Here is a 144,179-nt window from a genome sequence, read left to right on the forward strand (position 1 = left end):
AGACGACATGGGCTTTACAGCCTGAGCTGTACCCTGCGGGGAGGAGGGCGCGCGGAAGCCCCACCTCATCAGAACCAGGGTTGCCGAGACAGCAGAGCGGGCCTCGTGGCAGCTCCTCACAAGACTGCCTGACTTGCCACGTTCCGGCAGATCTCGCGGGTTCCACCAAGGCTTAGGTCAGCTGTGGTTAAGCCTTTCCTCTGTGGTCCAGGTGGATACGTGCAATGTTGTCGGGGCACCAGCACAGAGCATTTCCCTACCAATATGAGCCCTTCACAGGGAACAAGGAACCCTATGAAAGTTTCCAGGGTGAAGTGGGAGGAGCTGTGGGCAGGGGGGTGGGAGTTCTGGGTTCTAGATCCAGCACTGCCAGTGACTTGTTGTGTGACTTGGGTAAGTCCATCCCCCTCTGTGGGCTTCTGTAAAGAGAAGGGGTTTGTCTAGATGACCGCCAAGGGCCAGGAAGGCTGTAATGATCTGTGACTCTAGAACAGTGCCTGGCACATAGTAGCGGCTCAAATGTGAGTTGCTGAATGAAGTATAAGGGCGTGATCAGTGACGGGGTGGGGGAAATGGTATGCATTGAGGCCTCCCCTTTGTTGGTGGTGAGATGGGGGCAACAGAGGAAGAGGCTGAATGTGTTCACCCCTCTAAAAAGCCCAGTGGTGCCCAGACACTCTTGGGAAGGGCTTAGGGACATTCCTCAGCCAGCGTGGGCTGCTGTCGATTACAGGAGAGCCGAAGTCTATTCCACAGTTAATTTCCAAACTCTCTGTGAAAGACACAAGTTGCAGAGAGTCGACATCACTCTTGACAGTTCCTCGGAGACTGCCCTGTTGGAGGTGTCTGGCTCTCACTGAGTCCTCCATGACCACTTTATCCTTCAGCCACCTTTTCCTTGGATGAGCTCCAGACGAGTCTACTGTGTTTGTGTGAAAGGCAGACCCGGTAACCCCCAGTGCAAAAATTCCCTCCCTCTAAGAGGTGAGGGATGGAACCTGCCTCTCTCCTGATGCCCATTTGGGGAATTCTCCACTGTCTTTATGAATTCGTATAGTAAAATGCACTGATCTTAAGTGTACAGATAGAGTTTTGAAAAATGTATACACAGTTGTAGCCAACACCCCAAACAAGATATGGACCATTACCATCTCCTTGGAAAGTTCCCTTATGGCCACTTTCCTGTCAGCCACCCCACAAGAGGCAATCACTGCTCTGATTTTTATGCCTGCAGATTAGTTCTAGAACAGCACTGTTCCATAGAGCTTTCTGCAATGATGGAAATGTTCTATATGTGATACACACACACACACATACACACACACATTTACAGTATACACTGGCCACATACGGTTATTAGGCGCTTAAAATGTGGCAAGTGCAACTGAAGACTGAATTTTTTATTCTATTTAATTTTAATTAGTTTAAATATATAGCGGATAACACTGTATTCTTTGTTTCGGTAACATCTTTGAGATTTGTTCATGTTGTCATGTGCCTCAGGAGTAAGTTTAAAATTTTTTGGAAATTTATTTTTAATTGTGGTAAAATCTACATAACATAAAATTTACCATTTTAACCAGTTTTAAGTGTACACTTCAGTGGCATTACGTACGTTCACATGGTTGTACAACCATTATCCGCATCCACCTCCAAGAACTTGTTTGTAAAACCGAAACTCTGCACCCATTAAACGAAACTCCCTGTTCTCCCCTCTCCCCAGTCCCTGGCAACCACCATTCTATTTTCCGTTGTTGAACAAGTTTTTTTTTTACTGCTGAGTTAGCCTTTTACTGCTGAGTATTATCTCTCCCTCCCTCTCCTTCTCCCTCTTCCTCTCTCTCTCTCTGCTTTGTGTATGAGTTCAATCCCTGACAGTTAAATGTGCACGTGATACAATTCAACCACAGCCCTTGGCTTTTGCACGTTCTCCGTGATTAGAGGAGGCTTGTGGCGGCAGAGCCATGGCTCCTGTTCCTCTGACTCCCACACTCTGGGTGCCCTGCTGGGTAGCTGGTACCGATACGATGTCTGCTCTTTGTGAGCTCCTGATGGGGAACTCTGGTAAGGGCACCCACACTGGCTGAATTCCCATGGGGTGTCCAAGTCGCACGCATGTCCTCTCTGTCATGTCAGCAAGTTCTCCGATAGCCCAGGGTCTTCTTAACCCAGCTCGTCAGTACAGAACCGGGCCTAGGACTCCGACTGGGGTGTGCTCTCCTGGCCAGGCTGTGAGCTTCCCGGAGCACTGGGGAGGGTGCTGAGCACGTCGAGGTGTCAGGGGAAGAACGCAGGGTTTGGGCAGGACTCCGCATTGCCTCTGTGTTCCTGTGTGACGTTGGCCAGGTGACCTTACTCTGAGTGCCAGTTTCCTTCTCTGTGACAGGAGAACAATAGGCACTCCCATGCATCGTTTGTGGGGACATATATATTAGAATGGCCCAGTAGCCTTAAATATGTGCTCACCAGACTTCTGGTCGGACAAGTTGACACAGACCCATTTCTCCCTGCTCCTCCCTGTTGAGCAAGACCATAAAGCAAGGGGCAACCAAAGGAGCGCTCTGACAGGTGGTAGAGGAAGGTGAACCGGTTTGGAACCCCAGCACTGGAGGAACAACACAGAGGCAGGGCACCTTGTGTCCCCCTACCCAACAGAGGAAGGCGACCTGGACCTATCATTTCCCGACCCCCAACCTAGCAACAGAAGGCAGCCCAGGTAAGCAGCCCTGGATGAAAGGGGAGCCCCTCTGCCAACATCAGGTGATCCCAACACCACTGGCAAGGGGGGTTGATGGGGAGTCCCACTAACAATAAGCACGCAGGGGAAGCACCCCCCTTCCCCACAGGGAGACATGGGGTGAGCAGGTGGAGAAGGCAGGAGGGATCCTGCCACAGCAAGCAGCCACAGCAAGCAGCCACAGCAAGCAGCCACAGCAGGTCGGACACTTCCCTCCCCAGCAAGAGACACACAGCGGCCAGGCCCAAGGAAACCCCTTCCACCCTCTTGGCAGCATAAGCAGAGGCCACTGGGAAACCCAGGAGCACCAGATAAACCAAGCAGGATAAAATAATACCACCAGAGGCTCTGAAAATGAAACTGTCAGTGGAACCACAGCCTGCAAAAGTAGTGCAGGACCTGCACGTTCAGCCTAAACAGGGTGACTGGCTGCTAAAATAAAGACTTTAACTAGGACCCAGAGTTTCCGAACACACTAGACAATCAACTGACTCCAACACTGAGTTGAATCCGATGTTAGAATTATCTGACAAGGATTTTAAAGCAGCCATCATAAAAATGCTTCAATAATCAATTACAGAAACAAGGGGGGGAAATAGAAAAAATCTCAGCAAGGTAATAGACCTTATAAAAAAGAGCCTTCAGTAGAAACTCATGTTTAATTTAATATAGATGCAGATGGTTACCGATAGAAATATTTATAGGTATGTGTATATTACGGGTTAGTATGCATGCATCTATTTCTTTGCTCTGTTAGCTGAGATGGCCTAAAAGAAAGACACCCAAAGAGCAAAGGGCATACCTAACACCCGGATCTTGGTTTCTAATACCATTCTCCAATAAAAGAAATCGGGGCTCCTCGGATAAATAGCTGATTCTCGAATGGGAGTAGAAATATACAAGATGAGCCTGGAGCATCTTGTAGCGATAGAAAGTTGAAAAGTGCTCAACCACCCCCCACCCCCCGGAGAATCTGGCAAAGGAGGCTGGGAGGGGCCAGGTGCGTGAGAGTGGGGTATCCTAGAAGCCCCAAGGGGCCAGTGGGCCCTATGTGGAGGCTCCCAGGAGGACAAAAACTCAGAGCAGTGGCCATTGGACTTGGCAGTAGAGGTGTTGATGAATTTGACGGAGCAGAAAGGTGGGACAAAACGATCATCACACCTGGGCTGCTCCATCTTCACCAGGGCGAAGTGGCTCTGGCCAGGCTGGGCTCCACTCTGCCACCCTACTGGGGCTCAACCAGGTTCAGGGGTGGATGAAGCCTCATTTAACACTTTGGCGACAATTCTCCTCTGTGTGGATGTCACCACAGCCTCATGCGCACAGTCCCCAGGGCAGGAGAGGCATTTGGGGGTGCCATCAGGAACGCACGGCCTCCTCTGAGCAACAAGAGGAAGGAACGAGAAGCACACTTGGGCCCGGGTGCTCAGTCCCACCTCCGCACCTCTGTTTGTACATGACTCTCTCCTGGAGGGTCTTTTCTCCCCATCTCCCGCTTCTTCAAATCCCACCGCCTCTTTGAGTCCTGGCTCAAGGCCTGCTTTCTCTCGAATGCCTTCTCTGCCCCCATTGATCTCTCCGTCTGCCCTGAAAAACTTCTGTGACACAGGGTCATCTCCTATGTGTCCTTCCTGACTTCCTAACTCAGCTGCCACCTCCTTGAGGGAGGAAATAGTGATTACTTCTTCTGCCTCCCTACAGAGCCTAGTAATGGTAAGTAAAGCCACAATAATAATAGCTAACAATTATTGAACAGTTCCTATTATATTAACTCATTTCATCCCTGCAACATCTTTCAAAGGCGAGCTCTATGATTTGTCCCACTTTACAGGTGAGAGGACTGAGGCTCAGAAAAATTTAAGAAGCTGCCCAAGCCACACAGCTCATACATGGAGCCAAGAAATAGGCCAGCTGTTAGGAATCAATGGAAAAATGTGTATGATGCACTTAGAACTGTGCCTGGGGTATAGAAAGTGCTCAGCCATCCAGAGAGCATTTACTGAGTGCCTACCATGTGTCAGGCGCTGTGCTGGGTGCTGTGGATTCAGCTGTGAGCAAAGCAAAGTCCCTGCTCTCCTGGTGCTCATAAGCTGTTCCTACCTAAGCCCTCCCACTGCTGTTCCCTGGGCCTGGAACATTCTTCCTCCAGGTACCTGCATGACTCGCCCCCTTGCCTCCTTCAGCTCTCTGCTCAAATGTCACCTTATCAGTGAGGCTTCCCCCTGAACTCACCACTTAAAATTGCAACTCGCTCTCCCCTTCCCTGCTTCCCCACCGCACACACTTCGGGTCCCTCCTGCGCTCTGCTTACCACTCACCTATGTGTAATGTCTGTTTCCCCCACAGACATCAGTTCTGCGTGGGTGGATCTTGTGTCTGTCTTTTCCCTGCTGCAGCCCCAGTGCACAGAACTGTGCCTGGCACACAGTAGGGCCTCAATAAATATATGCTGAATGGATGATTAATATGGCAGGTGGAGGAAATTGTTATGAAGCAAAACGAAGCTGGTTGAAGCTGGGGGTCGGGGAGGCCACTTCCAAGAGGTGACGTTTGAAGAGACCTGAATACAGTGTGTGTGTGTGTGTGTGTGTGTGTGTGTGTGTGTGTGTGTGTGTGTATGTGTGTGTGTGTGTGTGTGTGTGTGTGTGTATGTATGTGGGGAACAGGCCATGTAAAGATCTGGGCAGAGTGTGTTCCAGGCAAAGAGAAAAGCATGTGCAAAGGTGGGAGGGTGCTGGGTGCATCTGAGGAACAGCAGGGAGGCCCAGCGTGGGGGGCAGGGCTGGGGGGGCCCTCAGTCCCCCTCTCTGTGCCCCAGTTTCGTCATCTGTAAAACAGAGGAGACAATGGTACACCCTTCATAAGGTTGTTGTGAGGATTTAATTTCTAATTCTGCTGTGGAAAATTTTCATTTAAGCACTCAGAGGAGTGTTTGGCAGGAAGTAAGCACTCAGTGAATATTAGCTGTCATCATAGAAAAAAGTCAGGGAGGATCTACATTAAATGACAAATTGTCCCTATCTTGGGTGGTGATAGTGGATTATGGAGGCCAGTAACTTTATCTGTGTGTTTTTTTTTTTATGTTTCAAATGATTAGGTATACCCAGAAAAAATAGCTATTAATATATTTCCTTAAAAAAATGTCCTGTGCAGTGGGGGCATTCTCAGATAGCTTGGGTTTGGAAGAAATAGGGATGATGGTTGTGGAAATGGAGGGTGGAGGAGGGGGAGATGGAGGAAGGAGGGGGAGGGGGAGATGGTGGAGGAGCCAGTGCTGGTGATGGTGGAGGAGGGGGAGGTACAGGTAATTGGGGGGATGGTGGTAAAGGTGATGGCTGCCAGGGGAGGAGTGGTGGAAGATGGTGGAGAGGGTGGAAGAGGTGGTGCAGGCAGTGGTGCATGTGGCTTGGAGCGTTTCATCTTGTGACCACTTGGAAATAGATACCTTGTAGTGGGATCCTCCGACCTCTCTAAGGAGGGAGCATATTTCAGTTTCCATAGAGAGACACCATTGAGTTTCTTTGTGAAACATCAGTTTCCTGTGTCCATCCCCTTGATTGTGGTACAGATGGGCCCCAGTGGCCCACACCGGAACCACCTGGCAATGGCCCGCTGAGTTACTATAACTCAGCCCTTCACCTAACTTCTCCTAAAGCCAAGGGCTATGGCCCTGGAGGACATCTACTCCACCCCTTCTCATTCACTGACCTTCCTGAGGCCCAGCCCCAGAGCCCTGACCACTGAGAAAGGCAGGATCTGTCCCCACTCTGCCCCCAACCAGCTAGACCTGCCAGGTTCCATAAAGCCACCAGGGCTCCAGTGACAAATCTCAGAGGCACAAGGCTGTGTTTCTCTTGACCAGATAGGTTCCCAGTGAGTAGAATTCCTCCTGGATTGAGCTCCAGGTTGGGCTTTGTGAAATGAAAGATTCCAGATCTTTCTTCTGAATCCAGACCCATCCAACCACTTCTCTGCATGACGTTTTTCCTGCACATCTCACAGGCACTGCAAAAGCTGAGCTCCTCATACTCCCACAGGCCTGTGTCTCCCACCAGCTTCTCCATGTCTCTGGATGGCACCACCATAAGTAGCGGCCAGAAGCTGGGCACCCTCCTGGCTTCTCATGCCGCCTTTGAGAAAATCCTACTCCCTCCCCACCCCTCAAATCACCTACTTCTCCCCACCCCACTGCCATCTCTGCAGGCCAGGTTCCATCACTCTCTCATCTCCCACCCTGCCAATTGCAAATCCCTCCATGCTTCTCTCTTTTTCATTTTAAAGTCGTTTATTCATGTGTAACATACATATAGATAATTGCAAAATCAAAAGTGTGCATCTTGATGAATTTTCACAAACTGAATACAGTTGAGAAACCATCACCCAAACAAGAAATAGCATATGACCAGCCTCTAAGTAAGAAGTTCCCTTGGGCCCTTTCCTTGGCTCCTTTTCTTTTTCCCAAGGGTACCCTCTATCCTGACTTCCAACACCACAGATTAGTTTTATATAAATGGAATCATGGGGTATTTGCTCTTTTGTGTCTGGATTATTTTGATTAACTTTATGTTTGTGAAATTCATCAGTTATTTGCAGGTAGCAGTCATCGGTTCATTTGCACTGCTCAGAGTATTCCACTGTGTAAACATACCACGTTTATTTATATAGTCTACCATTAATGGGAACTTCGGCTGTTTCTGTAAAAAAATTAATAAACAGAAACCACGGTTAAACAGAGTGGGGAGACCAGTAGGTGGAGCTCTCACACCCTGCAATGATAGCAGAACCCAACAGGAAGAAGAAGGACTCCTCTTCTCTCCTGGCAAGGACTCAGCCAACGAAAAGCCATTGACTCTTTGTTTACTACAGCCCTCCAACTTCCTTTTCCCCTCTATAAAAGCGATCTCCTTTCCTTGCAGTGCAGGGACTTGCACGTGGCTCACCATGGTTGCAGACCCTGAGTTGCAATTCTCTGCTGATCCTGAATAAATCTATCTTTGCTGGAGAAATATCTGGCAGTCTATTTGTTTCATGTCAACATTTCCAGTTTGGGGCTATTGAAATGCCTTTTTTAGATAAATGTGCTCATTTCTCTTGGCTACACACCTAGGAGAATTTGTTTTCCAAGGTGATCCTAACAATTTACACTCTCATCCACAGTGTATGTGTTACCAATCCAATCCCTTCCCCCAGCCAGCATGATCTTTAATAGGCAATAAAAGTGCACAGTTCAAAATTCTAAAGTTTAAAAAAAAAAAACCAAAAACAGTGTAACATAAGTCCTCTTACTCTATCCCTGAGCCACACAGGTGCCTCCTCTCCCCACAATCACCATTTGGTATGTCTTTCCAGCGTGTGTGTGGTGTCTATACAGATACAAGCAAATACATATTTGTATTGATTTTATTTTATATGGATGAAAGTGAAGGAAAGCAGAATATGTCATCCCAAAATGTGCCTCTTTGACATAAAAATTATTCTAAACTGAACACAATTAAGAAGGAGCAAACCCAGAAGAAGCTTCCTCCATTTTCCCCCCTAAAGGCAGGATATTCTCCTTTTATTAGAGACAGACTTTTCAGCCCAGAGATGACACCAGAGGAATCTGCAAACAAACCTTCTTCCATTTGTCCACTCCCATTTATTTGCTTTCCCACAATCTGCTATCTTTGGAAGACTAAAACTGCTTTCCTCTGTCTTGTCATTTCTCTACAAACTTACTGTTCTTTGTTGAAGATGCTGGAATTCTAAGCTGCCATTCTGAATTACAGTAAGTTCCCTACATACGAACCTTCAAGTTTTGAACTTTCAAAGATGCAAATGTGCGTTGACATGTCCAATCATGCAAGTTAGTTCACATGTCTGGCATACATTGTTATGTGTGTGCATCCTCTACAAGTGGTTGTACTTTTGTGTACTTTACTGTACAGTACTGTGTAAAGTATAGTAGTACAGTATCTTTTTTCTTTTTTTGGCTGTGCTGGGTCTTCGTTTCGGTACACAGGTTCTTCATTGCAGTGTGCGGGCTTCTCTAGTTGTGGTGCCCAGGCTCCAGAGTGCGCAGGCTCAGTAGTTGCGGCACACAGGCTTAGTTGCCCCGCGGCATGTGGGATCCTAGTTCCCCTACCAGGGCTCGAACCTGTCTCCCCTGCATTGGAAGGCGGATTCTTAACCACTGGACCACCAGCGAAGTCCCCGTACAGTATCTTTATTTCAAGCCCAGGATGTCCGGAAGCAAGCATAAAACCAGCGGTGATGTATCTGGTACTGCTAAGAAGAACCAAGCTATAACGATGGAAACAAAAGTGAAAATAATTGAGAGAGTGGAGCGAGGCGAAAAGATGGTAGTCGTTGTTGTTCTTGTAACATGAATCGTTCAACCATTGGCAGGATTCTAAAGAACAAGGACAAGATCATGGAACATGTGAAGTCTGCTGTGCCAGTGATGTCAACAAAAATATTGAAGAAGCGTGGAAAAGTGATGGAGGAGGTGGAGAAACTTCTCAGTGTGTGGATGCAGGACCAGCATCAGCGTCGCGTCCCGCTCAGCTTAATGCTGATTCAAGAGAAAGCTAAAAGCCTTTATGAAGACTTGAAGAAGAAACACAGCGAAGAATCAGAGGGTGCATCTTTTACTGGCAGCCATGGCTGGTTTCATCAGTTCAAGGCTAGAGCCAACTTTCAAAACAGAAAAGTAAGTGGTGAGGCAGTGAGTGCAGATACGGTAGCTGCCAGGGAATTTCCTGAAATGCTTTGAGAAATTATTGATGAAGGCGTGGATTTACCCGAGTAGGTTTTTAATATGCATGACACAGGACTGTACTGGAAGAGGATGCCAGACTGAAGTTACATCAGTAAGGAGGAAAAGTTGATGCCAGGCTAGAAAGCAGCAAAGGATAGGCTAACTCTGTTGTTTGCTGGCAATGCTTCTGGTGATATGAAGCTGAAGCCTCTCTTAGTTTATCATTCAGAGAACCCAAGAGCCCTTAAAAACATAGCCAAGGGCTCTCTTCCTGTTGTGTGGAAGAGTAACTCCAATGCATGGGTTACACAGGCCATTTTCCAGGACTGGTTTTTCCATCACTTTATCCCAGAGGTAGCGAAATATTGCTTGGAGAAGGACGTCCCATTCAACGTTCTTTTGCTGCTCCACAGTGCTCCAGGCCACCCCCCATTCATGGAGGACTTTCATCCCAATGTCAAAGTAGTGCATCTGCCACCGAATACTATGTCTCTCATCCAACCTATGGACCAGGGAGTTATAGCAACTTTCAAGACATTATTTACATCACACTTTTCGTCAGGCTGTAAAGGCGAGTGACAATTCAGGAACAACATTTTGACAATTTTGGAAAGCCTGTAACATCTACAAGGCCATAAAAACATTGACTTTGGGGGCTTCCCTGGCGGCACAGTGGTTCAGAATCTGCCTGCCAATGCAGGGCACACGGGTTCGAGCCCTGGTCCGGGAAGATCCGACGTGCCGCGGAGCAACTAGGCCCGTGAGCCACAATTACTGAGCCTGCGCGTCTGGAGCCTGTGCTCCGCAACAAGAGAGGCCGCGATAATGAGAGGCCCGCGCACCGCGATGAAGAGTGGCCCCCACTTGCCGCAACTAGAGAAAGCCCTCGCACAGAAACGAAGACCCAACGCAGCCATAAATAAATAAATAAATAAACCCAAAGTTAAAAAAAAAACCAAAAAACACATTGACTTTGCTTGGCATGCGTTTACCGCCGTCACCATGAATGGGGTTTGGAAGAACCTTTGCCCACAGTTTGTTCACGATTTTTGTGGATTTGAGAAGGTGGATGAGGAGTCCAAAGAGGTCTTCATCGACTTAGTGACCCTCAGCGAGAAGCTGGAGCTAGTTCTGCAAGAGGACGACTCCATTGAACTCCTTGCTGTGCAACACGAGGGGCTTACTAATAAAGACTTGATGGAATTGGAGGCCCAGAGAAAGGACGAAGAGAGACAAGAGGAAGAAGTAGTAACCGAAGAACCGAAGAGATTCATGACGTGGGAAATGGCAAGGGGATTTTCTTTATCTGAGGCGACACTGTTAGTTTTTGAGGCATGGGACCCAAATGTAGAATGGTACACAAAGCAGTTCAGAATGCAATCCTGTGCTACCATGTCATCTATGATGAGAAAAATAGAGCTAGTACTCAGACATCACTGGATCGTCTTTTTCAAGAGGGTAGATAGAATTGAATCCAGCAAGGAACCAGAACCTGTGCCATCAACGTCAGGCATGAGTGAAATTGCAGCTTGCCCTCCATCTCCTGTTGCTGACGATCCTTCAGCTCTACCATCTCCCACCTCCTCTCCCTCCTCCAGTCAGTAACTCTTCTTGCCTGTTCACTTGATGCCAGCCCCTGTGTGCCAGCTGTTGTACTATACTACTGTACTTTTCAAGGTACTGTACTGTAAGATTAAAAATGTTTTCTTTATTTTTTGTGCTTGTTTTTATGTATTATTTGTGTGACAAGTATTATAAACCTATTAAAGTACTATATAGCCAATTGTGTTAGTTGGGTACCTAAGCTAACCTGTTGGAGTTAACGAACAAATTGGACTTATGAATGTGCTCTCGGAACAGAACTCGTTCATATGTAGGACGAGTTACTGTACTATTTGTTAGGTTTCTCCTGTGTGATGTGCACTGCACGCATTAATAAACTGTTTTTCTCCTGTTTATCTACTTGTTAGAGTCCTAGCTAAAAACCTAAGACGGGTAGAGGTAAAGTTTTGCCTCCCCTACAGAAGCAAACTACACGTTCCAAGGGAGGGTGGGAAATGGTCCAGCACACATTCTGGAACCAGGTCCTCATGTTCACATCCTGCCTCCTCCACCTGCTGGCTGCATGACCTTGGGCAAGTAATCTACACCCTATGTTTCTCTTTCTTCTCTCCCTAATGGGGTTGGTGTGAAGATCATGGGTTAAAACTTGTGAAGTGCTTAGAACAGTGTCTGGAACATGGTAAGCCTTATTCTTGGAAATGACTTATCAGGTGTCTTGGAGAACATTCATTTTCATGCATGAGCGCTCATTCTTTATAAATGGCTGCATTGTATTCACTGTGTGAATGTGCCATGATTTACTTAACCATCTGGTTAAATTCATTTAGAATCTTATATTACAAAGACTGATTCAAAGCTATTCATTCACTCATGTGTGCGTACCTCACTTGGCTCCCAGAATGCACTGCACACTCTGGGGCTTCCTGGCCTTTGCACCTTCTGCTCCCTCCTCCTGAAACATTCTTCACCAGCTCTCTGACCACTTGGCTGAATCCTGTACAATGTCCCGCTGTCAGCACCAAAGTCCTCTCCTTGGGGAAGGCTCTCTGGCTCCCTGACAGGCCATGTCTGCCTGTGACAAGCTCCCGGGGTCTGTCTTGCCCCTCACCTTCCTAAGTGTCCTTTAATTACTGTCCCTCTCCCCTGCAGACTGTACATGGGGTGCGACCCTCAAGGAACTCCACCATGGCCCCTTGGGCCTGGCACCGAGGAGGTGCTTACCAACCCTTGTTGACTGATGGCTACTTGTGGGCTATATTTCTCACTTGTTTTAATCTCCTAAATCTGCAAGAAACCTGGATTTTAGAAAATGTATTTCCTTGTGCTCAAGATCTCAGCTGCCCTTAGCAAGCTGAGGTCTGAGGTCACGGCTTATCTGCTTTCTGCCCTGATGCAGGTAACAACGTAACACTTAACGAGTGTGTGCCTATACACGTTATTTGATTTAATTCTCACAGTAACCCTCTGAGGCAGATATAATTATTATCTTCCTTTAGAAATGAGGACATTAAGGCTCAGATAGGGGATACAGCCAGTAAGGGGTGTGGCAAGATTCAGATCCAAGTCCAGCTCAGGGCACTGGGCACTTTGTCTCTTGGTCACTTGTACCTGTGCCCTTGGGGCATCAGGAAATTGGTTTAGATAATTGTCTGGGCTTTGCAATAACTCTCACCCCCCAACCTTCCCCACCGCCCCCCCACCCCCAACTTTAGATCTCTGTCATCTGGCTGGTGAGCTGAGAGTGTTCAGATGGCCAAAGTCTCTCTTGAATTCTGGCCACAGCTGGAGATTTGGGGACCCGTCTGGCCTGCCTGGAAGAAAAGCCGTCCTATCTCCATGGGGTCACGTGGTCCCACCTGCGAAGAGCCTTTGGCGTCTCTGCTGATTGGGGCCTTGCCCTCCAAGTTCCTGTTTGAAAATCATCCAGAAAAGGACAAACCCCTGGCCCGGGGAGAGAGGTTGCAAGCTGACCTGCCATCTTATCACTCTGAAATCTTTGGATACACCCCATCACTTTCAGGGAGATGAGGTATCCCAAGTCTGCCCTGGAGGCTGAGTGTTGTTGTCAAAACTAACAGTACTGGCTGATCCGGGGACACAGGCGCTCACAGGTTTGGGAAACAGTGTTACTAGCATACAGTAATTGTTACTAACAATACAATAATTCTGCTGAGAGCCCATTTTACAGATGGGAAAACTGCAGAGCAGAGAGAAGGAGTTGAGTTGAGGAGGAAGGGCTTGACCCCAGGGCTCTGGAGTCCATTCTTGGTTTCCTTAGTCTTCTCTCATCCCACAAGTCCAGAGGGGAACTTAGTGTCGTCCCTCAGTAGGGACAAGATGCGGTCCCTGGCACTGGCTCCAGGGACTTGTCCAACGTCATACCTGGTAAAAGATGGAACCTAAGTTCAGAGCCAGATCTGCCTGCCCCATGCCTTCACAAATCCTTTGGGTTTGTCTCTTGAAGAAGGAAAACTCTTTTCCTCCTTGTTAATGAACATCCTTCACAGCCCAGCTCAAGGGTGCCCTCCTCCCAGAAGTCCTCCTTGATTTCCTGCTGCCCTTCTCCCCACATGTCCCAGTCATTCCTCCCACCGCTGTCCTTGGGCCTCCCTTTTTCACAGCCGTAGAGCTTGGTGGTCAAGGGCCGTGGCTTTGGAGTCAGGCAGCTGGGGATTCAAAGTCTTGGTTCTGACTTTTACTTGGTGTGTGACTTCAGGCAAATCCCTTCACCGCACTAGGCCTCAGTATTTTCCTCCACAAAATGGGCTACCACGGTACATTTGGGTGTTGTCAACCTACATGAAGTAAGGTATGTACAAGGTCTAGCACAAAGTTAGCGCTCAAATTATGGTGGCTGCTATTATCATCAGTAGAAGCTAAAGAACTGGGCTCGGCATTGAGGATCTCAGGTGCTCACTGTGGAGGTAATTGGCCCTTAATAACCTTCCTAGTCCAGCCCAGGCAGGGTGGGGAAAGTGCTGGAGGGCATTCCCTTACACACTGGGCCCCCTCTCCCCCCACACACCTGTTTTTTGTTCTGCCTAAGTGTCTTTTCGGAAGAACCTGAAGCTATAGCACCCTTTAGAATGATGCCCCCCTGTGGCTGAATGGGAACCTGCTTTGGGAGGAAGGGAGTAGATGGGGAGGTCTTATCTCCATTTCACAGGTTCATCCAACCAGTTATTTGTTGAGGACTTACTATGTGTCAGGCACTGTGCCAGGTGCTCAGGGTACATGGGTGAAGCATACAAAACCCTCTGCTTCATGGAGCTTATAATCTAGTGGAGGGACAAAGGAATCAGAGTGTATAATGCATCAGCTGGAGATTAGGATAAGATGGAGAATAAAACAGGACAGAGAGATTAAGTGATGGGCAGGGGACAGGTCCTGCAGGGTTCTTCAGGCTTTACAAGTTTCTAGGGCTACTGAGGAGCTCCTGAGGGCTTTAAAAGGAAGAGAGTAATGGATGTGGTGACTGTGTGTGAACAGACTGTCAGGAGCAAGGGCAAGAGCAGGGGGACCAACAAGGAAGTCACTGCAGTTGTTGATGTGAGAGATGGACGACGGGCCAGGGAGATAGTAGGGAGGGATGATAAGTGGCTGGGTTTGGGATGCATTTGCAGCAGAACCTGGAGGACTTGCTGAGGGACTGGAGGGACTGGGGTGAGGCATGAGACTGCGGAGAAAGAGAGAGAGAGAGAGAGAGAGAGAGAGAGAGAGAGAGAGAGAGAGAGAGAGAGAGAGAGATGCAGGCACATGGCACAGGAGCTTGCTCAGACCGGGAACCAGGCTGGACACTAGAAGTCAACAATGTTTGCTGCTCTGCTTCCCTGGCCTGGCCTGAGAAGACAGAGGAAGTTGAAGGGGGGAGGGGAGGACACAGTCATAGCCCTTGACAAGGGAGCAAAGCCCATGTTAAAGAAGGAAGACCTCCTTACTTGGCCCTGGGAGGGAGAAGTCCTGACACCAGTTTCCCCCTAAAAGGCAGTTAGGATAGAGGGAGCAGCAGGGAACCCACGTTTCTGCACCAACTTCTTCCCCCAGTGAACTCAAAGTCAGCTTTAAGGAGTTCCTGGCAGGGATGGGCACACTTTATACTGTTGGTGGGCATGGGAAGGAGCCCTGTGGCTCAGGAGGGCACTTTCTCAATGCCATCCAAAGCCATCTCTTGAGGAAGCAACCAGACGTGTCCCAAACTGTACCTACAGGGTTGTTTAGCATGGTGTGGTTTACGAGACCAAACAGGAACACACATGTTGCACAGTAGAGACTAGTTTAAAATGTACTCATTGGGGCATCATCATGACAACTAACTTGCATTTTTCACTCAGTGACGAATTTTAGGTATCTTTCCATTAGGACATGTCCTATATGTTGCAATATATCCTTGGCCCAGACTAATGCCAGGAGGATCCCACTCACTAGCCAATTTTTGGGATGATCCAAAATGCCTCAACTGAGAACTGCCCTGAATTCAGAAACCCCAGAACCAGTGGCTGTTGAGTATCTCCCCCCCTTTTTTAAAAAAAAAAAACCTATGAAAGCCTATCTGGGTGGATGAACCTTTCCATCTGGGCCACCACAAAAAACTAGGGCTGAAAACATCCTTTCTTAGCCTTGAACCAGACTAGTGTGGTCCCTGTTTCTGTGGTTGGCAGTCCTTCTGACCTAGGGTCAGTTACCTGGCTGGTCTGCACTGTGGTGGCTGCAACAATTAGATCAGCTGCCTCACTCACTTCCCAGGGCTGGGTGGGAAGCCAAAGAGGCCTTTGTAAATTCTACACGATGCAGGTTTTAAGCGTGTTTTTATGCTTTGTCCTGCTTCTACTAATCAACATAGCAGAAACCCTCAAGAGGGGTGGGGAGTGTCGAGCGTATTTATGCATACAGGGCTGGGGTTGGGGACGGAGTGCACGTATATGTGGCATGGGGGTTAAGAGCAGGAGCCTTGGGGGGCAGATAGGCCTTACCACTTACCAGCTGTGTGACCTGGGCTTCAGGGTTTGGCACTGTACAATGGGACCGTTGTGAGGCACTGAAGTACTTACAATGGTTGCTGTCATTACACAACTTCTTCAAAGCAACCCATTAGAAAGTACAAAACTCCATTGTCCTCATTCTGGTTTTTAATGGTCAAGGTGACAATAATCGTTTCTCCAGACCAGCATTTAGTTTCATATTTACCTCCAACTGTGGCAGATGCTGCAGTCCCAGCAGCCCCCTGCCACTTTGGGATCAGAAGCACCAAGCCAAGTCCCTTTCTCAGGTTAGATCCCCAAGGCCTTCCCCACTCTGGGTAGAAGTAGTGTTGGCTCTTGGCTCATTGCAGGGGGTGAAACAGAAAAGAGAAAGTGATTGGTGATGACTGCTTGGAAAGAGTACTGAGGCACGTTATGATTCAAACCCAGAAAATTCTGAGTCAGCGTTGATTCTAAGTCTGTGGCTCATTTAATAGGGGGTGGAAAGGCTTCCATCCAAGACCCCAGTGATCCTCCTCTCTCAAACTTGCACACTTATGCGGGAAGGGTCTTGTCCTGGCTGGGACTACTGCCCAAGTTGGTGCAAGTCAGAACTCAGCGGGTTGAACAGCGGAGTGAAGCCTGCACAGCAAAGCCATCTTTGTTACTCACCCCGACTTCAGTCAGCAGAAGCCTCCTGCAAACGCTAACACGGTACAAGGAGCTCGTAGCACAGGGAACCCACCCCTTCTTCAACATGTGATTTGCCATGCGTCATCAGTGCTCAGTGGTATTTTGATTGTTTCTCTTTCAGACCAAGATACCCTGACTCTGAATTCATCTGGGTTGGCACAAGCTGTTTCCCAGTAAAAAGATACCCTATCTACCTCCTAGGTACAGATTTCTGCATGTGGAGTACATAAAGCAATGACAGAGCAGCCTGGATGATGAGGGAGGAAAGCACTGAAGCAGGTGTAGTTAGAATCTCAGCTGGCCAAGGCCTGGAAAGTGTAAACTTCCCAGGGTTTGAGTGAAAGGAGCACAAGGATTGTGTGCCTCTGGATCTGACCTCATGCTTCAGAGGACTCTTGTTGCTGCCCAGTTTTATCCAGGCAAGAGATCTGTTCTTGTGGAACTGAGTGGCTGCAAAAGCCTTTTTCTGTAAGTCCCCCCACTCCCTTCCCTACACAGGGGAAATCCTCCACTAGTCATCCTGGGGGCAGCGGGGGACACACTAGTGGGTGGGTGTTGTGTGCCACATGCAATTTTTACGCAGAGGGGATAGAAAACTCCTCCCTGCACACCTTAGACATAAATATGATTTTAAGATAATCAAAGCCTGCCTCAGTGGGAGAGGTTCTGTATAACATGCTGGTGATATTCCTTCCATTTTTTTGGTTGTTTTTATTTTTTTCTTTAAAGTCCATTGATCGTCACAAAACCCCAGGAAATGCAACTAAGGAGAAAACAAATGTCCAACTGAGATCTAAGAACGCAGAGCTATGGAGGAGACATGGCACTGGACTGCTGGGTGTGCGGGAGGGGGTGGAGGGGTGGTCTCCACGGGGCAGCTGGCCGTGGGGGACACAGGAAGGAGATGAGGCTGCTGGCTGGGCCAGGCAGTTATGTTAACCGCTGAACGATGACGGCATTGAGCAGGTTGGCTTCCTTCAGGGTCTGGCTCTCGTCAGCCAGCTCTTTGTTTGGGAAGGTGGTCATGAGGACAAAGCTGGTGGCAGCCATGGCTGGCCGGGCGTCCACGATGAAGAGTCGGATGTCGCTGATCCTGGTGGAGTGGGGGGAGTGGAGAGGTGGGTGAGCAGTGTTCTTCCCTGCTGTCCCCACCCCCCGCTTCGGGAGGCTCTATCACATCCCCAGGTCCCCTCCCCTGCCCAATCCTTCTCCACAGAGTGCCCAAAGCTCTCATTTGGAACCACATGAGCTCATGTCACTCCTTTGTCTAAAACCCTTCAGAGTTGCTCCCACTTTCCTTGGTATAAACACCAATCTCCTGACTGTGGTCCTGAGGCCTGCCTAATTTTATACCACCCTCCTTCCCCCTGTTCTCCTACCTCCCCATTTCAGTTCTTCATCATGCTGTGCTCCCTGCCCACATTTGGGCCCCTCTTCCTAGAGGCTTCTCTGCCTGATCCCTTTTCTGTAATCCTAATCAAACTTGTTTCACAACTAACCTCATGTGAAGCCTGTCAACACTCAAGGATTGGCAAGCCATTCCCTGGGCCCCACATGTGGGTTCTGGTTTATATGGCCTATGATTGATGAAATTTAGACACTGCTATTCTAGAAAAAGAAGTTGCCAAATATCTTTACTGGCAACAGTCCTCCCCTGCTAATCACTTCATCACTTTGTTCCTCAGTTTCCCCATCTTTAAATTGGGGAGGAACAGTTGCTTTGATCCCAGATGATCTGAGATGGAACAGGTATTCTAGAATTCTCAAAGTCCAGATCTAGAAGAGACCTTAGTAGCCTAGTGGTTTTCAGAGGCTGCTTGCGGGCAGGGAGGTAGAGGAAGCCAGGTGGGTGGGAGGGTGCACTGCATCCCCTCTCCCCTCCATCAACCACAGCAGTTCAAATTTTATCTGTTCTACACTTGGGCTTTAGCATGAAACTTCCTTTGAACAAATTGTTTGGTGGCTAAGAAAACCCCTCTGAGGAATCCGATCCCCTAATTTTAGAGATGAGGAATGAGACCCACGCAGGGGAGGGAGCAAGTCACTGGCCACACTTAATGGAAGAGTGGGGACCAAACCAAAGGCTTCAGACTTGCATACTTTCCTATCCCACTGCCTCCTCTGGGGAAAGCACGGAGTGCCTGCTGGTGTTTGGGAGGAAGAACTGCTCCCTGCTTCTCACCTGTTTGTGGGAGTTTCTGGGACCCTCTTAGAATAAGCCAGGCCACATAATGCAAGGTACCTGTGGCTGTGGTTAAATTTCTGCACCAGCCTCCCGCCATCAGCAAGCCGTATTTGGATGTTTGTGGTAGGCTGTGACTCATCAATTGAGATGGAAGAGCTGGCTTTGGCTTCATTTTCTGCCTGTTGGGCTGGAGAGCTGGTATTCAACACCTGGGGGGCAGTGCTGAGGAGAGAGGATCGCATCAGGACACAAATAGTAACAAGGCCCCACACAAGAGGGGAATCCTGTCTCAGATTTTTACTGAGCATTTGCTACGTCTGGTGCTGTTTGTTGCTACTGATATAAGGAGTGTCCAAGACAGAATCCCTGTCCTGATGGAACTTAGAGGTCCAGTGGAATTCACCTCAACCCCCAAATTACTGCTAGCTCCCTCACTCCTGGAGTTGGGCAAGTTACCAACCCCCTTCTTCCTTGGTGTCCACAACTGAACAAGGGCTTGAAGGGAGGAAAGCAGTATGCACGACAGCCTGGGCCAGGAGAAACTGGGACCCGATGCTGGAGGACCCAACAGACCAGGATGAGTTTTAGCCTCAGTGAGAGGCTGAGGGCAGAATGGGGAGGGGGCACGCCAAGTCTGCAGCTGAGGCAGGCATGACACAGCTTGGCAGGTGACTGCTGGAATGTAAGGGACAAGTCCAGACTCTTCCTCTGATGGAGTTTTCAGGCCTGCCTGCCCCAGTGCAACCTCACTCATGTGAGTATCTCATATTCATGTGTCAACTATCAGGAGGTGGTTGAGATTTCTGGAAAGCCAACTAAGTGCCTGGCACTGCAGGGATTAATTATACAATATGAACAGGACACAGTTCCTACTGCAGTGTTGACAGCTCAGATCTTGGAATGAGATGGACCAGGGTACGAATTCACCCACTAGCTATGGTAGTGTTGGGCTAGTTATCTAAGCTCCCTGAGTTTCAACAAGGGTAGTAACAAGGTTCTTTAACAAGGACCCTTGTGAGGATTAAAGGGGTGCTACACTCCAGGTGGTTGACAAACACAAAATGCACACGAATTCCCCATTCTCCATAACCGTTGGAGGCTTCATCTCTCTCTTGTAAACCATCTATGCATCTCATTCTCAGCCTTTCTCTTAGCAGATGTCTTGGCCTAGACCTATGCAGAGAATAGAGGCCATTGGATGAGAACTCCCTTGCTTCCCCCCAAAGCCTCTAATTAGATTAATTCATACACCTCACCCTTCCCTCTGATCCTTACAACCTAAAAAGGGTATTCTCAGCAAATCCAACTGAAAGTGCTTTCCTAAGTGTGTTCCCTGGGACCCTAGTTCCTTGAGTTATCTCCAGGAAGGTTTTTGAAATGCCACATATTATACCAACAGCATCACAGGCCACTAACATATTAAAGAAGGTCTTGAGAGATCGTGAGGTTAAGGCAAACTTATTTGACCACCATGTCCTTTCTTTCATGTTACGCTTGTTAACCTCCTGCAGATTGTTTCATGGAACACAGTGAAATGTTGCCCCAGGGCACATAATTAGCAAGGAAGAACTGAAAACTGAACTTACTCTTTTCTGTAGACATGAAAAACAGTGGCTTAGAGAATTACAAAGTGGAGCTCAGAAGAGAAACCTGGCCACACTTACTGGACATGAGAGGAGCTCCTATGGATCAGCCTCACAGCACGTGGGACTCAAATGTGGGCTGAGACACAGACAAATTACACCATCACGGGCCTGAAGAGATGCTTGGAAATAGTGGAAAGTTAAATTTTGAACCTGTAAATGCCTAAGATCTACTCTGTTCTGTTCATTAGTTTTAAGGGCATTAGGTCAACTCTCTAATTAGACTCTAGGCAGCCTGTCCCTCAACTGTTTATAACAATTCCAAGTACATGATGGGTACTCACTGATGCTGCCTGCCAGAAAGGCCTGAAAGAGAGAGAAGCTGAATCACCTCACTGCTCATTTCCTTTGTAGTGGGAATAAATTGGACACTAAGGTGCTTTGTTGCCACAATGCTACCTCCTGAGACCCTGCCACCTGCTTTACAAAGATGACTGCTACAGAATGCATGGTGAGGGGGCAAAGCTCATCCTGGCAGCAGTGTTACCCTTCACCCCCATCCCAAGTGCACTCTTGGTGTTTGGTACTCAAAATCAAGTAAATGCAGGCGTCCCAAATCTTCAGATTAGTTCCCGTCCAAATAAACAAATGCAAAGCCTAAAATAAAAAAAGTTTCATGCAACTGAACGAACTTTTTCAAATTTCTGAACTGAGAAAAATCTATTCACTTTATTTTTCTAGGTAATTGGAGAAAAAACAAGCATTGACTGATTTTTGAGGCAAACCTGAGAAAAATTTCTTAAACTTTTGGCTTCTTGACCATTTTAGTTAACAAGAAGACAATGGAAAGCATAGTAAAATTTATTGGAAAAACTAAAAGAGCTGTCCATCTAGTTTAGACTGAAAAGCTAACGTTCCATCTCCCTTAGCTGTATAAAACATTTTTTTAGCTCATTTTTCATTAAAAGCTAGAACTGAAATAAAATCAAAGTGGAACTGGCAATGAACATTTATTTAGCTGACAAGCATCACATCTGATTATCAAGCTCTGTCTCGACTTGTTGATTCATCACCTGCACTAAGTATTCCCATCTTGCTAAAACAGACTCCTTAAAAACATCTTAATTTTTTGAGATGTGGAGTCTTCACACATAATAGAGTTAGACTTTCCAATAGTAGAAGCATTTTCTGTTAGTATCATGAAACCTGACAAACCCAAACTGTGCAGTGCCCTGGACCCTTCCTTAAAACTACTGGTGGGTGAAAGACGGATACAACCTTTTTGGAGGGCAATTTGACAACATCTTAAACATATGAAGATCTTTTGAGCTAGCAATTTTACTTCTAGTACAACATTAAAGGGTATATAAAGATTTAATTAGAGATATTCATTGTAATGTTGTTCATAATACTGGCAGCCACCTAAATGTTTAACATCAGGGACTGGTTAAATTATGGCACATACATAAGATAGAAAATTATGTTAGCATTAAAAATAATATTGTAGAAATACACTTACTGATCTAGAATGACAGCCATACTACATTGATTAGGCAAAATAACAGGTGATAGAACATTTATTTTTACACACACACACACACACACACACACACACACACACACACACCCATATACGTATACAGGCTGGAAGGATACTTCCCAGATACTAACTGGATATATCTGGGTGTTAGGTTTAGGGACAGTTTTTATTCTTTATCTGTATTTTCTATATATATATATATTTTTTAAAGATAAACACATTTTATTTTAATAATATAAGGAAAAAAATTATCTGGTGCTCCACAAAGCTTACCATAGCTGACAGGTAAGTCACAGATGGATCAGAGAACAGCTGTCCCGGACTAACCCACAGGCCCCAATGTGGTAGATGAAGTGATGAGCAGGGTGGACTTAACTATCTTGGTCCTGGTAAACCACAATCTATTGGTCTCTAATGTCCTGAGCTATGACCCTTGCTCCTGATGAGGCAAGAATGGCCAGCAGGGAGGCAGGGGATTCTAGGAGAGGGCCAGCCAGAAGCTCACAGCTGTTGGCAGACCACACTGATTCCTGCAGATGGTGGTGAGGTGAGCAAGGGCAGTGCCTAGTTCAAGAGCTGCCAGAGCTAGGTCAGAAACGGTGTCTTGCTGTGTAGGAGTGTGGGGAGAAATGCCAATCAGAAGGCCTGATTCCAGTCCCGGCTCTACCATAGGGAGCACCTAAGGGTATCCCTTAAAGTCCAAGAGCCTCAGCTTTCCCTTTGTAAAATAAGGATGGTACTGGCGGGGAGGGTCACCATGCTGAGTGCCTCTCATGTGCAAAGATCCCTCTGAAGGATACTGACGAAGTGACCCCATGTATGGCCAAAGCTGAGTGGGTCCCTGAGAGAAGGCTGCCTGTCTATGGGATGGTCAAGGATCTGGTGTGAGAACCCTGCCTATCAGAGGTAATAGGGACTATCAACCAGTCAGATCCTATTAGGGGTCTGAATGCAAGATAGAGATAATGGCAGAGGACAGGTGGCAAAAATTTCACAGGAGATGACAAACTGAGTCTCAGGCAGGACCAAAGAAGTAGAGATAAGAGCTGCCATAACAGTGGAGCAGCAGGCTGCAAAGGGGCAACAATGTCTCTGAGCTTCCCTGGATCCTAAACGATGCCGCTGTAGGCTGGCCGGCAAGAGTCCAGGATTCCTTTCTCCTCTGAATCCCCATTTCAAGTGACCTGAATACGTGTGTCTGTTTCAGCCTTAAAGCCATGCAGAAGGTTATCCCTGCCCTGGACACCCTATATTACCGAGTCAAAGCAGCAATATGTTACCTTGACCGATTACACTGACTGCTCACTGTGGGGCAGTGCTCTACGTGCTCCTCCCAACGGTAATCGAGGAGGTAAGGATTCGTATTAGTCCCACTTTATAGTTGAGCAAACTGAGCCTGTATAGTCCAGGCTCATATGGCTAGAAAGTGAAGAACAGATTTAAACGCAGGTGTGTTAATGCCAAAGCCTATGTTCTCCATACTCTTCCTCCCATAAAAATAAAATCTGAAGTACCCTGTACTAAACAGTAAAGAGCTATACAAAGTGAGCCTTACACAGGGCCTGCTGGGCCCGACAGGAGGGGCCCACACAGTCCCACTCCCCCGTGCTGCTCCTTACCTGCCCAGTTTCTGACCCTCGCCAGTGAAGGCTTTGAAGGCTCCCTTGGGCTTCACGAAGTCCTCGTCCCGATGGTCCTCCATGTCCAAGTTCACCTGCCCACCGTGAGCTAACCTCCGCAGCTCTGCTGGCACCTCTCTGTGGGAGAAAAGGCAGTGCTGGGGCCCACACAGAGCAGGATGGGAATGACAGTGATGGGTACAAAGGGAGGAGAAACTTCTCAGTTCCAACTGTGAAGCTGGGCTTCACAGGGAGTCGACTGCTCTAGCGGCTACCTGTCCGCCTCCCCCTCCTCTCATGCCTGCTCAGAGTCAAGAGTGGAGACCTGTACCTTACTTGGTGACTTGGCTCTGTCCTAGGCCCAAAGGGGAAATGTAGATACACAGGGTTTTGGGAGCAGATCTGTGAATCTGTATCTCAACTGTGCTAAATCCGCTTAAAAATGTAAACTTCTTAAATAATAAATGTTTGAATCAGCTTCTTCTTTCCCATCTGCCATCTCACTCACTGATATGGAATCCGAAGGAGGGCTTTTCTGCTCACCCTCTGCGGATAGACTCCAGAAACTGGGCATTGGATGGGTCTTGGTAGCTTCTGAGTTCACCATTGTCCAGGCTGAATCCACTCTTCCAGAGCTTCAACACTATATGAACCTGTGACAACAGGAGGTAAGCAGTCCATACATTGTCAGGAACCTGGCAAGCACACCAGCATGAACTTGCAAATTAACGAGTTTTTACTATTTTACTGTGTCATTATTAAAACACACAGACAGACAAACATATACTCATGCACAAGGAGATCAATCAACAACCAATGAAATAAGTATTAACCTAAAATAAGAAGGTGATATGGCACAAGTTAAGAGAATGGGCTTTGATTTAAGCAGACCTGGGTCTGCATCTTGATTTTGCCACTCACTAGCTAAGTGGCACTGAGCAGATGACTCAATTGAAGCTGTGGCTTCCTTATCTATAGGGTTGCCAGTGTGCTTGGCACAAAGCTTGTTGTCAACTAAAGTAGCATGGCAAATCTTACGTGGACTATTTTGCAGCCATTAAAAATGATATCTACAATTCCTGTTAACGACTCCCTATATATATACACAGAAAAGGGTCTAGAGGACTAAAGACCAACCTATTAGCAGCTGCTACCTCAGGTGGATAGGATTTTTATTTCCTCCTTGCTTGACTACTTTACTTTGGAAAAACAACCCAAAATAATTAAAAACAAATACATTATGGAGACTAATGGCCACAAGGTTATATGAAAATGTTTATGGCACTGAAAAAGTATATATATATATATATAGCTGAGTCACTTTGCTGTACAAAAGAAATTAATACAACATTGTAAATCAACTATACTTCAACAAAATTAAAAAAAAAAAAAGTTTACGACATAAACCTCAAAACTGATTCTACAGTATGATTACACTTATTGGAGAGGGGGGATCTCTATGCGCAGGGAAAAAAGGACCGGAATACAATACGGAAAAAGTTCAAAAAGTACGTTTCAGGCCTCCTTGTGGCGGGCGGGCGTCTAAAGACCAAGTTCTTTAGGCACGTTCACACCACCAGAGAACCCTGGAATCACTATCCCTCTGCCTGAGATCCATGGAATGCTCAGAAAACTCCTTTATTTGTCCATCCGCTCTGCTTGTCCTCACTCATGAGCCACCCCCCACCCCCCACCCCCCACACCCAGCCAGATGAGAGCTGTCTTTTTGATTCTCAGGTAAGCCTTTCCATTCACGGATGACAGCAAACCTGCTGCCTCTTCCCTTTCAGAGGCTGCTGATTCACGTGTAACATGGGACTAATTTCTCCCCTAAAATGATAAAACAGTCCACGAGCTTCCCTAAAGAAGGTAGGTGCACACTCACATCTTGGCCGGAATGCCGCCTCCTTTCTCCTGCCACGTAGGCGGACTCTTCCTCTGGTGCTGCTCCAAGGCGGTAGCCACCTCCTGCAAAAGGCTATAAAAGCCAAGTTCATAAACACCGGAGGAGTGGGTCAACAGTTTACAGGTTATTCAGATACAATGATGTTATCTCAAGCTTGTTAACTACTAGGTATACTTTCTCTGAGTAGGAAACTCAGAGACGGGGGTAAAAACTGGAATGGTGGGGGGATACTGTTTGGTTAAAGGGAACGGCTGCTACTAAGCTCTAGTTAATCATGACCATTTCAGAATCTAGGTGTGGGATAACACTAAAGACTTTTTGATTTTCACAAAGAAAACAGAAATCCTTGACTGTACGTAAAACAGGTGGCCACCGATTCAATTAAAACAAAAATAAAGCAAGACACTGAGTAAGTCAGGTTGGTTAGGCCAAACAAAACATGTTTGCAGAACCTGATCCAGACCGCAGGCCATAGGTTTGAAAACTTTGCCCCAAATCTTGATTTCATGTTAAAAGGTAAGAGAAACTGCACTGCTCTTCTGCATATGAGAGGAAGTGAGCAAATGAAAAACAAAACAAAAACAAATTCAGTCACTGCTGGGGTGAGGAAGGCCTCCTTTCCCCTGCCCTGGAACCTCAGTCCTGTGGACACAGACAACGACCCCGACCCCTTATGCTCACTCTTGGTTTACTGGTCTCTCCAGGGCTCTTGGACACTCGCTCCACAGCTACGGCTCCATGTTCCTTGGCACCTTTAAAGAGATCGTCCACCAGCTCGTTGGGACTTTTCTTCCTGGGAGGGCCAACAATCTGCTGTCCACTTCTCTCTGAGCCCCCGGCATAAAACCTGTGCAGAAAATACACATCTAACACCAAATATACTTAGAAAACATGAATAGAGCATGTGCCAGGCTCTGGGCTAGGAGCTGGGTACAGTGAGGCAAAGGGTACAAATGCCCATCTTTAAGGAACTTACTGTCTAGGTGGGGACAGATTTAAGAGGCAGGCAGCCATATTGCAGTGTGAGCCACAGTAGAAGTCAGTAAGGGGAGCTCTGGGAACACAGAGCTGGGGAGTACAGTCAAGGGTTCCTAGAAGGGTGTCTTCTAGGCTAAATCTTGAGGATGAGTTTATCAGGCAAAGAACAAGGGAAGGGTATTCCAGGCATGCACGACAGCACGTTAGCTCTGGGAATTCACCATCCGTCGGCCAGCACCTTTCCAGCAGATGATCACTATGGTCAGTTAGAAGCAGCTACCACTAGCAGCCCTGGATTAATGGTGGCAGTGGCGTGGTTAGTACAAGCAGCTAGGTTCCACTGTTGGCTCTGCCACTGAGTGACCTGGGCAAGCCAATGCACTGAGCTAACCTCACTTTCCTTCTTTGAAATGGAAGGGAAGGACCACATGCCCTTACCTACCTGTTCCTTAAGTCAGGGCCATCAGGTTCAAATCAGCGGAAGTATGCAAAAGAACAAGCACAGAGTAATGCACACATGTAAGGTGTGATACAGCACCGAGAGCTCCCAAGCCTCACCTAACCTTGCAATTCTTGTGACATACACCGGACGGATGCGGAAGAGTGGGTACTGGAGGAGGTTAGGGAAGCTCAAATACAAGCCCCAAGATAACCATACCTGCTTTGCAATGGGCCAAGCATGGCTTGAGATGAAGTTAGCATCTTTTTTTTTTACCTGCATCTGAAAACCTTCAGTCATGTAGCCTTGGCTAGCTGCCTCCTTATCACTCCTATTCACAGCTAAGTCAACAGCACGTCTCAGTGGGGAGAACTGAGAACCTATAAAACTGAGCCTCAGCCTTCCATTTTCTGACATTCCCCAGAGAATGCAAGGCAAAACCCTAGGCCTTGGCATGGACAACAGCACCAGTGTCATTAGGTCTGAAATGCTGAGGGACCAGAGATGTAACCGGGATGTGAAGTAAAAGAAGGTCACCGCCTGGAGGATGTGACAGGACAGGAGAAGTAGGAGGAGGTCATTTAGGAGTTGGGCATTCACTTACTTGATGACACTGCCTTTCATTCAAGGAGTATTAAAACACTGAAATTAACATTTATTCCTGAACTTTGAGTGTATCTAAATAGAAGGCTCTGAGGTAGTGTAAAGGTCACTACGTGGACGAAGACAGAGAACAGAACACACATAATTTCTCAGCCCACTTCCCAAAGAGTGACCACGATGAGATAACTGCATTTCCATAATGGTTATTATAAAATGGTCCTTAGGAATGTTTGACAGACCAAGACAGATTCCATGGAAAACCAAACCCCATGAAGTGAGGCTGCAGCCAGTTCATCCTTGTTCATTCCAGGTAGACAAAGTTCTGTTCAGTGGACTGTAAGATCCTTATTAAGGGATCTCAAAGCCCTGGCTTCCAAACTAGGAATCTGTGATCAAATGCCTTAAAAATACTCATGCCCCTAACCCGGTATTTTCATTTCTATAAACTATCCAAAATAATCTGAAGTGTAGTCAAAGATTAATACACAGAGATGTTCACAGCATTGATATTTAAGGTGGCAAAAAACTGGAAATGATTTAAATGTCGAGCATTCCATATGATGACCGTTATAGTCACTGAAAGCACTTATGAAGAATCTTAATGACCTGGAGAAGTATTCAAGATGTAGCATTAATCCTACAAAAGCAAGAAACAAACATCTGCCTTTCACCATGTAAAATACAATATAAACAAACTACATTTACACACAGAACCAACACTTAGTGGAAATATGTCAAAATATTAACCGTAGTTACCAAAGGGTGGATGAGTGTTACACTTTTTTTCATTATGCTATTCTACATTTTCCACAATGGACACTAATTTTATTATAACATTCCTAAAGGTTAAAAACAAACCAACAAAAAACAGTACTGTGTCTGTATATTGGAGGAATATACATTTGTAAGCCCTTTTTTTCTCTTTATTATGTAATATATTGCTTTTTCAATTAAGGAAAAGCTGGAAGGAAATACACCAAAAATATTATTGATACGTGGTTACCTCTGGGTTGTGGTACTACAAATGGCTTTTTTCCTTATAGATTTATTTCCCTTCCCCTAATATTCTTCAATAGATACATATTATCTTAATAATTAAAAATGAAACAGAACAAAAACAAATCCAGAATACCCCAAAAGAAAAAAAAATAGTAAGAGGACAGGGATCACTTCTAAGCACAGGGAGTGGAAAACTGTTTCTAGTATGCGTATGACTAGCCCACAGTAGTAATGGCTAATGGTAACTGAGCATGTTTATCCTTCTAGGCTGTTCTAGGTGATTTATACATTACAATGGACTTTCCTGTGGACTGTGCCCCCAATAAAGACTCACCTCTGACCCTCCTCATCCTCCTCATCCTCGTCTTGGTCATGAATGAGGTCTCTGAAGGATGTCACCCTATTATCGCTGGAGACACAGAAAGGAGCAAAATGATCTCAAGGGGAGTAAAAGAAAGGTGATCCGCATCATCAGCTGCTAACAGTTGAGGACACTGAGGTTAGGTTTTTTGGTGGGGCAGTAAGAGGATCTATGGGAAGAGGGTTAACCTCTCAAGTTTATATGCAAAACAATGATATTTATTCAAGGTCACACAGTACTAAGAATAAATTAGGAAGTGTATCAAGAAGTAAAATGAAATCCAATTTAAGCTCTCCTAGAGGGGGAGGAGGGAACCAGATAGGATCTGTACTACTTTAAAAACACACTACTGGATAGTGATTTTCATCATATAATTTCTAAATATTGGGGGAATGCCTGTGTGCCAGGCACTGAACTGGATGCTAGGTCTATAAAATGATCAGGCACAGTTCTTACCCTTTAGTTGCTTACAGGCTAGTGGCTCTTTGGCCAGGAAACCATCCGTTAAATACTGTGCAACAGGGGCTGTGACAGAGGGAAGCACATGGGACGTGAGAGCAGTCTCCTGTTCTAGGTGGGGGCGGGGGAACGTCAAGAAAAGCGTCCCAGAAAAATGCAACATTTGGACCGAGTGCTAACAAACTAGGGGACCATCAGTCAATTGGATAAAGGATGGTGGGGCTGGTGGGGAAAGGGGACCAACAGGGCATTACAGGAAAGCAGCACAGGCACATACACAGAGACTAGTGAAAGTAACACATTAGAGGAAGGATAAATCATCAAGAAGTAAAAATGAAATGAATATATGCATGAAAAGGCCTCTGCTTCTGCTGTAGGTTAGTCAAGTATTTATTAGTGTTTAGGAAAAAAGCAGGGTTGTGTGGGGTGCGGTAGAGAGGGCACACTAAACATGGTATGAGAAGGGTTAACTCCCTCCTCTGACAGTCTTACACTGCCACTTTTTTCCTAGTTTAGATTTGTCCTTAAGGAAAAATCTTAGTTTTTCAAGGATCATGAGACACACAATTTATAAAAACATTTTCTGTATTCCTTAGGGGGAAAAAGTTGTTTCCGTTTAATATGGTGGGAGAGGGTAATGGAGATTTAGTGAGGCTAGAGAAGGAGTCGTTTACTCCAGTTCAGCCTTGAAGAAAGATTTATTTCAGGGAGACAATCAGAGGACAGAATAGGCTCTGAGGCTCCACTAACTAGAAAAAAGAGGACAAAGATCAACCGATGTAGCAAATACATTCCTGCCTGAGTGAGCTGAGAGCAACCTCCTGGGCATTCCTTCATGCTCTACACACCATGGTTTAAAAGGATGCAAGTGATAAGATCCATACTAGTGCCCTAAAAGGCTAATTCTACTCATTACTCTTCCCAGGGGAGTTTTCCACAGATGCTTAGCTTAGCGTCTACGGAAAAAAAAAATCCTCTATCTCTCCGTCGTTAAACACCTTCAAATACACATGTGTATACCTGCTTGAGCAAACCACTTGCTCTGGCTATAGGTCTGACTCTTTCCCCAAAAGTTCTTACACCTAGACTCTGACAGTATCTAACACAGACTCTGGTGTCCATTTACTTGGTTCCAATCCCAACTTAGCCTCCAACCCTGGGATCTTGGGCATGCTAATGAAATTCTCTAAGCCTTCATTTTCTCATGTGAAAATGGAGACAATCAGCACCAACCTCGTGGGCGTGCTGTGAACAGTCGGGGTGCTGATGCACGGTGTAGCACATTTCAAGTACTACTCTTGAGCAGCAGTTCTCAAAGTGCCGGTCCTTGGACCAGGAGCATCAGTATTACCCTCAAAATTGTGAAAGATGCAAATCCTCAGCCCCTACCCTAGACCTCCTCAATCAGAAACCCTGAAAGGAGTGTCTACCAATCTGGTTTTAAGGAGTCCTCCAAGTAATTCTGATGCATGCTCAAGACTGAGAACAACTGCTCTGGAGTAATGCTCTGAGAGTTACCTTAACAGTATGGATGTCCTGGGGGCATTACCAATTTCAGAATACTCTGTCTTGTATCTTCCACAAATAGGCAAAATGTTTCAGAAATTTCAATTTTTCAGCATCAGAACTTTATCTCCCAGGCACCCTGAAGTGGCACAAAAGTGCTTTGTCAGATCACATTTTCTGCAGTGACAGAAATGCTGTACCTGCACCGTCCAATAATGAAGCCACTACTCACACGTGGCTATTGAGCATTTAAAATTTGGTAAGTGCAAATGAATAACTGAATGTTTTATTTTAATTAATTTAAATAGCCACATGAGGCTAGTGGCTACCATACTGGACAGTATAGTTTTAGAGAATTAGACAACGGTGCTCCCTAGAATTCTAAGAAAGTACAGTTTGGTTGAATGAAAGAATAAAAAAAAGGAAGAAGTAACAGCCTACCTCTTGCTCGACCCTGTGCTCGGTACAGGGGTGGGAGGTATTGCACAGAGAGGTAGCTAGCACATGGCAGAAGCAGCAGCTTTGGATTTAGACAAATTTGGGTTTGACTCCACTATAACAGCAAACGTGTTACTCAACCTTTCCTAAGACTCAGCACCCTGACCTGTGAAATGGTGAGCACCTGACCTACATCCATGGTTATAGAGGTATAAGAAGAGAACGTATGTGAGAATATCTGGCAGAGCCAGACAGATGGTGGGTGCTCCTGGAATACTAGCCCTCCCACCTCCAGGAACTTACAACTTACTTAGGGAGAAAAATATTAAGGTAATTATCAGGAGAAGAATTCAAGACAACACAGGAAAGATGTCATACAGTAGTACGTGGATATGGGTTGTGACTGGAGTTCGTGCTGCCTATGGGTTGGGGGATAACATGCTCAGTAGAGAAGGTGGGGAGGGAGCTAAACCTGGAAGGACACAGAGGATTTGCACAGGTGGAAAGGAAGCAAGAGAGTGGGCATGTCCAGTCAGATGAGAGGCTCAAACAAAAGCAGAAGAACCAAAAACAAGGCAGAATTGAGACACCAAACAAATCAGTTTGGTTGAAATAAAGATTTAAGAAAGGAGGAAAAGGGGGATAAGATGAGGATGGCAGGTTCACAGCAAATTCTGGGGGACCGTGAATGTCCACAGGGAGAGGCAGTACATCATTCTGGCTGAGAGCTGAATGCTGGAAGCAGAAACCGATCTGCATTTAAATCCTTGTTTTACTAGCCGTGTGATCTTGGGAAGATGCCCAGCTTCAGTGTCTTCATCTGTAAAATGGGAAGAATAACGGTATCCACCTCACAGGGTTGTAGTAAGGGTTAAAAAGATGTATATATATCAATAAAAGCTTAACCCAGTGCCTGGCAGCTGGTTAAGTGCTCAATAAATGACAGCTGTTATAACTGAGGAGTTTAGACTTTCTCCTACAGCTATGGTTAACCTTTTTATGTCCCACAGCCCTTTGAGAATCTGATAAAAGTTATGAATTTTCTTGCCAGAAAAGGTACTACATATACACAAGTTTTTACCTACAATTTCAGATAATTTATGGACCTTCTGACATCCGTTCCACAGATTCCTCCTAGGGGGTTCAGGGCCTCCACGTGAAGAACCCCTGTTCTAGAGTCAGAGGAGGAACTCACTAACTGAGTGCTGTGCCACAGAGGCAGTGATGACATGAAAAGGTATGCGAGAAGATGACAGTGGGGTCGGGGAGAGCTCAGCAGCAGGCTGTGTCCTGCAACAGTCAGGTCAAACAGGGGAAAGGCAGGCCCCACACAGGATTCCTCTGAGGTGCTAGCACAAGCCTGCCTTTTCCTGAGAATGCAGTCAGCCTTGACCACCTGGACAAGGACAACGATGTAACAAACAGTGCCTTCCCTCTCCCTTTTCCTTGGCTTCACCTAAGCCCAGTACCGAGTCTGAGGCTTAACCAAAGCAAAAAAGTAAGACCTTTAGGCCTGCATGTGTGCTCAGTCTTTTACTCCCCGCAGTCTTAATGTTAAACTCTATTCCCTTGATTCTTTTACTTTTAAGTCTACTTTTTAACATATAAACTTGCTGTGGAATGAGACAGGGAACAAATAAGAAAAGAATGGGGAAGATGAGAATGGATGCTAATAATGGTAATAATAAAATGACAATAATAGCAGTTAACACGTTCTGTGTTCTAAGTGCTATGTAAGTATTAACTCATTTAATCTCCCATGTGGTAGTAGGCACTATCATCATTCCCATTTGACAGGTGACGAAAACTGAGGGACTGGAGATGTTAAGTAACCTGCCCAAGGTCACAAAGCTCTAAACTGGCAGTGCTGGGATTTGAATGTGAGCAGTCAGGCTCCTAGCCCAGGTTCTAATAAACCATTGCCTTTTTTTTTTTTTTAAAGATTTTTTTTTGATGTGGACCATTTTTTAAGTCTCTATTGAATTTGTTACAGTATTGCTTCTGTTTTATGTTTTGGTTTTTTGGCTGTGAGGCATGCGGAGTTTTAGCTCCCCAACCAGGGATTGCATCTGTACCCCCTGCATTGGACAGTGAAGTCTTAACCACTGGACCGCCAGGGAAGTCCCATAAACCACTGGTCTTGACAGGACTTTGGGTCTATCAGAGAAGACAGGTGTGAACATGTGACTGACATCAGAGGCTAAGTTTCAATTTCTCCTCCTCTGTATTTTTGTGCCAACACCCCAACAGTAATCTGGGGTGCCTGTGAAAGACACACCCCAGGAAGTCAGCTGTCTCTATCAGCAGCTACAAGAAAAGCCCTTACCTTATCAACCAGGTCCCAGGCAGTAACATCTTGATGTGCCATCACTGACACCTCACACGTGGGCATCTATGAATAACTAAAAGATGTCCTGCCTATTACCTCTTTCCTCTGGAAATGTACGTAGGGGAAGAAGTTAAGGAAGCAGTGAGAACTGGGGTTAGTGTTCCTTCTAGAAAGGGAGGAAATGTAATTTAAATCTCAGATGCCCTTAGAGAGAAACACAATTTATCACTTCACCAGCAAAGAAACACTATATCTGTATTCTGGGGTTGAATTCAAACTCAAATAAATTGAGAACATACACCAGAGAGTAGAAACAAATCAGGCTACAGCAGAGAGGGGAGCTGTAGTTCAGACACCTTTAAAGGAAGAGGCCCTGCCTGTCTCCCAGAAGACCTGCATCATCCCACTCTGTAGATCACAGCAGTGATCGGCTGTGAGAACCTTGGAGCCAGGGTGGCCAGGACAGGGGATGCAAATGGGACAGCAAAGGTTAACACTGCTTCACAAAATAAGACAGGGTCTCCCTAATCAATTTGGGAAAGGGTGGGTTAAACACGTTTATTTTCTCCAAGTCTTCTTAATAGGGTAATGGGCATCCTAAAATATTGAAAGAGCCTTTTTAAAGTCACCTGGCCTAATCTTTTACATCTACAGCATCCCTGAAAGGAAGTACTTCGGTTTCTACTTAAAAACTTCCAGAAATGGAGAGGCCACTCCTCATATTTCATAAATAAGAGACCCCCCTCCCAAACATCTTAAAAGTTGGTTCTGTGGTTTCCTCCAGGATTGGATCATATACCACACTCAGTTAACAATCCCAAATCTCTACAGGAAAGGAATAAGTCTTGCAAGAAACTACTACCCACCAGTCAGTCTATCTTCCTCCCTCAAACCCACTGGTCCACATCCCCAGGCCTGAACCCTCTGTCGAGTCAGGAAATAGCTCACCATTGCTGGAAGCACACCAATGTAGCAATAACTGAAGTTGGCCCTTACCTGGGGGCTGTGCCTCTGGATACCGAACTGGGGGTTGCCTGCGAAATGGTCACAATGTCTTCGTCCCCTCCATCCTCATAAAAGCTTGCTAGGGCGATCTGAAACAGAGAGGTAGTAACTTGGGATCCTTAAACAGGCCTTCATCTAACACATCTCCTTTCATCTCCTTTGAACACAAAGGAGCAAAGACACAAAAATATGGCCCACACTTACAAGGCGGTCTGCATTTGGGGGGGGAGGGGGGCATAGAAAATAAGACCAAAAGGTAATGGCCCAACTATTTGTTTTCATATTACCTAAAAAAAATTCCACCTACTAAGGGAAAAAGAAGGCAAGAAGGAAAGTTGGGATGGAGACACTCCTCATTCTCATTTTTATTAGGAAATGTGATCTAGTAAAAGCAGTGCACATTTATTGAGCACTTATTTATGAGCCATGTTGTTCTGAGTACAACTCTACCTGTGTTAACTCATTTAATCCTTAAAGAACCCTATGTAGTTAGTGCTATTATCATCTCATTTTATAGCTGATAGAGAAGCACCGAGAAGCTAAGAAAGCTGACTGAGGTCACACAGTTGGTAAGGAGTAGAGCCAGGCTCGATCCCAGGCAGTCTGCTCAGGCCCTTGCTCTCAGCATTTAGGTGATAGCCAGGAGTTGGGAACTGTGAGGTCAGTCCAGATTGCTACTTTTACTTTCTCTCTGAGGCTGTTTCCTAATCTGTGCAATGGGGACACCCATCCCACCAACCCTGCAAAACGGACGAGAGGATCCATTAACATTTATGCAGTCATGTCTTAGCTCTACACATACAGAAGGAATATGGGCCTCTTTTGGCCATTTGTAATTGGACGTTTCTCGCATGGACTCAATGCACAGGTGTTTACTTATCACTTACTTTGCACAAAGAAGTAAGAGAGCAATGAGGCCTACAGAGGTGAAAAAGACATGGCTCTTGTCCTCAAGGTCACCACCTTTTAGGAGGCAGTGAGCTGCTGTGGGACATAACCAGCCTGTTGGAAGCAGCGTGTCTTTACAGAACACGCTTTAGCAGGCCTGCCAGGAGGCAGTATGCTGCCGTGGGACATGCACTGAACTGGCATTGAGGGGTGTCTACATTCAAGTCCTGGGCAAGTCATGTCACATGCATGAGCCCGTTTCCCCACTAATAGCATGAGGAGACTGGGACTGATGACCTGCCACCTGTAACACTGTGAGCTTTTAGGTCTTTCAGGCAGAAGCTGCATTTTGTATTTCTGCCCAGCACAGGGGCTTTACACTGTGTGTCTGCACAGGTGTGATGCTTTATCTAACTCTTACACTTTCGGGAAGCATATAAATGGTGAAGTCAGCAGACACAGTTCAAATCCTAATCCCTGGGTGTGTGACCTTGGGCCTATCACTTGACCTCTGAGCTCCCAATTCATCTATACAACTGAGGAAGTTTTCTTTACCTCACAGTGTGGCTAGGATTAACTGAATCATCATATGTAAAGTGCCAGGGCACATGGTGGTTAAGAGCTTGGGCTCTGGTATCAGACAGAACTGAGTTCAAATGCCATCTCTTCCACTTGGTAGCTAGTGAGGCACTGAGCAAGTTACTTAACCTCCCTAAACCTCAGCTTCAAAATGCACAGGTTAAATGACTTAAGACACCTAAAGCAGTTAGAACAGCACTTGGCTCATGGCAGGCACTCAATAAGTTTTAATCATCATCATCTACCTAAGACGTAGGCTGGCCAACAACATGTATGCAATTCTTCCTACAATTAATTACTGAGTGCCTACTACGTGTCAGGCGTTTTTCCAGGCACAGGGGATTCAACAGTTTACAAAAATCCCTGCCTAGTGTAGCCTATCTTAATGTCTTCTTAACTAATAAATATTTAACGTATACTTAATACATGCTGGTGAACTAGACGATAAGCTCCACGAAAACTCCCATTTTACAGAAGAGTTACTTATTAAAGATGAATAGGCTCCACTACCCAGCTTCTCCCAGCAATTAGGTAGGAGGGGGCGTGGGCCAAGTCCTGGGCTGGGTTTCTCCCCTGTCCCGAGGCCGGGGCTGCGAAAATGGAAATGAACGAGCACCTAGTCCCCAGCGCCGCTCCACCGGGGAGCTGGTCAGTCGGGCCGGGCCTGCAGCCGAGACTCGGCGCGGCAGCCACGCCCCCAGGCTCCCCTTCTTCACGCGGGCTGCGGCACTGCCCCAAATCTCGCCGACCCGAGAGCCAGGCAGAAGGGGAAACTGAGGCCGGGTAGAGCAGGTCCGGGCCGGAGCTAGCCCGCGTTTCCCCACGCCCAGGCCAAGCTGGCGACGCGTGGCAAGCGGCCCCAGGACCCTGAGGCCTGGGTCGGGCCGCGGCCCGGCGGGATGACTGTGCGCTTCGACCACTGCGGGCTTGTCGCGCCAGGCGTCCGCGCTCCGCAGTCCCCAGCCCGCCCGACGCGGCCCGCCTCGCGGCGCTACCTGCAGGTCCCAGCCGGCCGACTCCAGGAAGAAGCGGGCCCGGTCCTCCTCCGCGCCCGTCACCGCCACGAACTCCCTCAGCGAGTCCTGTCGCTCCGCCGCCATCTTAGCTCCGTGCGCCGCCCAAACCGCTCCGGGCGCCGCCGCACAGCCTCAGCCCCGCCGGCGCGTTCCACACACCGGTCAGCCCTGTCCAGCTGAGCGGCGCCCGCCCGCAGGCCCCGCCCCATGCGGTGCCTCACGCAAAGCCTTCCGTGCGAGAACTCCGCCGCTCCGCGCCCTCTGGCGGCCGTAGCGTGGACCCGCAACCTAACGGCGGGGGTGGGAGCGCGGGGAGGAGGAGAGGAGGGGCGGGTCTTCCGCTGTGTACCTGTGGGATGAAAGATCCCGAAAGGAGTCAGTTTCACAATTACTCATTGAGTCGTTTCCCATTTCATTAATTTATTCAGTCGTTCATTCACTTACTTGTTCAAATATTTACTGAGTGGAATCAAGGGCCCGTTGCTCTTCCCACGGCTGGGGATCAGCAGCGAGCAAAACAAAGTCCCTGCCTTCTTGTTGTTCACATTAGAGAGCCTTGAACAAGTCACTCTTGTCTCCCAACCCTTCCGTGGCTCCCCATCTCAATCTGCTTAAAAAACATCTCAGGGCCTGCAAGACTCCTGTGAGATGTGCCAGCTCTCCATCTCATCTCCTGGGCTTCTCAGTATTTCCTCTGCTCCAGGCACACTTCCTTTCTTGCTGTTCCTTGAAGGTGCCAGATGCGTATTTGCATCAGAGCCTTTGTGCTCCCTTTGCCTGGAACGCCTTTCACTCTCTGGTGGGCAAGGTGCTCCCTCACTTTCTTCAGGTCTCTCAGACACAATCCCGTCTTAGAGGTCCTCAGCTTCTTTGCCCTCTTGCCTCTCACCACCCTGCCTGAAATGCTCTTCTCTTCCTCTTCCCCTGGTCTGCTCTTGCTCAGCCTTCTGGTCTCAGTTTAGGTGTCCCCTCCTCAAGGAGGCCCTTCTACATCCCCAGGCTCTGTCAGACAGTCCCCAGTGTATGCCCTCTGGTGCCATGTTAAATGTCTGCCCTCCCCAAGGGCCACGATCCCTGTGAACAGCAGGGTCTCCAGCACAATGGTTTCCAGCACAATGTGGCTTAAGAGCACAAGCTCTGGACTCAGCCTGGGGTTGAAGCTCAGCTGTTACTGCTTGTGTGATCCTGGGCAGATTCTCTCTCTAAGCTTCAATTTCCTGCTGTGTAAAGTGGAGCGCCTCACATTTCCTACTTCAGAGGGATGTGTGAGGATTCAATGTGCACGGCTGAGAGCAATGTTTGATACTTAGTGAGGCCCCAGCAAACGTTAGCTGTCATTTCATCTCCCGTGACCTGCAGTCACTGACATTAAACAATCACTTACTGACTCTTTGCTGAATTAATAAAGGAGCGAATAAATGAAACTTTGTGCGTTTGCATATCCAGGTGAGAAATACAGGGATCAAAATCTGAGGACAAGGATGCTGGGCAGGTTCCTGGACCCCCAAGGAGTATTGAGCTGACTGTGGGATATGACCTAATTTCAATAAATAAAAATTTTCATTTTCCATAAAACAGATGCCTTTGTGGCTAGGAAAAATGAGAGACCGACAAACATACAGTCTCGAAGTGAGGTGGCTACAGAGCCACTGCCTTTAGTGTTCACTATTGTTGTGGGCTGGGCTCTTGCTGGACAAGCTGGGTGATGAGAGCAGGCCTCTTGCCCTCTCTGGGCCTCTGGGCCTCAGGGCCTACATGATACAAGGTGGGAGGTTGGAGGTGGGCCAGCCCAGTGTTCACAGCCTTCTCAGACCCATTTTCATAACAAACATTTTGTATCATCCCTTTACTGCCTTAAATGGAATCCAGAGATAATAAAACTGACCTACATGCACTGAGAAAACCAATATCATGCCCTAACTGGAGAAAAGAAAGGATAGTAATTGGAATAAAATGATCTGTATTTCAATCCTCAGGTATAAGAACAGTACAAAGCAAAATGAAGCAGTTAGATGCTGGCCTCTATGTACAGGGCTGTATTATCGTTGATTAAAATGTTGTTAGTGTGCTGCTGTGGGTGATGTAAGTTTTCAAAATGGTTAAAAAAAGCGCCTCAGTAGGATTATGAACAATACAAAGTTCGGTCTTCCCTTGACGGACACAGCAGTTGCATTCCTGGGAAATTTGGTATATATCAAAACTGTGCAAAAAAATACTTTTAAGTTTATATGTTAAATGAATTAGGGTCTAGGTTCACTTTATTAAAAGCAGGTTTTCAGCTGCACTAGGTCCTGGCGGGATGTGTGGGAGGAAGGACCGTTTTTTTGTGGTGCGACTATCTCCTTTCCATTGCAGGGCATCCAGCACCAGCCCTGGTTCCCAGTTCCTTCCCCCTTCATCGCTGTGTCCACCCCAGATGCCCTCCAACTTCCCAGAAAGTCCAAGAGCCTGGGGGCTCACTCTACACTACGCTCATGCTCAGTCAGCTACAAGCAAGGTCTTTCCGCCCTGGAAACTGATTGATGACTTGCCCCAGCTTAAAGGTCTGGAGGTGATCGGCTCCCCATGATCCAGCTCCTCAACTGGTATTTGAGTCCCTGATTCCAGCTGTCGCCCCTCTTCACTTTTGTGCCCCTGGGAAAACCCTTTCTTATGCCAGGGCATCCCCGGCCCCTCCTCCAGAGGCCTCTGGGTATCCTTCCCGTGTAACACTACCTGATAGCTAATGTTTATTAAACACTTACTATGTCCCAGACACTCTTAAAAGAACCTTAAATACACTAACTTACTCATCCTCATGACAACTCTATGAAGTGAGTTCTATTATCATTTCCATTTTATAAATGGGGAACCCTAGATTCCTAAATGAGTTTGAATCCAGGCATCTCAGATATGAGCCTTGTGTTCCCAACCACTACACCACCCCTGTCTCTCTCTGGCCTCTAGGACTGTGCTTCCATGGTTGGTTTCTGGATGCAGCTCCAGATGATCTGACTGGAGGTATTTAGGGCCACAATTTGATTAGAAGGGAATGTGAGGGTGTGAAGTTGAAACTACATTTTCATAACATTTATCTAAATGTCCTTAACAAAACTGGGTGGGGGGTGGTGCTGAAGGCCCCGCCACCTTCCTACCTCCAGCCCCTCCCCCCGCCCACCTCACCCCCCCCACCCCGCCTCCACCCCCAAGTCCCACAACCACTACCAGCTCCAGGCTCCCCCCAACCTTGAAGATCCACCACCACCCGCTCCTGACCCACACAGCCCCACCCCTTTCTCCCATAACACCACTCCCAGTACTACATGCTCCCCCACCCTTCAAAGCCCACTTCCTCCCCAAGTTTCATCCCAGCCCCCTCCAATTTCATCCACACCTTTGTTCCCATCCTGGCCTTACCCCGGTCCCACTCTCTAGTTCCACCCTCCATCACCTGCGTGGCATGTTGTCAGCCTTCAGCTACTTTTTACGAGGGAATGTAAGGGGCTACAATAGTGAAAAGTTAGGTTCCTGCCCTCAGTGAGCTCAAGTTCTAGTGGGGACAACTAATAATCATCAAGGAAATAAATACACACGCACTCACATTTACACGTAGCGGTAAGTGCTGAGAAGAAAACTTAAGCTGCAAATGGGAAATGAGAAGGAGGAAGATGTCGTGGTGGAGGGGGTGATCTCGGGAGGCTTCTTGAAAGAAACAGTTGTGTAGAGACTTGGCTGAATTAGGGAATGTGTGTGGCCAAGGCCCACGTGGGTGCCAGAGTGGAGTCAGTTTAAAGGGTGGTGGTGGGAGATAAGATGGGGGGTGTGTTGCAGGGGCCAGACTATGCAGGACGCTGTCAGGTGAGGAGATTTTCAGGGGCAGAGAAGGCAACCACCTCCAGTTATTTCAGAGGCCCCGTTCCATGCTATTAGTTTCCCATGGCTGCTGTAACACATTACCACAAATCTGACGGCATAAAACAACAGAAATGTATTCTCTCCTATTTCTGGAGGCCAGAGTATGAAATCAGTATCACTGGGCTGCAATCAAGGTGTTAGGGAGCCATGCTCCCTCCGGAGACACTGGGGAGAATCTGCTCCTTGCTTCTTCCAGCTTCTTGTGGCTGCCAGCATTGTTTAGCTTGTGGCCGCATCACTCCCATCTCTGCCTTTGTGGTCACATTGTTTCCTTCGCCTCTTCTGGGTGGAATCTCCCTCTGTCTCTCTCTCATCAGGACACTTGTGATTGCATTTAGGGCCCACCTGAATAATTCAGGACCACTGCTCCTTTTATAGATCTTTAGTCACATCTGCAAAGTCCTTTTTGCCGTATGAGGTAACATTAACAGGTTCCAAGGATTAAGACTTGGATATCTTTTGTGGGAGACATTATTCAATTTATTATATCTACCCTTTCTTCTCGATATCTGGTAATTCAATGATTTATTCAATTCTCAGTGCAGTGTAAACCTTGACACGTGTTTCTTTTTCCTTTTTTGTAACGCGATTATCTGATTTAAGTTTTGATTGCTGAGGCATCCATTTCAAAGAGGCATCCCCTTCAATGTGTTTATCTTGAATAAAAACATTGCCAGCCACAGGGGTAGATAAAGAGTCAGGCCATCTTCCCCTACTGAGGTTCCTTTGTTTTAGAGATCTTGTTTGTTTTCAGTAACTGATCATTTGAACTACCAGTTTTGTTTTTCTTTGTCCTCTTCCTGGGCTTTAAATTCCCACTCTTAAGTTTTAACTTTACCAATAAAGAGTGAGCCCACAAAATCATCACCCCCAATAAAACAGAGCCCCAGGTGCTGTCTCTCTCTCTCTTTCTCTCTCCTTCTCTTTCCCTGTGACCTCGCTGTGTGGCCCCAGGAATGCTATGTAATTTCCAGGTCTTGTAAAGTGATAAGCCTCTGTTTCTTCAAAGTTCCCTGATGGGTATCACTGAAGGGCATCTTGCACTCGTAATACCAACCACAAGGGCCAGTCCAACCACAACACTGGTTATCGATATGCTGAAACTGGCACAAAACACTCAGACTAAATTAATGGCCCCTTAGACTTAGTGTTATTCCAGCTGCTTTTCTGTTTGTTATGATGAAAAACATCCAGACTAATCCACTTCCCCACCTAATAGGTGCTAATAAATGTTTGTGTGGAAAGAGGAAAGGGAGTTTGCATGCACTGAGTGTACACAGAGCACATAGCACATAGTAAGCCCTCAGTCGACGTTGAATTGAATTGCTTCTTATACAGTGCAGAGAGCCCACGTGATTGTCCTCGATGTTCCAAGAGGTGCAATTTGTTACTAATGGTGGACAGGGAGGGAGTGGGGGCTTCAGGATTAGAAATCGGGCATGTCTGACTCCAGGGAATGCATGCTTTCCCCTACACCAGGGCTTCTCAACTTCGGTACTACTGATACTCTGGGCCACATAACTCTCAGCTGTGGGGTCTGCCCTGTGCATTATAGGATAGTTAGCAGCATCCCTGACCTCTACCCACTAGATGACAATAGTACCCCCCAAGTTGTGACAATCAAAAATGTCTCTAGACGTTGCCACATACCCCCTGGGGGGCAAAGTATTCTCTTCTTGAGAACTACTGCCCTCCATTATGCTGCCCTAGTGGAGGTGGAGGTATAAAGAGATGCCATTTCATCTGGGAATTGAATTCAGGTGTCCCACGGAACAAGTAAGAAACCGTCTCTATGCTACAGAGGTGGAGATCACTGGTTATCTACTGATGTTTACTCTCTGATTCTCTAGTGACAGATTTTAGCTGGGCACACCTTGCTAGAATAAAGACTACATTTCCTAGCCTTCCTTGCAGCTAGGTGTGACCATGTGACCACATTCCAGACAATTAGAGGTGAAGTGGACAAATTCCCAGCTGTGACCTTGAAGGGAAGTGTCATTCTCCCCTTCACTACTTCTTTCCCTGGTCTTTCTGCCTGGGATATGGACCTGATAACAACAAGATCAAGGAATCCTGGGTCTCAATACCAGGGAGTCCCGAATTGCCTGGCCGGTTTATACTGGAATATTACTAGAGAAACCAACTTTCTTCTGATCTGAGCCACTGTTATTTAAGAGTTTTGTTAAAGTTGCCAAACCTGCATTCTAACTGTTACAGCCACCCAAGCCGGCCACAGTGGAGAAGGAAAGAAGGCAGGAAAGGAGGAAGGAAGGACGTAGATGGAGGGGCACAGGTGGTCTGGTTGGGCTCAGAGACACTCAGGGAAACCTTCTGGGAAGGACTCTGAGTTGCATCTTGAAGGAAGAGAAAATGTGGAGTGGGGAGTAAGGGGGCAAGCCTTCCAGAAGGGGCTGCAGCAGGAACAAGGGCCTCGAGGAGAGACCTGGGCAAGGCCTTGAAGGACAAGGAGGGCTTGAACAGGCTGAGAAGAGAGAGGAAGGCAAATCAGAGGGGAGCCCAGTGCCAAATGGGGAATTTCGCCAGGTGAAAGGAAATCGGGTGTAGGGAATCTGGAGTTCGTCATGAGGCCTGAGGGCAACTGGAGGCTGGAATTGGAGGCAGAGGAATGATTGGGGAGTCCCTGGCCCTCTCTTAGAGGACCCACTCTAGGGCTGACCAGTCATCCATACCCCATGCCCCATGCCAAGATGAGCACAGCTCTGCTGGGCCTGAATTTTTGACATCTTCTTGTCAAGGGTTCCTCCGGTGGGCAGCCAGGGCCAGCAGGAGTGCAGCCAAGGTCACTGCTTTCAGCCCCAGGACCGCAAGAGTGAGCACAGACAGGAGGCCTGGGGGACACAGAGGAAAGCTCAGGAAGGACCCCAGCTGAGACCCCAACAGCCCACACCTCAGTGCCTCTATGGTGAAGTTGGGTCAAGCTTCTGTATAACCTCTGGGGCCTCATCCTTTTTACCCTGGAAGAGATCAAAGACCTCCCATCCCCCTGTCCCAGGCTCAAAGAGCCTTTGCCCAATATCCTACCTGTACCTTTAATCATCTTGACAGCATCTCTGACCTCTGATAACAATAGAAAATTGCTTTCATTATAGACTGCTCAGCTCCTCTGTCCCAGGCCCTGAGCTAAGCACTTCCTAATTGCCTTATATAATCCTCAAACTAATCTTGCAAGGTAGGATAGCAATCCAGCTTGCATAGATGAGGAGACAGATCCAGAGTGGGGAAGTGATTTGCTCAGGTCTACATGTGTCAAAGTAGTGATGGGACCAAGTGGTTTGGCTCCCAAGAATGGCAGGAACAGGGCTGAGCATCAGGGACGCTAACCTGGTCACCTCTATTCCAAGTTCACCTCAGTTATCAAGTGCCCTTGAGTGTACCTTGAGGTGATGTGAAAGGCACAGTTCTGGACACTTGACACATGTGGCCCCATTGGATCTGTACATAACCCCACGAGGTAGGTTCTCTGTTTCTTATCTCCCTTCTTCCCCCTAGATCACAGAGCAGGGCACCAGAGATTCAAGGAGTAAGGCAACCTGTCCATAATCCCACAGCTAGAAAGGGGCTCAATCCAGGAAGCCTGGCTACAAAGCCATGTTCTTCAGCACTGTTATGCACAGCTTCATAGTGCAGCCTTGCTCTGAATCACGGGGAGCTCACCACCTCGTAAGCAAGACTGCCCACTGCACAGTTAGCACTAACTGTTAGAAAGTCCTTCCTTTGATTGAGCGTTAATGTGGTTCTCTGGGTTCTGGTTCTGCAGCTGAGATGGAGTCCTGGGAATTGTCTTAGTGACAGAAGGGCCCTAGAAGTCTGGGACTGCACCCTTCCCATGGCCAAGCCATCTCTGGCCCCACTTACCTGTGGGAGCCTGGTTAACGCCACTGGAGATAGGTACACTCACCTGATGGAAATACCTTGGCTGCACGTTCATTGGTGAATTCTGACACTTGGAGAGAAGTGTGCTTTGCTGCAAGGGAGAGAAATGGTCTCACACTCCTCTTTCTTTCTGTCACTCCACTTCTTGAGTCCCTGTGTTAGGAGCTGGGGTCCCTGAGATGAGTCTGCCAGTTTCTGCCTGGGATGGGGGCTAGAATTCAAGCCCTGTAACTATGAAGGACTAGTTAGACCTGCATGAGCCTCTCTGGGGTAGGGACAATGCTCTCTTCATTGCAGTGTCTGCAGCGCCTAGTACAGTGTAGAGTAGTCAACGGGCATGCAGTAGATGTTTGTTGAATCATTAACAGTCTATAAAAAGTTCTGTGGAGCCCAGAATGGGGATAAATTAACTCTGCCTGGGAGAAGGAGAAGATTTCACAGAGGAGGGGCTATTTGTGCTGGGCCTTGAAGGATGAGTAGAAGTTCTCTGTAGAAAAGGAGAAAGCATTCCAGGCAGAGGGAATAGCTTATGTAAAGGCCTTGAGGCTAAGAAGAGCTAGCTTGTTTGGGACATGATGAAATTTTCCTTGTGGACCACTTCCCCCTCTCCCCCAACATCTCCTAAACCACCTGTCTCACCTTTGACTCTCAGCCTGGTGCCCTGTCCAGATAGGTATTGCCTGTTGGGTTTCCTCTGAAACTTTACACAGTAGTAAGTGCCTGCATACTCAGTGGAGATGCCATGCAGAAGAATGCTGAAATCATTGTTGGAGGCCTGGACTGCTGTCACATTGGGGTAGGAGATGCCTCTAAAGTTGTAAATGGCCTCCCGGCTCAGACCAGCTCCCCGAAACCACCTGATGGGTCCAGGGGGACCATCTCCAAGCACCGTGCAGTTTAGGAAGACAGTGTCTCCAGTGGTTGCCAACACCAACTCCTGGGGTTGGATGATCCAGAGGTCTGGCTCTGGGTCCCCAGCTCCTGCAGCCAAAGAGAGGACTTTGTTGTTCCCTCTCTCCCTCCACAGTCCAATCATTTCCTCCCTCATATCTACCCTCCCTTTCCTTCCCCTGTTTTCTTCACTCAGTCACTCCCTCCCCCATTCCCTTGTTATTCACTAATTGATTCACTCAGTAAAGGAATTCTCAGTACCTACTATGTGCTGATGTTAGGATTGGGGAAAAGGAAGCTTGCTAAGTCTCACAAATGTCCAGCCTTGGAGAAGTTCTCAGTCTGGAGGTGGAGATGGTCCAGAAAATCCCCCTGAGGTTGGAAACCCAGAGGACTGCAGGACTAAGAGAAGCTTGGAAGGAGTCAGAGAAGACTTCCTGAAATGCTTGCATTAAGTTAAAATGAACCCCCCCCCCACCCCAACACACGTACATGGATACCCTCCATGTCAACGGTTTACGGGGGTTTCACAAACATCAATTCTTCTATTTCATCACCTGAATATCCCTTGAAGTAGGAATTATGTTGCCTATTTTGCAAGTTAAGCAATTGAAAGAGATAGAGCCGAAGTGACTAATTTAAGAACACATTTCTACTGAATGACAGACCCAGGATTTGGGTGTCCAGGTTACCAGTGGTGGACCTATAGATAGTATGACTGGTTACTTGGGGATTAAATGATCAGCCCCAGTTCTTGACTCTCCTCTGATAATGTGGCACATCCATACTCTTGCTGTGAATTCATGGTGGTCAGGTACACTTCCTTGTCTCTTAACTTTGACCTTAGCCATGTGACTTGCTTTAGCCAATGGGCTGTTAGCAGACATATATGAGTAGAAGCTTGAAATGTGCTTAGGGTGTTGGGACTTGCCCTCTTGTGCTTCTGCCATCTCCATGAGAAATATGTACTCTGGCCAGTCTGGGCCCTGGAATGAGACATGTAGAACAGAACCACCCCAGCTGCCTGTAAATGTGTGAGTGAGACATACTAATTGTTATATGCCACTGAGATTTTGTGTGTGCAGCATGATTGTGGATAAAGGTGACTGATGCAGGGAGATAGATCAGAGCAGAATGCTATGACCTGCAGGACTTGATACTCACTCTTCACAAGCACGGAGGTGCCCTCATCCAGCTTCTTTCCTGAGTGCTCACTCAAGCCATCAAGCCTCACACAGCGGTAGGTTCCAGCATGTTTCGTGGTGACATTGTGGATATAGATGGAATAATCACAATTAAGTGGTTCCAGTGTCTTCTGGATCATGGGCATCACCCCGGGGAAGAAGCCATGTTTGAAGTTATAAATTTCCTGCTGGTCCTGGTTGCTCACCTTGACCCATTTTATCATGTCATCAGTGCAGGAGCCGACTACTGTACACCTCAGCAGGAGTGTCTCACCTTCTGCCACCAGCATGGGGCCCTCAGGCTGCAGCACCTGCCACTTACCCCCCTTGCTCTGCTCAGAAGCTCCTGCAACAGAGGAAGAAAGGCCTTGTGCTGGGCTGGAGGGACTTGGAGCCCTAAGAGGCAAACTTAACATAAACCAGCCATCAGCTGGTCAAGAACAGTTGCTTAGGACACTTGAGGCATGTTGTTGGAGAGGGAAGTAAAAGAGGAGATGAGGCAGCTGGCTGGAGAGAGAGAGAGAGCAGGGCTATTAAATGGATTACTTATGAGTAATAGATGGCACTTGAGTGCTCACCATGTGCCAGGCAATGCATGTATTATCTCATTTATTCCTCCAACACTCCTTAGAGGTTGGCAGCATCATCCCCATCTTACAATAGAAGACATTGAGAACCCAGAAAGAGTTAGGTAGCTTTCCCAGGATTACTGCTAACTGGGCTGAATTTTGCCTCCCCCACAAATTCCTATACTGAAGTCCTAACTCCCAGTACCTCAGAATGAGATTCCATTTGGAGATAGGGTCTTTAAATAGGTGATTAAGTTAAAATTAGGTCACATAGGTGGGTCCTAACCCGATATAAATGGTGACCTTATAAGAAGAAGATAGGTTGAACTATTGAGTTTGGCTTGAGACTGGGCACAGAGAAGGAAGGCCAAGCCCTCCCATGGAAGTTCTTCTACACCTGGGTTATGAACAGCAACTCAGGTACTCCCTCCAAGAGCTCTGTGAGGTTCTCCATTTCTGAGAGAAAACTAATGCTCAGAGAGGTGCAGAAACCTGAGGGGAACCATGCATTCAGTAGGTGTCATGGCCAGGATTTGGACTCAGATCAACTGCCTCAGATTCTGCTCACTACAAGGTCATCAGCTTTGTGCCCCGAGTTTCCCTTCATTTGTGCTTCCATCAGGCCTTGGGAATAACTTGGTTTCATTCCAAGACTTAAGTTTGTATTGCGGTGTTTCTCAGTTAGGAGTGAGGTCGGGGAGTAGAGTGAAGCAAACATTCCCTTCTAACAGGATCTGGGGAAGGGTTGTGGAATTCTAAATTCATTTCCCCCCATCTTCAGCTAGGCATGTGCCATTAGCCACTAAGAACTGCCTCACAGCTGTGACCAAGTGACACCCCACATTCAATCCTAGGAATTTTGTTTGTCCTTAGTTCCAGGAAGTTCAGCAAACACCCACCCCAAATACCACTATTTGAGTCAGTCAGACCTTGTTCTCTCTAATTCTTTCTAGTGGTTCTTCCCCTGGCCTCAGGTAGTTTCCTCACATGAATGTGCTAAACTGTGCCCATCACTCAGCACAGGGCTGAGAATAATGCCTGCTCCCACCTGTAAAACTGGAAAACCTCATGATCGACAGGGCAATGGGTAGACTACACAGAAGGGAGTACTCTACCTAGAGAGAAGTGCTCTGGTCCCACCTAGCAAATCTAGAAAGCAAGGTCCCAAAATAATAAAATATAGTAACGTTCTATTGTGAGGCTTATAATGCATGTGTAAGTAAGGTTAAGGCAATAATAGAATAAAGGCTGGTGTGGGGAGAATGTTAGTATACCATCATAAGGTTCTTATACTATATGTGAAATGGTATGCTATCACTTAAGGTAGATGTTGATAAATTAAAGAGGTATATTATAAACCCTAAAACAACCACTAAACTTCAAAATAAAGTTATAGCTAATAAGCAAATAAAGGAGAGAAAATAGCATTATAAAAATATTAAATTACCAAATGAAAACAGAAAAAGAGGAAAAAGAGAACAAAGAACAAGTAGAACAAATAGGAAAGTAATAGATTTAGACCTAATCATATCAAAAATTACTTTAAATGTAAATGGTCTAAATGTTCCCAGTAAAAGTTAGAGATTGTCAGATTGGACAAAAAAGTAATATCCAACTACATGTTGCCTACAAGAACTCCACTTTAAATATAAAGGTGCAAATATGTTAAAAGAAGAATGATGGAAAAAGATATATCATACTAACACTAATCAAAAGCTGGAGTGGCTATATTAATATCAGATAAAGTAGATTTTGGAGCAAAAAATATCTCCAGGAATAAAGAATGCCATTTGATAATGATAAAGGGGTAAAATAATCAAGAAGACATAAAACCCCCAAACATTTATGCACCTAATAACAGAACTTGAGAGTATATGAAGCAAAAACCAACAGAACTGCAGGGAGAAACAGACAAATCCACAGTTACAGTCTGAGATTTCAATATCCTTATTTCAATAGTTGATAGAACAAGCAGGCAGAAAATCTGAAAGAATACAGAAGATTTAAAAATACTATCAACAACTTAGTCTAATTGATATTTACAGAAAATTATATCCCCAAATAGCAGGATATACAGTTACTTTCAATTGTACAAGGAACATTTACAAAGATAGAGCATATCAGATATGCTCTTTTTTATGACTCAGAGTTCTGAGTCATAAAAAAGTCTCAATAAATTTAAAAGAATTCAAGTCATGAAAAGCATGAACTTTGACCACAGTGGAATTAAATTAGTAGAATCAGTAACAGACAGATGCCTGGAAAACTGCAGATGTTTGAAAACTAAATAACACACGAGTCAAAGACAAAATAAAAGGGAAATTAGGAAGTATTTTGAGCTGAATGAAAACGAAAACACAACATTAAAATTTGTGGCATGCTGCTTAAGCTGGTGGATATTTTAGCATTAAATGCTTATTTAGGAAAGAAGAAAAAACTTAAATGAATGACCATAGTTTCATCTTAAAATAGAAAAAAAGAGGGCTTCCCTGGTGGCGCAGTGGTTGAGAATCCGCCTGCCAATGCAGGGGACACGGGTTCGAGCCCTGGTCTGGGAAGATCCCACATGCCGCGGAGCAACTAGGCCCGTGAGCCACAATTACTGAGCCTGCGCATCTGGAGCCTGTGCTCCACAACAAGAGAGGCCGCGATAATGAGAGGCCCGCGCACAGCGATGAAGAGTGGCCCCCACTTGCCGCAACTAGAGAAAGCCCTCGCACAGAAACGAAGACCCAATACAGCCATAAATAAATAAATAAATAAATAAATAAATAAATAAACCCAAAAGGGGGGGAAAAAAAAAAGCCTCTTCCCATTATTAAAAAAAAAAAAAAAAAATAGAAAAAAAGAGCAAATTAAATCAAAAGTAAATAAAAGAAAGGAAACCACAAAGATCTGAGTGAAAATCAATGAAGTAGAAAACCAAAAACAATAGAGAAAATCAACAAGAATAAAATCTTTGAGAAGATCATTAAAACTAATACATCTCTAGCCCTTCTGAACAAGGAGAGAAGGAGAGTGAGAGAAAGAGAAAGAGAGAGAGAATGTGAGAGCCATAGATAGGTATCAGGAATGAGAGAAGTGACACCAGTACAGATTTTACAGATATTACAAGGATAATTAGGCATTGTTATTAACAAGTTTCATGGCTATATATACTTGACAACACAAACAAATTTCTTGAAAATCACAAACTACCAAAGCTACCTCAAGAAGAGATAAATAGATGTTTCTATCTATTTAAAACATTTAATTTGTTTTAAAAATCTTCCCACAAAGAAAACTCCAAGTCCAGATAGCTTCACTGGTGAATTCTACCATATATTTAGATACAACACCAAAATCTTGATCGATTAAAAACAAATTGATAAATAAAAATTAAGAACTCTTAAAAGGAGTTCAAAAGACACTTGTGAAAGAAGAAAAGACAAGCCACAGAGTAGGAGCAAATCTTTGCAAAGCATACATCTGATAAAAGGTTTGCAACCAGAATATACAAAGAATTCTCAAAACTCAATAATAAGAAACACAATTTAAAAATGGGAGTTGAACAGACCCTCATCAAAAAAAATGCACGTGAAAGATATTCAACTTCATTACACATTAGGGAAACGCAAATTAAAACTACAATCAGATATCACTACACAGCTTTTAGAACGACTAAAATTGAAAAGGCTGACCATACCAAGTGTTGGCAAGGATGTGGGGGAAATGTTATCCTCCTACATTGATGATGAAAATGTAAAGTGGTACAACCACTTTGGAAAACACTTTGGCAGTGTCTTAAAAAGTTAAACAATCACCTACCATATGATCCAGTCATTTTATTCTTAGGTATTTTCCCAAGAGAAATGAAATCATATGTCCACACAAAGACTTTTATATGAATGTTCATAGATGCTTTATTTGTAGTAGCCCCAAACTGTGAACAACCCAAATGTCTGTCAATAGGTTAGTGAAAAAAAAAAACTGTGGTTTATCCATACAGTAGCTAGAAATGAAAAGAAATGACTATTGATATGTGCAACAATATGAATGAATCTCAGAATAATTACGATGAGTAAAAGAAGCCAGGCAAACAGGAGTATATACTGTATGTTGTATAAAGTTCTAGAAAATGCAAACTACTGTATAGTGATGGGAAGAAGATAAGCTGATGCCTGGGGAGGAGGAGGAGTGGAAAAGATGAGTCACAAGGAAACTTTTATGGGTGTTTGATGTATTCCTCATCTTGATTATCTTGGTGATAAGTTCACAAGTGTGAAATGTCCAATGCCCACAAAACTTGTCAAATTGTGCACCTTAAATATGTACAGTTTATTTTTGTCAATTATACCTCAATAAAGCTGTTAAAACATTTATGAAGATGAAGCTTCTGTGTGTGATGAGAAAGGGAGAACTAATGGAGAAGAGGCAGTGGGAGGAGATGAGGGCTCAGAAAGTCTCATGATTCTTATCCCAGTTGGGGTGAGTCTGGGAAAGTGAAATAGCAGGGAGGAAACTGGAGCCTGGAATAAGGCCCTGTGCCCCACACCCCTCTCTCTCTCCCTTTCTTGATTCTCCTTCTGTATTGTCACATGGACTTTGGGAAATGTCCTCGGTGCTTTGTCTCTACCTTGGCTATGAAGCTGGACCAGTCCCTTTCCCACAGCTCTGGGATTCCTTTCCACCCATTTCCCATCTGCATGCTCTGGTTTTTCATGATTCCTGTTGAGGGGTTCCCTTTTGGAAGCATGATAGAAATCAATATTTTTCAAAAATACTTTGAATATATTTTATCCCGGTTAGTTTAGATATGTGATTTCCTAACCTAGTGCCTAACATGTAATGGACACTGAAAAGTCTTTGTGAAACGAGTTAATAAGAATTATGATTCACATTTTCCTCGAGAAAACCAGCTGGAAGAAGAGAAGTGGTGCCCCAAGTCACAGCCAGTGAACGAGGGAGCATCCAGGTCTGACTCCACACCAGGATCCCACTGGGGCCTCTCTTGGGGGTGACAATTCTGGAGGACCCTAAGTGTGATGAACAGAATCTAGATCTCAGTAGGGCTTGGGGCAGAGACCCACATGGGCAGGTGGTGGAATGAACCCACTGATAGCCATGCATCTTGTCTGGTGGATCAGAGGGTTCTGGGCTCAGAGGGTGAGTTGTACCCAGAAGGCCCAAAACTCAGGAGCTAAATCAGCCTGATCCTGACTTAGAGGAGACATGGGTATGATAATAATAGCCAACAGTTATTAAATCTTTACATCGTGCCAGGTATTTATAGGCATTATCTCATTGAATCCTCCAAACAAAGAGGTGGGTCCTAGGATTAGTCTCATTTTGGCTCATGGACGTTTGATTTGTATCGTTGCACAGGGCCCAAAGCTTAGACGGGCCTCATGCTTGCCTTAATGCTCTACTGTTGCTGTCTTAAAATTCTTAATACTTTTTGAACAAAGGACCTGCACTTTCATTTTTCACAGGGCTGGGCAAATTATGTAGCTGGTCCTGGGCTGAGCCTCACCATTTTTATATTTAATACAGTACCCCTAGAGAAAGGCCCCAAAGAGCAGTTCTTTGTAGATAGGCATACAAGTGTCTGAGCCAGAACCCGGCAGTATGAGCCTAGAGCCTGGGAGCTTAACATTCCTGTGCTGCCCAAGAAGTTCTGCTTCTCTCAACACTTGGTCTGCACTCTGCTGGGATCAGGAAAGTTCTCAGCTCCTCCCTCCCCCTCCATCTTGGTGGGGTCAAGCCCCTCCTGGCACCTCTCTGTGGGATCAGCCAGGGGTGGATCCTGTTCTGTCCCAGATCCTACTCACCCCAGAGGACAAGGAGCAGTGCCAGCAGCCAGGAGCAGGGAGGTGAAGGAGCCAGGCGGGTAGGGGTGGGCATCACTGGGGGCAAAGTGTGCCTCCCGTGGTCTCCTAGACTGGCCACCATTCCATTCTCTGATGGGTGTTGGAGTCTGAAGTGAGATCCGTGGGCAAGGCTTTTTCTGCTTCTCATGGCCAAGGCTACTTGGGGAAGTATTTTCACTACAACAAGACAAGGCTGCTGGTGTAAGAGGAAGAAGCTGGGTGGAGAGGTTTCCGGCTTTCGTGTCTGAGCAGTAGTTCCTGTAATCACTCTGTCAATGACTTAATGACCTTTTCCAGGCCCTGTCCTTGGCATCCTGGAAGGGAGATGAGCATGGCTGTCATAGTGTGCCCTCAAGTCAGCCTGACTTTGGATCAAGAATTGGGTCTGCCTCTTCTTGGCTGTGTGACCTTTCAAAGTCACTTGTCATCTTTGAGCCTTTGTTGCCTCATTGGCAAAATGGGGACAGTAACAATCCCTTCCTAAGAAAGGTGTTGCAGGAATGATATATGTGTGTGAACGCTTAGCATAATGTAAAGGCTAAACATATTAGCCATCATTATTCATAATATGTAGGAAATAGAGGAGGTGATATTTGCTTAAGAAGGATTTATTATAAAGCAAGCTTCCCAGAGGCCTCCTTTTAGCATTGCAGGGCGGCACACACTCTCTTCCTAATTGTGTAATCGTGGGCAACTTTCTAAACCTCCATTTCCTGGGGTCCAAATGTAGCACACTCGGGTTGTGCAAAAATCTGTGTTTGTGACACCTTAATTTTCTGTAATTGATCTAAACTTCCTTGAGACGCCCCCCCCCCCCCGCCCCCATCATGCTGCCTATCAGGAAGGAAAAGATTAAGTGTGCTAATTAATCCCAGGCTCTTCCAGGTCTGACAGCCTCTTTAGCTGTACTGTCTGGATTCAAATCTTGGCTTTACCCAGATCTGGCTGTGTGACCCTAGGACAATCATTGATCCATAAAATTAAAATAAAAATATGCTTGCAAGTATGGGGTGGAGTAAGCACTGTATATGCTGCCATCATTCTCTCTTAGGTTAACTCAGTCTTTTCTAGGAAAAAAGAGAAGCTCAAGCTTTCAGTGCTTCCCTTCTTCTTTCCTAATGCAGATGGTCCTGGGTCCAGAGGAAGCTGAAGTTTCTTTCTGGGGTGGAATAGTAGGCCTTGGGTCTGAACACTGTCTTGGGGTCTGGGTCTGTCTTGGAGATTGGTCTAGTTTCGTCCCTGAGCACTTTTCACTGGGTCTGTTGAGGTGTGGCTGGTCCTGTATGGCCTTTGGGACCTTGCATTGGCACCACTGCTAAATTGCATTGCTTCCTCTACTTGTTCTCCTGTTGAGGAGGCCTATCTATTGGAACCTCTTTGAACAGACCACAGGCCTAGAAAATTCCACCAGACCCTCAGGACCTCCATGTCATCCTCACAGGGGAACTTTTGAATCAGCCACTTATCTGTGTGAATTCCATTCTCAGCTATTTCTTTCATTCTCAAGATTTTTTAAAATTAGTTTAATTTATTTTAATAGGTAAGGCATTGTATTGGTTAGCTACTGCTGAGTAACAAATCACATCAAAAATGTCGTGACTTAAAACAATAACCATTTATTTAACTTGTGATTCTGTGGGTTGATAATTTCATCTGGGCTCAGCTCCATGGTTCTTCATACCTCTGCTGATTTTTGACTGGTATTGCCATGCATTCGAGATCTGCAGCAGGTTGGCTAAGTTGCTTTGCTACTGAGGTTGGCTGACTGTTGCCTGGGCCACCTCAGTTTTCCTCCATATGGTCGCTCATTCTCCAGGAGGCTAGTCTGGGCTTGCACAGTTGAGAGGGGCAGTTTCGAGAAAGAGCAGAAGTTCTAAGGTACAATGTCACTTCTGCCCCATTCTTTTGGCCAAAGGAAGTCACAAGACCAGACTAGATTCAAGGGATGGAAAATAGACTTCACCTCTTAATAAGAGGAGCTGCAAAATCAGATCTCAAATGGCATGGATACAGGGAGGGGGTAAAGAAATATGCATATTTTTGTAATTTACCACAGGCATCCATGGGGTGCAAAATTCACATGATTTAAAGTCTCCTTCATAGGGCTCCCTAATATTACATTCCCTAGGGTTAACCATGGTTGCAAGTTTCTGGAGACATTCAGTTCCCTCACTATTTCTGATCTATTGCTCAGATGTCAGGTTGAACATGGCCCCTTGTGTGGTCTGTGGCACCCTAGGAAGGTTCCTGGACACCCTAAGAAGCCAGGTCAAATCCCTTCTGCTCTAGGATTTCTAAATATACTTGGGGTTTGTATACGCCATTCTCACCACACCCCAGAGTTTTGACCCCAGGATATGGTTGCCAGGACCCTAGCATCTCAACTCCTGCTCTTCCTCCCCCTTACTTGCCACCCTCATCATATCATAGGGAAGACATCCCCTTCTTTCTTTCTGTAGGGACTTTCCTAACCTCAACCGTCTTCTGAGCAGATGGTCTTCTTTGTTTTGGCTGGAATCCCTCTGGCCCCCTCACTGAGGCAACAAGTCTTAGGCTCCATCTTTGATAAGGGACAGAGCTGCACAGGAAGGGACTCGACTACTGTGAGGAGGAAAAATACACAAGGAAGTACATAAAAAATATTAAACTTGTCCCTTCACCATAAAAAAGATGCCATATGATTAGCATGTGCGGCACTGGCTCCCAGTAATTTCTCAGTATCTAGGAGCAGTGATTCTCCTCCTGGTTAGTGGACTTGGTACTCGGTTGTTGCAGGAATGGTGGTGTCTATTACTAGCTTGAGGAGTTAGTCTAAATTGTTTTCAACAGGGACAACTGAGGTATATATAAAACACAAGTCCACACTTAACATTAACTTTTTTCTATCTGCAAAAATGGAACTCTGTAAAACAACAGCTTCTTCATTGTTTACCACAAAATGGAAAACCCAGTAGGCAAGTCTAGGGAAAATATTCAAACTCATCAGCAAAAAAAAAAAAAAAAACACAAAAAACAAAAAACCCAACAATTTAAAAAACAGCACTGGCGTTTTTGTAATCAAATTTATCTCCATTCGTTTCTCTGTTCTCCTCTTTATCAGAGGGGCTAAACCCTGGGGACCACATTTTTCAGAACTCCTTGTCAGGTTTACGTGGGATTCAATTCTACTGAGGAGAGATGCTTGCATTAGATTTGGAAGGTGAAAGAGAAGGAGAGGCATGATCGCCCCTCTAGAAATGGAGAGGGGAACATGTGTGGGCATCAGAAGGTGACAAATGTGAGGTTTTGCAGTGACCCCCACCATAAATCTTCCATAAATCACTTGTAAATCACAGGCAGCTGTGACCACTGGTGGTGGGTTCCTATGAATATTGCAGATTCTTGGTTCTTCAGAAGCTAGGAATGAACTAGGGAGCTAAAGCAGTGAGGATGTCCAGTGTTCTGTATGCAACAAACCTCCCAGTTTCCATGAGAATAAAGCAGGATTGCATGGCTTTTTTTTTTTTTTTTTTTTGACCTGACCTTGAATTCATCTAGCATGATTTCAGCCATTTTCTTTCTTTCTTTCTTCTTTCTTTCTCCCTCTCTGTCTCTCTCTCTCTTTCATTTTTTGGCCGGGCCACGTTGCATGTGGGATCTTAGTTCCCTGATCAGGGATCGAAACCACGCCCCCTGCATTGGAACAGCAGAGTCTTAACCACTGGACCACCAGGGAAGTCCAACTCTATTTAGAAGAGCATTTGGTGTCTCATTAATACTGAAGCCTCGGAGACAGGAGAAGATGGCGGAAGAGTAAGACGCGGAGATCACCTTCTTCCCCACAGATACATCAGAAATACATCTACACGTGGAACTGATCCTATAGAACATCCAGTGAATGCTGGCAGAAGACGTCAGACCTCACAAAGGGTAAGAAACTCCCCACGTACCTGGGTAGGGCAAAAGAAAAAAGAAACAACAGAGACAAAAGAATAGGGACGGGACCTGCACCAGTGGGAGGGAGCTGTGAAGGAGGAAAGGTTTCCACACACTAGGAAGCCCCTTCGTGGGCGGAGACTGCGGGTGGCGGAGGGGGGAAGTTTCGGAGCCACGGAGGAGAGCGCAGCCACAGGGGTGCAGAGGGCAAAGCAGAGAGATTCCCACACAGAGGAGCAGTGCCGACCAGCACTCACCAGCCCGAGAGGCTTGTCTGCTCACCCGCCGGGGCGGGCGGGGCTGGGAGCTGAGGCTTGGGCTTCGGTCGGATCCCTGGGAGAGGACTGGGGCTGGCAGTGTGAACACAGCCTGAAGGGGTTAGTGCACCACAGCTAGAAGGGAGTGTGTCCAGGAAAAGGTCTGGAGCTGCCAAAGAGGCAAGATACTTTCTTGCCTCTTTGTTTCACAGTGCACGAGGAGAGGGGATTAAGAGCGCCGCGTAAATGAGCTCCAGAGACGGGCGCGAGCCATGACTATCAGCGCGGACCCCACAGACGGGCATGAAACACTAAGGCTGCTGCTGCCGCCACCAAGAAGCCTGTGTGCAAGCACAGGTCACTATCCACACCGCCCCTTCCAGGAGCCTGTGCAGCCTGCCACTGCCAGGGTCCCGTGATCCAGGGACAACTTCCCCGGGAGAACACATGGAGTGCCTCAGGCTGCTGCAACATCATGCCGGCCTCTGCCGCCGCAGGCTCGCCCCGCATCCGTACCCCTCCCTCCCCCCGGCCTGAGTGAGCCAGAGCCCCCGAAGCAGCTGCTCCTTTAACCCCGTCCTGTCTGAGGGAAGAACAGATGCCCTCAGGCAACCTACACGCAGAGGCGGGTCCAAATCCAAAGCTGAAACCCGGGAGCTGTGCGAACAAAGAAGAGAAAGGGAAATTTCTCCCAGCAGCCTCAGGAGCAGCGGATTAAAGCTCCACAAACAACTTGATGTACCTGCATCTGTGGAATACCTGAATAGACAACGAATCATCCCAAATTGAGGAGGTGGACTTTGGGAGCAAGATATATTATTTTTTCCCCTTTTCCTCTTTTTGTGAGTGTGTATGTGTATGCTTCTGTGTGAGATTTTGTCTGTATAGCTTTGCTTTCACCATTTGTCCTAGGGTTCTGTCCGTCCGTTTTTTTTTTCGTTTTGTTTTTTTTTACTTAAAAAATTTTTTTTCTTTTTTTCTTAATAATTATTTTTTATTTATTTATTTTAATAACTTTATTTTATTTTATTTTATCCTCTTTCTTTTTTTTTCTTCCTATTTTTTCTCCCTTTTATTCTGAGCCATGTGGATGAACGGCTCTTGGTGCTCCAGCCAGGCATCAGGGCTGTGCCTCTGAGGTGGGAGAGCCAACTTCAGGACACTGGTCCACAAGAGACCTCCCAGCTCCACGTAATACCAAACGGCAAAAATCTCTCAGAGATCTCCAGCTCAACACCAAGACCCAGCTTCACTCAATGACCAGCAAGCTATAGTGCTGGACACCCTTTGCCAAACAACTAGCAAGACAGGAACACAGCCCCATGCATTACCACAGAGGCTGCCTAAAATCATAATAAGGCCACAGACACCCCAAAACGCACCACCAGACGTGGACCAGCCCACCAGAAAGACAAGATCCGGCCTCATCCACCAGAACACAAGCACTAGTCCCCTCCACCAGGAAGCCTACACAACCCACGGAACCAACCTTAGCCACTGGGGACAGATACCAAAAACAACAGGAACTACGAACCTGCAGCCTGCAAAAAGGAGACCCCAAACACAGTAAGATAAGCAAAATGAGAAGACAGAAAAACACACAAAAGATGAAGGAGCAAGGTGAAAACACACCAGACCGAATAAATGAAGAGGAAATAAGCAGTCTACCTGAAAAAGAATTCAGAATAATGATAGTAAAGATGATCCAAAATCTTGGAAATAGAATAGATAAAATGCAAGAAACATTTAACAAGGACCTAGAAGAACTAAAGAGGAAACAAGCAACTATGAAAAACACAATAAATGAAATTAAAAATACTCTAGAAGGGATCAATAGCAGAATAACTGAGGCAGAAGAACGGATAAGTGACCTGGAAGATAAAATAGTGGAAATAACTACTGCAGAGCAGAATAAAGAAAAAAGAATGAAAAGAACTGAGGACAGTCTCAGAGACCTCTGGGACAACATTAAATGCACCAACATTCGAATTATAGGGGTCCCAGAAGAAGAAGAGAAAAAGAAAGGGACTGAGAAAATATTTGAAGAGATTATAGTTGAAAACTTCCCTAATATGGGAAAGGAAATAATTAATCAAGTCCTGGAAGCACAGAGAGTCCCATACAGGATAAATCCAAGGAGAAACACGCCAAGACACATATTAATCAAACTATCAAAAATTAAATATAAAGAAAACATATTACAAGCAGCAAGGGAAAAACAACAAATAACACACAAGGGAATCCCCATAAGGTTAACAGCTGATCTTTCAGCAGAAACTCTGCAAGCCAGAAGGGAGTAGCAGAACATATTTAAAGTGATGAAGGAGAAAAACCTACAACCAAGATTACTCTACTCAGCAAGGATCTCATTCAGATTAGATGGAGAAATTAAAACCTTTACAGACAAGCAAAAGCTGAGAGAGTGCAGCACCACCAAACCAGCTTTACAACAAATGCTAAAGGAACTTCTCTAGGCAAGAAACACAAGAGAAGGAAAACACCTACAATAACAAACCCAAAACATTTAAGAAAATGGGAATAGGAACATACATATCGATAATTACCTTAAATGTAAATGGATTAAATGCTCCCACCAAAAGACACAGGCTGGCTGAATGGATACAAAAACAAAACCCGTATATATGCTGTCTACAAGAGACCCACTTCAGACCTAGGGACACATACAGACTGAAAGTGAGGGGATGGAAAAAGATATTCCATGCAAATGGAAATCAAAAGAAAGCTGGAGTAGCAATTCTCATATCAGACAAAATAGACTTTAAAATAAAGACTATTACAAGAGACAAAGAAGGACACTATATAATGATCAAGGGATCGATCCAAGAAGAAGGTATAACAATTGTAAATATTTATGCACCCAACATAGGAGCACCTCAACACATAAGGCAAATACTAACAGCCATAAAAGGGGAAATCGACAGTAACACAATCATAGTAGGGGACTTTAACACCCCACTTTCACCAATGGACAGATCATCCAAAATGAAAATAAATAAGGAAACACAAGCTTTAAATGATACATTAAACAAGATGAACTTACCTGATATTTATAGGACATTCCATCCAAAACCAACAGAATACACATTTTTCTCAAGTGCTCATGGAACATTCTCCAGGATAGATCATACCTTGGGTCACAAATCAAGCCTTGGTAAATTTAAGAAAATTGAAATTGTATCAAGTATCTTTTCCGACCACAACGCTATGAGACTAGATATCAATTCCAGGAAAAGATCTGTAAAAAATACAAACACATGGAGGCTACACAATACACTACTTAATAACGAAGTGATCACTGAAGAAATCAAAGGGGAAATCAAAAAATACCTAGAAACAAATGACAATGGAGACACGACGACCCAAAACCTATGGGATGCAGCAAAAGCAGTGCTAAGAGGGAAGTTTATAGCAATACCAGCCTACCTCAAGAAACAGGAAACATCTCGAATAAACAACCTAACCTTGCCCCTAAAGCAATTAGAGAAAGAAGAACAAAAAAACCCCCAAAATTAGCAGAAGGAAAGAAATTATAAAGATCAGATCAGAAATAAATGAAAAAGAAAAGAAGGAAACAATAGCAAAGATCAATGAAACTAAGAGCTGGTTCTTTGAGAAGATAAACAAAATTGATAAACCATTAGCCAGACTCATCAAGAAAAAAAGAGAGAAGACTCATATCAATAGAATTAGAAATGAAAAAGGAGAAGTAACAACTGACACTGCAGAAATACAAACGATCATGAGAGATTACCTCAAGCAACTCTATGCCAATAAAATGGACAACCTGGAAGAAATGGACAAATTCTTAGAAATGCACAACCTGCCGAGACTGAACCAGGAAGAAATAGAAAATATGAACAGACCAATCACAAGCACTGAAATTGAAACTGTGATTAAAAATCTTCCAACAAATAAAAGCCCAGGACCAGATGGCTTCACAGGCGAATTCTATCAAACATTTAGGGAAGAGCTAACACCTATCCTTCTCAAACTCTTTCAAAATATTGCAGAGGGAGGAACACTCCCCAACTCATTCTACGAGGCCACCATCACCCTGATACCAAAACCAGACAAAGATGTCACAAAGAAAGAAAACTACAGGCCAATATCACTGATGAACATAGATGCAAAAATCCTCAACAAAATACTAGCAAACAGAATCCAACAGCACATTAAAAGGATCATACACCACGATCAAGTGGGGTGTATTCCAGGAATGCAAGGATTCTTCAATATACGCAAATCAATCAACGTGATACACCATATTAACAAATTGAAGGAGAAAAACAATATGATCATCTCAATAGATGCAGCGAAAGCTTTTGACAAAATTCAACACCCATTAATGATAAAAGCCCTGCAGAAAGTAGGCATCGAGGGAACTGTCCTCAATGTAATAAAGGCCATATATGACAAACCCACAGCCAACATCGTCCTCAATGGTGAAAAACTGAAACCATTTCCACTAAGATCAGGAACAAGACAAGGTTGCCCACTCTCACCACTATTATTCAACATAGTTTTGGAAGTGTTAGCCACAGCAATCAGAGAAGACAAAGAAATAAAAGGAATCCAAATCGGAAAAGAAGAAGTTAAAGCTGTCACTGTTTGCAGATGACATGATACTATACATAGAGAATCCTAAAGAGGCTACCAGAAAACTACTAGAGCTAATCAACGAATTTGGTAAAGTAGCAGGATACAAAATTAATGCACAGAAATCTCTTGCATTCCTATACACTAATGATGAAAAATCTGAAAGGGAAATTAAGAAAACACTCCCATTTACCATTGCAACAAAAGGAATAAAATATCTAGGAATAAACCTACTTAAGGAGACAAAAGACCTGTGTGCAGAAAATTATAAGACACTGATGAAAGAATTTAAAGATGATACAAATAGATGGAGAGATATACCATGTTCTTGGATTGGAAGAATCAACATTGTGAAAATGACTCTACTACCCAAAGCAATCTACAAATTCAATGCAATCCCTATCAAACTACCACTGGCATTTTTCACAGAACTAGAACAAAAAATTTCACAATTCGTATGGAAACACAAAAGACCCTGAATAGCCAAAGCAATCTTGAGAACGAATAATGGAGCTGGAGGAATCAGACACCCTGACTTCAGACTATATGACAAAGCTACAGTAATGAAGACAGTATGGTATTGGCACAAAAACAGAAACATAGATCAATGGAACAGGATAGAAAGCCCAGAGATAAACCCACGCACATATGGTCACCTTATCTTTGATAAAGGAGGCAAGCATATACAGTGGAGAAAAGACAGCCTCTTCAATAAGTGGTGCTGGGAAAACTGGACAGGTACATGTAAAAGTATGAAATTAGAACACTCCCTAACACCATACACAAAAATAAACTCAAAATGGATTAAAGACCTAAATGTAAGGCCAGACACCATCAAACTCTTAGAGGAAAACATAGGCAGAACACTCTATGACATAAATCACAGCAAGATCCTTTTTGACCCAGCTCCTAGAGAAATGGAAATAAAAACAAAAATAAATAAATGGGACCTATTGAAACTTAAAAGCTTTTGCACAGCAAAGGAAACCATAAACAAGACCAAAAGACAACCCTCAGAATGGGAGAAAATATTTTCAAATGAAGCAACTGACAAAGGATTAATCTCCACGATTTACAAGCAGCTCATGCAGCTCAATAAGAAAAAAACAAACAACCCAATCCAAAAATGGGCAGAAGACCTAAATAGACATTTCTCCAAAGAAGATATACAGATTGCCAACAAACACATGAAAGAATGCTCAACATCATTAATCATTAGAGAAATGCAAATCAAAACTACAATGAGATATCATCTCACACCGGTCAGAATGGCCATCATCAAAATATCTAGAAACAATAAATGCTGGAGACGGTGTGGAGAAAAGGGAACACTCTTGCACTGTTGGTGGGAATGTAAATTGATACAGCCACTATGGAGAACAGTATGGAGGTTCCTTAAAAAACTACAAATAGAACTACCATACGACCCAGCAATCCCACTACTGGGCATATAACCTGAGAAACCATAATTCAAAAATAGTCATGTACCACAATGTTCATTGCAGCTCTATTTACAATAGCCAGGACATGGAAGCAACCTAAATGTCCATCATTGGATGAATGGATAAAGAAGATGTGGCACATATATACAATGGAATATTAGTCAGCCATAAAAAGAAATGAAATGGAGTTATTTGTAGTGAGGTGGATGGAGTTAGAGTCTGTCATACAGAGTGAAGTAAGTCAGAAAGAGAAAAACAAATACAGTATGCTAACACATATATATGGAATCTAAGGAAAAAGAAAAAAAAAAATGGTCATGAAGAACCTAGTTACAAGACGGCAATAAAGACAGACCTACTAGAGAATGGACTTGAGGATATGGGGAGGGGGAAGGGTAAGATGTGACAAAGCGAGAGAGTGGCATGGACATATATACACTACCAAAGGTAAAATAGATAGGTAGTGGGAAGCAACCACATAGCACAGGGAGATCAGCTCTGTGCTTTGTGACCACCTGGAGGGATGGGATAGGGAGGGTGGAAGGGAGGGATATGCAAGAGGGAAGAGATATGGGAACATATGTATATGCATAACTGATTCACTTTTTTATAAAGTAGAAACTAACAAACCATTGTAAAGCAATTATACTCTAATAAAGATGTTAAAAAAAGTATTCATTATAAGAAGATTTTATTTTATTTTAGAATTTTCACACAGAATTTTTTTCCCCCATTTTTATTGGGGTATATTTGATTTACAATGTTGTGTTAGTTTCAGGTGTACAGCAAAGTGAGTCTGTTATACATATACATATATCTACTCTTTTCTATATTGTTTTCCCATATAGGCTAACACAGAGCATTGAGTAGAGTTCCCTTTGCTATACAGTAGGTACTTATTAGTTATCTATTTTATATTTAGTATTGTGTATGTGTCAATACCAATCTTCTAATTTATCACTCCATTCCCCTTACACCCTGATAACCATAAGTTTATTTCCTACACTTGTAACTCTTTCTCTTTTGTAGATAACTTCATTTGTAGACTTTTTGAAGACTCCACATATAAGTGATATCATATATTTGTGTTTCTCAGTCTGACTTACTTCACTCAATATGACAATCTCTAGGTCCATCCATGTTGCTGCAAATGGCATTATTTTGTTATTTGTGTATGGCTGAGTAATATTCCATTGTATATATGTATCACATCTTCTTTATCCATTCCTCTGTTGATGGACATTTACATTGCTTCCACGTCCTGTCTATTGTAAATAGTGCTGCAATGAACATTGGGGTGCATGTATTTTTTGAATTATGGTTTTCTCTGGATATATGCCCAGGAGTGGTATTGCTGCATCATATGGTAACTCTATTTTTAGTTTTTTAAGGAACGTCAATACTGCTCTCTATAGTGGACGTACCAGTTTACATTCCCACCAACAGTGTAGGAGAGTTTCCTTTTCTCCACACCCTCTCCAGCATATATTGTTTTTAGATTTTTTGATGATGGCCACTCTGACTGGTGTAAAGTAATACCTCATTGTAGTTTTGATTTGCATTTCTCTAATGATTAGTGATGTTGATCATCGTTTCATGTGCCTCTTGGTCACATGTAGGCCTTCTTTGGATAAATGTTTATTTAGGTCTTCTGCCCATTTTTGGATTGGGTCGTTTGTTTTTTTGATATTGAGCTGCATGAGATGTTTGTATATTTTGGAGGTTAATCCCTGGTTGGTAGCTTTGTTTGTAAATATTTTCTCCCATTCTGAGGGTTGTCTTTTCGCTGTTTGTGGTTTCCTTTGCTGTGCAAAAACTTTTAAGTTTAATAGGCTTCATTTGATTATTTGTCTTTTTATTTTCACTACTCTAGGAGGTGGATTGAAAAAGATCTTGCCATGATTTATGTCAAAGAGTGTTCTGCCTATGTTTTCCTCTAAGAGTTTTATAGTGTCTGGCCTTACATTTGGGTCTTTAATTCATTTTGAGTTTATTTTTGTGTATGGTGTTAGGGAGTGATCTAATTTCATTCTTTTACATGTAGCTGTCCAGTTTTCCCAGCACACTTTCTTTTTTCCATTGTATATTCTTACCTCCTTTGTCATAGATTAGTTGACCACAGGTGCGTGGGTTTACCTCTGGGCTTTCTATCTTGTTCCATTGAGCTATGTTTCTGTTTTTGTGCCAGTACCATACTGTCTTGATTACTGTAGCTTTGTAGTATAGTCTGAAGTCAGGGCGTCTGATTCCATCTGAGTTTTTTTCCCTCAAGACTGCTTTGGCTATTCGGGGTCTTTCGTGTCTCCATACAAATTTTAAGATTGTTTGTTCTAGTTCTGTAAAAAATGCCCTTGGTAATTTGATAGAGATTGCATTGAATCTGTAGATTGCTTTGGGTAGTAGAGTCATTTTCACAATATTGATTCTTCCAGTCCAAGTGGGTAAAGTATTCTTCACTGTAGTTATTTCCCTTTCATCACTTTAAGTATATCATGCCTCTCCCTTCTGGCCTGCAGAGTTTCTGCTGAAAGATCAGCTGATAACCTCATGGGGATTCCCTTGCGTGTTATTTGTTGTTTTTCCCTTGCTGCTTTTACTATTTTTTCTTTGTATTCAATTTTTTTAGTTTGATTAATATGTGTCTTGGCATTTTTCTCCTTGGGTTTATCCTGGATGGGACTCTCTGCACTTCCTGGACTTGAGTGACTATTTCCTTTTTCCATGTTAGGACAATTTTCAACTATAATCTCTTCAAATATTTTCTGACACTTTCTTTCTCTTCTTCTTCTGGGACCCCTACAATTCAAATGTTGCTGCGTTTTATGTTGTCCCACATGTCTCTGAGGCTGTCCTCATTTTTTTCATTCTTTTTTCTTTATTCAGTTCTGTGGTAATGATTTCCACCATTCTATACTGCTGCTCACTTATACGTTCTTCTGCCTCAGTTATTTTGCTATTAATTCCTTCTAGTGTATTTTTCATTTCAGTTATTGTATTGTTCATCACTCTTTGCTTGTTCTTTAGTTCTTCTAGGTCCTACTTAAACCTTTCATTTATCTTCTCCATCTGTGCCTCCATTCTTTTTCCGAGATCTTGCATCATCTTTACTATGAATTATTTTTCAGGTACATTGCCTATCTCCTCCTCATTTGGTCTTGTCGGTTTTTACCTTGCTACTTTGTCTTCAACATATTTCTCTGTCATCTCATTTTGTCTAACATACTGTGTTTGTTGTCTCCTTTCTGCAGGCTGCAGGGTTGTAGTTCCTCTTGCTTCTGACGTCTGCCCCCTGCTTGGTGAGGTTTGTCCAGGTGCTTGTGCACGTTTCCTGTTGGGTGGGACTGGTGCCTGCCCTCTGGTGGGTAGAGCTGGGTCTTGTCCCTCTGGTGGGCAGGGCCATGTCAAAGAGTGTGTTTTTGGGTGTCTGTGAGCTTAGTGTGAGTTTAGGCAGCCTGTCTGCTGATGGCTAGGGCTGTGTTCCTATCTATTTTGATGGTTGTTTGGCCTGAGGTGTTCCAGCACTGGATCGTGCAGGCTGTTGGGTGGAGCTGGGTCTTAGTGCCAAGATGCAGACCTCTGGGAGAGCTCATGAGGATTAATATTCCCAGGGGATGGGAATTCCTTCGTGGTCCAGTGGCCAGGATTCAGCGCTTCCACTGCAGGGGTTCAGGTTTGATCCCCAGCTGGGGAACCAAGACCCTGCAAGCCATGTGGTGTGGACAAAGAAACAAAAACAAAAACAAAACAAAGAAAACAAAAAGCCAAGAAGACAACCAAAAAACCCCCAAACCAAAACAAACAATAAAAACAAAACTAAGAAGAAACCACAAAACCAAAAAATAAAACAAAACACAAGCAAAAAGGGAAAAGGTAACAAAAAACAAACAACAGAAAAACAGAAAAAAAGAGAAAAGGAAACAAAAAATTAAAAAAACCCCAAAACAAAAGTGCAACAAAAACAGACAAAAAAACACACAAAAGTAAAATAAAATAGAAAAATTAAAAAAATGTTCTTTAAACTTTTAATTAAAAAATAAAATGACAGCAACAACAATGAAAAAAAAACGAACAAAATTCCCTGGGGCCACCTCTATCAGTGTCCTTGCCCTCATGGTGAGCCACAAACAACCCCTTCCTCCACAGGAGGCCTTCCAAGACCTCTGGGTAAGTCTCTGGACCAACTGCGGGCACTGTGGGGGCAGCTCGGACTCTGAGGTGGCCTGACTCCCACGTGTATGTACCACAAATTCCACAGCTGCTAAAGCTAGACCGGTCTCTGTTGTGGGAGCACTTGTTGTCCATTCAGATATTCCTCAGACACTACGTTTCCTAAGCTAATCGTGGGGGTTTAATCCATGGGTTGTTCAGCTGCACAGAGAGATTTCAGTTCCTCTTCCTTAGTCATACAGCCCCTGTGGCTCAGCTTTGGTTTCAGCCCCATCTCTGCATGTGAGCCACACTCAGACTCTGCTCCCTGCCCAGGTTAAAAGGGGGGAAGGCAACTACTGACTGGGGCATGTTTCCTTGCTCAGGTTAGGAGGGGCAATAGGTGGCAACAGAGGGGGGCATGTGTGCTTGCTTGGGCCAGAAAGGGATAAGTTTGCAATGACTGGGGCACATGTGCTCTTTCTGGTGAGATCCCCCTCTAGCGCCTGCAGTGGCAGGGGTTGGCAGGAGGTGATGACCAACCATGGCATACATGCTTGCACAGGCATGAAGGGGACAAGGTGGTAAAGACTGGGGCATGCGTGCTTGCTCTGGTGGGAGCCCCACCCAGTGCCTGCGGAGGCAGGGACTGGTGTGTGGGGAGAGAAGTTGTGATGGTGGCCCTGCCCCTCATGCACCACTCAACAATGGCACCTTGCTTCCATGGCAGTCTGCGATTCCTCCAGGGGCATTCCCTGCTGCAGACCTCCTAACTCTTGTCCCCTCAGTCTGTCTCTGAGCAGTGGAGTTCCTCTCTCCCATCCCCTCAGGCCATCTCTGTGCAGCCAACAGCAGTCCTCTCCCCAGGTTCACTCTCCAAACCCCACGCTTCAGCACCCAGCCCCTGTCAGCACTGGTGGACACCATTCTCAGGCTGGGGCACGCAGGGCTGTGGAACAGACCATCTGTGCAAGACTCACTCCATCCTGCCTGCCAGAGGCCAACTGCTGTACTTTCCTCTGATAGCCCCTGAAGCCCCCCCTCTATTAGAGCTGATCTTGCCACCAGTGAAGGGGCTTCCCTGGGTGTGACAATCTCTCCTCTCCTTCAGCTTCTCCCCCAAGGGGTTTGGGTCCCATCCCATGTCCTCTTTTCTTTTCCTTCTTTTTCTCTCTTTCATCATACCCAGTTACGAGGGGATATTTTATCTTCCTTTTAGGTGTCCAAGGTCCTCTGCTAGTGTTCAGCAGGTGCTCTGCATGAACTGTTCCACTTGTAGATGTATTCTTGATGTACTTGTGGGGAGAGGTGAATCCCAGGTCCTCCTTTTCTGCCTTCTAGACCTCATGCTCCCAGGAAGATTTTTTTTAAAATTACTGATTCAGTTTCTTTAATCGTTTAGTACTCCACATATTTCTTATTTCTTCTTATTCAGTTTTGATCAGTTATATTTTCCACGTAGTTTCCCTTTCCACTAAACTTTACATTTTATATTGGCAAAGTTGTTCATGATATCCTCTTTTCGTTTTAATATCTGCAGGATCTATATTAATGTCCCTTTTCCATTCCTGATATAGATTGTTCACTCCCTGCGCCCCCCCACCACCTTACTCTTTCTTCTCTCTCTCTCCCTTTCCCTTTCTTATCATCACACCAGAGGGTTATACAATTTTAAAGAATTAACTTTTGTTTATGTTGAAACTTTCTTTTACACTTGTTCTCTGTTATATTAACTTTTACTCTTATATTTATTATTTCCTTTTTCTTCCCTATCGCACACTTTTAAATTTCCTTTATGTTGTTTCTATCATACATAATTTTTTTTACTTTTTAATGAACACTGTTATTGACATATAATCCACATACCATAAAGTTCACCCATTTAAAATGTACAATTCAATGTATTTAGTATTATTCACAGAGTTGTGCAATCATCTTTATGATCTAATTTTAGAGTGTTATAATCATCCTCAAAAGAGACCCTATACCCATTAGCAGTCAATTCTCATCCTTCAATCCTTCTCTTGGCAGACACAAATCAAATTTATGACTCCATAGATTTGCCTATTCTGAACATTACATACAAATGGAATCATATAATACATCATATGTAATTTTAATCAAAGTTTTAAAATCAACTTTATGAATCTCAATGAGTTGTATATTTAGGATCTTAAAGTTATTTCTCATTACAAAGACATAAAGATTTTTTTTTACTCTAATAGTTGATCTAGGTTTAGATTTAAGTATTTAATGTGTTTGGAATTTATTTCTTGTTCAGTGAGATTTATAAAAAAAGTTGTGCCCAACACCATTGTTGCCTGGCTCACTTTTTTTACAGATTCCCAAATTCCCATATATATGTGGGCTTTCTAATTCATTAGTATTTTAGTCAACAGATTTATTTGCATTTTCTGTGTAAATTCACGTATTTCTTCCTCCTTCCCAATTATTTTTTATTCATTAAATTTTCTTGCCACATTGCATTGGCCAGGATCTCCAGTACATTGTTGAATAGATGCAGTGAGATTAGATCTCTTGTTGTTGTTGATTCCAAAGGACATTCTTATAAAATTGCGCATTAAAGATGATATGTTGTTTGAGGACTTTTGTAGATAAATATCAGGTTAAGAATGTTCCCTTCTATTCCTAGTTGTCTAAACATTATTAAATGAGAATGAGTAGTAGGAGGAATCAATACCAAAGGGGTAAAATATAGGAATACAGCTCCTAAACTGACAAGCAATATGGCCTGAGGAAAAAGCACAGTCTATATGTTCAGAGAAACTTGTATTCCAGTCTGGCTCTGCCAACTGCTAGTATGTCCCTTGCCTCTATAAGCCTCCAGTTCCTTATCTATAAAATGGACATTATCATACCTAATCACAGAGTTGTCAGAATTAAATTATATAAAGCACACACAATTCTGCCTGGCTCACCAACATTAATAGTTTATTATTCTACTTCCTTGTAGATCCAATTGCTCTGCCTATGATAATAGGCCCCTTGGGAGGGTGCTGATTGGGCAGGCTGTGAATTTCAGATTCACATCCTGGCCTCTCTCCCAAAAACATCACCCTGAAGTGGTTCGAAACAGAAAGGAAACCACATCCCTCCAGACCCAGATGGTGCAATTGAAGAACACAATGTCTACAAAACCTTTAGTACCACTGATGTGGTTCGAGACAGAAAGGAAACCACATCCCTCCAGACCCAGATGGTGCAATTGAAGAACACAATGTGTACAAAACCTTTAGTACCACTGATGTGGTTCCTGACTCTACAGGACTTCTACACTTATGTCACCTGCAATGTAAAACACTTGAACTTACATTATGCTCTTCAAGGGAAGGCTGATTTGTCTGGGACCATGCTAGGTAGGTGGCACCACATGTGGCAATGTGGGTTTGGTGAACAATTCTCCCCAGATTGACTTCACGGGTATAGACCTAAATAATAATAGGATTTCCCAGTTCTTGAATATCTACTGTGTGCTAGGGATTGCACATGCTATGCAGGTGCTAAGTAAATGGCTACCAAGTAATAAGTATGATGGAGCTGATTGTTTCAAGGAGTCTAAGCTTTTGTCCTAAGCTATTTCAGTTTCATTTGCCCTGTCTCAAAAACAAGATAAATGTCCCCTGCAAGGCAAAGACATTCTACCCCCATGGTGTATGGCTGACCGGGCATTACTATGGAAATGCCTCCCAGATAGATAAGACCCTGATTCCCACCATGAGGAGAGATGGAGTGTACACTGTGCAGAGCTCGATTCTGGAGAAGAGAATTGACCACATAGAGGACATTGTGCTACCTGCCAGGTAGAGCAAGATGGGCAGCAGGAGGTCATGGGAAAATGGCAGTTTTGGTTTCTGATTTTCTGCATTTAATCTAAGACAAACCCAATGGCAAGTCCTCTATGACTTATTTAAAGAGGCATCATTGTTTTTTCTTAAAATTTTCTTTACACACACACACACACACACACAAAATGCAAACAATCCAAAATTGTATAAATATATATTAGAAAATAGAAATATCTATTAGAAATCAAGTCACCGAATTCAACTCCCCAGAGAGATCTCTAGCTTATGATTTGCTGCACATCCTTTTAGGTCTCATCTGTCCACAAAGTGGATATCAGGTAGTGGGAGGTGGGAGAAGTAGCAGATAAGGTCTGACGTCCCTGCCAAGCCAAGGTGTCAATATTCTCTTGAATGACCTTAATGGTTTTTTGCCATGATTTTTTTTCCCCTCAGTTCCTGTTCAGCCCAATCTTGTGCTAAGCATGGTAGGCTTGTAATTCTCTCAACAGGAACAACTCTATACTCCACTTACTACCAGTGTAGACAAACACTCGTGTGCTCTGAGGTGTTATTGTTCTCCTTGTCCCCCTCTGGATGTCTGGAGATCCTGTCTTTTCTTGATCTAGAGGGGAAGCAATGATGAGCATAGTATTTCACAGATGTGGGTTTGACTCTCATTACCTTGTGACCCTAGAGCTTTTCTTAAAATCTCTGAGTCTCCATTTTCTCGTGAACATGGGGATAATAATGGCCATCTCATAGGACTATGCTGGGAAGGAAGAAATGTAGTGTAAAATAATTAAATGATTGGCTGCCTGTCCTTTTTTCTAGGTAAAGCCCAACCAGCACTGTGAGATGTATGTGTGTTTGCCTGGGCTCCTGCCTCAGGTTTCTGTGCTGGGCAGGGCACACGGCAGCAGGACCAGCTGTCACTGATGATGGAAATGTGGAGTATGACTCCCATGCCTGATGGCTCTTGTTCCCACCCTTCATTTTGTAGCTCTTTTCACAGATCCCAGGGTGCCTCTGCGGAAAGCAGAGGGCCTGCCTGCGACTTGACAGGAGGCTCAGAAAGGCAGGACAAGGTGGTGGCCACATGCTGCCCTGGGAGCAGGCTAACGGCAGGAGGAGTAAGTCCAAGGAGGGTCAGCAGGTCACATGGTGCCAAGGTGTTTCTGGAGGTGGAGCGGAACCCACAACTCTTACCTCATTGGGAATTTCTTGGACTCTCTAGGAAGCTTTATCTTGACTGTGATAATGGGGGTTGGGACTTGATCAAGGGATTGCCAATAAGGGACAGGACATGGATTAGGACTCAGGGAGAGGGCAGTGTCTGATCTCACAGGGCTGAATATCAACTCCCCACACCTCCCCAGGCTGAGCACAGATGCTGCACATGTAGACACTATGGAAACCTGCACTGACGGTCTGAATGGACTCACGGGTGCAATTCCCCCACAGTGGCTCCCTTCTCTGAACTGTGGGAACTTCCATATCTGCTGTCTCCTTCCTTCCTGAGAAACTCAGCCTGAGAGAAGGGGCCATCCAGGTATGGGGAGATCCACACGCCTCCACTTGCTCGCCACCTGCTTCCCACATTCCATTCCACACCACAAGGCCCCAGGAATTGGTCTTAGGACAAGACCTGAGGAACTGAACAGGAGAACTTGGGGGGCTCATTGCATGACCCTAGGATGGACAAGTGGTCCTGGATCCCATTCTCATGTCTAAGTTCTCACGAGCTCTACTTATCTCTCCCTTAGCCCAAACTCCGATTTCTCCAGCTTAGAAGGTTTGGGTTTTGAAATTGAATAACGGGAAGAGGTTTTAGAGCATTCCACATTCTTCCCAATGCAGAATTTAGAGTATAAATGCTCTAGCATGCAGCATTAGTTTCCTATTTCTGCACTTAAAATTTACCCCACAACTTACTGGCTTAAAACAACAAATATTTTCTCACAGGTTATCTGAGTCAGGAATCTGAGTGCAGCTTAACTGGGTTCTCTGGCTCACAGTCTCATAAAGACTGTAGTTAGTGTGTCAACCAAAGCTACCATCAACTCAAGGCTTCACTGGGGGCTTGATATCTGCCTCCACGCTCACCTCCATGCCTGGTGACAAGACTCAGAGCTTTGGTTGCCATGACATATCACATTAGTTCCCTGCCCCATGGATCTCTCCCTGGGGCAACTCACACGATGGCAGCTGACTTCCCTCATTGTAAGTGAGAGAGAGGAAAAGCAAGACAGCAGTCACATTCTTTTTGTGACTTAACTTTGGAAGTGATATCTCATCATTTTTGCTGTATTCTATTCATTTAGAGTTGAGTCACTGGAGAAGTCCACCCTCAAGGGAAAGTGGTTGCACAAGGATGTGAATTCCAGCATTGCTGGGAGCCATCTTAAAGACTGTCCACTACATGTGCCTAAAACATGGAATGATTCTTGGTCCTCTTTTCCTTCATACCCCACATCTAAGTCATACCCCACATCTTGTCAACTCTACATTCAAATAGACACAGAATCCAACCACTTCCCACAACATCCATGGCTATCTCCTTGTTCTAAGTGACTGTTATCACTCCCCTGGATTATTGCCATAGTTTCCTAACTCTGGTCTCCCTGCTTCCACCTTACACACATCGGGCTATTTTTATCACAGCAGCCAGAAGGATCCTATCACACTTCAGATGCCCCCAGTGCCTTCCTATCTCAAAGTAAAGTCGAGAGGAGTCTGTAATAAGCTATGGACACCTATTCGAGCTGCCCCCACCTCTCTGACTATATGTCCTGCCACTTTCCCACTTACACACTGGGCTCTGGCCACAATGGGCCCTTGACATTCACCGTCTTCCCTCAGGAATTTTGCCTTTGTTGTCCTCTCTTCCTCGAATAATCTTCTCCCATTAGGTGCATAGCTTATTCTTTCACTTCTTTTAAGTCTCTACCCAAACATTATGTTATTTCTAAAACACTCTCTGACTTCCCGACATAAAGCAGTACCCAGAAACCTAGCATTCCCGTCCCTGTTATACTGCCATATGCTGCTCATAGCAATCTCACCGTCTGACATGCTATGTACTTACTTGGTTATTATCACATGACCCCTTCACATGCATGTTAGCTCCTTGGGGAACAAGGAGTTGCCTTTTTATTTTCACTGTTGTACACCCTTGTCTAGAACAGTGGCTGGACCAACCATGTACTTAGTAAAGACTTGCTGAGTGAATGATTCTACGCTTCATTCAGCACTTTAGTTACCATTTTCACTGGAAAGCAGTTGGAATTTAAAAACTTTTCTCTACAAGTCACCTGACTTTTGCATTAAAAAGCCTTAGCTCTACAGTCTACTACCTTGGCTTTGAGCTTAAAAGACCCACTGCGCAACTCCACCACCTCTTGGATCTAAGCTGTGTCCACCCGCACACTTAGTAATGTTGCCTGAGTCTTAGGGTCTAACGCTAAAGGAAACTTGGGGTAAGAGTCTGTATATACAATTCACAAAATGTTTGGTAGGGGTCTTCTTTGTTAATATCCCCAGACCTTATCCCACTCCACAGGCATGATGCTTCCTCCCCTTTCTTTCCTATGATACCTACCAGATCTCAGCCAAGAGTCAGACATCAGCAATAGGGACATCCAAGGAGTCTGCCTCTTTATCTCCTGATAACATTCACCCAGGAAGCTTCCAATACTAAAAGTAGAGCTCAACCTGGGCCAAATTGGTCAAGATTGAGGTGGCTGCAAGTCACCACTGTGGTTAATTATAAGTGCCAGGCTCCCTGGGCTTCCAGGGATGGAGAAGTCTCAAGAAGAAAGAAAAGGAGGAGAGGGCAGCTGTGCGATGCCAGAAAAAGTTGGGATCCTGTGGCTCTACTGCTTCCAGGGAGAGTCAGACCAGAGGCGATCACCTGGGGTCACAGCACACACACTTACATGAAATTACTAGCCATTCCCTCCTTGCTTCAAAAACACTGTTAAACATTTTGAGTAGGAAACAGAGCAGACCCAACCTCTGTTCTCACTGAGGCAAAAGCTCTAGTGGGAAAGGCAAACGTTGACCATAAATGTATGATTACAAGTTCTGATAAGGTAATTAAGGATGCTTTAGGTTTATCTATAACATAAAAAGGGGTAGATATCCTCAATACCATGAAGAAAGTGAAGATGTGGGGAGTTTGAGTCACTGAAAAAAGGATGGTGTAGTTGATCTCAAACATGAGCGAAAGAACTTCCAAGTTGAAGCTGGGAAACACTTTGGGTGAATCAAAATCAGGTGGGTACATGAGAAGACTCTTGATATACCTTAAGGGCAGAGACAAGCCACTTAAAAAGAGTGACATGATCCGATTTCTGTTTTAAAATGCGCCTCTGGCTACAGTGTGAGGAAAAGACTTAAAAGGGAAAGAGTTAGTGAGGCAGCTGATAGGCTGTCCAAGCCCGAGATGAATTCAAAGAAATGACACAGGAGGATTTGCGATGTATTTAGATGAAAGGATGGGGGGTGGGAATGATACGCAGGTTTGCAGGCTTGATTAAGTAAGTGGATGGGAATGTCAGACACTGAGATGGGGACACAGAATGAAGAGCCTGATGGGGGAGGTAAATAATGAGGACGGTTTGTAATTTCTAAGTAGACAGTAGGAAACAGGCATATAGATGATTTGCATGCTGTCATGCACACACAAAATGGTTCCAGAATTCCATCCAAAGTTCTTTTGGCCCCAAAGCTTGTCCCTTAACACCAAGTTCAATGGTCCCTGCTAGCAAGGACCACCAAATACAGTGAAGGAGGTAGACTCTATGAGTGGGTTGGAGAGCAAGGTTGCCAAGGGTGCTGTTCTAGTTACTATTGTTGCATACAAAACACCCTAAAACCTAGGGGCAATAAACAACCATTTCATGAGGGTCAGTGATGCTATGGCCAGGAATTCAGACAGGTTATGAGAATGGCTTGTTTCTGCCTTATGTTGCCTGGGGTCTCAGCTGGGAAGACTCAGCTAGGAGTGACAAATTCCAGGAGCTGGTATCATATCAAAGCTTCTTCATTTATACATGTAGCAGTGGAGTTGGCTGTTGGCTGGCACCTTAGATGGGCTTTCAGCTAAAACTCTTACATGTGTCTTTATCATGCAGTCTCTGTGTTTTGTGCTAGTTTAGGTCTCCTCATAGCAGGGCAGCAAGATTTGAAAAATGAATGTCCCAAGATATAAAATAGAAGGACAGGGAAGTTTTATGGTCAAGCCCTCAGAAGTCACATCACATCACCTGTGTTGTTCTCACAAGCCTGTCCAGATTCATGGGAGAGGATACTTTTACCCACTTCTCCATGGGAGGAGTGTCAAAGAGCATGAGGGAAGGGGGCTATTGCTGCAATCAGCTCAGGAAAATGCAGTCTCTCACCATTGAAAAGGTGGAGTGGGTTGGAATGATGAATGCTAAATGGAACGCTCTGGCCAGTTCCTTGTCAAGGGCCCAACAGGGAATCTCAATCAGAAGGAAAGAGGAAGGAAGGAAGGAAGGAAGAAAGAAAGGAAGGAAGAAAGAAAAAGGTAGAATAATAAGGTCTCAAGCTAAGAAGGAACTTCTCATGTGACAGAACAAATTATTTGGTCTCTGACTTCCTCTTTGGTCTGCCCCTTCTCATCACCAACACACAGTCAGCTGCAGGAAGGATGAAAGGATCAGGGTCAGTGGGGAGACTGAGTCACAGGAGGCAGTGTCTGGCATGGGGCCCATAGAAGCTCACATCTGAGAGGCCTGGACACAGCTTTTGTGCTGGCTGTTGCTGCTCGGACGAGGAGGCACATTCTTGATGTGGGAGTTTCCCCTGCTCATCCACTCCATTCTGCCCCAGAGCTGGCCCCAGACCAGAGCAGACAGAACAGGCACCCCTGCTTCTCCCAGCTGTGATCTGGTTGTGTTGTTCTCCCTTCAGATGAACATGCTAAGGCCCCTCCTCACCTCCCACAGGCCTCCTCCATCCTCTAAAACAGCAACCATCCTTCCCCTCCACGTATTTTAACTCCTTGCTCACCCAAAGCCACGTCCCCTGCCATGCACTCTCCAAGCCAGGGGCGCCCATCAGACGTGGCTTATTTTTAACACTGACACCTCTGGAGGGGAGAGAACAGGGCCTCACTCCTCTAAGGCCCCTTTCCCAGGAGCTCCCCCCCGAAGAGCTGTGCAGTTCACTGAGCCCACTTGTTGGGCTGTTATAGAGGATGGAACACACCCTCCATATGGCAAAATTTGTCTCTGAAGCTCCTGGATGAGTAATGGCCACCAGCACTCTTGAGATGGAGTGTGGGTGTCCTGGGATCACAGCCTAGGCACTAAGACAGTCTTCCAGGGCCTCTCCAAGCATCTTGGGGCCCTTATAGCAGTAATTTCTTAGCATGTGCCTGATTCCTGTTTCATAATCTAGAAGCAGGAACTCCCAATATCCCACAGCACTTTCCTCCCATGATAGTCACTTCCTCTTATATCAGGGAGACAAGGCTTCATTTCCCACCACAGAGCACAGTCTCGGGCCTCTCCAGGACAACATTCAAAGCAGGTTCCATACTGTATTTGTTTTTCTCTTTCTGACTTACTTCACTCTGTATGACAGACTCTAACTCCATCCACCTCACTACAAATAACTCCATTTCGTTTCTTTTTATGGCTGAGTAATATTCCATTGTATATATGTGCCACAAATACAGTATGCTAACACATATATATGGAATCTAAGGAAAAAGAAAAAAAAAAGGTCATGAAGAACCTAGTGGTAAGATGGGAATAAAGACACAGACCTACTAGAGAATGGACTTGAGGATATGGGGAGGGGGAAGGGTAAGCTGTGACAAAGTGAGAGAGTGGCATGGACATATATACACTACCAAACGTAAAATAGATAGCTAGTGGGAAGCAGCCGCATAGCACAGGGAGATCAGCTCGGTGCTTTGTGACCCCCTAGAGGGGTGGGATAGGGAGGGTGGCAGGGAGGGAGATGCAAGAGGGAAGAGATATGGGGACATATGTATATGTATAACTGATTCACTTTGTTATAAAGCAGAAACTAACACACCATTGTAAAGCAATTATACTCAAATAAAGATGTTAAAAAAAAAAAAGAAAAAAAAAGCAGGTCCCAGGAGCCACCAAGATGCATGTCCCTGCCTCCTTGTTCTAACTGCCGCTTCCATCCTTGCTGCTGCCTCTGCTACTGGGGCTTACCGGTGAGAGCCATGGCCTCAGGTAACACTGTGCAGGGATGCTCACCTGAGTTTGGTAGTGGTACCATTTCTGCACTGGCAGTGGGGCAGGTGGATCATTGTTCCAGCGCCTCATTCTTTTCTGCCTCTTTCTCTTCAGGACATTTCTCTGAATATTCTCTTTTACAACAAGGATCTCCTAAACAAATTCCCCCAGAATTCTTATTACTTAAGAAGCCCTTTCCTCTCCAGTTCAGGTTCAGACAAGATTTAGCCCACCCAAGCATTTCTCAGGACAGGGATTCCTAGCTGCTCCTCAACTCCTACATTTCTGACACCCTGTGAAGGATCCATGACCCTCTGCGGCTTTACCTGCAAGAATGGGTACCATCCTGAGGAAGGAAGGGAATGTGTGGCACATGACTCTTCCATCTTGCTGAAGACCATAGAATCTGGGAGTCAGAGTTGTCTTAGTTTAGAGGGACATAGATAGATAGATGATAGATAGATAGATAGATAGTTCGACCACCACTACACATGCATTGTAGAACTATTAGAAAAAAATTGGTAAGTGGTACTTTTTAGACTCTTAAGTCTCCCAGAATCTCAGATTTTTAGAATTATATTCTTCATGTGGGAGTTATACCTGCCTGTTCACTTTATTTTCCCTAGATCTGACCCAAGACCCAGGCAGACTGGTGAGGCATCTCTCCCCTCCCAGCAGTGTTTACATCTCAGTTGCAAGGTCATCCTAAAAGTGATTAAAAGCATAGATATATTTTTGAAACCTAATGCCTGGGTTTTAATTCAAGTTCCATCACTTATACCATGTTTGACATTGGACAATTACTAAACTTCTCTGTGCCTTTGTTGTCTGAAAAATGGGGTAAATAATAATACCTTACTAATAGGATTGTGGTGAAAATTAAAGAACTTAGTTAATATATTTAAGTATTTTGAGTGATGTTTGGCACACAATGGCTTCTGTGGAAGCTCTGGCTGTTATATTCTCCAGGGTTTAGTTAATGCAAATATGAACACATAAAAATGATCCCACTGTTTCTGGCCTTTACAACACTCATTCTGGGTCCTTGGCAAGCCTGTGTCTTCATTTAAAACTCACATAAGACATGAAAAACAGGAATCATTCATCATGCTTCATAGAAAAAGAAACCAAAACAGAGGGAGTGTTCTTCCCAGAATCTCCAGGCTTATCAGTACTGGGGCTGGGTGTTGAGCCCATGTCCACCTGGTGCCCAGGCCAGGGCCCTCCCTTGGACTCCAGGTCAACCATGGGAGGCCCTCAGGCACAGTCCTGGCTTTTTTTTTTTTTTTTTAAATTTTCAGTTTCAGGGTCACTAAAAACCTCAAGAGGAGTCCCTTAGGCCAGACAGGGGACCTGGAACTGACTTGTGTTTCCCTCCAGGAGTGGCAGATGAGGAAACGCTGCAGGTGATTCAGCCTGAGAAGTCAGTGTCAGTTGCAGCAGGAGAAACGGCCACTCTGCACTGCAACGTGACCTTCCTGCTCCCCGTGGGGTCCATCAAGTGGTTCAGGGGAACTAGCCAGGCCCAGAGTTAATCTACAATATCAGAGGAGGCCCCTTCTCCCGAGTAACAATTATTTCAGACACCACAAGGAGATACAACACGGACTTTTCCATCCACATCAGTAACATCACCTCAGCAGATGCTGGTGTCTACTACTGTGTGAAGTTCCAGAGAGGAAGCCCTGATGTGGAGATTAAGTCTGGACCAGGCACCTGGCTCTTTGTGCGTGGTAAGTTCAGACCCCTGAAAATCCAGCCCTCTGTTCTAAGACAGTCACAACTTCCAGTCTTTATCCTAAGGTTCGTGGGTTGTTAGCATTGTGTCAAGTCTGAGGATAAAAGATGAGGATAGTGAGAAGTCACAGTGAAGAAGAAGAGTAAAATGTAATCCCAGGGACATATCAGTACAATCCTAACCCTTCAGAATCTTATGGTTTTCAAAGGCCACAAAAAAGGCTTAAAAGCACAGTGGGTAAAGGTATAGACTCTGGGCCCAAATGGCCTGGTTTTGACTTCTAGCTCTCATTAACATGCTCTGTGTGACATTAGTGAGTTGCTTAAATACTCTGTGCCTCAGTTTCCACATCTAAAAGATAAGGATGAAAATAATATTTACTTTATGGATTTGTTGTGAGGATTATAAATATAAGTGCGTTTATAATACAAAGTACTTAGAAGAGGCCTGTAACATATGAAGTATTATATTAGTGTATATTGTCAGTATTCAGGATATTAAAACCAATCAGACGTTAAAATACATTCTTAGCAGCATGGAACCATATATTACACAGAAACAAAGATGTTAGAATTATTGAGGCAGAAAATTGTAAATATTACTTTTTTATGTAGAATATGTAATGCTTATGTTTCTTGGATTTTGTCCTGCATTTGTATAAATCCTGTATATTCTTGGATTTGGTCCTGACTGATAGAATCAAGGCTGAAGACAAACTCTGCAAGACTCAATATCATCCATTAAAGGAAAGCCTGGGAAGAAGAGCAAATAGTTCAAGCCTGTTTGTTAGCAAAGAAATGATTATAATGTTTTTGATATTAAAAAATGAACATGAAAGTTTACTCTAGCAGGATCATAGAAACATACAACAACAGAACTTTTGAATCTTTAAAATTTTAGAGACTTAGCACCATGGAGAAACAAGGATAATGGTAGGTGGTCTCTTGGGACAAAGAGAAGGTCATATGATTTTCAAGATTTGAAAATAAATAGCAAATTGTATGTGAACATTTGAAGGAAATCAGCATGAAATGTCCAAGGGTAACATTGAACACTAGAATATAAGGAGTACAGCCTTCAAAACTTTGAGAACCTGATTTCCACCTAAAATTCTACACCCAGCCAGTTTAAGTTTGCAAGATCATCAAGAACTACATTTCATGTACCCATTTTTTTTTTTTTTTTTACCAAACAGGGGTTAAATAAAAACAAGGTAAGAATGGAAAGCAGTAATAGGAGACTAGAGACCCCAAGGTAACAGCTGTGCAAGAGGCTTAGGAATGGCCACCGGTCATTCCAGACCAAGAGGACTGAGAGCTTTAAAGAGGAACATCTGCAAAAGATAGAATTGTTAGAATACTAAATAGTTCACAAACTTATGTCCACCATTTCTAATATTATTTAACATTGAGTTGAAATATAATCCAATGCTTTTAGAAAGAAGAAAGCAATAGAAAGCATAAGAATTATAAAGAAAATGGGAAAGCTGTCTCTCTATGGCATCTGGAAAACGTAATAGGATCAACATTAAATTTTACAATCAATAAGATAATTTAGTAATGTAGCAAGTTATAAAATCAACAAACAAAAAGAAAAATCTTTCATATATCAAACAACAACCAGTAAGAAGATATAATGGAAAAGACAAGACATACTTGATAGAAAATTTTAATTAAATTAAATACTTGGGTCAACTTCTACTAAAACCGTAATAAGAACTAGATTTACTCACCCAGTAAAAATCTAGGCAGGACTTCCCTTGTGGTGCAGTGGTTAAGAACCCACCTGCCAATGCAGGGGACACGGGCTCAAGCCCTGGTCCGGGAAGATCCCACATGCCATGGAGCAACTAAGCCCATGTGCCACAACTACTGAGCCTGCGGTCTAGAGCCTGTGTGCCAAAACTACTGAGCCCCTGCGCCACAACTACTGACGCCCACGAACCTAGAGCCCATGCTTCACAACAAGAGAAGCCCCTGCAATGAGAAGCCCGCGCGCCGCAATGAAGAGTAGCCAAAGCTTGCCACAACTAGAGAAAGCCCGCTTGCAGCAAAGAAGACCCAACGTAGCCAGTAAATAAATAAAATTTTTTAAAAAATCTAGGCAAACTATATGAAACAATGGTTGACAAGACATTGGACATCAGGCAACAAACAACAATAATATCTGAGAGATGAGAAACAAATGAGGTGAGACCAAAGGTTACCTCCAGTTTACTCTCTGGGAAAGCTTGCAGGGCACCACGCAGGGAGAGAGGACTCAGATGGAGCCTAGAAGTCTCCCTGAGTTGATTAGGAGGAGTTAGAAGTCCAAGGAGGGCAAGGTGGTAGAATTTTCAGAGTGGAGCACCAAAGAGGAAAGAGATACACAAAGAGTAAACTCCAAAGGTCTTGAGCTTGGCCTCAGGGGGAAAGTCCCAGGGCTCACAAAAGGCCAAGACTAGTGCCTGTTCCCATCAAACTGAGTGAAAAACCTTATATTTTGTAGGCATCTGGGAGAGTACACAGAAGGGTTCTGCTGCAGTAGAGGTAAAAGAATTAGCTCTAGGCTAAATGATACTGTGATTCAGCACCACAAATCTTAACTACAACATATGAAAATGTCAAACTGTTCCCAGGTAATTTAACCATGTCCCAAAATAAGTCGAGCATATTTATTACATTACAAATTTTCCAATGCCCAACAAAGTAAAAGTCACATCTGGCATGCAATAAAAATGATCAGGCATGAAAAAACAGGAAAATTCAATTTGTAATGAGAAAATCAATCATTTGAAAATGAACCAGAAATGACAGATGATAGAATTAGTACACAAGGACATTAAAGTTATTATAACTACACTATGGATGTTCAAGTAGATAGAGGAAAGTTAAATATGTGAAGTAGAGGCATGGAAAACATTTTAAAAGATCAAGACTGAAGTTTTAGAGATGGAAACTGCAATGACTAGGATGCAAAATAGGGTGAACATTATTCTGGTTCTAAAACCAGATAAGGAAAAATATATATCAATATCTCTCATGAACATAGAATTATTATAAAGCTACAATAATCATACAGGGTAGTATTAGCATCAAGACACACAAGTAGATCAATGGAACAGAATAGAAACTACAGAAATAAACCTGTACATATCGCCAATTGATTTCTTTCAAAAAAAAAAAGTGGTGGAGGAAAGAAAACAAAAATTTGTAAAGGCAATTTGGTGGAGAAAAGAGTTTTTTCAACACTGGCGCTGGATGAATTGGAGCATTAGTAGGCAGACCAATGGAACAGAATTTAAAAATCCAGAAATGAATACAGTTCCTCCTACCGTACACCAAAATAAATCCATATGGATCAGATATTTAAATGGAAAAAGTGAAACTGCAAGTATTAGATGAAACTATGTGTGAATTCTTTTATAATCTGGAAGTGGGGAAAACTTCCCAACATAATTCAAAAAAAAGAAGCAAAATAAGAATTTGACCAACTGTACAAAAAGAAACGTGTGTATGGGTGTGTACATGTATAATATTTTGCAACTGATAATATAGACAAAGAGTCACCCTAATATATATATAGAGCTTCTAAAATTTTAGAAGAAAATCACAAGAAACTTAATAGTATTATGAGCAATCCATATGAAAAGACAATTTACAGAAAATGAAATAGGAATATCTCTTAAACATATAAAAAATATGTTCATCACCTTTATATAAGAGGAAATGCAATTTAAAACTACACTGGGACACAATTTCTCACCTATTTGCTTGGCTAAAAATTCAAAAGTTTAACAACACACTGTGTGGCAGGAGCTATGGGGAAACTGATGCTTCCATAGTTTGCTGGTTGAAATGCAAAATTGCATTACTCAAAAGGAGGTGAATGTGACAACATCCAGGAAAATTATATGTTACATATACATATTCATAATTACATATTATCCTGTGAATACAATCTATCTTTTACAAATGTACCTCAGGGTATGCTAACATAAGTGCAAGATGACTTACACTTAGTCTCTTGATTACAGCACTATTAGTGAGGACAAAAGATGTGTTTCTAAATAAATTGTGGTACAGTTAGACAATGGGGTTCTCTGCACTGTAAAAAAGCATGAGAAGAACTCAGCACACTGCTTCAGAGGGACCACAGGATAACATTAAACAAGAAAACAACATATAGAACAGTGTGTGGAGCACACTAGGTTTTATGATTAGAAAAGTGGGAAATACTAGAATATTCATATTTGCTTATATTTTTAAAAGAAGAAAATAAATCAAAATCTAATTTTAAAAATTTACTGATGGGGAAGGTAAGAGAGTAGAAGGGACAGGAATGAAAGCTAGACTTCTCTGCTGTACCTTGATTGAGGTTTTGACTTTGAAAACCCATGAACATTTTAAATTCAAAATGAAAAAAGTCCTAAATACTAAACTACTAAATCCGAAATGAAATTACTTAATCTAACTATGGCTTACCCAGACAAAGGCAAATTATCTCAAGGGACTTTAAAACATACAGTTTTAGGATGGATTCACCCAGAGACAGATCTTGAGACAAGGATTTGAGTGCAGGGTCCCCCAACAAGGCAGTGGTGGATCAGACAGTTTAAAAAGGGTAGGTCCTCAAGCCAACTACCACTGTGGGTAACTGGAGCTTAATCCAGTTGGGAAACTGTGAGAAATGATACATAAGTCTCGGATTTATCCCTCTATATGGGAAAGGAGTTTGGGATATTATATACCAACTCCCTTTTGGTCATTGATTGAGAGCTGCTTCCAAAGGCGTTAGAGGGTCAGTACTCCAGTACTTTCAGTGTTCCGTGTGCACAGGCAACCTTCCAAAAAAGCAACCATAAAAAAATAAATAAATAAATAAACCTGTCAGGTAAAAACATGAAGTTACTGGCATTGGAGTGCTCCTGAGTGCACTAAAGTCGTCAAGCTCAGGGAGTTTGGGTGAGCCTTGGAGATAGTATGCAACACATAATAATGTGTATCTATATCCCAAATGAAACATATCTTGAGGACAAAAAGAACCAAAAATACCCCAAATGCTATTCAATAATCATATTGATTGGTATTAATATTGGTGTTGGTGTTGATAAATATTATATATGTATAGTAGGATGCAATAAATAAGTAATTGTGTTGGTGTCCTTAGAAATTGGGATTTTCAGCATGAGAAGCAGATACAGAGCAGAAACAAAGAAGCTACATTTGAAAACTGCATTCTTAAAATTAAATTAAAACTATTAGCATTAATCCAGTTAATTGTCTTTCTCCTAAAAAAATTACTTACTTCACTACCCTGTGCACCATAATGACCTGGTATACATGTACTCCAAACAGAAGTCCACTACAATACTTACCGTTTTAAAAAATACTGGCAGGAATTATACCCATCTGGCAGAAAGTTTGGGGATAAAGTTGTCATAGGTTCATAGAAAACTAAACCAATGAAGAGAATGAGACACTTAAAAACTCCTGGGAAAACGAAAAGTTGTACAAGGAAGGAAATTTACTCATGACTTATTAAATGGTCCAGTTGTGAACAATGCTTCTTTGGTCTTAATGATAAAAGTGCTGAATCCTGATAATATCAAAGAGTGGATGTGTCTCTGATAGAAAGATGTGAGGAGGGGAAGTGTGAATAGCAGGTGGAGGGAGATATAAGAGAACTAAGTCATCACCTCCTACAGTAGTAAGTCTATCCATAACATATGACACTGAGAAATGATAGCATGAGCACGTTATTTAGAAAGATAGAGAGGATGTCCAAACAATCAGCTAAAATAGCTAAGAGTGATTGATCTGTAATTTTTGCAAGGAAAGGAAGCTATGGGTTTGATATTTTTATTACACACCTTAAATGACTTTTTTTAAAAACATCTTTATTGGAATATAATTACTTTACAATGGTGTGTTAGTTTCTGCTTTATAACAAAGTGAATCAGTTATACATATACATATGTCCCCATATCTCTTCCCTCTTGCATCTCCCTCCCTCCCACCCTCCCTATCCCATGCCTCTAGGTGGTCAGAAAGCACCGAGTTGATCTCCCTGTGCTATGCGGCTGCTTCCCACTAGCTATCTATTTTACGTTTGGTAGTGTACATATGTGCATGAACAATGTGCTTTGGGAAGGAAAGGATGGAGTTGGAGTTATATGATTAGACCTGTATTTTAGCATGATCAGCGTAGTCTAGTTTCTGAGTCTGGGTGCAATGGTGGAGAAGCAAAGTCAGTGAGACAAGCCCGCAAGCTGTTATGATAAGAAGAGGCAAAATAAAAATGAAGAAGAGGAGAAAACTGAACATGAGAGATTGGGGTCATGTCTCACTGGGTGAACCATAAGGGCGGGTATCGTACTAGACAGTAACTTGCCATCTTCATTTCTCTCTCTTCTCTCTCCACCTTGCCTTGATCAAAGCTAAGCCCTCTCTTCCAGAGATTTCTGGCCCCTCCAACAGGGCCAACCCAGGCCAGATAGTGAATCTAACCTCCTCATCAACTGGCTTCTTTCCCAAAAACATACACCTCAAATGGTTTGAAAATGATGTGGAGCTTCCACCCTCATCGTCCGTCCTGGAGATGCTTCCTCCTACACCATCATCAGTACTGCCCTGGTGACCCTTGCCTTGCCCTTACTCTGCTCCTAGGTCACCTGCCAAGTGGCTCACAGTGAATTGCACAGGTAAGGGCCACCCACCTACCCCCATGGCCCAACCTAGGTGACCTCCACCTGTTCCCTGTTTGGAGCACCTGACCTGAGTTCTCCCATTCATTCTTCACCAAGCTGCACGTAAGGAGGGTACGAGTTTCCCTAACTTTTATCACCATCTTATTTCCTTAAAGGCCATGATCCAGTCCTTCTCTTTCCATGCTTCCTTCTCTTTAGTATATACTGGGAGCTGGAAGTCCATTCATTTAACAAGTGTTTCTTGCGCATTTGCTATGTGGCGGCATTATTCTAGGTGCTAGGGTTATCATGGTAAACAGAACAGACCTGGTTCTGCATCACTGGGTTCATAGTCATGGAACCTCCTGAACCAATAAGGTATAACTATATGATTATGACTTTTAACATTTGCCGTGATGGAAAGAGTACTGAAATAAACCCACGCACATATGGTCATCTTATCTTTGATAAAGGAGACAAAAATATACAATGGAGAAAAGACAGCCTCTTCAATAAGTGGTGCTGGGAAAACTGGACAGCTATATGTAAAAGAATGAAATCAGAACACTCCCTAACACCATACACAAAAATAAATTCAAAATAGATTAAAGACCTAAATGTAAGGTCAGACACTATAAAACTCTTAGAGGAAAACATAGGCAGAACACTCTATGACATAAATCACAGCAAGATCCTTTTGACCCACCTCCTAGAGAAATGGAAATAAAAACAAAAATAAACAAATGAGACCTAAGGAAATTTAACAGCTTTTGCACAGCAAAGGAAACCATAAACAAGACCAAAAGACAACCCTCAGAATGGGAGAAAATATTTTCAAATGAAGCAACTGACAAAGGATTAATCTCCAAAAGACACAAGCAGCTCATGCAGCTCAATATCAAAAAAACAAACAACTCAATCCAAAAATGAGCAGAAGACCTAAATAGGCATTTCTCCAAAGAAGATGTACAGGTTGCCAACAAACATATGAAAGGATGCTCAACATCACTAATCATTAGAGAAATGCAAATCAAAACTACAATGAGGTGTCACCTCACACCAGTCAGAATGGCCATCATCAAAAAATCTACAAACAGTAAATGCTGGAGAGGGTGTGGAGAAAAGGGAACCCTCTTGCACTGTTGGTTGGAATGTAAATTGATACAGCCACTATGGAGAATGGTATGGAGGTTCCTTAAAAAAATAAAAATAGAACTACCATACGACCTAGCATTCCCACTGCTGGGCATATACCCTGAGAAAACCATAATTCAGAAAGAGTCATGTACCACAATGTTCATTGCAGCTCTATTTACAATAGCCAGGAAATGGAAGCAACCTACGTGTCCATTGACAGATGAATGGATAAAGAAGATGTGGCACATATATACAATAGAATATTACTCAGTCATAAAAAGAAACGAAATTGAATTATTTGTAGTGAGATGGATTGACCTAGAGTCTGTCATACAGAGTGAAGTAAGTCAGAAAGAAAAAAACAAATACTGTATGCTAACACATATATATGGAATCTAAAAAACAAACAAAAAATCGTTCTGATGAACCTAGGAACAGGACAGGAATAAAGACGCAGACATAGAGAATGGACTCAAGGACAGAGGGAGTGGGAAGGGTAAACTGGGACGAAGTGAGAGAGTGGCATGGACATATATACACTACCAAATGTAAAATAGATAGCTGGTGGGAAGCAGCCGCATAGCGCAGGGAGATCAGCTCGGTGCTTTGTGACCATCTAGAGGGGTAGGATAGGGAGGGTGGGAGGAAGATGCAAGAGGGAGGAGATATGGGGATATATATATATGTATAGCTGATTCACTTTTTTATACGGCAGAAACTAACACACAATTGTAAAGCAATTATACTCCAATAAAGATGTTAAAAAAAAAAACAGTACTGAAATAGATGGAAACATGAGAGATTTAGTTTACAAGGAAATATGTTTTTGAAGTAGTGATGATGGAACCAAGGTATAAAAGATGAAAAAGAGTCAGCCAAGTTAAAAGTAGAGTGTTCCAGGCAGAAGAAACAGAATGTGCAAGGCCCTGCGGTGGGGTGGGGTGGAGAGTAAGACATGTTTGTGGAACAGAGAAGAGGCCCAAGTGGCAGGATCTTAGTGAGAAGAGGGGTGCCTGAAAAAGGAAATGGCTGGAGAGAAGGGACAGGGACCAGATCACACAGCTCTTATAGGCCACAGTAAGGAAGTTTCTCTCACTTTGGACTCTCCACGTGGGCTCCTAACCCCTTGTCCAGACCACCATGCCACCACTGCTTTGCTGCCAGTACTGCCTTTGAAACAGGCTTCCTAAATCCACCTTGGCAGCAAAGGAGGGAACAATGCAGGCAAGGCCATGCCCCACCTTTCTTGCTCTGACCTAATAAGACAAACCCATTATGGTGGTGTCAGACTTTGTATCTAAGCTTGCTCAACATATGCTTAACGTAGTCCCCTCAGGACATAACTCCTGGGATATTACAAATGTTACCTCACTCTGGAAATGTTCATTGTAAAAATTACATCATAGTGATTTGATTTCCACCATCACCCATCACCAACAAACAAAACAAGGTCTTTCTTAATGACCAGAAATTTTATCAATCCTTTTTCTTCCTAAAGTTCTATATCCATTCTAATTCCTGCAGTGAACTTTATACTACTGTAGCATATTTTTATGTGAAAATCTTTTATGGACCACAACATTATACATATCATAGAGAACTAAGAGAACACAGAGAACCGCTATCAGAAGAAGTATATAAATTAAATTTATTTGGTTTTTCCTTATGAACTAATGGTGTAAGTGTTTAAAAATTTTTTTAAATTGAATCGCATAATTGATCAAAACAACCCAGATATATGACAAATTCTGACAAATAATTATTAAAAATAACAATTAAATTTATATCAGAAAGGCAGCTCTGTGAGACAGATGGAGGAGCTTGTGGTTCTTTGATTAAAGCGGGCTCTCTGGACAGCAGTATTTTGAACTGTCCTTTTAAATTGTGTCCCAAATTCTTTACACCAAGGGCAATGTACCATAGTTAGTTTTGGGATGTATGGGAAAGAACTTTTTTTTTGTAAAGTTGAAGAAGGAGAATTGTGAAACAGGAGGCAAGAGGGAGATCCGGCCTTAGTGTGCAATTTTAGGAAAGAGTCTGGATCTCTCAGGATCTGGAGATTAATTGTATTAAATTACCTACGTATTTATTCTTTAGGATGTCATTATGTGCCCCCAGGGTAAGTGTAGCAACAATAAGTATAGACAGCCTTCAAAGTCGCTATGAATTTGGCTTCATCCCTCCCACGTTCTCCCTACTCATCATGGTCACCTTAAAGTCCTTGGAACATGCTAGGCTTCACCTTAGGGACCCTGCCCATGTCCTTCCCTCTGCCTGAGATGCACTTCCCCCACACAGCTGATCTCAGTGCCCTCTCTCCTTCCTCTTGCCCTCCCCCAGCCCCTTTGCCTAGAGTTCCAGTTACCAGGGCTGCGTAGTTATACCAAACTTATGCCAGTATTCTACACTTACTCCAAATCCTCAAAACTATTATGCTCTCATATTCTGTACATCAGGAATTTGGGCCCAGCAGGGATAGCTTGTCTCTGCCCTATTACATCTGGGACCTCAGCTGGATGATTCAGAGGCTGGAATCAGTGAAGGCTCTATCACTAACATGTCTGGCCGTTGGTGCTGGGGTGAGCTCAGCACCTCGGTTCTTACATGAGCCTCTCCTTATCATCTTTCCACTTGGGTTAGTTTGGGCTTCCTCAGAGCTAGCTGGCTGTGTCCCCAAGGTGAGTGTCCCAAGATTCCCAGGCGGAAGCCACATCAACTTTTATAACCCAGCTTTGGTTGACACACAGTGTCACCTCTGTTGCATTCTGTTCCTCATCACAAAGTCCTGCCCAGGATCCAGGGAAGCAGAAGTTGACTCCCCCACTGATCAGGAGTAATAAGGTTCTGGATGACAGTGTGGACTTGCTGTAGCCATTTGTGGAAAATACAATCAGCCACGTGTAATTCACTTCTATTCATCTTTCATATTTCTACTCAAAGGTCACTTCTTCTAGACACACTTCCCTACCTGCCCACCTCCAGACCAGGTCAGGTGTCCCTACAGGCTCTCATAACCCATGTAGGGGTCAAGTGACTGCTTTTTCCCCCTCTGTCCTCTCCACCAGAGCACGAGCTTCAAGAGGTAGGGACCACGTCTGTCTTTGCTCACTGCTCTATCCCGAGAACCGAGAGCAATGCCTAGAAAAGTGTGGGTGCTCCTTGAGCATCGTTTGCATGAAGGAAGAAGTAATGAAGGAAGGGCTGTTGTTTCAGTTGTTCCCACAGTGAAGATGTCAGTGCAGTGTGTCCCAAGCCTCCAGGTGGCCATCCTCACCTGCCATGTGCAAACGTTTTACCCTGAAGCCATAGAAATCACCTGGCAGGGGAGGAAAGGATGCTTCAAAACCTGTGAGGTCTTCACTCCCACCCAGAACCCAGATGGCACATTCAGCCAAGACAGTCATATCCTGGTCAGCACCTCGGAGGACAAAAGGCTGTTCACCTACCAAGTGTGGCGTGAGGCCCAGACACTGGTCTAGACCAGCGGGCAGCTGAGAGAGCTTACAGAACAGCAGGCGAGTCTGGGTGAGTAGGGGTGGAATAACCAAGCAGCCGAGGACTTGAACCTGGAGACAGGTCGGGTTCAAATGCTGGCTGTGCCCTGTTCATCATGTATGACCTTGGGAAGTCACTTCACCTTCTGAAACTCAGTTTCATCATCTTTAAAATGGAACAGCAAATACAGCCACCTCTACATGCTGTGATGCCTTAGGTACTAAAAAGCAGTAAGCACCACTTTTTCACATAGCTGCTTCGTGACAGCATATCCCCTTTACCATATATTCCTGTGAATAACCAAGGCAAAATGTAATATCTTTCCCCAATTCCCACCCAATCTCCCAAAAGCCATTTGGATAATATAATTACAGAGCACATATTAGTACTTTGCTGGGTGCTCATTTGATACAACGATGATCTAAAGTACATGTTATGATCCCCATTTTAAAGATGAGAAAACTGAGGCTCAGAGAGGGGAGGTGATTCCCTCCAAGACCAAGGTGTAGTGTTGGTACCTGAGTCTGGGGTGGACTGAGCCTCCCTGGTGGTTGAGTGATGGGAGCAGGAAGCCAGGTTCATCCTGATATCTTCCTGTCACCAGGTGCCAGAACATCCAGCTCCCTCTTTGGGACCCTCTTCCTGCTTGGCTGGAAGTTGTTTCCCCTGACTAAAATTTCCATCATCTATTCCTTCAGGAGGACCCTCCCTTGCAGGTAAATGGGGCATCCAGGATAGGGCTTGGGCTCCCGGGGTGTGACTCCAGGCCGACAGGGGGACACTGTGAGGAGAAAGCACGAGGTGCTCCCATTTCTCCTCTACCTTGAAGGCATGTTGAATCCAGAGTGTTCCTGAGAGCTGTACCCCATTCCTTCAACCTTCCCCTCTGCCTCTCACAGCTCCAGTCTGAGGATGCACAAGGATGCAGGCTCCCCTGACCTGGGCAGGGCCCACGGTGGAGGGGGATATAGATGGAGTTACTATAGAGAAAACATTGGTGAGGTGGTCTCTGAGGAGAATTCTGAAGAGAACAAAGGCTTCGCCCAGCTCTCTACTTCCTCTGCAGGTCATAGACGCCACAAGTAACATAGGACCCTTGTCCCCTCCAGTCTTATACAGGAGGACTGATCCAGGAGGACCACTTCCCATGATGCCTGTAGCCTCTGCCCCAGCTTCTCCTACCTCATCAGCCTTCTGAGACCTTTCCAGCACTGGCTGCCCCTTCCTGTCTCCTGCAGCTCAAGAGCAGCTGAGAGCCTGGACCGGGACGGTCAGTAGTGAGAGGTGGCCTCTCCTGCTCTACCCAGGAATGAAGCTTCTGCGGACACCTGACCCTTAGCAAGAAAACCAGCAGAGGTATGGCAGGCTCTTACTCAGGGAGAACCATACCTGTGATTCTGAAGGCCCCTTCCAGGCTCCTCAGGGAAAGCTCTCTGTGGGCACCCAAGTGCCATGAAACATTTACAGTCCCTTCATTTAATGGAAATAAAGGAAATACTAATGGCCAATAAACATAAAGAAACATGCAATCTCATTAGTGATCAGAAAAAACAAAAGCAAAACCACACTGATATGACATTTTGTGCCTAGTGGAATAGCCAAAAATATAGAAGCAACTGGCTCTTTATTACATTGATGATGTGCATTTAAATCACCATGACACCTTTACCGTAACTAGATGAGAGGAATGCAAGTAATCAGAAAGTTCAGTTGTGAGGTTTCTGCAACAAACCAGGGGACAGTTAGAGTGGCTTGAGCTATGGTGGTACCAGCAGAGATGGAGAGAAATTGACTAAAGTGAGGTGTATTTAAAGATAGAAAGGATGAGACACGTTTGGGGACTGAATGTGAAAGGTCATGGGAGGGAGGAACTGGGGTGGCTTCTGGGCTAGGTTGAGCAATGGATGAGATGCGAAGACAAGTGGAAGAATAGGTTGGTGATGGGAACTATCGGTTCAGTTCTGAACACATTAAACATAATGTTTGTTCATCATTCCAGTACAGATGTTGAGTAGGCAGACGTCTGTAGTTCAGGAGAGCGGTCGGAGCTGGAGAGATATTTTTACAGTCATTAGGTCTATAAAGCTGGTTGCCAGGGGAGCCAAGCAGCAGAGCTAAAATAACCATATTTTCCTTTTCCATCCCTCTTGCTTCCCAAAAGGCCTTGGATACAATGCAGTCTCCCAACTGTGGTACAAAAGGGGTACTTATGTAGGCATGGATTGGAAGGAGAACAGAAAGATAAAATATTTCCATTCGTCACGATGGCATGATTGTAGATATATTTTTCTTTTGCAGTTTCATATGATCTCCGCAGGGGTTGAGAATGTCCTCATTGTCTGCTGTCACACTGGGCTATCCTGGTGATACTTAGCAGTCTCACTGGACATTGTGGGAAGGACTGCAAAGAGAGTGTCATATAAGGAAGACATTCACAAGTGGGCAGTGAAACAGCTGAGAGAATCAGAGACTTTAGCATTATGGTCAGTCCGAGCTGGAAAAGCTCTTGGTTGCACCTAGTCCAGCTTCTGCCCCTGAACCCATTTTACAGATGGGGAACTTGTGTCTTGGAGATATTAGGTGACATAATCAAGATCAAACAATGCAACTCTGAAGCCACCATTCCAATGTATGCAAAAAGTATTACATTTTGAATTTTTTCCATGATTTAGCATGATTTCTGTTTTAAGCACCCTTTCCATGGACTTATTGTTGGTCAGTTCATGATCTCATTCATGAAATCAGGTTCCCCCACCCTCTGTGTCCCCAGTGATATTAAGGTGCCTTTGTGACATCTGTCCATCCAGGCATTTGCTGAGATATCCATCACCCTGTGCTGCCCTTGACTACAGATCCACACAGGTACCCCTAGCACTACTTCCTGATCTCACAGCTTCCACTTGATTCCAGCTCTGCCCACAATCCTCTTCAGCACACTGAGAAATCTGGCTACTCCAGGAATCTCTGCAAGGTGGTCTCAGGTCCTTTGACCTGGCAGAGCACACACCCAGTTCTGCTCTTCTGTTGCCAGGTCAGGCTAGAGGCAGTAATTTCACAAACTGTGTCACCAGAAAGGAAGGCACGTGTATTCCTGACTCCCCTGTCCCTCCAAGCTGGACCTCCTAAGGCTTCTCCAGTGTTAAGTCCCTCCAGTTCCCCTCCTCTCTCCAGTAAGTCGGACAGTGTTGTCTAGTCTCATAAGGTAACCAGAGGGTGAAGAGGAAGTAGAAAGGAGGGGCCACTCTACAGGAGCCTACATTTTTCCAAACTTTTGCATCCTTCATCTGAGTTCACCTTTTGAAACTCAAAGGTACATTTATCCTCTATTTCTGCAGTGACAGCCTCTCTGAAACAGATGCATTACATTTACCTGCTGCCTAATTTGGTCAGAATAAAGCATTCAACACTGAGGTGAAGGGATCAGTGAAAACTGGAGTACCGAGCTCAGCAGTGACACCAACAGGCACGTTTTATAACTACATGTCAGAAGCCCATACACTCTAACTCCAGTGCATCCCAAGTCTATGGATATGCTCACAACAAGGAAGGGCCTAGGTACTACTGAACCTCATTGCTGGCAAGATTGGTGGTTCTGTTAGTAAAGTGGCGGCAGGATACTGCTGTGAAGAGGCCCAAACAAGGGCACCTTCCACTGAGTGAAGTAGGATGAAGGACAGGAGTACTGGGGGCTGAACCCAGACACCCCTCACACTGCAGACCAAGACAAAAGGGACACAGGGAGGGTCTACACAAAGCCCATGACTTTTCCTATTTCCTTCCGGGTGAAGTTCACTCAACCCTCTTAAACAGACTCCCTTTGTGTTCGTGTTCTTGTAACCAGTGTATTAGACACACTGGGCCCTCCGAAGGGTTCAAGGAGAAAACTTTCTCTTTATAAAGAATGTGTCTTCAAGCCCACTGCCAGTATGGGTAACTGGAGCTTAATCCAGTTGGGAAACTATGAGAAATGACATATAAGTCTCAGTTTTATCCCTCTCAAGAGGAAAGGAGCTTGGGATAATTACATACCAACTCCCTTTGAGTAACTGATCTGATTGAGTACTCCTTCCAGAAGGCATTAGGTGCACAGTATTTCCAGTGTTCCATGTGCATAGGCAACCTGCAAAAAAAGCAACCATCCAAATCAAATCCTTTCAGGTAAAAACATGAATACATGGCATTGGAGTGCTCTTGAGTACACTAAACTGGTCATGCTCCGGGAATTTGGGTGAGTCTTGGAGACAGTATGCTACACATGTGTATCTATATCCCTAATGAAACATATCCTGAGGACAAAAAGAACCAAAAAAACCCCAAATGCTATTCAATAATCATACTGATTGGTATTAATATTGGTACTGGTGTACATAAATATTATGTATGTATTATAGCAGCAGTTCCCAAACTTTCTGGCACCAGGGACTGGTTTTGTGAAAGACAAGTTTTCCATGGATGGGGGTGGGGGGGATGGTTCAGGTGGTAATGCGAGCGATGGGGAGCAATGAGGAGCGGCAGATGAAGCTTTGCTTGCTTGCCTGCTGCTCACCTCCTTCTGTGTGGTCTGGTTCCTAACAGGCTGCGGACTGGTACCAGTCCATGGCCCAGTGGTTGGGGACCCCTGTATTGTAAGATGAAGTGAATAAGTAATTGTGTTGGTGTCCTTAGAAACTGGATTTTCAATATGAGAAACAGATACAGGATATAATCGAAGAAGTTAGGTTTAAAAACTGCTTTCTTAAAATTGGATTAGAACTATCAGTATTAACCCAATTGAATTGGCTTTCTCCTAAAAAAAATATACTTCATCACTGTGTCCACCAAAATGACCTGGTAGCTATGACAACCCAGTAGTAATAAACACTCCTAGTACACAGATTATGGTCTCTAAATAGCACTACCACTAAAAAGAACCATGTCTCCTTAGGGAAATGATTGATGTCAGACCATGGACAGGAAATATACAAAATGAGCTTGGAATATTTTGTTGTACAGAAGTAAGGAAGCAATATCAAGTGAAGTTATATAAAAAGACTCAGGAACTAACTTAAAGGAGGCTCCCACAGATGGGACAGTTTGAGCATTAAAAAGATAAAATTACAATATATTGACATCCATCAATGTTAAAAATGATGATATCACAATGGTATGAAAATTAAAGAAACGTCAATGGTCACTTTTGGAGATTACTAAGACACCAACTCATTGTTATGAATGCCAAAAGATAATAAGCAAAGGCATTTACCATGCCTTTCCTGTAAGAGTTGTATGTCAACCTCACACATGTGAGAATGGCTATCATCAAAAAGAACACAAATAACAAATGTTGGCGAGGATGTGGAGAAAAGGGAACCCTCATACACTGTTGGTGGGAATGTCAATTGGTACAGCCACTGTGGACAGTACAGAAGTTCCTTAAAAAACTAAAAATAGAATTATCCTATGATCCAGCAATTCCACCCCTGGCTATATATCTGAAAAAAACAAAAACACTAATTTAATACCTAAGATACATGCACCCCAATGTTCATAGTGGCATTATTTACAATTGTCAAGGTATGGAAGCAACCTAAGTGTTCATCAACAAATGACTGGATAAAGAAGAGGTGGGTTGGCCAAATAGTTCATTTGGGTTTTTCCATAAGATACACACACACACAATGGAATACTATTCACTCATAAAAAAGAATGAAATTTTGCCATTAGTAGCAATCTAGATGGACTTGGAGGGCATTATGCTAAGGGAAATAAGTCAGACAGACAAAGACAAATACCATATGATATCACTTACATGTGGAATCTAAAAAATACAACAAACTAGTAAATAAAACAAAAAAGAAGCAGATGCAGATATAGAGAACAAGTTACTGGTTACCAGTGGAGGAAGGGGGCAATATAAGGATGACGGAGTGGGAGGTACAAAGTATTGGGTGTAAGATAGGCTACAAGGACGTATTATACAATATGAGGAATATAGCCAATCTTTTTTAATAACTGTAAATGGATTGTAACTTTTAAAAATTGTATAAAAAAAGAAAATAAAATACATTTTCAAAAAACTTTTAGAAAGAATGGTATGTCAAGAGTTAATGAAGCAAAGAATAATATCACCTAATAAAGGCAGAGGTAATGGGAGTGCTAGATGATATTAAGGAATTACTAAATTTTAAGTGTGATAGTGGCATTTATATTACATTTTAAAAAGAATTCTTAACTCTTAAATATAAATACTAAGGTAGTAGTGAGTGAAATGATAGAGTGCCTGGTATTCGTTTTAAGACAATCCAGTGGATGGTAGGTGAAGTAAAGATGAAACAAGATTGGCTATCTGTTGATAATTGTTAGTCTCATGATGAATACTTCCTACTTTTAGGTGTTTTTACAAATTACCGTAATAAAAGTTGTGTTTGAATACAAGCATATAGATGCCCTGCAAAGTCTTTGTGCACTTTTAGGTATACATGTACCCCAAACTGAAGTCCACTACAATACTAAGTATTTTCAAAAATACTAGGAGGAGTGATACCCATCTCGGAAAAAGCTTGGGGATAAAGTTGTTATAGGTTTATAGAAAATTAACCAATGAAAAGAATGAGACACTTAAAAACTCCTGGGAAAACAAAAAGTTGTACAAGAAAGGAAATACAATCACAATATATTACATGACCCAGCTGTGAACAATTATCCTTTGGTCATAATGACATTGATAAAGTGTTTAATCTGCATAAAATCAAAGCATTGGATGTTTCCATGATAGGAGGTGTGAATGGCAGGTGGAGGGAGATGTAAGAGAGCTAAATCATTACCTTCTATAGTAGTAGGTCTATCCATAACATATGACACAGAGAGATAAATAATAATATAAGCAGATTACTTAGAAACACAGAGAGAAATGTCCAAAGAATCAGCTGAAATAGTTAAAAAGTGGTTGGTCTATAATTTTTAAGGAGAGGAAGCTAGGGGTCTGATGTTTTCCATGAAACACCTTATATGACTTTTAAAACAATGTACTTCCGGGAGAGAGGAAAGTAGGGAGAGAGGGAGGCGGGATGACATGGTTGGATCTGCATTTTAGCAAGATCACCATGGTCTGGTTTCTGAGTGTGGGTACAAAAGTGGAGAAACAAATCAGTGAGGCCAGCTGGCAAGCTCTCACGATAAGAAGAGTCACAATAAAAATGAAGAGGAGGAGAAAACTGAACTTGACTGAGGTGATGTCTCACTGGGTGAACCATAAGGGCGAGTATTGTACTAGACAGTAACTTGCCATCTTCATCTCTCTCTCTTCTCTCTCCATCTTGCCTTGATCAAAGCTAAGCCCTCTCTTCCAGAGATTTCTGGCCCCTCCAACAGGGCCAACCCAGGCCAGATGGTGAATCTCACCTGCACATCAACTGGCTTCTTTCCCAGAAACATACACCTCAAATGGTTTGAAAATGGTGTGGAGCTTCCAGCCCATCAGACCCTCATCGTCCGTCCTGCAGATGCTTCCTCTTACACCATCATCAGCACCACCCTGGTGACCCTTGCCTTGTCCTTACTCCACTCCCAGGTCACCTGCCAAGTGGCTCACAGTAAATTGCCGAGTCCCTTCAGTGGGCATGTGAACATCTCTTAAGTTCCTTCAAGGTAAGGGCCCACCCACCTACCCCCATGGCCCAACCTAGGTGACCTCCACCTGTTCCCTGTTTGGAGCACCTCACCTGAGTCTTCCCATTCATTCTTCACAAAACCCCACCTGAGGTGGGTACGAGGTTCCCTATCTTAAATGACCATCCTATTCCCTTTAATGCTGTAATCGCATACTTCTCTTTCAGAGCTTCCTTCCCTCCAGTGCAGTGGTCCCCAACCTTTTTGGCACCAGACACCAGTTTCATGGAAGACAGTTTTTCCACAGACAGGGGTGGGGATGGTTTCGGAATGATTCACGTGCATTACATTTATTGTGCACTTTATTTCTATTATTATTACATTGTAATATATAATGAAATAATTATACAACTCACCATAATGCTGACAGGAGACAGAACTCAGGCAGTAATGCGAGCAATGGGGAGCAGCTGTAAACACAGATGAAGCTTTGCTCACTCGCCCACCACTCACCTCCTGCTGTGCGGCCCCATTCCTAACAGGCCACGGACCGATACAGGTCCGTGGCCTGGGGGTTGGGGATCCCTGCTGTAGAGTATTTGGGAGGTGGGAGTTTATTCATTCATTCATTAACAAGTGTTTACTGAGCATCTGCTGCATGGTGCATTATTCTAGGTGCTGGGGGTTCCATGGTAAACAGAACAGACCTGATTCTGCATCATTGAGTTCACACTCACGTGAACACCGTCATCCAAGATGCAAACAAATATACGGTTATGACTTGTGACATTTGCCATAATGGAAAAGAATTGACTACCGAAATAGATGAAAACAAGAGAAATCTAGTTTACAAGGAAATACTTTTTGAAGTAGTGATGATGGAACCAAGGCATATAAGACGAAAGAGAGTCAGCCAAGTTAAGAGTAGAGTGTTCCAGGCAGAAGAAACAGAACGTGCAAGGCCCTGCGGTGGGGTGGGGTGGAGAGTAAGACATGTCTGCGGAGCAGAGAGGAGGCCCAAGTGGCAGGATCTTAGTGAGCAGAGGGGTGCCTGAAAAAGGAAATGGCTGGAGAGAAGGGACAGGGACCAGATCACACAGCTCTTATAGGCCACAGCAAGGAAGTTTCTCCCACTTTGGACTCTCCACGTGGACTCCTAGACCCTTGTCCAGACCACCATGCCACCACTGCTTTGCAGCCAGTACTGCCTTTGAAACAGGCTGCCTAGATCCACCTTGGTATCAAGGGAGGGAACAATGCAGGCAAGGCCACGCCCCACCTTTCTTGCTCTGACCTAATAAGACAAACCCATTATGGTGGTGTCAGACTTTGTATCTAAGCTTGCTCAAGCTTGCTCTAAGCTTGCTCATATGCTTAAGTAGTCCCTCAGGACATAGCTCCTGGGATATTACAAATGTTACCTCACTCTGAAAATGTTCAATGTAAAAATTACATCATAGTTACTTGATTTCCAGCATCACCCATCACCAACAAACAAAACAAGGTCTTTCTTAATGACCAGCATTTTTATCAATCCTTTTTCTTCCTAAATTTGTATATCCATTATAATTCCTGCAGAGAACTTTATACTACTGTAGCATATTTTTATGTGAAAGTCTTTTATGGACTACAACATTATAGATATCATAGAGAACTATGAAAACACAGAGAACTACCATCAAAAAAAGTATATAAATTAAATTTATTTGGTTTTTCCTTATGAACTAAGGGTGTAAGTGTTTAAAAAAAGGCAGCTCAGTGAGACAGATGGGGGAGCTTATGATATTTTGATTAAAACAGGCTTTCTGGCCAGCAGTATTTTGAACTGTCCTTTTATTTTGTGTCCCAAAGGCTTTACACCAAGGGCAACGCACCATAGTTAGTTTCAGAATGTATGGGGAGAAGATTTTTCTTTTGTTTTTTTCTTTCCTTTCTTTTTTTTTTTTGAAAGTTGGAGAAGGAGAATTGAGAAACAGGAGGCAAGAGAAGGATCTGGGCTTAGTGTGCAATTTTAGGAAAGAGTCATATGAGGGTTCAGGATCTGGAGAGTAATTGTATTAAACCACTGTGTATTTACTCTTGAGGATATCACATGTGCCTCCAGGGTACCTGTGGCAGCAGTTAAATGTAGACAGTCTTCAGATTAGCTATGAATTTGGCTGCATCTCGTCCATGTTCCCTTACTCACCCTGGTCACCTTACTGTCCTTGGAATATGCTAGACTTCACCTCAGGGCCCTTGCCCATGCCCTTCCCTCTGCCTGAGATGCACTTACCACACACAGCCGATCTCAGTGCCCTCTCTCCACTTCTTGTCCTCCTCCAGCTCCTTTGTCTAATGTTCCAGCTACCAGGGCTGCATGATTATCCCAAACTTATTCCAGTATTCTAAACTTACTCCAAATCCTCAAAATTATTATGCTCACATGTTCTATACTTCAGGAAATTTGGACAGGGCCTAGTAGGGATGACTTGTCTCTGCTCTATTACATCCGGGACCTCAGCTGGATGATTCAGAGGCTAGAATCATATGAAGGCTCCATCACTAACATGGTGTGAACTCGGTGCCTCAATTCTTACATGAGCCTCTTCTTATCATCTTTCCACATGGTTAGTTTGGGCTTCCTCAGAGCTAGCTGGCTGTGTTCCCAAGGTGAGTGTCCCAAGATTCCCATGTGGAAGCCACATCAACTTTTATAACCCAGCCTTGGACCTCACACAGTGTCACCTCTGCTGCACTCTGTTCCTAGTCACAAAGTACTGCCCAGGTTTCACGGGAGCAGAATTAGACTCCCCAGTGATCAGGAGTGGTACGGTTCTGGATGACATTGTGGGCTTGCAGTAGCCATCTATGGAAAATAGAATCAGCCAGATGTAGTTCACTCCTATTCATCTTTCCTATTTCTGCACTTTTTCCAGAAACCCTTCCCTACCTTCCCACCTCCAGACCAAGTCAGGTGCCCCTACAGGCTATCATAACCCATGTGGGGGTCAAGTGACTGCTTTTCCCCCTGTCCTCCCCACCAGAGCAGGAGCTCCATGAGGCAAGTACCTGCCTGCCTTTTCTCACTGCTGCATCCCAAGAACTGAGAGCAATGTCTAGGAAGGTGTGGGTGCTCCTTGAGCATCATTTACATGAAGGAAGAAGTAATGAAGGAAGCGCTGTTGTTTCAGTTGTTCCCACAGTGAAGATGTCAGTGCACCATGTTCCAAGCCTCCACGTGGCCATCCTCACCTGCCATGTGCAAACGTTTTACCCTGAAGCCATAGAAATCACCTGGCAAGGGAGGAAAGGATGCTTCAGGACCTGTGAGGTCTTCACCCCCACCCAGAACCCAGATGGCACATTCAGCCAAGACAGTCATATCCTGGTCAGCACCTCGGAGGACAGAAGGCTGTTCACCTGCCAAGTGTGGTGTGAGACCCAGACACTGGTCCAGAGCAGCATGCAGCTGAAAGAGCTTACAGAACAGCAGGAGAGTTTGGGTGAATAGGGGTGGAATAACCAAGCAGCTAAAGACTTGAACCCGGAGTCAGGCTGGGTTCAACTGCTGACTCTACCATGTTTGGGAAGGTCACTTCACCTTCTGAAACTCAGTTTCCTCATCTTTAAAATGGAACAACATATACAGCCACCTCTACATATTGTGATGCCTTAGGTACCAAACAGCAGTAACCACCACTTTATCACACAGCTACATCCTGACGGCACATCCCTTTTACCAGATATTCCTGTGAATAACTAAGATAAGATGTATTATCTTTCCCCAATTCCCATCTAACCACCCAAAAGCCATTCAGATTCAACCATTACTGAGCACATATTAGGTACTTTGCTATGTGCTCTTACTTGATACAAAAATGTTCTAAAATACGTGTTATGATCCCCTTTTAATTTTTTTCCTAAACCAAAAAAACCCATTATTTCCATGAACATATGTTTTTTTCTTATTAAAAGTGGTATATTCTTCCCATGACAAAAATCTTTTACTGTAATATTTATAAATATTTTACAACAATATATAAAAATATTTTGTGTAAGTAGCATAAGCATACGATAACAAAATTTCAAACTATATAAGAGAGTTCAAAATGGAAAATAAAATTTTCTTCTGGAAAATATGACACAACATTGAGGATGTCTTCTGGAGGTTTCTCTTGGGAGGAAACTTTTCTCAGAAGCCCCCAGCAAACTTCCTCTTACCTCTCATTGGTCATATGTCCATTCTTAAACCAATCCCTGTCCTCGATGGCTTAGTGGATCCTGAACCATTCAAGAGATGTGGGATCACCACGATTGAATATAACTGGGAGAGGGGAAAATGGATGTGAGGGAGACAGGCTCGATGCTCAGCATGTCCTCTTCTTCACAGTCAGGGTTCCCTCCCTCTATCTCTGATGCCCATATGATAGGATCTCACCAATTCGACATAGCTTTCTTCATGTCCTCTCTCTGATTCAAGGCCTTCATGATGGAGAGGTGGCAATTGAGCTTGGTTTCTCATTGCTTTCCAAGCCCACTACTATTTTCTGACCTTTCCCCACAAGCCACAGCTTCTGTGTCTCCTTAGTTGGACTCTCAGCACCAAAGTAGTTGTCATGAAATTCCCATTGTCTCTACAGTCTACCAAATGTTTTGTCCCATTAGCACCATCCTTACTGATGTCCCCAGCTATCCCTGGGATGTTGCCATGACAATCCTATGCCTGCTCTACTATGCAGACTGTAGTTTGCTAGCTAACAGAGGATATAAACATTTCAAATGTTGTTTGACATTTCCAATTGCCTCTAAAAGAGTTTGCACAAATTCACACTCCTATAAATAAGAAATGAGTGTCTGTTTCTCACCACATTTTTGCCAGCATTGCGTACTGTCAACCTTTTGATCACTGTAAATTTTATAGGTTAAAAACTGGAAATATTAATTTTGTTAACCTCTTGGTCAGCTAGAGTGTATTTTCAAGTAATTTTTTTGAGGAAGAGTCTCTGCATGTAATATTTCCTGAGCCCTTGTATATCTAGGAAAATCTATTGCCTATTCACATGAATGAGAAACCTGAAAGTTCTAGGTTTACAGCACAATTGTATCTTTTTTTTTTTTAATTGGAGTATAGTTGCTTTACAATGTTGTGTTAGTTTCTGCTGTACAGCAAAGTTGATCAGCTATACATATACATATATCCCCTCTTTTTCTGGATTTCCTCCCATTTAGGTCACCACAGAGCACCGAGTAGAGTTTCCTGTGCTATACAGTAGGTTCTTATTAGTTACCTATTTTATACATAGTGCTGTATATAAGTCAATCCCAACCTCCCATTTCATCCCGCCCTCCCTTTCCCCGTTGGTATCCATATGTTTGTTCTCTGCATCTGTGTCTCTATTTCTGCTTTTCAAATAAGTTCATCTATACCATTTTTCTAGATTCCAACATATATGTGTTAATATACGATATTTGTTTTTCTCTTTCTGACTTACTTCACTCTGTATGACAGTCTCTAGGTCCATCCACATCTCTGCAATGGCACAATTTCTTTCCTTTTTATGGCTGAGTAATATTCCATTGTATATATGTACCACATCTTCTTTACCCATTCCTCTGCTGATGGACATTTAGGTTGCTTCCATGTCCTGGCTATTGTAAATAGTGCTGCAATGAACATTGGGGTACATGTATCTTTTTGAATTATGGTTTTCTTCGGGTATATGCCCAAGAGTAGGATTGCTAGGTCATATGGTAGTTCTAGTTTTAGTTTTTTAAGAAAGCTCCATACTGATCTGCATAGTGGTTGTATCAATTTACTTTCCCACCAACAGTTTAAGAGGGTTCCCTTTTCTCCACACCCTCTCCAACATTTATTGTTTGTAGATTTTTTGATGACGGCCATTCTGACTGGTGTGAGGTGATACCACATTGTAGTTTTGATTTGCATTTCTCTAATATTTAGTGATGTTGAGCATCTTTTCATGTGTCTCTTGGCCATCTGTACGTCTTCTTTGGAGAAATGTCTATTTATGTCTTCCATCCATTTTTTGATTGGGTTTTTTTTTTTTTTTTGATATTGAGCTGCATGAGCTGGTTGTATATTTTGGAGATAAATACTTTGTCATTTGCTTCGTTTGCAAATATTTTCTCCCATTCTGAGGGTTGTCTTTTCGTCTTGTTTATGCTTTCCTTTGCTGTGCAAAAGCTTTTAAGTTTCATTAGGTCCCATTTGTTTATTTTTGCTTTTATTTCCATTACTCTAGGAGGTGGCAAGATCAAAAAAGATCTTGTTGTGATTTATGTCAAAGAAAGTTCTGCCTATGTTTTCCTCTAAGTGTTTTATAGTGTCTGGCCTTACATTTAGGTCTTTAATTCATTTTGATTTTATTTTTCTGTACGGTGTTAGGGAGTGTTCTAATTTCATTCTTTTACATGTAGCTGTCCAGTTTTCCCAGCACCACTTATGGAAGTGGGAGTCTTTTCTCCATTGTATATTCTTGGCTCCTTTGCCATAGATTAGATGACCATATGTCTGTGGGTTTATCTCTGAGCTTTCTATCCTGTTCCATTGATCTATATTTCTGTTTTTGTGCCAGTACCATACTGTCTTGATTACTGTAGTTTTGTAGTATAGTCTGAAGTCAGGGAGCCTGATTCCTCCAGCTCCATTTTTCTTTCTCAACATTGCTTTGGGTATTTGGGATCTCTTGTGTTTCCATACAAATTGTAAATTTTTTGTTCTAATTCTGTGAAAAATGCTATTGGTAACTTGATCGGGGTTGCACTGAATCTGTAGATTGCTTTGGGTAGTATAGTCATTTTCACAATATTGATTCTTCCAATCTGAGAACATGATATATCTCTCCATTTGTGTCATGTTTGATTTCATTAATCAGTGTCTTACAGTTTTTGAGTACAGATCTTTTGCCTCCTTAGGTAGATTTATTCCTAGGTATTTTATTCTTTTTTTGCAATGGTAAATGGAATTGTTTCCTTAATTTCTCTTTCTGATCTTTCGTCGTCAGTGTATAAGAACGTGAGGTTTCTGTTTATTAATTTTGTATCCTGCAAATTCACTAAATTCATTGATTTACTCTAGTCATTTTCTGGTGGCATCTTTAGGATTTTCTATGTGTAGTATCATGTCATCTGCAAACAGTGACAGATTTACTTCTTTTCCTGTTTGGATTCCTTTTATATTTTTTTCTTCTGCGTGACTGCCGTGACTAAGTCTTCCAGAACTATTTTGGATAATGTTGGCGAGAGTGGACATCCTTGTCTTGTTCCTGGTCTTAGAGGAATACTTTCAGTTTTTCACTGCTGAGAATGATGTTTGCTGTGGGTTGTCGTATATGACCTTTATTATGTTGAGGTAGGTTCCCTCTACACCAACTTCCTGGAGAATTTTTTACCATAAATGGGTACTGAATTTTGTCAAATGTTTTTTCTGAATCTATTGAGATGACCATATGGTTTTTATTCTTTAATTTGTTGATGTGATGTATCACACTGATTGTTTTTTGGGTATTAAGGAATCCTTGCATCCTTGGAATAAATCCCACTTGATCATGGTGTATAACGCTTTTAATGTGTTGTTGGATCATGTTTGCTAATATTTTGTTGAGGATTTTTGCTCTTATGTTCATCAGTAATTTTGGCTTGTAATATTCTTTTTTTGTGACATCTTTGTCTGGTTTTGGTATCAGGGTGGTGGTGGCCTGGTAGAATGTCTTTGGGAGTGTTCCTTCCTCTGCAATTTCTTTGGAAGAGTTTGAGAAGGATAGGTGTTAGTTCTTCTCTAAATGTTTGATAGAATTCGCCTGTGAAGCCATCTGGTCCTGGGCTTTTGTTTGTTGGAAGATTTTTAATCAGAGTTTCAATTTCAGTACTTGTGATTGGTCTGTTCATATTTTCTATTTCTTCCTGGTTCAGTCTTGGAAGGTTGTACCTTTCTAAGAATGTGTCCATTTTTTTCTAGATTGTCCAGTTTATTGGTGTATGTTTGCTTGTAGTAATCTCTTATGATCTTTTGTATTTCTGTGGTGTCCGTTGTAACTTCTCCTTTTTCATTTCAAATTTTATTGATTTGAATCCTCTCCCTTTTTTTCCTGATGAGTCTGGCTAAATGTTTATCAGTTTTGTTTATCTTCTTAAAGAACCAGCTTTTAGTTTCATTGATTTTTGCTGTGTTTTCTTCATCTCTATCTCATTGATTTCCACTCTGATCTTTATGATTTCTTTCCTTCTACTAACTTTGGATTTTGTTTGTTTTTCTTTCTCTAGTTGCTTTAAGTGTAACGTTAGGTTTCTATATGAGATTTTTATTGTTTCTTAGGTAAGATTGTATTGCTATAAACTTCCCTGTTAGAACTTCTTTTGCTGCATCCTATAGTTTTAGGTCATCGTGTTTTCATTGTCATTTGTCTCTAACTATTTTTTGATATCCTTTTTGATTTCTTCAGTGATCCATTGATTACTTAGTAACATATTTTTTAGCTTCCATGTGTTTGTGTTTTTACATTATTTTTCCTGTAATTGATTTCTAATCTCCTAGCGTTGTGTTCAGAAAAGATGCTTGATACAATTTCAATTTTCTTAAATTTACTGAGACTTCATTTATGACCCAAGATGTGATCTATCCTGGAGAATATTCCATGTGCACTTGAGAAGAAAATGTAGACTGCTGCTTTTGGATGGAATTTCCTGTAAATATCAATTAAGTATATCTGGTCTCACGTATCATTTAAGGCTTGTGTCGTCTTATTAATTTTCTGCCTGGGTGATCTGTCCACTGGTGTAAGTGGGGTGTTAAAGCCCCCCACTATTATTTTGTTACTCTCGACGCCCGCTTTTATGGCTGTTAGCATTTGCCTTATGTATTGTGGTGCTCCTATGTTGGGTGCATAAATATTTACAATTGTTATATCTTCTTGGGTTGGTCACTTGATCATTATGTAGTGTCCTTCCTTGTCTTTTATAATAGCCTTTATTTTAAAGTCTATTTTGTCTGACATGAGTATTGCTACTCCAGTTTTCTTTTGATTTCCACTTGCATGGAATATCTTTTTCCATCTCCTCACTTTCAGTCGTATGTATCCCTAGGTCTGAAGTGGGTCTCTTGTAGACAGCGTATATATGGGTCTTGTTTCTGTATCTAAGCAGCCAGTGTGTCTTTTGGTTGAAACATTTAATCTATTTACAGTTAATGTAATTATCAATATGTATGTTCCTTTTACCAATTTCTTTAATGCTTTGGGTTTGTTATTGTAGGTCTTTTTCTTCTCTTCTGTTTCCTGCCTAGAGAAGTTCCTTTAGCATTTGTTGTAAAGCTGGTTTGGTGTTGCTGAATTCCCTTACCTTCTGCTCTTTGTAAAGCTTTTGATTTCTCCATTGAATCTGAATGAGATCCTTGCTGGGTAGAGTAATGTTTGTTGTAGGTTTTTCTCTTTCATCACTTTCAATATATCCTGCCACTCTCATCTGGCCTGCAGAGTTTCTGTTGAAAATCAACTGATAACCTTATGGGGGTTCCCTTGAGTGTTATTTGTTGCTTTTCCCTTGTTGCTTTTAATATTTGTTTTTGTATTTAATTTTTGTTAGCTTCATTAATATGTACCTCAGCATGTTTCTCCTTGGGTTTATCCATTATGGGACTCTCTGCACTTCTTGGACTTGAGTGACTATTTCCTTTCCCATGTTAGGAAAGTTTTTGACTATAATCTCTCCAAATATTTTTCTCAGCCCCTTTCTCTTTCTCTTCTTCTTGGACCCATACAATTTGAATGTTGGTACGTTTAATGATGTCCCAGAGGTCTCTGAGACTGTCTTCATTTTTTTCATTCTTCTTTCTTTATTCTGCTCCATGACAGTTATTTCCAACATTCTATCTTCCAGCTCACTTATTCGCTCTTCTCCCTCAGTTTTTCTGCTATTAATTGCTTCTAGTGTGTTCTTCATTTCAGTTGTTGTGTTGTTCATCACTGATTTTTTATTTCTTCTAGGTCCTTTTTAAACGTTTCTTGTATTTCCTTGATCCATGCCTCCATTCTATTTCTAAGATCTTGGATCATCTTTACTATCCTTACTATGAATTCTTTTTCAGGTAGATTGCCTATTTCCTCTTCATTTATTTGGTCTTGTAGGTTTTCACCTTGCTCCTTCATCTGCAACATATTTCTCTGTCATCTGATTTTGTCTGACTTACTGTGTTTGTGGTCCCTTTCCACAGGCTGCAGGGTAGTTGTTCCTCTTGCTTCTGGTGTCTGCCCCTCGTGGGGAGGTTGGTCCAGTGGCTTGTGTAGGCTTCCTGGTGGGAGGGACTGGCGCCTGCACTCTGGTGGGTGGAGCTGAGGCTTTTCCCTCAGATGGGTAGGGCCACATCAGGTGGTGTGTTTTGGGGTGTCTGTGAGCTTAGTATGATTTTAGGCAGCCTGTCTGCTGTTGGATGGGGCTGTGTTCCTGTCTTGCTGGTTGTTTAGCATGGAATTCCAGCACTGGCACTTGCAGGCTGTTGGGTGGAGCCGGGTGTTGGTGTTGAGATGGAGCCCTCCAGGACATCACATGCCATTTAATATACCCTGGGGCTGGGAATTCTCTGATGGTCCAGCATCCTGGACTTGGCACTCCCACCCTGGAGGACCAGGCCTGACCCCTGGTCAGGGAACCAAGACCCCGCAAGCCACAAGGTGAGGCCAGAAAAAAAAAAAAGGAAAAGAAAGTAGACAAAGAAAACCAAGAGAAATAGCAAAAACAAAACCATAAAAACTGCAACAACAACAAAGCAAAAAAAAAAAAAAGAAAAAAGAAAACAAAGAAAACCAAAGAGAAACAATAAAAGCAAAACCAAACAGAACAAACAGAAAAAACAAAAAAGAAAAAAAAGAAGAGAACACCCAAACAAACGAATGAACCTCCAAATGAAAACAATCAATAAAGACTAAATTAACAAAAGCAAAAAATAAACAGAACAAAAACAGAAAGCAAACTAAAAAAAAAGCACAGAAAACAAAAAACAAACACAAAAACAATAAAAAAAGATAAAAGCAAAACAGAACAAAGAACAAAAACAATATAAAAAACACAATGGAACAAAAAAGTAAAGTGAAATAGAAAAATTAAAAATATATTAAAACTTAAAAACAGAAAAATAAATAAAAAATAATAACAGCAACATAACAATACAAAACAAAGAATAATATTAATAATAATATTTTCTTGGTGCCTCTGCTCTCAGTGTCCTTGCTCCCACAGTGAGTCACAGCCAACCCCTGCCTACCCAGGAGGCTGTCCAATACCTCCAGGTAGGTCTCTGGACCCACTGTGGGCACTGTGGGGGCAGCTCAGACTCTCACCTGGCTCAACTCCCTTGTGTACTTATCCCCAGAGTCCACCAGTCTAGCTTTAGACTTGTCTAAAGCTAGACTGGTCTTAGCTGTGGGAGCACTTGTTGTCCATTCAGATATACCACAGACTCAGGTTTTACCATTCAGATTGCAGGGATTTAATCTGCAGTTTGTGCAGCTGCACAGAGAGATTTCCATTCCTCTTCTTTAGTCGCACCACCTGTGGGACTCAGCTTTGGTTTTGGCCCCACCTCTGCATGTGGGCCACCCTCAGTCATCTGTTCCCTGTCCAGGTAAGAGGGGGTGAAAGTAGCAGCTGATTTGGGCACACTTACTCACTCAGGCTGGGGAGGCATAAGGCAGCCACAATTGGGGTGTGCATGAAATGCCTGAGGCAGCAGAGACCTGAAGGAAGTTGCAACAGACTGGGGTGTGCTCGATCTAGTGGGAGTCCCTCCCAGTGCCCATGGTGGCAGGGGCTGGTGTGTGGCAGCGATGGCAGACCCACCCCTTGCGCACCACTAAACAGTGGTGCCTCATTTCCAAGGCCAACCACGCTTCCTCTAGGAGCATTCCTGACCATGGAGCCCTTCACTTCCTTCTCCTCAAGTTGTCTTCATGCAGCCAGCATTGGTCCTCTCCCCAGATCTGATCTCTTAACCCCACGTTTTAGCACTCAGCCCCTGCCAGCACTGATAGATTCTTGTCTCAGGCTGGGGTGCCCAGGGCTGATTCCCGAGGAGGCTTTGGCATGGGTGACACTCAGGACCCTGAAGCCTGCATGGGAGGAGGAGGCCTTGGTTTGAGGGTCAGGTGAGCCTGCTCAGATGGGTGCCCCTCCCAGTGCTGGCAGAGGCAGAAGCAAGAAGTTGGGGGAGGGGGTTCCAATGGTGGCCCCGCCCTTTGCACACCACTCAACAGTGGTGCCTTGCTTCTGTGGTGGTTGGAGCTTCTTCCACAAACTTTCTTAGTTGTGGAGCTCTTACTCATGTCCCTTCAGACTGTCTCTTCACAGCCAACAGCTGTCCCTTCCCTGGGTCCACGTTCCAAACCCCACTTTCCAGCACCCAGCCCCCCTTTGCAACAGGAGACACACAGCTCAGGCTGAGGTGTGCAGGGCTGCAGCTCAGACCATGTGTGCAGTTCTTACTTTGCTCTGCCTTTCACAGGCCGGCCACTGCATTCCCCTCTGATCTCTCGAAGGTATCTTTCTGCCCCAGCTGATTTCCCCACTGTGAGGGGGTTTTTCTGAGTGCAGGAACCTCTAATCACCTTCAGCTCCATGCCAGGGTACTGGTCCCTTCTCATTTCCTCTTTTCTTTTCTTTTTTTCTGTCATCCTACCCAGTTGTGTTGGGATTTTCACTGTCCTTTTAGGTGTCCGAAGTCTTCTGCTAATGTTCAGCAGGTGCTTTGTGAGAATTGTTCCATTTGCAGATGTATTCTTGATGTACTTGTGAGGAGAGATGAATTTCACATCCTCCTATTCCACCATCTTGACTCCTCCCCCCCTTGATCCCCATTTTAAAGATGAGAAAACTGAGGCTCAGAGAGGGGAGGTGATTCCCTCCAAGACCAAGGTGTAGTCTTGGTACCTGAGTCTGGGGTGGAATGAGCCTCCCTGGTGGTTGAGTGATGGGAACAGGAAGCCAGGTTCATCCTGATATCTTCCTGTCACCAGGTGCCAGAGCATCCAGCTCTCTCTTTGGGACCCTCTTCCTGCTTGGCTGGAAGTTGTTTCCCCTGACTATAATTTCCATCATCTATGCCTTCAGGAGGACCCTCCCTTCCAAGTAAATGGGGGACCCCAGATAAGGCTTGGGCTCCTAGGGGTGGAACTGCAGGCCAACAGGGGGCTCTATGAGGAGAAGACACGAGGTGCTCCCATTTCTCCTCTACCTTGAAGGATGTTGAATCCAGAGGGTCTCTGAGAGCTGCACCCCAATTCCCTCAACCTTCCTCTGCCTCTCACAGCTCCAGTCTGAGGATGCACAAAGATGCAGGCTCTCCTGATCTGGGCAGTTTTGGTGGTGGTGGTGGGGAACATTTAAAGAGGGAGATAGAGAGGGAGAGAACATTGGTGAGGTGGTCTCTGAGGAGAAGTTTGAGAAGAACAAAGGCTTTGCCCAGCTCCCTGCTTCCTCTGCTGGTCACTGACACTGCAAGTCCCTCCTCAGTGACATGGGACCCTTGTCCCTTCCTGTCTTATTCTGAAGGACTGATCCAGGAGGACCACTTCCCATGATGCCTGTAGCCTCTGCCCCAGCTTCTCCTGCCTCATCAGCCTTCTGAGACCTGTCCAGCACTGGCTGCCCCTCCCTGTCTCCTGCAGCCCAAGAGGAGCTGAGAGCCTGGACCGGGAAGGTCAGTCATGAGAGGTGGCCTCTCCTGCTCTACCCAGGAATGAAGCTTCTGTGGACACCTGACCCTGAACAAGAAACCCAGCAGAGGCAGGACAGGCTCCTATCTAGGAGGAATCATACCTGCATTTCTGAAGGCCTCCTTCAGCTCCTCAAGGAAAGCTCATTGTGGGCACCCAAGGTAGCATGAAACCTTTAAAGTCCCTTCACTAAAATGGGATCAAAGAAAACATGTATGACCAATAGAGATATGCAGTCTCATTAGTGATAATAAAAAAGCCAAAGACCATGCTGAGATGCCATTTCATCCCTATTCAAATAGTAAAAACAAAGAAGCAACTGACTCTTTCTTACATTGCTGATGGTCATGTAACTTGACACAGTTGCTTTGGAAAACAGTCTGGAAAATTTTAAGTTGAACATTCACATACCCTACAACCAGGCATTTCCTCACTTTGGTCGTACACCCCCTTCCAAAAAGAAAAAAAAAAAAAACTCCTGTACGTGTACACAAGGAGATATGTACAAATATATACATGGTAACATAGTTTAAAATTACCAAAACCTGAGAAAAATCCAAATTCTCATGTACAGGAAGATGATCAAGTATTTAAGGAAAATCACAGAATTAAGTTTTCTACAATAATAAAAATAAATCAACTATAGCTACACACAATAATATGGATAAATCTTAGCAAAAATATTAGGTTTGTAAGCCTCAAAAGATTTTATACAACATGATATATGATAAAACCATATTTTCAAAAATGGAACAATGAACCCAAGATTTTAAATAGTAGTTGTTGAGGTAGAAAAAGGCAGAGGAATGAGAAGGGTGGGTACATATAGGTAAGTTAAGTTAATATCAGGATTCTAGATGACAGGCTGGGTGCTGGTTTCATGAATATATATATCATTATAAACAACAACAACAACCAAACAAATAGAGAGAGTAACAGTAAAAGATTAATAAACAGGTATGTAAGTAAATTGGTACATAAATGGATGGATGATTGGAAAGAAGAGATGAAGAGAGTGATGGAGGAAGGATGGATAGATGGATACATAGGTAAGTAGATTAATAAATGTGGGTCAAGCATGGATCAATGATGTGGGTGTCATGAAGCAAGAATTATGAGAAACACAATTGTATGTACTCAAGATCCAAGGAAAACAATAAGGGAAGGAATAAATGTCCTGTAAATTTACACAGAAAATGCAAGTAAATCTGTTGACTAAAACACTAATGGATTAGAAAACCCACATATCCATGGGAATTTGGGAATCACTAAAAAAAGTGGGCCAGCCACCAGTGGTGCTGGGGACAGTTATTTTTTTAAATAAATCTCATTGAACAAGAAATGAATTCCAGACAGATTAAATTCTTAAATCTAAATTTGTTAAACTATTAGAGTAAAACTAATAAAAACTTTATGTCTTTAGGATGAGAAAAAACTTTAAGATCCTAAAAACACAACTCATTGAGATTTGTAAAGTTGATTTTAAAGATTTATAAAGATGACTATAACAATGATAAAAATTATGTATGATGGAAACACCAAAAACAAAATTTAAAAGTATGCAATAAATAGGGAAGAAGAAGGAAATAATAAATATGAGTAAAAATTAATATAACAGAGAACAAGTGTAAAACAGAGAGATTCAATTTAACCAAAAAGTAATTCTTTAACTTTGTATAATCCTCTGGTGTGATGAAAAGAAAGGGAAAGATAAAGAGAGAGAGAGAGAGAGAGAGAGAGAGGAATCTACATGAGGAATGGAAAAGGGGCATTACTATAGATCCTGCAGTTAATAAAATGGTAAAAGAGGATATCATGAACAACTTTGCCAAAATAATATATAACATTTAGATGAAAGGGAGACCACCTGGAAAATGTAACTGATCAAAACAGAACAAGAGAAATAGGAAACATGGGGAGTCCTAAACCATTAAAGTAACTGAATCAGTAATTAAATAAAAATCTTCCTATAATGAATACTGTAGATATACATGACTTCACAGGCAAGATCTGCCAAACATTCAAGTAATACAATTTTGGTCTTACACAAGCTTTTTTTAGAGAGTAGATAAAGAGGGTACACTTCCCTAGTCATATTTTTGAAGCTAGCATAACCTCAATAATAGAACTCCAACAAGAATAATATAAAGAAGGAAAATCATTGTAATTCTCACTTATGAATATGGATGAAAAATCCCAAGCCAAATTTTAACAAAACCAAATATTATACCATCACAAGTGAGTTTTATTCCAGGAATGGAAAATTAGAAAAATCAAATTATATAATTCATCACATTTACAAATTGAAAGAAAGACAATAGAAACCATATGATCATCTCAATAGATGCAGGAAATCATTAAATTATCAATATTCATCTTTAAATAGTCTTGGAAAATAGAGTGAATTACTTAATCTGATAAAGCTAATCTGTTAAAATGACACAATTTCTATTTCTGTTAAAATGGTAGAATATTGGTTATATCATGGTTCATTCTAATTTAAAAAATATAGCAAAGCAAACATCATACTCAGTGGTGAAACATTGAAGGCTTTGTAATCAGAACAATATAATCTGGTTGCTACCACTTCAATTCATTGTTTTTTCAGAGATTCTAGGTTGCTGATTAAGTCATGAAGGGGATATAAAACTATAAATATTATGATATTATTAGTGATATGACATCACTGTACATTAAGAAAGTCCAAAAGAACTCATGGAAAAATTTTTAGAAAAATGTGAAAATTTAGCAAGGGTGCTAGACACAAAATCAATACACATAAATCAATTGTAACAAACATTAGAAAATGAAAAAAAAGTTTTAATGACGTTATTTTTAATAGTATCAAAATATCAAGTATATTTTAATCAATTTAACAAGTGTCTATAGGCAAAACCTGCAAAACATTATTGAATGACATTATAGAGGACTGAAATGAATAAAAAGATATATTATGTTCATTGATAGAAAGATGACATTGTAATGATATGTATGATATTGTAAAGAGATATATGTTTAGCCATATATAAAGATATAAACATTTCAATTGTTCCCAATTAATAGTCAATGTAATCCCAATTAAAATACCAAAAGTTGTTGTTCTTGTTGTTGTGTGTGTGTGTTTGTGCTCAATTTGACAAAGATATTCTAAATTTTTCATGTAAATGAAAAAGTCCAAGTGTAGCTAAGAAGAAAAATGAGGTGGAATGAATTGTTCTACCAGGTGTGAAAACTTACTATAGAGCTGTAGTTATCAAGATACTGGTGTTAGTGCAGGAATGAACATAGAAAACATGGAAAAAATTACAGAGTCCCAACTCAGACACACTTATCTGTAGATGCTTCATTTCTGACAAGTTTGCACCACAGAGTAGTGAGAAAAAGGACAATTTTTTCACTAAATGAGAGTGGGACAATTCGATATTCATATGGGAAAAAATACAATTGGACTCCTATGTTACATCACAAACGTGCATTACAGACATGTTTCACAGGCACAACTATAAGGCTTTCATAAGTTATATAAAAGTGTTTTCGGGACTTTGTTTGTAAGGAAAGTTTTCTTAAGCACTAAAAGCTGTAACCATAAAGGAAATGATTGATAAGGGAACAATGATTCTCCTCGTTGTCAGTTTACTTGGTTGTTGCAGGAACAGCAGGGCCTGTGACTAGCTTGAGCAGTTAGTCTAGATTGTTTTCAACAGAGGCACCTGACTTACATGTAAAACACAAGTCTACACTTACATTGGCTTTTTTCCCCCACTGGCAAAAATAGAACTTTGTAAGACAACAGCTTCTTCATTGTTTACAACAAAATGGAAAACCCAGTAAGCAATTCTAGGGAAAATCTTCAACGTCATCAATAATAAATAAATATCATTTAAAAAATAGCACTACTGTTTTTTATGATCCACGTTTATCTCCATTCCTTTCTCTGTTCTTTCCTATCAGAGGGCTAAAAGCCTGGGAACCACATTTTCTAGAATTCCTTTCCAGGTTTGCTCTGGATTCCATTCTACTGAGGAGAGATGCTTGCAGTAGATTTGGAAGGTGAAAGAGAAGGAGAGGCATGATTTCTCCTCTGGAAATGGAGAGGGGAAGACGCATGGGCATCAGAAGATGGAAAATCTGAAGATTTACAGTGGACTCCACCATAAATCTTCCATAAATCACAGGCAGTTGTGATCATTGGTGACGGGTTCCTATGAATCTTACAGAGTCTAGATTCTCCAAGTGCTAGGAGTAAACTTGGGAGTTAAAGCAGTGAGGATTGCCAGTGGTCTGTAAACACCAAATTCCACGATTCCCATGAGAACAAAGCAGGAGTGCATGGGTTTTTATGACCTGACCTTGAAGTCACCTTACATCATTTCAGCCATTCTCTTTATTTAGGAGAAACATTTGGTGTCTCATTAATACTGAAGTCTCTAGGTCCTTGAACCTGACTTTCTGCTGTTTGTCAATTGCCCTGTCATGTGGCTTGTTTTGCCTTTCTTTTCCATTTTTTCCTATTTTATGTGAAATCCTATGACATGCTTGTTGGTGTTGTTTTAATTTTTATTGAGGTATGACATAAAATACTGTATGTAATTGCACAAATATTATGCATGGCTTACTACATGTTTAGACATTTTATGTCCTTATACACCCATGTAATCACCACCTCAAGACATAAAAGTTTTTCTTCTTGCTCCTTTTCATTCAATCTCTGCCCCATAGGCAACCACCAATCTGATTTCTGTCACCATAGATTGGTTTTGTGGTTTCTTGAATTTCACATAAGTAAAGTCTTACAGTGACTTGTGTATGGCTTCTTTCACTCCTCTTAAGGGTTTGTGTGTGTGTGTGTGTGTGTGTTTCTTTATTGTGGTAAAAATAGCTCACAAAATTAAATGTACCACATTAACTATTTTTAGTGTACTGTTAAGTAGTGTTAAGTATATTTATAGTGTTGTGCAAAAGATCACTAGAACTTTTTCATCTTGCAAACCTGAAACCCTAGATCCACGAAACACTAGTTCACTCTCTACTCTCCCCTTAGCCCTGGAAACCATCTTTCTTTTTGTTTCTATGATTTGGCTACCTTAGATGAGTGGAGTCATGCAGTAATTGTCCTTCTGTGGATGGCTTATTTTACTTAGCATAATGTCCTCGAGGTTCATCCATGTCCTAGCATGTGATGGGATTTCCTTCCTTTATAAGGCTGAATAATATTCCATTGTATGGACACACCATATTTTCTTTATCCCTTTATTGGTAAGTGGACATTTGGTTTTCTTCCATCTCTTGGCTATTGAGAATAATGCTGTGATGAATGTGAGTGTGCAAATATCTCTTTAAGATCCTGCTTTGAATTTTTTTGAATATATACCTAAATGTGGGATTGCTGGATCATATAATAGTTCTATTCTTAATTTTTTGAGAAATCTGTATACTGTTCCCTATTTTACAATCCCATCCACAGTGCCCAAGGGCTCCATTACTCCACATCCTTGTTAGCTCCTGTTATTTTTTTTGTTATTTTAATAGTCACTATTGTAGAGCCTGTGAGGTGATATCTCATTGTGGTTTTGATTGCATTTCTGCTTGGTGATGTTGAGCATCTGTTCATATGCTTTCAGGCCATTTGTATATTTTCTTTGGAGAATTGTTCATTCAAGTCTTTTACCCACTTTTGATCAGGTTATTTTTGTTATTGTTGAGTTGTTGGAATTCTCCTATAGTCTAGATATTAACACTTTAGTAGATTTATGATTTGCCAATATTTCCTTTCATTCCATAGGTTATTTTACAACTTGTTGATTGTTTTCTTTGGCATGATGATGTTTTAAAGTTTACAGTAGTCCCATTTGTCTATTTTTGCTTTCTTTTTGCCTTGGATTTTGGTGTCATATTCAAAAAGTCATTGTGAAATCCAGTGTTATAAACATTTTCTTATATTTTTTCCTCTAGGAGCATTGTAGTTTTAAGTCTTAATCTAGTTAATTTTTGTATATGGTGTAAAGTAAGGGCCCAACTTCATTCTTTTGTGTTTGGGTTTGCAGATTCCCTAACTACATTTGTTGAAGAGAATATCATTTCCCCATTGAGTGATCTTGGCACCCTTGTTGAAAATCACATGGATATGTGTGGAAGAGTATATTTTTGGTGTCTCTATTCTATTCCATTGTTTTATATATCTATTTTTTTTTTTTGTGCCAGTACCACACTGTGTTACGACTGTTGCTTTGAGTATCTTTTGATATCAGGAAAAGAGAGGTCTGCTACTTTATTCTTCATTTTCAACATTGTTTTTACTTTTCAGGGTCCCTTAAGATTCTGTGTGAATTTTATGATATTTTTTTCTATTTCTGCAAAAAAAAAAAAAAAAAAAAAGAAAGAAAAAAAAGAAAAGGGCCATTGTCATGTTGATAGGAATTGCGTTGAATCTTTCGGTAGATTGCTTTGGGTATTATGGACATATTAACAATATTAAATCTTTCAATCTATGTGTAGAATGACTCCAAGTATTTGTACTTTCTTTGATTTCTTTCCACAATGTTTTGTAGTTTTCACTGTGTGAGTCTTTAACCTCCTTGGTTAAATGTATTTGTAAGCATTTTATCCTTTTTGATGCTATATTAAATTCATTTGTTTACTTCATTCCCTTTTTGGATTGGTCATTGTTATGTTATAGAAGTGCAATCAATTATCGTGCATTTATTTTGTATCATTTATTAGTTGTAAAGTTTTTGTGTGTGTAGTCCAGAGGGCTTTTACGTATGTGGTCAAGTCATGTGAGACTAGAGATAATTTTACATCCTCGTTTACATATGGATTCCTTTATTTTTCTTTCTTATCTAACTGATCATCCTGTATTATGTTGCAATTTAGTGGCAAGAGTGTGTGTCCTTCCTTCCTTCCTATCGTGGAGGAAAATATTTTAGCCTTCAACATTGAGTATGATGTTAGCTTCAGCTTTTCATATATGACTTTTAATTTTTTTCTTTTTTTCAAGTTTTATTGGAGTACAGTTGATTTACAATGTTGTGTTAGTTTCAGATGTACGGCAAAGTGATTCAGCTATACATATACATATATTCATTATTTTTAAGAATCTTTTCTCATATAAGTTATCACAGAATATTGAGTAGAGTTCCCTGTGCTATACAGTAGGTCCTTGTTCATTATCTATCTTATATATAGTAGAGTGTGTATGTTAATCCCAAGCTCCTGATTTATCCCTCCCCCTCCACCATGCACATTTCCCCTTTGGTAACCATAAGTTTGTTTTCAATATCTGTAAGTCTATTTCTGTTTTGTAAGTAAATTCATTTGTATTATTTTTAAAAATTAGATTCCACATATGAGTTATATCATGATATTTTTCTTTCTCTGTCTGGCTTACTTCACTTAGTATGATAATCTCTTTATCCATCCATGTTGCTGCAAATTACATTATTTCACACTTTTTATGGCTGAGTAATATTCCATTGTATATATGTACCACATCTTCTTTATCCATTCTTCTGTTGATGGACATTTAGGTTGCTTCCATGTCTTGACTATTGTAAATAGTGCTACAATGAACATTGGTGTGCATGTATCTTTTCGAATTATGGTTTTCTCTGGATATATACCAGAGTGGGACTGCTGGATCATATTGTAGTTCTATTTATAGTTTTTTAAGAAACCTCCGTACTGTTCTCCATAGTGGTTGTATCAATTTACATTCCCGCCAACAGTGTAGAAGGGTTCCGTTTTCTCCACACCTTCTCCAGCATTTATTTTTTGCAGACTTTTTGATGAGGGCCATTCTGACCAGTGTGAGGTGAAACCTCATTGTAGTTTTGATTTGCATTTCCCTTATAATTAGTGATGTTGAGCATCAAAAGAATGAAATTAGAAATTCCCTAACACCATACACAAAAATAAACTCAGAATGGATCAAAGACCTAAATGTAAGGCTGAACACTATAAAACTCTTAGAGGAAATCATAGGCAGAACACACTTTGCCATAAATTGCAGCAATAACTTCTTTGATTCACTTCCTAGAGTAATGAAAATAAAAACAAAAATAAACAAATGGAACCTAATTAATCTTAAAAGCTTCTGCACAGCAAAGGAAACCATAAACAAAACGAAAAGACAACCCACAGAATGGGAGAAAATATTTGCAAATGAAGTGACCGACAAGGGATTAATCTCCAAAATATATAAACAGCTCATGCAGATCTGTATGAAAAAAACAAACACAATCAAAAAATGGGCAGAAGATCTAAATGGACTTTTCTCCATATATGCCTTTTATTATGTTGATGTAGTCTCTTCCTGTTCCTAGTTAGTTTAGTGTTTCTATCATGAAAGGGTAATGAATTTTTTTCAAATGATTTTCTCCCTCAGTTGAGATGATCATGTGGTTTTTGTCCTTCATTTGTTATTATAGTGTGTTTCATTGATGATTTTCATATGTTGAATCATCTTTGCATGTCAGGTATAAATTCCACTTCTTCATGGTGTATACTCCTTTGCTTTCCTGTTGATTTGGTTTGCTAGTAGTTTATTGAGAAGTTTTGGCATAAGTATTCCTCAGGCATATTGGTCTGTATTTTTCATGTTGTGTCTTTGTTTTGGTTTCAGACTAATGTTGGCATCATACACTAAGTTTGGAAGTGTTTCCTCTTCTCGAATTGTTTGGAGAGTTTGAGGAGGATTGGTATTCATTCTTTTTTATATATTAGGTAGAATTCTCCAGAGATACCATCTGGTTCTGCGCTTTTCCTTATTGGGAGGTTTTGACTACTACTTCATTTTCCTTTGCTTCCTACTTGTTAGAAGTCTGTTCAGATTTTTTCTTTCCTTATGATACAGTCTTGGGATGTTGTATGTTTCTAGGTTTTTTCTATTTCTTCTAGGTTATCCAATTTGCTGGCATATAATTTTATACTAGTATCCTGCCATCTGTTTTATTTTTGTGACATCAGTTGTAATGTCCCTTCTTTCATTTATAAATTTAGGTATTTGATTCTTTTCTTTTGATATTTTTATTTTTTTATTTATTTATTTTTTAAGGAGGAAATTACATTTATTTATTTATTAAACGTCTTTATTGGAGTATAATTGCTTGACAATGGTGTGTTCATTTCTGCTTTATAACAAGGTGAATCAGTTATACATATACATATGTCCCCATATCTCTGCCCTCTTGCATCTCCCTCCCTCCCACTCTCCCCATCCCACCCCTCTAGGTGGTCACAAAGCACTGAGCTGATCTCTGCATTCTATGTGGCTGCTTCCCACTAGCTATCTATTTTACATTTGGTAGTGTATATATGTCCATGGTACTGTCTCACTTTGTCCTAGCTTACCCTTCCCCCTCTCCGTATCCTCAAGTCCATTCTCTAGGAGGTCTGCATCTTTATTCCCTTCTTGCCTCTAGGTTCTTCTGATCATTTTTTCTTCTTTTTTTTAGATTCCACATATATGTGTTGGCATACTGTATTTGTTTTTCTCTTTTTGACTTACTTCACTCTGTATGACAGTCTCTAGGTTCATCCACCTCACTACAAATAACTCAGTTTCGTTCCTTTTTATGGCTGAGTAATATTCCATTGTATATATGTGCCACATCTTCTTTATCCATTCATCTGTTGATGGACACTTAGGTTGCTTCCATGTCCTGGCTACTGTAAATAGAGCTGCAATGAACATTTTGGTACATGACTCTTTTTGAATTATGGTTTTCTCAGGGTATATGCCCAGAAGTGGGATTGCTGGGTCATATGGTGGTTCTATTTTTAGTTTTTTAAGGAACCTCCATACTGTTCTCCATAGTGGCTGTATCAATTTACATTCCCACCAACAGTGCAAGAGTGTTCCCTTTTCTCCACACCCTCTCCAGCATTTATTGTTTGTAGATATTTTGATGATGGCCATTCTGACTGGTGTGAGATAATATCTCATTGTAGTTTTGATTTGCATTTCTCTAATGATTAATGATGTTGAGCATTCTTTCATGTGTTTGTTGGCAATCTGTATATCTTCTTTGGAGAAATGTCTATTTAGGTCTTCTGCCCATTTTTGGATTGGGTTGTTGGTTTTTTTGTTATTGAGCTGCATGAGCTGCTTGTAAATCTTGGAGATTAATCCTTTGTCAGTTGCTTCATTTGCAAATATTTTCTCCCATTCTGATGGTTGTCTTTTGGTCTTGTTTATGGTTTCCTTTGCTGTGCAAAAGCTTTGAAGTTTCATTAGGTCCCATTTGTTTCTTTTTGTTTTTATTTCCATTTCTCTAGGAGCTGGGTCAAAAAGGATCTTGCTGTGATTTATGTCATAGAGTGTTCTGCCTATGTTTTCCTCTAAGAGTTTGATGGTGTCTGGCCTTACATTTAGGGCTTTAATCCATTTTGAGTTTATTTTTGTGTATGGTGTTAGGGAGTGTTCTGATTTCATTCTTTTACATGTACCTGTCCAGTTTTCCCAGCACCACTTATTGAAGGGGCTGTCTTTTCTCCACTGTATATGCTTGCCTCCTTTATCAAAGATAAGGTGACCATATGTGCGTGGGTTTATCTCTGGGCTTTCTATCCTGTTCCATTGATCTATATTTCTGTTTCTGTGCCAGTACCATACTGTTTTGATTACTGTAGCTTTGTAGTATAGTCTGAAGTCAGGGAGTCTGATTCCTCTAGCTCCGTTTTTCTTTCTCAAGATTGCTTTGGCTATTCGGGGTCTTTTGTGTTTCCATACAAATTGTGAAATTTTTTGTTCTAGTTCTGTGAAAAATGCCAGTGGTAGTTTGATAGGGATTGCATTGAATCTGTAGATTGCTTTGGGTAGTAGAGTCATTTTCACAATGTTGATTCTTCCAATCCAAGAACATGGTATATCTCTCCATCTATTTGTATCATCTTTAATTTCTTTCATCAGTGTCTTATAATTTTCTGCATACAGGTCTTTTGCCTCCTTAGGTAGGTTTATTCCTAGATATTTTATTCTTTTGGTTGCAATGGTAAATGGGAGTGTTTTCTTAATTTCACTTTCAGATTTTTCATCATTAGTGTATAGAAATGCAAGAGACGTCTGTGCATTAATTTTGTATCCTGCTACTTTACCAAATTCATTGATTAGCTCTAGTAGTTTTCTGGTAGCATCTTTAGGATTCGCTATGTATAGTATCATGTCATCTGCAAAGAGTGACAGCTTTACTTCTTCTTTTCCGATTTGGATTCCTTTTATTTCTTTTTCTTCTCTGATCGCTGTGGCTAAAACTTCCAAAACTATGTTGAATAATAGTGGTGAGAGTGGGGAACCTTGTCTTCTTCCTGATCTTAGTGGAAATGGTTTCACTTTTTCACCATTGAGGACGATGTTGGCTGTGGGTTTGTCGTTTATGGCCTTTATTCTGTTGAGGAAAGTTCCCTCTATGCCTACTTTCTGGACGGTTTTTATCATAAATGGGTGTTGAATTTTGTTGGAAGCTTTCTCTGCATCTATTGAGATGATCATATGGTTTTTTTCCTTCAATATGTTAATATGGTGTATCACGTTGATTGATTTGTGTATATTGAAGAATTCTTGCTTTCCTGGGATAAACCCCATTTGATCATAATGTATGATCCTTTTAATGTGCTGTTGGATTCTGTTTGCTAGTATTTTGTTGAGTTTTTTTGCAGCTACGTTCATCAGTGATATTGGCCTGTAGTTTTCTTTCTTTGTGACATCTTTGTCTGGTTTTGGTATCAGGGTGATGGTGGCCTCGTAGAATGAGTTTGGGAGTGTTCCACCCTCTGCTGTATTTTGCAAGAGTTTGAGAAGGATAGGTGTTAGCTCTTCTCTAAATGTTTGATAGAATTCGCCTGTGAAGCCATCTGGTCCTGGGCTTTTGTTTGTTGGAAGATTTTTAATCAGTTTCAATTTCGCTGCTCGTGATTGGTCTGTTCATATTTTCTATTCCTTCCTGGTTCAGTCTTGGCAGGTTGTGCATTTCTAAGAATTTGTCCATTTCTTCCAGATTGTCCATTTTATTGGCATATAGTTGCTTGTAGTAATCTCTCATGATCCTTTGTATTTCTGCAGTGTCAGTTGTTACTTCTCCTTTTTCATTTCTAATTCTATTGATTTGAGTCTTCTCCCTTTTTTTCTTGATAAGTCTGGCTAATGGTTTATCAATTTTGTTTATCTTCTCAAAGAACCAGCTTTTAGTTTTATTGATATTTGCTATCATTTCTTTCATTTCTTTTTCATGTATTTCTGATTTGATCTTTATGATTTTTTTCCTTCTACTAACTTTGGGTTTTTTTTTTTGTCCTTCTTTCTCTAATTGCCTTAGGTGTAAGGTTAGGTTGTCTATTTGAGATATTTCTTGTTTCTTAAGGTAGGCTTGTATAGCTATATACTTCCCTCTTAGAACTGCTTTTGCTGCATCCCATAGGTTTTGGGTCATTGTGTTTTCACTGTCATTTGTTTCTAAGTATTTTTTGATTTCCTCTTTGTTTTCTTCAATGATCTCTTGGTTATTAAGTAGTGTGTTTTTTAGCCACCATGGGTTTGTATTTCTTACAGATCTTTTCCTGTAATTGATATCTAGTCTCATAGAGCTGTGGTCAGAAAAGATACTTGATATGATTTCAATTTTCTTAAATTTACCAAGGCTTGAGATGTGACCCAGGATATGATCTATCCCGGAGAATGTTCCATGAGCACTTGAGAAGAATGTGTATTCTGTTGTTTTTGGATGGAATGTCCTATAAATATCAATTAAGTCCATCTTGTTTAATGTATCGTTTGAAGCTTGTGTTTCCTTATTTATTTTCATTTTGGGTGATCCGTCCATTGGTGAAAGTGGGATGTTAAATTCCCCTACTATGATTGTGTTACTGTCGATTTCCCGTTTTATGGTTGTTAGTATTTGCCTTATGTATTGAGGTGCTCCTATGTTGGGTGCAAAAATATTTACAATTTTTATATCTTCTTGGATTGAGCCCTTGATCTTTATGTAATGTCCTTCTTTATCTCTTATAATGGTCTTTGTTTTAAAGTCTATTTTGTCTGATATGAGAATTGCTGCTCCAGCTTTCTTTTGATTTCCATTTGCATGGAATATCTTTTTCCATCCCCTCACTTTCAGTCTGTATGTGTCCCTAGGTCTGATGTGGGTCTCTTGTAGACAGCATATATATGGGTCTTGTTTTTGTATCCTTTCAGCCAGTCTATGTCTTTTGGTTGGAGCATTTAATCCATTTACCTTTAAGGTAATTATTAATATGTATGTTCCTATTACCATTTTCTTAATTGTTTTGGGTTTATTATTTTACGTCTTTTCCTTCTGTTGTGTTTCCTGCCTAGAGAAGGTCGTTCAGCATTTGTTGTAAAGCTGGTTTGGTGGTGCTGAATTCTCTTAGCTTTTGCTTGTCTGTAAAGCTTTTAATTTCTCCATCAAATCTGAATGAGATCCCTGCTGGGTAGAATAATCTTGGTTGTAGGTTTTTCTCTTTCATCACTTTAAATATATCCTGTCTCTCCCTTCTGGCTTGCAGAGTTTCTGCTGAAAGTTCAGCTGTTAACCTTAAGGGGATTCCCTTATGTGTTACTTGTTGTTTTTCCCTTGCTGCTTTTAATATATGTTCTTTGTATTTAATTGTTGATAGTGTGATTAATATGTGTCTTGGCATGTTTCTCCTTGGATTTATCCTGTATGGGACTATCTGTGCTTCCTGGACTTGATTAACTATTTCCTTTCCCATATTAGGGAGGTTTTCAACTATAATCTCTTCAAATATTTTCTCAGTCCCTTTCTTTTTCTCTTCTTCTTCTGGGACCCCTATAATTCGAATGTTGGTGTGTTTAATGTTGTCCCAGAGGTCTCTGAGACTGTCCTCAGTTCTTTTCATTCTTTTTTCTTTATTCTGCTCTGCAGTAGTTATTTCCACTATTTTATCTTCCAGGTCACTTATCCGTTCTTCTGCCTCAGTTATTCTGCTATTGATCCCTTCTAGAGAATTTTTAATTTCATTTATTGTGTTGTTCATCTCTGTTTGTTTGCTCTTTAGTTCTTCTAGGTCCTTGTTAAACGTTTCTTGTATTTTCTCCATTGTATTTCCAAGATTTTGTATCATCTTTACTATAATTATTCTGAAATTGTTTTCAGGTAGACTGCCTCTTTCCTCTTCATTTGTTAGTTCTGGTGGGTATTTGCCCTGCTCCTTCATCTGCTGTGTGTCTCTCTGTCTTCTCATTTTGCTTAACTTACTGTGTTTCAGGTCTCCATTACACAGGCTGCATGTTTGTAGTTTCCATTGTTTTTGGTGTCTGTCCCCAGTGGCTAAGGTTGGTTCAGTGCGTTGTGTAGGCTTCCTGGTGGAGGGGACTAGTGCCTGTGTTCTGGTGGATGAGGCTGGATCTTGTCTTTCTGGTGGGCAGTTCTACATCTGGTTGTGTATTTTGGGGTGTCTGTGGCCTTATTATGATTTTAGGCAGCCTCTGTGGTAATGCATGGGGCTGTGTTCCTGTCTTGCTAGTTGTTTGGCATAGGGTGTCCAGCACTGTAGCTGTCTGGTCGTTGAGTGGAGCTGGGTCTTGTTGTTGAGATGGAGATCTCTGGGAGATTTTCACCATTTGATATTACGTGGAGCTGGGAGGCCTCTTGCGGCCCAGTGTCCTGAAGTTGGCTCTCCCACCTCAATGGCACAGCCCTGATGCCTGTCTGGAACACCAAGAGCCTGTCCTCCACATGGCTCAGAATAAGAGGGAGAAAAAAAAGAAAGAAAGAAAGAAGATAAAAGAAAAATAAAATAAAGTTATTAAAATGAAAAATAAAAATTATTATTAAGAAAAAATAATTTTTTTAAGTAATTAAAAAAAATGCACAGAGAGAACCCTAGGGCAAATGGTAAAAGCAAAGCTATACAGACAAACTCACACAGAAGCATACACATACACACACAGAAAAAGAGAAAAAGGGAAAAAATATATGTATCATTGCTCCCAAAGTCCACCTCCTCAATTTCGGATGATTCGTTGTCTATTCAGGTATTCCACAGATGCAGCGTACATCAAGTTGATTGTGGAGATTTAATCCGCTGCTCCTGAGGCTGCTGGGAGACATTTCTCTCACTCTTCTTTGTTCGCACAGCTCCCGGGGTTCAGCTTTGGATTTGGACCCGCCTCTGCGTATAGGTCGCCTGAGGGCGTCTGTTCTTCGCTCAGACAGGACAGGGTTAAAGTAGCAGCTGATTAGGGGGCTCTGGCTCACTCAGGCCGGGGGGAGGGAAGGGTACGGATGCGGGGCGAGCCTGCGGCGGCAGAGACCGGCATGACATTGCACCAGCCTGAGGCGCAGTGCGTTCTCCTGGGGAAGTTGTCCCTGGATCACGGGACCCTGGCAGTGGCGGGCTGCACAGGCTCCCGGGAGGGAGGTTTGGATAGTGACCTGTGCTTGCACACAGGCTTCTTGGTGGCTGCAGCAGCAGGTTTAGGGTCTCATGCCCTTCTCTGGGGTCTGCGCTGATAGCCGCGGCTCGCGCCCGTCTCTGGAGCTCCTTTAAGTGGCGCTCTGAATCCCCTCTCCTTGCGCACCGTGAAACAAAAGGCTAGAAAATGTCTCTTGCCTCTTCGGCAGCTGCAGACTTTTTCCTGGACTCCCTCCCGGCTAGCTGTGGTGCGCTAACCCCTTCAGGCTGTGTTCACACAGCCAACCCCAGTCCTCTCCCTGCGATCCGACCGAAGCCGGAGCCTCAGCTCCCAGCCCCCGCCCGCCCCGGCGGGTGAGCAGACAAGCCTCTCCGGCTGGTGAGTGCTGGTCGGCACCGCTCCTCTGTGTGGGAATCTCTCCGCTTTGCCCTCCACACCCCGTTGCTGCGCTCTCCTCCGCAGCTCTGAAACCTCCCCCCTCCGCCACGAGGAGTCTCTGCCCACAAAGGGGCTTCCTAGTGTGTGGAAACCTTTCCTCCTTCACAGTTCCCTCCCACTGGTGCAGGTCCCGTCCCTATTCTTTTGTCTCTGTTTTTTCTTTTGCCCTACACAGGTACGTGGGGAGTTTCTTGCCTTTTGGGAGGTCTGAGGTCTTCTGCCAGCGTTCAGTAGGTGTTCTGTAGGAGTTGTTCCACATGTAGATGTATTTCTGATGTATTTGTAGGGAGGAAGGTGATCTCCGCATCTTACTCTTCCACCATCTTGAAGCTCCTCCTAGGTATTTGATTCTTTTACCTTTTTTTCTTAGTGTAGTTAAGGGTATGTTGATTTTGTTTATCTTTAAAAAATTAATTCTTGGCAGTGTTGATTTTTTCCCCATTCTTTTTCTGTTCTCTATTGCATTTCCCTCTGTTGTAATATTTATTATTTACTTCTTTGTGCTAATTTTGGTTTGAGTTTCTTCTTTTTACCTTATTTGAGGAATAAAATTAGATTGTTGATTGTGATGTTTCTTGTTTTTAATGTAAACATTCACCACTATGAATTTGTTCTGCTTTCACTGCATTTCATAAATTTTAGTATATTGTATTTTCATTTTAATTTGTTTTCAGTTACTTCAAATTTCCTTGTGATCGTTTACCCATTGCTTATTTAAGAATAAGTTGTTTTTTTCTACACACTTATGAATTTTCTTGTTTTATTTCTGCTATTAATTTCCTTTAGTTTATTTAAAAATTTATTTTTTGAAGTATATTTGATTTACAATGTTGTTTTAATTTCTACTGTACAGCAAAGTGGTTCATATATATATGAATATATATACATATACATTCTTTTTCATATTCTTTTCCATTATGGTTTATCACAGGATATTGAATATAGTTCCCTGTGCTATACAGTAGAACATTTTTGTTTATCCAATCTGTATATAATAGTTTGCTGCTGCTAATTCCAAACTCCCAGTCCATCCTCCCAACAATCCCTGGCAACCACAAGTCTGTTTTCGTTGTCTGTGAGTCTGTTTCTGTTTCATAGATAGGTTCATTTCTGTCATACTTTAGATTTCACATATAAGTGATATCATATGGTATTTGTCTTTTTCTTTCTGACTTACTTCATTTAGTATGATAATCTCTAGGTCCATCCATGTTGCTGCAGATGGCATTATTTCATTCTTTTTATGGCTGAGTAGTATTCTATTGTATATGTGTATTACATCTTCTTTATCCATTCATCTGTTGACGACATGTAGGTTGTTTCCCTGTCTTGACTATTGTGCATACTGCTACTATGAAAACAGGGATGCATGTATCTTTTTGAATTATAGTTTTGTCCAGATATATGACCAGGAATGGGATTGCTGGATCATATGGCAACCCTATTTTTAGTTTTTTGAGGAAACACCATACTGTTTCCATAGTGGCTGCAGAAATTTACATTCCCACCAACAGTGTAGAAAGGTACTTATTTCTCTACACCCTCTCCAGCATTTATTACTTGTAGATGTTTTGATGATGGCCACTCTGACCAGAGTGAAGTGGTACCTCATTGCAGTTTTGATTTGCATTTCTCGAATAATTACCTGCTATTAATTTCTAATTTTATTTCATTGTGGTCAGAGGAGATACTTTGTGTGCATTCAATCTTCTTCTATTTGTTAAGACTTGTTTTGTAGCCTAACTTATGTTCTAACTTGGACAATGTTCCATGTTGTAGGAGTATATTTTGTATTCTCCTCTTGCTGGGTGGAATGTTCTGAATATGTCTGTTCAGTCCAGTTTGTCTATAGCATTATTTAAGTCCCCTGATCTTCTGTCTGGCTTTTCTATCTGTAAATGTAAGTTTTGAAGGCTCCTATTATTAATGTATTTCTGGCTAGATATTACTATGTTCTGACCATTATTGCTATATTCTTCAATATGTGCTTTATATATTTGGAATTTCAAATGTTAGATACATATGTATTTGTAATTATTAAATCTTCCAGGTCAATTGCACCCTTTATCACAGTAAATATCCTTCTTTATCTCTTGTGACATTTTTTGGTCATAAAGTCTATTTGTCTGATAGGAATATGGCTACACATACTATCTTTTGGTTCCTATGTGTGTGGAATAGCTTTTTCTATTATTGCAGTTTTAGCCTATGTATATCCTTATATCTGAAGTGAGGCTCTTGTAGATGTCATATAGTTGGCATAAAGTTTAAAAAAATCTATATGGTTAATCTATGTATTTTAATTAGTGTGTTTAATCCATTTACATTCAAAGTAATTACTCATATGGAAGAACTTCCTACTGCATTAAAAAAATTTTTTTTTCTGTATGTCTTGTAGCTTTTTTGACCATCTTTTTCTCCCTTGTTGCCATCTTAGTGCTTCATTGATTTTGTTTACTTATGTATTTTGGTTCCCTTCACATTACCCTTTGTGTACATTTTACATTTTCTTTGTGGTTGCCAATGCAACTACATAAAATATCTTAAAGTTAAGTCAAACTGTTTTAAAGAGATGGCCACTTAATTTCAATTGCATATAAAAACTCTACCTCTTTACATTCCTGTCCTATCTTATTGATGACACAAATTACTTCATTTTATATTGAAGTATGTATTTATTAACATAGACTTATAATTACTTTTTATGCTTTTCTTTTAAAAATTCCATTCCAGTTAGAAATGATTTACACGCCTACATTACAAACTAAAGGTTTCTATATTTATTTATATATTTAGGTATATCAGAGAGTTGTATTGCTGTACATTGTCATTTCAATTCACCTTGAAATATTTCCTGCAGCATTTCTTTGAGTGTAGGTCTAGTGGTGATGAAATACCTCAGCTTTAGTTTATCTGCAAAAGTCTTAACTTATCCTATGATTTTGAAGGACAGTTTTGCTGGGTTTAGTATTCTTCATTGGAAATTTTGTCCACTTCTTTGAATATATCATAGTACTGTGGGCTGGCCTGTGAAATTTCTGCTGATAAGTTGGCTAATAGGAACACCTTTGTACAAGTGAGTCACATTTTCTTTTCCTCTTTTTATGAGTCTCTGTTTGCCTGTGACTTTTGACAGATTCATCATCATATGTCTTAGTGTAGGTCTTTTAAATTATATCCTTGTTGGATTTCTTTGACCTACCTGAATTTGTATGTCCATTTCTCTCCTTAGATTTGAGAAGTTTTTGGCCACGATTTCTTCAAATAGTATCTCTGCCCTTTTCTCTCCTTCTTCTCCTTCTCAGACTCCCATAATGTTTATGTTGTTCCACTTGATGGAGTTGTATAAGTCTCCTAATCTCTTTTTGCTTTTCCTAATTCTTTTTCCCTTTTGCGCTCCTGCCTTGTTAATTCTGAAAAATAAATCTTGTCTTTGGGTTCACTGATTCCATCTTCTGCCTGGTCAAGTCAGCTTTTGGTCACTAAGTGAATTTTTCAATTCACTTTTTGTATTCTTCAGTTTCAGGATTTCTGTTTGTTCCTTTATAGTTTCTGTCTTTGTGTTGATATTCTCACTTTGCTCAAGCATCATTTTCCTGATTTCATTTAGTTGTCTCTTTGTTCACTCTTTTAATTCATCAAGCATTTTATTATTGCTATTTTGAATTATTTGGTTATTCATATGTCTATGTTTCCTTAGGGTTAGTTTCTGGAGATTTAATTTGTTTCTGTGGCTAGGTCACATTTCCATGTTATTTCTGTATCTTGTTATCTTCTGTTGGCACTTTGGAATTTGACAACCCAGCTAACTCTCCAGTCTTTGCAGTCTTGTTTCCTCTAGGAAGGACTTTCTCCACTCAGTCTGGCTAGAGATTCTGGAGACCTCTCAAGCATTTTCTGGGTTTGTTTCCTCTCTGGGTTTGTGCATGCAATCTCCTAATTGAAGAGGTTTGCTTGTGCCTACTCAGGTGCTCCCCCTGGTGTCTGCCTGCAATACTGCAGCCTCTCTTTCTGCAGTAAGCCATGGTTCTGGAGCTCCACGTAAGGTCTATTTTTGGTACTGCATGTTCTGGTGCTAGAACAAACCACCTTGGCTGTCTTTCTCTCAAGGGCCCCCAACTTGGTGCCCCTTTCCTGTCAGTATTTAAATTTAGGCAAGATAGAAACCAGTACCTCTGGCAACACCAAGAAAAGTCAGACTGTTGATTAGTTCCATTTCTTTCACTTCCCAGGGAAAAGTTTGTGGTTAGGGTTTCCTTCCTCTTGGCAGAAGCAAGATTCTGGTGAACACATACCTAGAATTTTCCTACAGGCTTCAATGTGGTGAGCTTCCAGCTCTCCTGAGGCACAGGAACCTCTTAACTGCTTCCTGGATTTCTCACAAAGGAATTAGTCCCTGGTTTTCTGTCAAATACATATCTGTGGAAGAAGGGGAGTCTGAGGTTTCCTATTTCACCAACTTGGTGATGTTGGTCCTTCTCATGTTCAAGTTTTGAGAGTTATCTATGTTGTTAAATGTCACATTTAGGTTAGTCTTTTTTTTTTCAGTTGTTATATCATTGTGGTGATTATTTGCTTTTCCATAGTGTTAGTGAGGTTCAGCATTGTTTCACATATTACTTGACCAAAACTCTTTCCTCTTCCAAGAACTGCATTTTCAAATTTTTGTTCATTTTTCTATTGGATTGTCTTAATGCTTTTCTTACACTGTTTCAAAATTTTGGGGTTCTTTAAAAAAAACCTTGTAATTTAGAAATAATTATAGATTCACAAGAAAATGCAAAAATACTAAAGGGAGGTTCCGTATACACTTAACCCAGTTTTTACCAATGGTTACATCCTACATAACTAATGTACTACATGAAACCAGGCAGTTTACAATGGTACAATGTGTTTTTGTAGTTCTTTGTCACATTATCACATGATAGATTCGTGTAACCACCACTGCAGTCAAGGTACAGAAGTATTCCTTCCTCACAAAGATCTCCCTTGTGCTGACCCCTTGTAGTCACACCTACCCCTCCACCATTATCCCTAATACCCAGCACCACTAGTCTGCTTTCCATGTCTATAATTTTGTTATTTGATAATGATATATAAATGGAATTATATGGTATGTGAATGTTTAAGACTGGCTTACTTACTTTTCGCATTGTCCTTGAGGTACATACAAGCTGTTGAGTATATCAATAGTTCATTACTTTTTATTGCTGAGGAGTATTCTATTGTATGGGTGCACTTTTCTTGTAGAGAAGTATTTCATTGTATGGATATATTATGTTTATTCATCCTTCTATTGTTGGACATTTGGGTTGTTTGGTATTTTTAGCAACTATAAACAAAGCTACTATGTAGAGCAATTATAGTAAAACTCTTCCTACATGTTATTTTGTAGACATATACACTCGTTTGTCTTGAGTCGTTACCTGAGATTGGAATAGATGGATCATATGGTAGGTGTATGTTTGATTTTATAAGAAAGTGCTAAACTGTTTTCCAAAAGGATATGTTGTATTTCAGTCCCACCAGCAGTGTATGAGAGTTCCAGTGGCTCCTTGCAGTGGTGTCAGTCTTTCAATTTCAGCCATTCTAATAGGTGTGTAGTGATCTGTCATTGTGGCTTTGATTTATATGTGTATTTAATTTGCATGATGATTACTGATATTGAGCATCTTTTACTAATTACAAAAATATGTTTTCAAAAAATTTACTCTGTGTTTACACTGCAGATTGAAGTTGGGCTCAGTGTTAGGTTTTCTATGAGGGAAGGAGAAAGTTCTCTACATGTCTGATTTTCTATGCGATATTGTTGTATGGGCTGTAGCACTTCGCAGGCATCGATCAGGGGATCCACCATCCTGAGAAGCAACATTTTCTTGAAGTACCCTCAACCTCTGGATTCCAAATATGACTTTTTGTTCATTGTGGAGTGGACCCCAGACTAAACATTTTTAGGCCTGGTTTTGACAGGCCTTTGTATATGGTGCTTTGTATATTGTTCTTATTGAATTTTCAGAGGTTATCTTTTAAGCAGCAGAATCTAGGAAGCACCTAAACTCTATGATTGTGTGTGTGTGTGTGTTTGAGAGAGAGAGAGAGAGGGGGAGGGAGGAAGATTATGGAGAGTGTCTGGTGAGGCAGCTGTGGTCGGGCAGAAAGAACACTGCTTCTGGCCTTCCCTTATGAGTTAGCATTAATTTGGGCAAATCATGACTGTCTGTGAGCCTAAGTTTCCCCCTCTCTAAAATAGGGTAATAATTTTATTACACTGTCTCCTTATGTGGATTAAATGAAATAACAAAGTATCTGACAGTCATCAATACTGCATGCGATATTTTACAACAGGATGGTAATTGAGACTCTATCACTGTGGCTGCAAAAGTGAGAGAAAATAGACATGAAGCATTTTGCAAATTAGGAGCAGGACCATCTACACAGGATGTGCAGAAGGGATGGCCAAAGACTAGTTCTGTCAGCAGCAGCCAGCACCTACTGAGACAGTGTATAGTGGGAGGCTGGGCCATGAATCATACAAGATATTGGAGTGGGGATTTCTTTAGACCAAGAATTGTGGAAATGCTTAGGGGCAGAAAGAGCAGTTTGCCCCACCTCAGGCTGCCTGTTGGGCTTTAAGAGAACCCTTAACCTGGACATGTGTCCCTGGAAGTTTCATTGTCTCACACCAGACAAGTGTAGGGGAGGGGATGACTGGCTGCTCAAACTGCAACCTGGAGTTCCCTGAGTAATATCTAAAAGGTAATCACAAAACTGCTGCAGAAAAAATAATACTTGGACTTCTCCACCACCAACTGCTTACCACTGTGCCACTGAAGGGGGTAGGGGAAAAGAAAATGGTCAGGAAGCTCTCCCCCCACCCTTCCCTTCCTGCTTTCTCAGTCTTGGAGGATTCAGAGGCAGCAGTGAGAGGAAGAAGGAATGGAAGAGCCAGGTGGGAAATGGTGAAGAAGCCCACCCATCACTCAGCCCCACGCAGGTTTCCCACCTGAGGCTGGTCCAGGTGTGGGAATGAATGAGAGATTGCAATTTTTTTAGTACCTGAATAAGAGGTACAATTAGTATGGGTTAGGACGGATGATTTGGTTGAACTTACTTGAAAGGCAGTGTGAGAAAGCATGAAGTAGTTTTCCACTTGAACCCTATGGAGGGTCTAGTATGTCTAAAAACTGGTTACAGGAAAAGGAGCAACACAAAGGGAGTCTGATTAAGAGGGCTGAGTGAACTTCACCTGGATACAAGTGGAGAAAAGTCATGGTCTTTGTGCACCCCCTCCCTGAGTCCCTTTTGTCTTGGTCTGCAGTGTGAGGAGACTCTAGGTTCAGCCCCCCACACTCCTGTCCCTCATCCTACTTCACTCTGTAAAAGATGCCCTTGTTTGGACTGCTCCACAGCTGTATCCCACCCCTACCTTGCTAACAGAACCCCCCAATGCTGTCCAGTAATGAAGTTCAGGGGTACCTAGTCTCTTCCTTGTTTTGAGAGTATTCATACTGTTGGGATGCATTGGAGTTTAGAGTATATGGCTTCTGACATGTAGTACAAAATGTGTCTGTTGGTGTCACTGCTGAGCTCTGTACTCCAGTTTTCACTCATTCCTTCTCCTGAGTGTTGAATGTTTTATTTTGACCGAATTAGGCAGCAGATAAATGTAATGCATCTGTTTCAGGAGGCTGTCACTGTAGAAATAGAGGATAAAGACACCTTTGAGATTCAAAAGATGAATTCAGATGAAAGATGCAAAGGTTTGGAAAAACACAGGCTCCTGTAGAAGCAGCCCCTCCCTCCCACTTCTTCACACTCCAGTTACCTTATGAAACTAGACAACACTGTCTGACAACACTGTCTGACTTACAGGAGAGAGGAGGTGAACTGGAGGCAACCAGCTCTGGTGAGGATCTAGAAGGGGCCTGCAACCTGCTTCTCAAACCCTGGGTCCAGCTTGGAGGGACAGGGGAGTCAGGAGGACTTGTGTCTTCCTTCCTGGTGACATGGTTTGTGGAATTTTGCCTCCAGCCTGGCCAGACAACAGAGGAGCTGAACTGGGTGTGTGCTCTGCTGGGAGAAAGGACCCAAGACCACCTTGCAGAGTTTCCTTGTGCCCTGAGGAGTCAGATTTCCCAGCATGCAGAAGAGCACTGTGGGTAGAGCTAGAATCTAGTAGTTATAATGAAGCTGTTTGATCAGAAAGAAATTAATGCTGGGGCAGCCATGTGGATCTGAAGTCAAGGGAAGCACAGGTGATGGACATCTCAGGAAATGCCTGCATGGACCAATGTCACAAAGTCACTTTACTATCACTGGGGATAAAGAGGGTGGGGGGAACTTGATTTGATGGAGAAGATCCTGTATTGACCAAGTTTATGTCCATGGAAAGGGTGCTTAAAATAGAAATCATGTTAAATCGTGGAAAGATTTTAAAATGTAATACATTTTGCACATATTGGAATGGTGGCTTGAGATTTGCATTGTTTTATCTTGATCATATCACTTATTATTTCCAACATACAAGTTCCCAATCTGTGAAGTGGGCTTGGGGAGGAGAGGTTGGATAGGTGATATCAAGAGCTTTTCCAGCTCATACTGACCATGATGTTGAAGTCTCACATTATCTTAGCTCTTAACTTCCCCCTTGTGAGAGTTTTCCTTGTATGTCACTCTCTTTGTAGTCCTTCCTGAACCTCCAGTGAGACTGCTGAGTATCACCAAGATAACCCAGCATGACAAGGAAATAAGGGAGGTATTCCCAACCCTTGCAGAGATCATATGAAACTGCAAAAGAAAAGTATATCTATAATGATGCCAACATGAGATATGGAAACATTTTGTCTCGCTGCTTCCCCTTCCAATCCATGTCACATAAGTACCACTTTTATACCACAGTCTGGAGACTGCATTGTATCCAAGGGCTTTTGGGAAGCAAGAAGGAAGGAAAAGGTAAATGGTTATTTTAGCTCTGCTGCTTGTCTGCCCTGGCAACCAGCTTTATAGACCCAGTGACCCTAAAAATACCTCTCCAGCTCCGACCCCTCTCCTGAACTAGAGACGTATATGTCCGTCCGTGTACTCAACATCTGCACTGGGATGATGAACAAACATTATGTTTAGTGTGTTCAAAACTGAACCCATAATTCTCATCACCTACCTATTCTTCCAACTGTCTTCCTATCTTATCCATTGCTCAGACCATCCAGGAAGCCACCCCAACTCCTCCCTCTCCATTACCTTTCACATTCAGTCCCCAAATATGTCTTATCATTTCTGTCTCTAAATACACCTCACATTAGTCTATTTCTCTCCATCTCTGCTGGCACCGCCATAGCTCAAGCCACCGTCAGTGCCCCCTGGTTTGCTGTAGTAACCTCACATCTGAGCTTTCTGATTACTTGCATCCCTCTAATATACTTACTTCACAGGAGTCATAATGATTTCTAAAAATGTAAGTCAGATCTTCAAGCTACTCTGTGGATTAAAATTCTCTAACAACTTTCCATTCTGTTTTGAATAAAATCCATATTCCCTCCATGGTAGAAAGCCCTTTGTGATTTGGCTCCTGCCCATCTCTTCAGCTTTGTTCCATGTCCCATTCCCCTCACATTCCAGCCCCACTGGTCCCCTTCCTCTTCCTTGAACATTACAAATTCTTTCATACCTTAGGGCTTGGCACTGTGGGTTCTCTGTACTGAGAATGTATTTTCCCAGGCTCTTGCAAATTTCAGATATCAGTTTAAGTATTCTCTTCTCAGAAAGGCTTTCTCTACCATTCTTTCTAGGGAGTAGCCACTTGATTCCTGACCCTGTGGAAATCTCTATCATTGCAATCCCCATGATTCTGTGCACCACTTTTTTCTTCACAATACTCATCACATTCTTCTTCCTTCCTACCTTCTCCCTCCAATCTTCCATCTCTTGCCTTCCTTTCTTTCTTTTCTCTCTGTTTTCGTCACACTGTAAACTCCTGAAGAGTGGGGACCATCTGTACCCATGTTTTCTCTCTGACTAACACAGTGCCTGTTCCATAGCATAAGCTCAGTAATGTTTGTGGAATAAATGAAGGCATAACCTCCTTTGTGGTGAGCAATCGTTTTTGTGGAAGCTCTGGACTGGGCTTGCTTGGGACGTGAGCTATTTCTTTTAAGGTACAAGGAATCTTCATGTCCAAGCTGGGGCTCTCTGGCTTCTTCATTTTTCCTCTGGTTTTAAGGTATGGGACACTGGGACATTCACTGTCACCTTCTTGAGGTAGGATTTAGGAAATGAGGAACTATCTAAAGTTTTCAAGCAAATGTTTCAGAAAGACCATTCTGATGTCTGTAGTGTATGGATTGGAGACTTTAGAGCGGGCCTTGTGAGGAGCCTACTGATGTGATCTGGATAAGTGCTGATGAGTGTCTGGGCAACCACGAAGATGGATGGGAGGGAAAAGAATCCATGGGACTTGAGACAGCACATCTAGGACAAAAAATCCAGGTGGCAAAGTCCTACATGGGCCGACAATGTCTTTTCTCTATCCTGAGAAAGAGTGTCTCTTTCAATTTTGCTCCCTGGGCACTTTGCTTTGCTCATCCTCATCCTGGCCCTGATTCTGGAGAAGGGGGAGTGGGAAGGGGTCCAAGACATCATAAAGTCTCCCAGCCCTGGAGGCTGGGATGAGGATGCTGAAGCTGAAGCTGCTCTACTGTGAGTTGAAAAAGTTGAAGAGGAGAACAATGTGTGAGGGGCAGTGGAGGCTGGGCTCAGCTTCTCCATCTCTGTAACTCCACACGTTCAAGGCCACAGGAAAACAAATACCATAGATGCTTATTTCCTTTGAGCATATTTATCCTTTTACAGAGAGCCTTTCCCCAGAACTTGGACTACACTACTTCCCCCAGATCTTCACCAGGGTCATTTTGGGGCTCATGAGTAACCCTAGATCTACTCCAGAACAACCTTTCAGACCTGGCAAAGCGCATGCATTCCTCCCTTCTCCTCCCCACTCAGAGACATGTAGTGGGCTTTAGTGTGAACAGCAGGCATGAGAGATCAGGAGCAGTAGAATGAGGTTCGGTCAAGATCTCCCCGTCTGTCTCTAGAACTGTAGGCAGTGTGGCTCCTTAAAAGCACTGAGCAGAGCTGGGTTTGAATCTTGGTTTCTTGATTCCAACACTTGTTGATTAACAACGAGTATGTTCCTTCAGATCCCTCACCTGCAAAATGGTGAATGGCACCTATCTGTGGTATTGTCATGAGGATGAAGTAAGATACTGCATTTGAAGTGCCTGACCCGTGGTGGCATCCAAACTACGTTTTCCTCTGTATGTGGAATCTTAGAATGTCATAATAGGTAGGGAATGTGAGGCTCTGTAAATAATGTCCTTCCTGTTATTGTTTTCCTCAGATCTTGAGTACATACAATTGTGCTTATCATAATCCTTGCTTCATGACACTCACATCATTGATCCATGCTTGACCCTCACTTATTAATCTTCTTACCTATGTATCCATCCATCCATCCCTCCATCCATCCTTCCTTCCTCCGTCACTCCAATCCTCTCGTCCTTCCAATCATCCATCCATCTATGTACCAATCAACTTACATACCTATTTATTATTATTTTACTGTTATTTTGTTTCACTATTTTTTTGTTTATGATGATATATACATTCATGAAGCCAGCACCGAGCCTGGCATCTAGAAACCTGATATTAACTTAACCTACATATATGTACCCACCCTTCTCATTCCTCTACCTTTCCCCACCTCAGACAACTACTATTTAAAATCTTGGGTTCATGGTTCCATTGTTTAAAATATGGCTTTATCATATATCATGTTGTATAAAATATTTTGAGGCTTACATACTTGATTTTTTTTGCTAAGATTTATCCATAATATTGTGTGTAGCTGTTGTTGATTTATTTTTATTGTGGTATGCATTTAATTCTGTAATTTTCCTTAAATACTAGATCATCTTCTTGTATATGAGAATTTGGATTGTTCTCAGGTTTTGGTAATTTTAAACTATGTTACCATGTATATATGTACATATCTCCTGGTGTACATGCACAAGAAGTTTTTTTTGCGGGGGAGGGTACAAGCAATGTGTGGAAATGCTTAGTTACGGGGTACATGAATGTTCAGCTTAAAATTTCCAGACTGTTTTCCAAAGCAGCTGTGCCAATTTACATGGCCACCAGCAACGTAAGAAAGAGTCAGTTGCTCTTTATTTTTACTATTTGAATAGGGACAAAATGGCATCTCAGCATGGTCTTGCTTTGGATTTTTCTGATCACTAATGAGATTACATGTGTTTTGATAAGTCTATTGGCCATAAGTGTTTTCTTTAATCCCATTTTAATGAAGGGACTTTAAAGGTTTCATGCTACCTTTGGTGCCCACAATGAGCTTTCCTTGAGGAGCTGAAAGAGGCCTTCAGAAATGCAGGTATGATTCCTCCTGGATAGGAGCCTGGCCTGCCTCTGCTGAATTTCTTGTTCAGGGTCAGGTGTCCACAGAAGCTTCATTCCTGGGTAGAGCAGGAGAGGCCACCTCTCATGACTGACCTTCCCGGTCCAGGCTCTCAGCTCCTCTTGGGCTGCAGGAGACAGGGAGGGGCAGCCAGTGCTGGACAGGTCTCAGAAGGCTGATGAGGCAGGAGAAGCTGGGGCAGAGGCTACAGGCATCATGGGAAGTGGTCCTCCTGGATCAGTCCTCCTGAATAAGACAGGAGGGTACAAGGGTCCCATGTCACTGAGGAGGGCTTTGCAGTGTCTGTGACCTGCAGAGGAAGCAGGGAGCTGGATGAAGCCTTGGCCTTCTCAGACCTCTCCTCAGAGACCACCTCACCAGTGTTCTCTCCACACTAACTCCCTCTCTATCTCCCTCCTTAAATGCTCACCCCCCCCACCACCAAACCTGCCCAGGTCAGGGGACCCTGCATCCTTGTGCATCCTAAGACTGAAGCTGTGAGAGGCAGAGGGGAAGGTTGAGCGAATTGGGGTGTAGCTCTCAGGGACCCGCTGGACTCAACATCTTTCAAGGTAGAGGAGAAATGAGAACACTTGTGTCTTCTCCTCACAGGGCCCCCTGTTGGCCTGCAGTTCCACCCCTGGGAGCCCAAGCCTTATCTGGGGTGCCTCGTTTACCTGCAAGGGAGGGTCCTCCTGAGGACGTAGATGATGAAAAGTATAGTCAGGGAAAACAACTTCCAGCCAAGCAGGAAGAGGGTCCCAAAGAGAGAGCTGGATGCTCTGGCACCTGGTGACAGGAAGATACCAGGGTGAACCTGGCTTCCTGCTCCCATCACTCAACCACCAGGGAGGCTCAGTCCACCTCAGACTCGGGTACCAAGACTACACCTTGGTCTTGGAGGGAATCGCCTCACATCTCTGAGCCTCAGTTTTCTCATCTTTAAAACGGGAATCATAACATGTACTTTAGATCACTTTTGTATCAAATGAGCACCCAGCAAAGTACCTAATATGTGCTCAGTAATTATATTATCCGAATGGCTTTTGGGAGATTGGGTGAGAATTGGGGAAAGATATTGCATACTATCTTGGTTATTCACAAGAATATCTGGTAAAAGGGATGTGCTATCAGGATGCAGTTGTGTGATAAAGTGGTGCTTACTGCTGTGTGGTACTGAAGGCATCACAGCATGTAGAGGTGGCTATATTTGCTGTTCCATTTTAAAGATGATGAAACTGAGTTTCAGAAGGTGAAGTGACTTCCCAAGGTCACACATGACAAACATGGCAGAGCCAGCATTTGAACCTGGCCTGTCTCCAGGATCAAATCTTTAGCTGCTTGGTTATTTCACCCCTACTCACCCAAACTCTCCTGCTGTTCTGTAAGCTAGCTCAGCTGTCCGCTGATCTGGACCACTGTCTGGGCCTTACGCCACACTTGGCAGGTGAACAGCCTTTTGTCCTCCGAGGTGCTGACCAGGATATGACTGTCTTGGCTGAATGTGCCATCTGGGTTCTTGGTGGGGCTGAAGGCCTCACAGGTGCTGAAGAATCATTTTCTCCCCTGTCAGGTGATTTCTATGGCTTCAGGGTAAAGCCTTTGCACATGGCAGGTGAGAATGGCTGCCTGGAAACTTGGGACATGGTGCTCTGACATCTTCACTGTGGTAACAACTGAAACAACAGTCCTTCCTTTATGCAAATGATGCTCAAGGAGCACCCATGCCTTTCTAGGCATTTCTCTCACTTCTTGGGATGCAGCAGTGAGCAAAGGCAGACATGGTTCTTGCCTCATGGAGCTCCTGCTCTGGTGGGGAGGACAAGGGGGAAAAAACAGTCACTTGACCCGCATGTGGGTTATGAGAGGCTGTAGGGGCACCTGACCTGGTGTGGAAGTGGGAAGGTAGGAAAGGGTTTCTGGAAAAAGTGAACTTAGAGTAGAAATATGAAAGATGAACAGGAGTGAACTACATGTGGCTGATTGTATTTTCCACAAATGGCTACAGCAAGTCCACAATGCCATCCAGAACCTTATTACTCCTGATCAGTGGGGGAGTCTACTTCTGCTTCCCTGGAACCTGGGTGATACTTTGTGATGAGGAACAAAGTGTAGCAGAGGTGAAACTGTGTGAGGTCCAAGGCTGGGTTATAAAAGTTGATGTGGCTTCCACCTGGGAATCTTGGGACACTCACCTATGGAACACCGCCAGCAAGCTGTGAGGAAGCCCAAACTAGCCCATGTGGAAAGATGGTAAGAAGAGGCTCATGTAAGAACCGACGCCCCAAGCTCACCACAGCACCAATGGCCAGACATGTTAGTGTTGGAGCATTCATATGATTCAGGCCTCGGAATCATCCAGCTAAGGTCCCAGATATAATAGAGCAGAGACAAGTCATTCCTACTAGGCCCTGTCCGAATTTCCTGAACTACAGAACATGTGAGCATAATGATTTTGAGGATTTGGAGTAAGTTTAGAATATTGGAATAAGTTTGAGATAATTTGTTATGCAGCCCTGGTAACTGGAACATTAGGCAAAGGGGTTCGAGGAGGGCAAGAGGAAGGAGGGAGGGCACTGAGAGCGGCTGTGTGTGTGGGAAGTGCATCTCAGGCAGAGGGAAGGTCATGGGCAGGGACTCTGAGGTGAAGCCTACCATGTTCCAAGGACAGAAAGGTGACCAGTGTTAGTAGAGGGAATATGGACAAGATGAAGCCAAATTCATAA

General features: G+C 42.9%; 2 protein-coding genes and 2 pseudogenes across 2 annotated transcripts; 1 reads left to right on the top strand and 3 right to left on the bottom strand.

Annotated features, from left to right (window-relative positions):
* Positions 1 to 17,377: 17,377 nt before the first annotated feature.
* On the bottom strand, positions 17,378 to 37,293 carry NSFL1C (NSFL1 cofactor). Its single transcript, XM_068566175.1, has 9 exons — positions 37,103 to 37,293; positions 34,632 to 34,729; positions 28,877 to 28,951; positions 26,205 to 26,370; positions 25,503 to 25,595; positions 24,161 to 24,270; positions 23,618 to 23,755; positions 18,933 to 19,097; positions 17,378 to 17,783 (listed from the first exon to the last, which is right to left on the bottom strand). The coding sequence occupies exons 1-9, from the start codon at positions 37,205 to 37,207 to the stop codon at positions 17,621 to 17,623; spliced, it is 1,113 nt and encodes a 370-aa protein (XP_068422276.1). The 5' UTR covers positions 37,208 to 37,293; the 3' UTR covers positions 17,378 to 17,620.
* Positions 37,294 to 37,340: 47 nt separating this feature from the next.
* On the bottom strand, positions 37,341 to 77,433 carry SIRPB2 (signal regulatory protein beta 2). Its single transcript, XM_068524745.1, is given in 9 exon segments — positions 37,341 to 37,472; positions 43,346 to 43,499; positions 43,695 to 43,866; positions 44,937 to 45,002; positions 45,551 to 45,892; positions 46,967 to 47,332; positions 66,859 to 67,018; positions 75,738 to 75,891; positions 77,336 to 77,433. Coding segments are annotated over 9 exon segments (1,644 nt in total).
* Positions 77,434 to 78,736: 1,303 nt separating this feature from the next.
* LOC137750361 (signal-regulatory protein beta-1-like) lies at positions 78,737 to 102,948 on the top strand (annotated as a pseudogene).
* A 38,414-nt stretch (positions 102,949 to 141,362) lies between these two features.
* Positions 141,363 to 144,179, bottom strand: part of LOC137750362 (signal-regulatory protein beta-1-like) — a 20,531-nt pseudogene continuing 17,714 nt past the window's right edge.

This window comes from Eschrichtius robustus, chromosome 16 (genome assembly GCF_028021215.1).
Source record: "Eschrichtius robustus isolate mEscRob2 chromosome 16, mEscRob2.pri, whole genome shotgun sequence".
Classification (NCBI taxonomy): domain Eukaryota; kingdom Metazoa; phylum Chordata; class Mammalia; order Artiodactyla; family Eschrichtiidae; genus Eschrichtius; species Eschrichtius robustus.

Bases quoted from the DNA above. Each gene is read 5' to 3' on its own strand.
- NSFL1C (XM_068566175.1), bottom strand. From the start codon at position 37,207: ATGGCGGCGGAGCGACAGGACTCGCTGAGGGAGTTCGTGGCGGTGACG. The intron at 26,371-28,876 runs GTGAGTCTTTAT...TTTTCTGCACAG, and splicing joins GAGGATGAGGAGGGTCAGAG to GTTTTATGCCGGGGGCTCAG. The intron at 23,756-24,160 runs GTGAGCAGAAAA...TTTCTCCCACAG, and splicing joins CTGGAGTCTATCCGCAGAGG to AGAGGTGCCAGCAGAGCTGC.